Below are 143,499 nucleotides of genomic sequence, written 5' to 3'. Positions count from 1 at the left end.
CAATTCAAGGCTAAACTGGAGTACACACATCACCCATCTGGTGCAAAAATGCAGTAAAAGAATCAACTTTCTAAGGACAGTCACAGGATTCTGGTGGGGCGCACATCCATCAGACGTCCTGCGACTGTATAAGACAACGGTACTATCCGTGTTGGAGTATGGAAGCATATGCTTCCATTGGGCATCCAACACGCATATCCTCAAACTAGAGAGGCTACAGTATCGTTGTCTTAGACTCGCACTAGGGAGCATGAAATCCACACATAACATGTCCCTAGAAGTGATGACCGGAGTGATGCCGCTAAAACTTCGTTTTGAAATGCTGTCGCTTCGCCTTCTAGTCCGTTCTTCAGTATCAAATCCCTTGATCGAAGAAAATTTTAAAGCACTTCTAGAGACAGGTTCTAAGAGCAAAATCTTGAAGATCTATGAAGATTTTGTTGCCCTACAAGTGCATCCTAGCGCTCCACAGGCATTAAACCGTGCTGCCCTTCCTGAGACCTACAGTTCCCTTTTAACAACAGATTCCTCGTTGCACGAGGAAATAAAGACCATACCGAATGATCTTCGCCCGATGGTAGTTCCGGGCATTTTCAGGGATAAGTATGGCTATTTAGACCAAAGTAGCCAGTATTATACTGATGGATCATCCTCTAAGGAGGGCACCGGCTTCGGCGTTTTTAGTGAGTCCGCCGAAGCATTTTTCAAATTGCGGGAGCCGTGTAGTGTCTACACCGCAGAACTAGCCGCAATCTTGTACGCACTATTGATTATAGCAGCGAGACCTTCGGATCAGTACTTCATCTTTACAGATAGCCTTAGCGCTATTGAAGCACTAAGATCCCCGAAGGCTGTTAAGAGCCAGGATTTCCTTGTCATTAAAATCATAGAATTGCTTGGCTCCATGTTCGACAAGGCGTTCAGGATTTCGCTAATTTGGGTACCTTCTCATTGTGGAATTCCCGGCAACGAGAAGGCAGACTCACTGGCCAAAACAGGCGTCCAACAAGGCGCATTTTACGACCGTCCGATCTCGGCCCGAGAGTTTCTTCGTCTACCACAGCAGCTTTTCCTGTCTCGCTGGCAGAGCATGTGGGAGGCGGATGATCTCGGGCGATTCCTTTTCTCGATCTCTCCGCAAGTGTCCCTGCGGCCTTGGTTCGGTGGGCTCTCTGTAGACCGGGCGTTCATACGCATGATGTCTCGACTTATGTCGAATCATTTCGCGTTGAACGCTCATCTGCAGCGTATAACTCTGGCTCAGACGAAGGTGTGTGGCTGCGGTGACGGATTTCACGATGTGGATCACCTTCTGTGGTCCTGCGTGGAGTTTGAAACCGCAAGACCCTCCTTGTTGGGCGCAGTCGGGGGCATTGGCAGACGACCGGGCACAGAAATTAGAGAAGTGTTGGCGACCAGAGACCTCGCATACATGAGGCTCATCTTTCGATTCGCCAGAGACAACGGTCTTATCCTTTGATTCCACATCCCCATTATCCTACCAAACCATATCCGCCATTCCTTTTTTGTTATTCGTTGTGTTGTCTTTGTCTTAAGTGTTAAGTGTTTTTTTGTAGTGCCACGGGTGATCCGTTGACAAAGCAACAGCATCCGGGGTCAAAGTCGACACTGTCGTAGGAAGGGAGGCAGAATTTTCTGTAACAGTGTTCTTCATCTCTGTCTAGCCTTGATGGGGCGAGCCCGGCGTGGCTGGCGTTGGGTTCGGAGGTGGTCGGCGGGTTCAACCCCGTAATTAGCAGAGACCCTGCTGTTACGGGATGGAACTCGCCGATAGCTTCTGAGTTCGGTGCTGGCTTGATCGAGCTTGGGCTATCACTGCTGGGCAGTTTGAGGAACACTGTACGCAGGCAAATGTTTGTAATGTCCCGATTACTGTTTTCTTTTTGTTTTTGTAACAGTCTAGATCCGCTACACGGAAGGATGTTCCGTTCCACACACCACACTACCACCAACACAGCAACAGAAAGCAATAGACCCGGACCAAATCATCAATATAACCTCCACAATAGACATGAACAACCACACTGCAATCTCCACACACCGACAACCGAGCATGCCCGGGATAAGGCAGAATAACAGGGAGGAAATGCCTTGTTAATATTTGTGAATTTGTAATCGTCAACACATGCGGTGTTGACAATACGGCGTCATGCCGTCATACTGGAATTATAAATAAAATAAATAAGTAATACATATTAGCACATGCGATGGTTTAGATCGTAATACTTTTAAAAAATATGCAAAAATTTAGTTATAACACATGCGGTGTTGACAATACGGCGTCAAGCCGTCATCCTATAAATATAAATAAAATAAATAAAATAAAGATTTAGTTAAAGATTTAGGTGTAATACCTTCGAGAAATAGATGTAATAAATCAATAAATAAGATAATAAATAAAAAAATAAGAAAAGTGATACAGTTAATTAGTTCTACGTCTTTTTTTTTCCTTTTTAGCATGATTTTGGACTAACGTTTCAATATAAAAATTATTTTCGGCAGTGATTCGAAATCAAATTTTCTTATCAAAAGTTACAGAAAAAACTGCTGTTATTCCTTCTCACTCTAGTGCTCGGTAGAGAATTATAAACAGAATTTGCTTAAATAAATATTTAAATAAACTTCATAGTTCTTTAGGTTATAGGCATTTTTATTGATTATATTTTTCCTAACATCGTTATATTCTCCCTTGAAGCCTGCATCAAACACTTTATAATTAAAATGCTTAGCAGTTAGAAGGACGGACGGTTCGTATAGATTCCAAAAGTACGGTGCGGGCCATGTCCGATTGGAGACAATTGCTAGCAACGTTGTATTCACTGCACATACAAAGCAAGGGATCATAGGCGCCGAATCGGGTTCGGCAACCCTCAACATCGAGCGACGATCTTGTGCAAAGGACTTTAGCTGGGACGTACATGTTGAGAGTAGCGTTGGGAAGACGATCCGTGAGTCGCAAAGTCTCACAACAAATAGTCTCTGGCCGTTGCAATTACGCCGGTTCAGCAACTCGATGACCAAAAGCGCACAGTAAGCATCGTAGTCCACTGGAATCCTACAGAAGCGCAAATCGAATCGGGTAAATATGCGCTGGACAGATTCCAAGCGGGCCAGGGGTCGAGCAGCAGAGGGCTACCATACAATGGCGGGATACTCCAGTGCCGACCGAACCTAGGAGCAGTAGAGCCTATCGTAATGGAGATCGGGTCCGTACATTTCCTACATTAATAGGTAATACACAATTACTTCACTAACCATGAATGATTCAGTCGCTTACTCAAAAATATGTAAGCCTTTCTATTAGCTAAATGAGTCCATTTTCCTTACTATAATCATTTATTGTTTCATTTATTGATTTCATCATTTATTGTATCACAAATTCCAACAGATTTCCAATAACCAGCCTTCACTAATTCCCGATTGTCATCAGTCATCCATCCATTTTCATTTCCACAACCCATATTGTCACTGCATGAGCTAACGGCGCTGCGTAAATATTTATCAACGCAAAGTAAAATCTTCCACCATACTTACTGTAGCGTAAACAATACTAAGACGATAAACACTGTGCCAAGCCGGCTTCGTTTTGAAAATAGCCCACCCCGACGTCATCCTCAACGACTCGCCTCAAAACAAAATCCTCCACCAAGGATCCTTCGCTTCCATGAGAAGGTAATTTTCACTGTCATGATCCACCACCACCGGCTCAAGTGAGGTGCAAGACGCGACAGGACAAGAGTCGGTAAGTAGCTGGAGCATCAGCGTGCCCTGCCCAGGCCAGAATCAAACTGCAAAACCAATTATCACGCTCGGCAGTCGCACGGCTCCTTAGCCTAGCGTCTAGGATGCAATCCTACTTGCTTGTGGCACGGAATGTTTACACGGTACTCATCGATTGCCAGAAGTACCATAGTACCAAGTGCCCCACCACTCGACCGGGTCTAGTAAGTGAGCATTAAATTTATGTAAAACGGCATGATAAGATGCGTTCTTCAAGCGAGCGCGATGGCGATGAAATGAGAAGAAAATATTTGACGAAACAAGAAGGTTATTTGGGTATGGATGAGGCTAGCCGATGTTTTCGCTGTTGATTTAAGGTTTTTGCGCGAAGGAAATGGAAATTTCTTTCATGAACGAGCAATTTAAATTTAAATTTCTATTGAAGCTTAAAATTTTAAAGAACCAAAATTCATCTCCAAAACAGCCATGAGCCACTCACAAAACTGAAGTTGGCTCCGCAAGCTCTGAAACGCTCTCGCTTACCACTATCACCTCTTACTGCAGGTGTAACGGTCTTAAACGCCAAACAAACTACTTAAGCTGTACTCAAAGCAAAAAAAGGAAATGGAAATGGAACAAAATCGAAACACATGTCACACTTTTGGATGTCGAATGTGATCTAATGCCGTCTCTGCGAAGGAGAAAACTCTCATTCAACAAGTAATGCTTCGGGTTCTGGTGATTGGGGAAACATTCGCACCACTGGAAGCGACGATCTGCGCATGTCCTTTCTTGTGTCATTCGGTTGGGAAATCGTTTCTTGTCCTGATCTGGAACGGTTATAAGGGGAAATGTATCTAAATTCCTGCAAAGTGACAGTTCAGTTCGTCGAAACTCGTAGATGGAAGAGGTTGTTCTTTTTCAGAGATGGAAAAGCGAGATCGTAGTTCTGTTGATTGTTTAATAGTGTGATGCGAACTTTCATGTCGGTTTTCTTCCTTATTTATCATAAAATTGGAATGTTTAGAGTTTTTTTTTTTACAACTTTGTAGCTTTTATAACTTCAATGTTATTATTTTTCTTCCCTTTATTTCTCTTCAAACTCTGACCTCATTTCTTCACCTCTTTTTTCTCAAGAAAAGTTAACAAATGACTTTGCTCCACCGCTGACAGCGGGTCAGCTATGTTGCAACAGCACAATACACCAATAAAACACTTTATCAAAATTAAAAGAACGATACGAACGAACGGGGGGGGGGGGGGTTTCCCCCATTCACTCATCATGCGAACATGGCCCGAATGCCGACAGCCCCGAGAGCACTATCGAGCTATTTGCATTCTTTTGCGCTCAAAAGCGGCTGACAACCATGACAGTGCATTTTATCGCCATCAAAAAGAAAATGTGAAAACGAGAAGGTTTTGATAGAATAACGATCATTAAAGATGTTTGCTCTTGTGTTTTCTTTTTTCCGATGTGTGAGTCATTCTATCAACTTTCTTTTAAATATTTTTAATCACAAAATAAATATTCAAAGAATTTTTTCATAAGGTTTTCAATTCAAATGAATCATTATAACACTTTTGGGGGAAATAATTAAAGCATAACTTCAATTTCCAGTAAATTTCCTCCACAATTCCTCCGCAGCATAAATCTTCAAATCGAGCTACAGCTCCATTTAAGCGAGAAACAGCCTTCAGCTGACCGCAATGCAGTTGTTACGGACTTTTCATTGCTACCGGATCTTGGCGGTTGGCCGTCCATTTATTATGCATTATCGTATAATGGTCATCGGAAGTGTCATAATGGTGGTGGGCAAACATTAAGTAAATTGTGTGCATATTTCTGCCGAATGTCCAACTGTGGTACAGAACAATATTTTCGATATTCTCTCAAATTATGTTTAAGCAAAAAGTCATGATCTTCTTTACAATAAAAGTTAATTAAAATATCACGTTTAAAAACACCCATTTTTTCTTACTCAGGACGTGCTGTTGCTAATATACAGTAGTTCATTGTTCATTTTTTCACATTAATTCAGAGAAACAACACCAAGGACACACAAAACAAGCAACACGAAAAAATCATCACCAAACAACAAGCACACTGCCAAAGGGCAACCAATTCACAGCCACACCAGAAAACCGTACACACGCTGGTCGGCTATTGTTGGCAAGAGGTCGGTAACATATGTCCTAACACGTTACTCTCGTTCTTTCGTTTGTAGTGTTCGCTGCACACACACACACAACGTGCTACACAGTTGTTCATTCTGTTGTTCAACTTGGTTAGTTTTGTATTATGGGTTGCATTGTTCTTGTTTTGGTGTTGTTTTTTTTTTTTTTGTTTTTTCGCACCCTGCGTTCGTAGAACAATTAAGATGGTAGCAATTGAAACAGATGTCCACACCGCCTGGGGAAGGGATTATTAGGAGCTCAATTATTAAATTTCTTTCATGTATCGTTTATGTGGCAAAAAATAGACAACCATTCGCTACCACAAGTGCCAAGCGCTATTGCTGTTGTTCGACATTTATAACATGTTAGATGTCATGAATGTGTGTGTGTATAAGGATGTTATAATTGAAACACTGGATGTGGTTTTAATCAATTTAATGAAAACTTATGCGAATAACCTTAAAGCTATTTAAAAGCTCTTAATTTCTCTGTCAAAAACTGTTGTACACACACTTATAAGACACTACCATCGCTTCAAGTTCTTGGGATGCTGAAGAAGCTCTCGATACTATCTACATACGTAATGTCATGGTGTAGCGCCTTCGACCTTTATGGCATCAACGCCAATATACCATTTAAGTATGACCTTTGTACGACACCTCTGCAAATGTTTACAACATCCAGTTCACACAGGAGCCTGACGAGTCTTATTCGTTGAAAGGCTGGTAAGGGCGAGGACTTTGAAGTGTACTTTGTGAGTTCAAAGCTTCATAGTGAGGGCAGACGCTCATAGACACCGGAAACTATGTAGAGCTATGTAGCTGTAGAGCTCACCAACACTAGTCCAATCCTTGGAGTAGGACTCTTAGAGCAATCCCCTTGTGCCCTTTGGATTAGACCCCTTTAAAAAAGGAATAGGTCCGTTGAAGGAGCCCCCTTGAAAGAGGCCCCTGAGGGCAAGGTCCTTGGAGCAGGCCCCGTTCTTTCAATCCGCTTAGGGCCATGAAGGGAGCTGGTTAACATGAAACACCCTTACGAACGAAAAATGAAACTAAAACTATTTTTGCTGCCTTGAAAAATCGAACACTTTTAATTACAAAACTGGACTTTGTTTACTGTGAAAGAGCAGATTCCCAAAAAAAAATTAACAGTCTTAGTTTATTCGATTCAAATTTTTAATCACATTTTCAAGACAATGATAAAAACGATACTGAATGAAACGATATTGAGCAGACAAACAAACAAACAAAAGTTAGATTTTTCATAGGAATACATCCAGGCCGAAAAAAACTATTCATTGAAAATCTATTGTGCTAATGACCTATTGAGTCATGTCTGCTATTTCTGGCATTAATACCTAATAGTTGGATGATCAGTCCTCGCCATGGGGGCACAGTCCAGATGGCATTTGAGCCCCGGTCCTGCCGGATGCGAGTTGAACCGGCACCGTTGTCGCCTCTACCACCAAGTCGTAAACTTCACTAATACGATTTTTAAAAGGTTTTCTATTTCTCTTACTTCTTCTTTGGCACCACAACCTCGAAAGGCCTGGTGCAGCCATTTCTTGATTTTGCTAAATTTACTACGGTCAAAAAATACTGCAGACATAACTATGCTAATAGCCATACATTAGTATTTTATTGCAGATTTTTCTTCAATAAAAATGTTCTTGAATGTATTAAAAAAACACAAATAAAGTGAACACCATGACAAAGAACCCACATTTTGCATTGCGAACAACTTACTGGGCGCCTCCATTGACCTTTGCTCAACAGCCGCTCTGTATCTAAACCAAAAAGTCTATCCTATAGTTTCTTTCAATATTAAAAAGCTTATTAAACTAGTAAATCAAATGTAAAAAAGCTGGGCAATTCCACTGTCAAAGAATGTGTTTTTAAACTGTAACATTTCGAATCTAAAGCAGTAAAAACAACTCCGATGGAACGATAGTTGAGTAGGCAGTCCTCACTTTGAAGGGACGGTTTGGATGAGATTTATGCTTGCACCATATGGTTGGTGCACTTTACAAACTACTCAATGTGATTTTAACATCATTTCTACTTCATTTTTGTAACCTATTTTTTGTACCTTTGTGTTTCCGAACATGGATATTTTATTTGATATTTTAATTGAATTTGGTTTTATGAGACATGTTTTCAATAACGGGCATACAAATTAATTGGCCATTTTATTTTATGGCACAATAAATGCAACCTGCTACCTCAAAGCTCTAATGAAGCGACTGTTTTCACAGCATGCGTAGAGGGGGATTTTAATAGCTTTCACTTTACATATTCATATGAATTGTAAAATGTAAATTAAAGTAATTTTTTATTTCATTTTATACTTGATAGTCACTACAATACATTACTTTACAGATATTTTCCTGCAATCTGCACTGATTTTATAAAATAAAGTACTGAAAAGGCCATGAAATTCAACCCAAATCTTTCGTACATCCCACAACTGAATTTTTCAATCGACCTCGCAGGAAACTGTGCCCGGAAATGCTTCCGGTGCACAGAGAATCAGAAAACTCCCGTACTAAAAATGCTAAAATTTTCCACCCAAATCCCATCCCCCTTTTCTCAGCACCCGTCAGCACATATCGGCTGCCGAAACAATAACCAACACAATGCCATCTCATTGGCAAAATCTGTATCGGTGCGAAGGTGAAAGAATTGTGAAAAATCTCCCCCCCCCCCCCCCCCCCCCCCAATACGACCAAAGCTGTTGATAAATGGAAAGCGAAGAGTTCACCCGGACAAAAGGATTTTCCCAGGTGCGCCCATTGGTTCGGAGATCGGTACACACAATTTTGACCGAAAGTAGAAGCATTGGTCATACAGAACGTACGGTACACAGTCAACCCAACAACAAAAAAAACCCTCGACACACACACACACACACATTTGAAATGATCTAAATGCTTCCGTTTGGAATGCTTCTCGGCCTCGGTAGGTGCTGTAGTGAAGAGAAACTCCATAGAATATCTTACGGATCTTGCTCAATATTTCCAGTCGACGCTAGCAAACAATACACGGCGGCACCGAGCACAATGCAGAATGAACATTTTTGTTTCACAATGGATGCATGAAAGAGAGAAAGAGAGAATGAAATTTAGATAGAGAGAATGTTAAAGCGTACGGGAAAAAAATCTCTTTCAAAATTTTATAACTCTGGAATATATTAAAGTTTAGAAAATTTGCTTTAAACAAAGACGTGATTATTTATGCTTTACTGGATTATATAAATTTACTTAAGCTGAATAAGCATTAAGAAAAGGACTAAAATTATTATTTATTTTGTTGGTTACTACTGTTATCAGTAGCTTAACGAAACCCATATCAGTCGCAGGACTTTATCCTATGTCAATATAATGCTGTCACGCCTATCGACCTGTAATATCCCCAAAATAACTTTTGACGGGTGGTTTCCGAGTATTGTATTTAGTACCTAATCACCTTATGTTACTTGCAAACCCGAAAAAATAACCCTATTGAAATTTGTGTTAAGTTTTGAAACAAATTCTCTCCTTTGTCAAAATGAAACAGGTAGACTTTTGGCTTTGATTGGCAGACCTTCCAGCTTGTGCTGCACGTTTATCCTAACTTTGATTCTAATTTAAGTTGGTAATAAGTTAATTGACGTTTAAAAAATTACACTTAAAAAACGGACTCAGTACAAAGACGAAAAGTAACACAAACTTCAGCCTCCTTCTATTCGTCATTTTCTCCGAAGCAATACACTCCCGGCTGCTTATCGTGACAGTTCCCACGATCCTAACGTTCCCACAAAGCGGAATGAGCATCATCGACATATTTCTAATGTCATACAAACATTCCCCCAACACGCACACACACACAAACACACACATAAACACCACGTTCAGCATCATCTGCGAAACAACAACCTGCAAAACATATCTTCATAAAACAAGACAAATCGTCTGGTCGGGAAGATCACGAACGTACCGAACGATTCTCCTCCGGGAGGGAGCGACAAAACATCAAGAGATTCTTTAACTTGTAAACAATCCCCAGTACGTGCCGTGGATGCTAATGCGAAAAACGGCTGCCGGCACCAGGCATTCGGCACGTCGGCTGACTTTGGCTCCGTTTGGGGAGGATAATTTTTCATCGGCTTCCATCCTAACGGTTACAGGAAGAGGCACGGAACCACTACACTAGTGACTCAACCACTTGAGGAACGCATTTTACAAATACCGTTCGGTGGATGGTTTTGGTTTGGTGTCTTGAGAGTCGTTCAAAGCGCCGGAGCTGAATAAGGAAAATTACGATGGCGACAGGAAAACGGCCGCGTTTGCTGTCACGTAAGATAATTCGGCACCATTTTAGCGTAATGGGAGGAAATGGTATAATGAGTGTGAAGCGTTCTCGAAAAGGCATAAATGGGTGGTAGTGTTGTTTAAAAAAAGGATGAAGTATGTGTGCAATGCTTTTTGTAGGTGATTATGTCATTTCATGTAAGTATATTAGTTGTTCTCGAGGCATAAAAAATGATCTCTAATAAACCCAAAAACTGAAGAAAATTTAAATAAATTTAATTAAAACAGGGGTTTTTAGCTGATAAGGCAATAGCATTCGTTTTTATGGCAGGCTTCTTAGATGGAAGGCAAACAATGAAAGTTGATATGGAAACGGCTTTAGATGATAGGGAGATCAAATACCTTTTATTGTGATGTCCTCAGATGATATTGTCATAGTAGCCATTGATATTGCACGCACTTACCCGAGCACTGAAAGGGCCCTGTTGTACTAAATCAATTATAAAGAAAATAATAAAAAAGAAGAATAAGATAATAAGAAATAAGAACAAAATATATATAATAAATAAAATACATTTTAAACAAAACAAAACTATTAAATTATATAAATATGAAGTAAGAAACAAAACAAGGAAAGGAAGAAAGATTTTCGAAGACAGGATATATCAAAATGAGAAAAAATAAAATTTAAAATGAAAAAGTTGGTCATAAAATTGGAGTAACAAAATATGAACAAAATCATGAAAATGCTTAAATTACGATTGAAAAAGGGTTCACTCGAATTAAACTTCAGAAATATGAAGTGCAAAATAATAAGTGAGCCTCTTAATTTGAAACCTTAGAGGAAATATAATACATCTCAATTAAAAAGCAACGTAACATGAAAAAAGTAATAAAACAAGTTAAAAACAATAAAATATAAATTAAACAATTACAAAATCTCAATTCCCAAGCCTAACCCTTTACACAGTAAATAATTGATACAGGGCACACAAGAAAGGCTTATGATCAAATATCGCTTACTCAAAGCTTTCCTCCGTCCGTCGTCCACTCTTCATCTGGCCCCACAGGTCAGACAAAACAATTCAATTCCCGTTGAAGCAGGACTATAAATTTTAAATCAAAGCCCTCCCACTGGGACCTTTTTTTTATTTCATTCATTCGGCAGCCCTTCTGGTTTGCCGAGGAATGTTGCAAAACTTCAGATTAATCGTAAATCAATCAAACAAATCCGGATTGCGGTGGTGAACGAACGCCCGAATCCTTTTGCTTACGGTGTGTTTGTGTGTCTGGGGGGATGGGGCGCTTTTTTACCGGAACCATCGATTCACGTTACACCGGATTCCCCAAAAGGCTTGGTGGTTAGGACCTTTCGTTGGTGGTTTTAATCACTCTCGTTCTAGTAGCGAGTTTTAAGGGAACACCCGGACCAGCTCGGGCCGAGCTATCACGAACGTTGTCGTCGGTGGGTTTCTCCTATTTTTTTTCTTGCTGCCTTGTAGTACCAGGGACAATGTCATGATATCCGTTAAGCCTTGTGGGTGTATTTTTTGTAAATTATTCCACCGCTCTGAACAAAGCGTGACAGGTACAAGTAAAGCTTCGATAAATCTTTTGCAGATAAAGGATGCTAGAGCCGTACCTGTAACCATAGGTTTGTGTAGATCGTTGGATGTGTTGAATAGAAGCAAGAACTGAGAGATTTAAGAGAGCTTTGTATGTGAAATTGTTGGTGTAACATCAGGAACAAAGGTTTTCATAAGTGATTTTCAAGTATTATAATCGATTTAAAACAGTGATACGAGAAATCTCGAAGAATAACGCTGGTAGTTCATTTAGGTCACAGAGTTGAAGAATAATAAAAAATTGTCAGCTACATACTCACCAAACTTTCACACCGCAAGGCGAAACATATTAAAAATGCTTCTGAATCTTCCATTTGAGTAGCTTAAGGGCATTTTTGATGAGTTAAACTTCCCATAGCCAGAACTCATCGATAATCTGTAAGTGAGATATTTTAGGGCAAGAACATTTCAGTCCAATACACTGTATTTACATACACGGCCTAGCTGGAATGTTTAAAACTAGTCATTGAATGAGTCTTTTTGTCAATAATCTTACCCTTAAGTCATAATTTTGACTTTAAAGTTCCGAAACCTAGGGGCGTTCCGGTGGTAAACGCGACAACGGCGCCGGTCTTCACTCCGGGGTTCAAATCTCACCCGGACCGATTCCCCGTAGTGAGGACTGACTTAAGAAGAGAGAGAGTACCTTTAGTGCCACTAGCAGAAAAGTTACGAGATGAAGGATCTAAGAACTACCTTGTTCGCTTTCTGAATCTAATCTGCCCGTTTATTCCTATTTTTAACAAAAAAAAAACCGTAAAACTGGGGAATCACTGGCTTGAGTGTCGCGATGGACGAAAGATATTTGGATGTCTCGATCTTTATTTCACACTATCCATAACAGCTTCATACTCCATCAGCAATTCGGGATCGATTTGTTCTGTATGATTCGAAAAATTGGCCCCAATAAAACCAATTACATCAGAAATATTGTTTTAAGACTTAACTCGAACTCGAAACGACGTGCGCGAAGAGGAAATTTAATGTTTGGTCCGGTCCGGTCAGGCTAAGTTCAGTGAATAGGATGGTTGCTCGATAGGCAATTTTGTGCAATATTTGACCAAAAAAGCGTCCACAAAATAGGAACAAATCTTCGAGGACGTCTCAACTCTCAGCGAATGCCTAATTGCGGAGGCTAGTTTCTAAACAAAACATTTTCGCCATGAGCTTTGAGTCAATGGTTTCGCACAGGAAATTCTCTTCAAAATACATAGTTTTAGACAAGAACCTATTTTTCTCCATCTTGAAAATAGCCAAGTCCAACAAATAATAGCAGATAAAATTGCATGTCAAAGTATGGTTACATATTGCTTCATGCAAACTGCTTACAGATGCCGACATCTACTAGAATATATTGAGTGAATAACTAAGCTTCCACTGGTTCTCGTTAAGATTGTTTTTGTTAATTTATGTACAATTTTTAGATATCTTCTATATCTGAAGAACCACTTGAAAAAGAGTTAGAACTCAGTAGTAAGCTTAGAAACGTTCAAATATGATACACACCTCATTTATCCTCCTCAATTCTTCTACTATACAATCATTTCAGATTCCTCAAATCACAACGTTTCGGATTTTGCTCTCGCTCATAGCTCTGACCCCTTTTATTGAACCGCTTATCATCATCAGCAACCTGCCCTGCCACAGGTCGTAATATCATAAACAAGGCAAAACTAATTAAACTCTGCCTGTGAATCGTGGGCCCACTATTAATCCCCAGCCGATCACTGCAAGGAAACCCCTAGCACACCGAAGTCAAGTACCGCGCCGAACACCATTAAGAACACACGCTACGAACCTCACTCACACACACACACGGGTGTCTCGTGGCAAGGTGTACAATTACACATCACCGCATATAATCTCTTTTCCAATCATGCTCACCGTACACATGGGATCCGCACACACGCCTTTGGCCCTTTTGAATACGTGTGCAGGCTCCCAACGCCACCATTTCCATTTAACATTGATTATCATATCTGTCCACGACCGGTCGGTCTTCCATTGGCTGCGACTTATCATTTCTGCGTTGTACGACGGTGCCACAACACACAACTCCCGAACCCAACGCACACCCGACCTCGGCCAACGTGCATGCAAACCCGATCCGGTATCCGGTGTACCAGAGCGGCTGGCTGGGAAGAAAAGTGAGATTTAATAATAAATTGATTAGTTCTTCAGTTCATCTCAAGCGAATGATCCTGGCAAATGGCCATCGGTTGATGGTTCCCGTGGCACCTGAGAAAAGCCCGTTCCTGTACGTGGTTATGCTGCTCCGACTCGCGCTTGCCAGTGATGGTCTTGGGAAAATCGAAGCGGCAATAGACTTTCTACACCAACCATCTACACCGGAAGATCGTTACGATATTCTTAGCTCCAGGGCACGTCCCTTGCATCACGCGCGCACCGAGACGAAAGCAAAATAAAGTCTTCAAGATTTTCCCATCCCGCCGGTCGCTCGGGCAAAATCAAGTACGGCAACACGTAAGAAGATTATCGCTTCGCTTCGTACGAACCGAGCATCCGTAAGACCAGCTGAGCAGGACCGGCAGTCTGCACTGCACTGTATCGGTACCATTGGTCGCATCACTGACCAAGATGCTTCCAACTACCGGCTTCCTCCCGAGCGTACATCCGCCCGGGGAAAAGTTGCAAGAATATAAACTCCGGCCACATGGCTGGCTAACGATGCCGGTATTGCCGGACCTGCTTTTCGGTGGGCGAGACCAACGGAGTTGCAATAATATGCACGGGTAAGGTTTCATCCAGCCGGTACGGTGCCATAAACGTCGTATCGATATCCTGTGAGCCCTCTCACCAGATATCTCCGATGACAGATTGATCACCCTATTTCCTGGTTAAGCAGATTTGTAGTTGGATGTGGAGATGTTTTTTTTTTCCTCATTTCAGCACCAGCAGCAGTAGCAGCAGTCAAACATCTTGAAAAAGTACAATACAGCAAGGGCTAATAGTGACAAGCAAATCACTTGGTGTGTAGTTGTTTGTTCGATCGAAGCTTTTTTCTCGAGTGTTTACACTTAATGGCCAATTGAGTATGCATTGCTGCATCACTTTTGGATCGACAGGGGGATACCAGTTCTTTCAATTCTGGGTAAGACTTTTGTGTTCAACAACAACAACGCCAAGCATTTCTTCGTTTCTTTGCAATAAACAACTCTCTGAGCATGATAAAGCACGACTAATACGACTATCTCAATAATGTTTGGTTTTACATTTTATTCCCTTTTCTTTGAGCTGAGAGAGAGGTCTTTAGTTGCTTCCTTGGCAAAGTTTTCCCGTCTAGCTGAATAGTCAGTCTTGCGTACTAGTGTTTGGATATTCGGAACTAGGAAGATTCGGATGTCCAGTACTAGAAGCCAGCCGACAAACCTGCCGACGTCAACAGACAGCCAACACCAGCTTTAGAAACATATAAATCAGTTTCCATTCGCCGTTACTATAAAAAAACAACTGTTTGTTTTAAAAGCTTCTCAGAATGTCAGACTCATTATAATATATCTTACACTAGTATTAGTAATCTAGTAATTACTAGTACTAGTAATCAGTTTCCATTCGCAGTTACTATAAAAAAAACAACTGTTTGTTTTAAAAGCTTCTCAGAATGTCAGACTCATTATAATATATCTTACACTAGTATTAATATTAATACAGCACGAAGGAGAAAAACATGAAAGTTTTAAAATGATAAAAATTATGAAAATATGAATATGAGCAAGAACACTCTAAACATTTTAGTTTGCGAATGAAATGTGCAAATTAAAATATAATCATAGAAAATTAAGCGGCATAAATTGAAATAGAGCAATGTATTGTTTAATTAACGAAATTTTCACGTCTCGTAATGATAGCTTATTCTTTTACACTCCCTTTTAAAGTCCTGGCTAGTCTAGCCCTGTGAAATGATAGTGGCACCACCAGCGCCCCTGCTACCAACTACTGATTTTCGCAGTGGTTATACAGTTAGGTATTCCCAGTACTCACATACGCCTCTGAGACACGGATTCTGTCCAAAACTGACGAAGCCCTCTTAGCCGCGTTCGAGAGGAAGATGCTCAGAAGGATTTTTGGCCCCGTATGTGTGGAAAGACAATGGAGGATCCGCTATAATGACGAGCTCTACAAGCTGTTCGATGATCTCACCATCGCGCAGCGCATTAGACTCGCCAGGCTCTGGTGGGCTGTTCATGTCATGAGAATGACAACGGACGACCTAGCTCGTTTAGTCCTTTTAGGCGGTCCACACGGACAGAGGAGGCGTGGTAGGCCCAAATTGAGATGGAGTGATGGCGTTGATGCGTTCGCCCGAACCGCCGGGACAATGGATTGGCAGATTGGCCGGGATAGAGGATTGTTCCAGCAGGCCAAGACGATTATAGCGCCGGATAAGTAAGTAAGTAAGACTAGCCCTGCTTTCAAGTAAATGGACGAATGTGAGCAGAGAGCTTGTTGGAAAGGTAGATCCCCATGAAGTATTTTAAGCCTATCAAAAGGATCTCTACTTGAATTGCATGTTTTGAACTGCTGATCTATCTTGTTACTGCCCAAAGTGTAAAATACTGAGATCATTTGTTTTTGATTCTTAACCCTCCACCGTCAGTCACCTAATGCATTGTTCATCAGCCCTGATGCCAATCCTTTTCCACGAAAAGGAATAGGTAATGTATTCGGTTTTGATTCAATTAGAACGTTCTGACGATAACAAAAAATAAAAATCTATTGATAAATAGTTTTCCTTATAGTTTAGTTGGCAAAAATTTCCCAACTCCGAACCATAAAAGGGCACATCCTCCTGGGTGTGCTGAGTTGTTTCCTTGTGTGGTTCTCCGTCACTCAAAGGCAATGTCCTGCTGCTAGTGAGGGTCTATATTGTGAGAGAACACCTTGTCTCAAAGGTATTCGGACGCTTCGTTAACAATCATTAAGACGCTTTGTAGTCCGTGAGAAAAGTCCTGCCCAAAGTGAGAGTCTTAGTCGTTATCTGTTTAATGTATTAATTACAAGTCATTAACACTTTTTATTTTCGTCTCAACGCAAATCAATGGCCTTCCTGAGCCAGATTTTCACAATACACAATTTAACACATGCACTATTCTTACACTTATTTCTTCTTTGTTAACTCATCAGGGCAACATTTCTGGCTTCCTTGAGTTGATTCTTCTCGCAGAACAATGATCAATCTTTCTTACAGTGCTGTTCGCGTTTCACGTACGAGCATACAGCTCAGTCATAGTATAAGCGTGTGGAGGTATAAGGACTTAAGGAAAAATTATGAGATTTAAGTGTTGCAAGATAATACCTCTAGCTGTACTAAAAAATGGTACACAAATTTATGTGGAAAATATTTTGCGAAACGAACGCGTCAAATAAATAGTTTTATATCAAAACTCCAATAAGGAGAAAGCTCGAAAATACACCAAGCAACCCCTTTTTTTAGTGTCCATAAAGCGCACATTACCTTTAACGAAAACAAATAGCTATTACTTAATCTACTGCACCGATAATGAAGGAACAAATCTCGGACCAGTATTTACCGAGCGCATCAATTTAATTTATATCCCGGAAATTCCGTCCCATACGTATACGCCCCACCGCTCACATTGCTCCAGACTACCTTCCAATTCCAAACGAGGGGAAGAGACTTGGTAAAATCACCAACCAACAGAATCAAAAAGGAAATGAGCCTATGGTGAGAAAAAAAAATCAACCTAACAACAACTTTCCCCATCAGACGGGAAGGTCCGGAGTTTTCCTAGGCTTCCGTGACGTTCTCGCTCCCCAAACGACAGCACATGTGACGCCAAGTTTTTCTTTTTTGTATTTTTAGGGAAGGATAATTCGACTCCAACTTTTTTCGCTTCCGGGGCTGAAACCCAACACATTTCAACCCTTCAAAACGCTGCGTCGTTAAGAGTGAACGAGTTCGGATTATTTCGGGCGAGTTTGTGCAACAAAATAATGAAGTTTTGTCGCAACAGATTGTTTCAATCACTTGCCGGGATGGGTGCCAGGCAGTTTGAAAATACATTTGCACCCGCTTTCGATCGATCGTGGTGGTGGTGATGTTGATACGAGGTGATAATGTAATTTCAGCTTAAAAATCTATTTTTGACTACAAAATTTAGCGATGGACAGCTTCGAAGATTTTTATAACAGCAGGCCTCTTCAATAATTAACTTGATGGCACAAAAATACGTCAACTTTTTATTAAGTTTCAATTCATGCTTAGAAGTCTCTTTAATAGTTCAAAAAGTCATTAAACTCCATAGCATTAAATAAACGACCAAAAGTTACTTTTAATTTAACTCTCAACATTCCCAGACACTGTTAAATAAATCCAAAATGTTCCATAACCTTCTCCCGATTCAAAGTATTTAAACATCAGTCAAAAAAACCCGTCCGTGTTGCCATGCACACGCAAAGACACAGGCGGATACAAAAGTTTTTCCTACCACACCAAGCCCCCCCCCCCCCCCCAGACCTCTTCGCAGCCGAGTCCACCCCCCCCCCCCCTGTCCCCTTCCTCAGGTTAGCTCCTCAAGGCTGACGTTAGCACCTTCACCTTTCATTTAGCATAAATCCCAAAGCTTGCTTGCTTTTAAATGTCACGAACCGTGAAATTAATTGCTATGGCGCACTGGTTTCTTTCATGGTCGGCTTTCAGTGCCGTACAAAATCCTTTTCCTTCCCGTCCCGTTCCACCTTCACCCCCCCCCCCCCCCACACCCTATTTGCCACTTTCTTATCGCACACTTTTGTCGCTCTTTTCATCACCAACCGGTGACTGCACCGTTCCAACGGCATCCGTTCGGTCTTTTGCAGCTTTGCCAACGTGTGTTTTCCCTTTTTGTTGCCTTTGTTGCACGAGTTTAGATTTTTGTTGCCAATATATTGGCTTACCGAAAGAAAAGAACGGAAGCGAACTTCTTGGACGCTGGGCAAACAGAAGAAAAAAAACGATCTCCCTCCGAGCTCCGCAGACAAATAAAAACGATTGCACTGCGAAGGGTAGATTGAAGATAAACACACACAGGCACAGAGACACGCACCGAGAAGGTTCTCAGAGATACGGAATGAATTTAATATCCCTCCTGTCACATACATGGTACTGGAACTTCCGGTGTCCGAGTTTAAGACAAATCTTCATCCACCACCAGCTGCGAATCCTTCGATACACCTTCGTCCGGGTACAAATGGCTTGCTTTTCCTGCTGGCCAACGTAACCAAACTTTGACTCCATCCCAGCCCGACCCCGGGAGGTTTCGATACAGGAAAATAAATTACTCATGTGTTATCGCACCCACTTCCTGCACTGTCCGAGCAAATTCCGTTCGATTGAATGTTTGTTTTTCCGCTCAGTAGAGGTTTTTCCTGCGTCGCACGGTTTGCTGCATGGAGCAATTCGTTTCGTTGCGTTGCGAAAAACCCCTCCCGTGCCTTATCGAGATGCAATAATCTCTGCCAAGTGGTGTGATCTAAATGAAGGATAGTGATTACACTTCCCTGCGGACGGAAGCGAATAAATTGTCCGGCTGACAAAATGTGGAGGGAATGAAAACTAATCTTTTCCTTGAGAAGTATGTTTGCATTTTGATTAAGCTTTGACGCAAATGTCGGAAGGAAGTGGATATGGTTGACGCAAGATGCAATTCAGACATTAATAGGAAATTTTATGAATTTTTTAAACAATAAAAGTTCTTTAAAATATGAATAATAATTGGGATATAAGCATATGATTGCATTAGCTATTTATTTTCTTACAGCGTTTGGGAAATGGATGCTCTTAACATAATGAGGCTTTAATGCAAATAGTCTAATTTTGTTAACCTGATGATTGTTTATCTTTAATCCAGGACTTTTAAAGGCATTAAAGTGTTACATAGACGCCTGTGGCAGCGACTTTTACTCTCAGACTCATACAGGTCCAGACTCAAAGTAAGACATCAGTCGGGAAAAGATTACAATTAACAGCGATTTTACCTTTGAGTTGTAGCTGCGACCATGACCACTGCGCAATAGCATTCAATTGCTCCAGATAGTGAAGCACCATTAAAACGAGAAAAAGCATTATCAGCTCTTCGGTGGCCTTAGGTGATAGTGAGTGCGCTACTCAAATATCACAGAACGACACCTGCAAGACTTGCCCAAGACAGCAATTTTCTGTATTGCTAATGTTCCACGTTATATTCTCGTCGTTTATTTGGGAAACTAGAGCAAGAAGATCGAAAAATGTTTCTTTGGTAAAAATCCGGCATCCTGATGACTCTTGAATCCTGATGATCGCCTAAGCACCAAAGTAGTATAAAAATAAACGCATTCATACTCGTTGGCACACCGTTAACGGTTTTACGTGTAGGTTCTTTCGGTTCTATTTTCTCGAAGAGACTTGACAATAGCGTTCACTGGTTGTTTGAAGATTGGCAAGATTTCAGATATTGGTAGTGGTGGGTCAAGGTATGATGATGCTCCCCTGACCGACGAGGCCCCGAGCGGCCGGTGCTTCCGCTCCTATGTTGTTCCGCCACTGGATATTGCAAAAGCTGAGGAGTCTTAATTTTAGGAATCACGTTTGAAGATAGTTAAACCTTGAAGATACCTTATCACTCAACTGCCCAAAGGGCTAATGTATCTCTAATGTAATGTTTTACGAGCCGTTTGGATGAAAATATTTTCTCCATTAGTTGGTAGGAGAAATTTCTCATTTGGATTTCATCAATGGACATCGTTGACTTTGGCTAACTATTGATCATTGTCATTTACTAATATAACCCAATGGAGACTTACCTTCTGCTTATTCTACTATGTAGCTACAGTCTTTCAATGTCCTGGCCTACACAATGCCGGATTATCTAACTTAAACTTGTACCAGATCGATCAGTATGCTAAGGTCCACATCAGAATCTTCCTCCGTATTTGAATCATTTACAATTCATACTTACCTGGAAGAGGCGAATGAAGTCTCAAAGACCCAAAGCCTCTATAAATAAACGAAAAAAACATTTACAATTTATTTTAAATAACATATCAGTAATGTAATAATGGACCCTTCTTCTCTAATATTGGGAATAAAAGAGTTGGATAAGCTGCTTTAAAAGATGCCTGCGATCAGAAGTGCTCGAGTACGAGTGCGTACATAAACAATTGTTTCCTGTTTGAATTGTCCCAAACTTCTAGAAATCCTTTGATATTGATCAGTATACATCGGGATCTACTTGAGTCAGTTGAACAGCTGATGAGGTATTTTTAGTTGCCAGAGTTTCGTAGACCGATCAAGCTAAGAATCAAACTCTATAATATTCAGAGAGGTTTGTGTCATACAATCAGGACAAGCTCGCATTGAGACCCCAGTCGGAGAGCAATACGGTGTGTAGGGAGGATAATGAGCTGGAGGAGTCCTCTTAGAACTACGAAAGGCCAAGTGCCCCCTTCGATCATCAGCATCTGGCATTTGCCTTTTATGAGGATCCTTATAAGCCCGTTTGAAGGGCGAGGCCAAAAGGCAATCTCGCCACTTTGTCTAACCCATTTGTCTTCATACTTAGCAGATTAAGTTACAATGCAAATCCTCAACGTTTGTCTATTGTCTATAGCTACTGTTGTCTGGTGTGCTTCTAAGCGATGCTGAGTTAGTCGATGGTGGGATATTTCATAACAAATAGCATGGAATTTCCCTTAAATGACGCATTGAAATATCGCTTCAGCAGCTCCAAACCATCAGATGACGTCTATCAATCAACCAATAAAATTCATAATGATCGAATATTCTACACACGACTGAGCAGCAATAAACGATCTGCTCTTACCACACCCAAAAAAAAAGCTTCCTCATCGCAACCATACCGAAAGCTTGTGATCGACTTCAGAAACCCATACACACAACCTAAATTGTTTCCGCATCAATTATTATGCTACTCTATCATAATTTATGATCTCTTGAACGGTGTAAAGCTTGGTACAAAAAGTGGCCCCCACCCTCCCGGGTTGCGACACTTTCCAGACGCCCAACGAACGTCGTAAGGACACGAGCAGCGAAAACCAAACAAACCGGATCAATTAGTTTGTGCAATCGTAAACTGCCGGTCGTGGTCCACACCGGACGGCATCGATGTGGAGGAAACACTTAAAATTTTATTACTTCACCACCGAAAATGGCTTTATGAAACGGGTCATTAATTTAATGAGGGTGTTCACTGCTCTGTCCCGTTGCACCAAAGCTCCATAAGTTCATCCGGGTTGGGAACGGCCGAGAGAGCAAGTGTGTCTTGGTCGGTCGTGCCGGGTCGCAGGACGAAGTGGTCTGAATCTGCTGGGTGGCCAAGAAATGAAACGCTTGCTCCCTCGGCAAAACGATGAAAAGTGAAAAGTTTGCCCAAGATAGCAAGTCATAAAGTGTTCGGTACATTATTGATGGGTACCACTTTGTGGTGGTGATGGTAAGAAGCACCATGCTGCTGTTGATGTTGCTGCAAAAGGAATTGATTTTTTGTTGTTGTAACGATAAAATCAATATAAAAAATTTCCCTACCCAGAAGACAACTAAGTGGAAAGAGGGAAAAGGGAAGAAGCTTTTCTTTGTATCACGTTTTCCCTGTCGGTCGTACATCTTCCAACTGCGATAACGTCGTACAATTACTAAACTCATTGGCAACAAGAATGTGTGCTTCTACATCAATCATTTGCATTTCACGTACATTGTTGATGGTGGTTACCGTGGCAAAAGTCAGACGGATTCAAGAATGCGTCCCACTTGATAATGAATGTGAAGAATTCTACCCAACTCCCCTTAGTACAGCGCCGGTTCCAAGCAGCTAACATCATTGCTGGGACGACAGGCAACACACACACACGACAAGGCACTGACACTGAAAGGGCTAACGAAGCTCAGCTGGGAGTTTACAACAAGGTACACGTAATGGAATACCTCGAATCTGAATCTGACAAAGGCGTTTTCTGGGGAAATTGGAGAAAAGGATGGTAGCAGTGGTTGATTCTTCGACCCATGTCAATGCTGAAAACTGGGAAGCATTCCACGCACTAAAACCTTTCAAATGTTCGACACTGGTTCAAGTTATTAACTTTTAATTAGTTACACAAGATTGTAGGTGCTTTCTGGCCAACTCCTAACCGTATGCCAAAAACGGTCACAATAATGCTGAAAATCTGTTCAATTTTGTGGCAAAATGCAAATTTTTAAATATGAATCTATTTTACCTACATCAATCCCACCACGGCCGTTTGTATTGTTTCACATCTAAAACAATCAACGGTAATGCTTCACGATTGCGCCCAACTGATACGTCTATTCATCCGATAATAATTTCATGCATTATTTATGGCCACCCGTTTTATGGCGGATTGGCTAACGAGCTGATTTTATGGTCGACTTGAGGTCGATGATATTTGATATGATATGCAATGGTTGACTGGCTGGGTGACAGAAGTGAACGGAAGCAGCAATATGAATAGCCTGAAGAAGCAAACGAAAAAACAACGACGTACAACCCAACCCAACAACAGCTCATTTATCATTTTGCAACACTGCCATACAGCGAGATTGGAATTAAATTGACAAACTAATTGTATTGACAGTCGTTTATTTGCACGTCACGTCTCGCTGCAGCTGGTTGCTCAGACTTTGGAATATTATTTGTATAATTGCATATATAATCGACGCTAATGTTTGCCTTTCGTGTAAATTGAATAACAATATTGGATCATCTCGTGATTAGAAATAGAGTGATTGAGGATTATTAGACGGTTTAAATGCATTTAGTTTGATAGAAGTTGGCTATAGAAGTAGTAGAAAATGTTAGTTCACTGAAACTTTACGCCATCTTCTCCGGCTGTTCTTAGTCCATTCGACACAAGATCTCTCCAGAATCCATACATTCAACTCCTCGAAGAACTTCCACGATTCCCAAACCTTAACCTGCTGAGTTGTCAGTCACCTTCAGACCCTCTTGTCGATCAAAACTGTCCATCAACAGTACAGCAACATCCTTACACTAAATTCCCTTTGGACAAAATATACCATCTCTCACACCTGGACCGGGGAAATTGGATCCAATCTCAGAACCGCTTCTTCGTCTCATAAAACCCTCCACTGACTCTACTGAACTGATACTAACTCTAGTCGAGACCAAAGAGTCCTTTTGCTCGGTCGGATGGGCCACAAACCAAACCTTTCATACAAATGCCTTATAAGAGATATCCACTAGTAGCTTATGTGGTTTTTACATCACAGTACAGCATCTCGATTGTTTGGGATTCATCCAACAATGATCTACTCCACAGTTTGCCCATCACATCGACAACAACACTCACGCACAGTCAAAACTCGTCCGTTTTCTAATATTTAGTAGTTTTAAGCTTAAAAGCAAATTAAAATGATACTGTAAACAATGGACACGAATAAGCCATTTAGAACTGTAGGATTTTTATTGATTCGATGAATTTGTTTGAATAAGCTTGACCATCTAAGGCTTAAGCTGTTGACTGAATAATAGTTAGAAACGCTTATGTGACTGTTATGGAGAGTAAGAAGATATCACCCTCAAGTAATTGGAATAAATTATGATAAAGTTGCGAATATGTAGAATATTATTAGAATTATAAACGCCCTGCTACCACGCCCCGTATTCTGCACACGGTGTCAAACCCCGCCCCTGGTTCAAAACGGAGGCGCGTCGCCGAGGAGCCCTCCTCGCCAGATGTAAACATTGCTGTAAACAAACAGACTTACGCTGCTTGCGCTGCCTCATCATCCATCTCTAACACAACTAACCACATCCCGCCACCGTTACTGCGGAAGGAAGAACGCATAGGCACCGATCCATCTACATCTCCACTTCGAGCCGTGGCTACTGAACCGCGAACGACTAGAATGTGGATTCGCCTATCCCACTTATCTACGGCTGTTTCCGCGGATCAGGTTGTTGCCTCGGTAAAGCGCCGATTAAGCACCGATGATGCTGTAGCATTCTGCTTGCTGAAGAAAGGAACCTGTGTTGACAGTGTGAACTGGCTGTCGTTTAAAGTGAGAATCCCTGCATCCCTTCGAGAAAAAGCCCTCAATGCTTCCACATGGCCAGTTGGGGTTGGTGTCCGGGAATTCTTTCCCTCTCATCAACAACATCCTCGCAACACATCGTCGCCGATCATCTACGAACACCGCCTGCCTACTCGCACACCAGCTGTTACCGACACTCGACCCAGTACACGCACACCAACTAACACCGATCGACCATCTGCACCTTGCACACCACGGACACCTGTTCACACTCCCGACACACGCATACAGAATGAATCCCTCGATGCTCCGAACCAAACTCTGGTTGACGTCTCGATGCGTAGCCGTACCACAACAACAAATTTGCGTCAAACCTCATTGAACCAGTTTTTTCGTAACTAGGCAATCTCATGTTCCGTGCATGCGGCGAACTGTTCGCGCTATCTCGCATACCACTAAGCACTATGCCATCACCGCTGTACCGATTTACTATCAAAATGTGCGAGGTCTGCGATCCAAGGCCAGCGATTTTCGTCTATCAGTATCGGGATCTGATTTCGATGTAGTGGTGTTAACGGAGACCTGGTTAATACCTTGCTTGCCCTCGTCGCTGCTGTTTGATGACAGCTTTCGTGTTTACCGGTGCGACCGCAACGCGTCGAACAGTACGTACTCTTGTGGTGGTGGAGTACTGATCGCTTGTCGTGACTTTTTGACGTCATGGGAATTCCCACTGCAGTATCCTTCGCTTGAGATAGTGTGCGTTGTCATTCAGCTTGGAAGTTTCCGACTGTTTATTGTATCGGCCTACATTCCACCTAGTCGAGCAGCGAATGCAACTACGCTCTCCGAAATCGTGGACTGCATCTCCTCATTGTGTACGTCTCTACATCCCGAGGATGGTATACTACTGTTCGGGGACTTTAATCAGCCTGGGGTATCCTGGTCATCCGCTCAACCTGATCCGGATCTACCGTTCCTTTACTATGAGCCACATACGCGTGCTGTTCGCTGCGCTCAGTTCTCCGACGGGATGCACCAATGTGGTCTGTTTCAGCTTAATTGTTGTCGGAACTCTTGCGGACGCCTCTTAGACCTTGTTTTCGCGAACAGTGCTGTTGCCTCATCCTGCTCACCACACCTCATTGCTGTCTCCTCCACACCTATGCGCGCCGTAGACCGCTTTCATCCACCGCTTGAGGCTGTCATAACGGTACCTCACATAAGCTCAGCAGCTCCTGCGTCAACACCTAGCCTAGACTACGCGAGGACTGACCTGAACAGGCTTGTCGCGATGATCGACTTGTTTGCTAATGATTTCGTGTGCTCCAGTTATTCATCTCTTGACTGTGCTGTCGATGACTTTAGTCAATTTATGTCTAATGCCTTGAAAGGGTGCACGCCTTTGAAGCAACCCAAACGTGGTCCTTCCTGGGGGGACCGAACGCTGCGTCGACTAAAAAGAGCCAAGACCGCCGCTTTCCGCGAATACAAGACACGTAGATGTGCCGTGTCGCGGTACAACTATAACGTTGCGCACACCCTATATCGTCGCTACAACAAAAATTGTTACCTCTCATACGTACGACGCCTTGGTGTTCGGTCCCGTAAGAACCCTCGTATACTTTGGAGCTTTGTTAACGCCAAGCGGAAATCCTCCGGCTTTCCCTGCTCTGTCCGTTACAACGGGCGTTGTGCCAACACCCCATCCGCCGTTTGTGATGTTTTTGCCTCGCGCTTTGCTGACACCTTCCATCCCGACACCACCGATATGGACCAGACTACAAGCGCACTCACAACGATACCGCTGGATGCCATGGTTCCCAATATGCCAATTATTGACGATTCATCAGTTTTAAAGGCGATTAATCTGCTTAAACCTTCGTTCGCCCCGGGACCCGACGAAATCCCACCTACTATTCTAAAGCGCTGCGCTGCAAATGTTGCCCCGGTCTTGACTAAGATATTCCGGGAATCCGTGAAACAAGGCATTTATCCCACTCGCTGGAAAACTTCATGGCTAGTCCCTGTGTACAAAAAGGGGGACAAAGCGGATGCTGCCAACTACCGTGGTATTACTTCACTCTGCGCATGTGCAAAGGTTTTCGAGCTGCTTGTATATGAGCCCCTACTAGCAGCCGCATCGAACTACATCAGCTCGGCTCAACACGGGTTCACTCCTAAGCGCTCAACGGTTACCAACCTCACCGAGTTTGTCAGTTTTTGTTATAAAAACATCGATGCTGGGCTCCAAGTTGACGCGGTGTATACTGACATCAAGGCGGCGTTTGACAGTGTTCCACACTCTCTGCTACTCGCTAAGCTTCAGGTCCTTGGGCTTCCTGGGTTGTTTCTGGCGTGGATGAAGTCCTACCTCATCGACCGGACGTATCGCGTGAAGATGGGTTCAGGCGTCTCGCGCTCTATTAAAGCCTTCTCGGGCGTGCCACAAGGGAGTAATCTCGGACCACTGTTGTTCGTTATCTTCCTTAATGACGTTACGCGTGTGCTTCCCACTGGTAGTTACCTCCTGTATGCCGACGACCTGAAGCTATACCTCCCGATTCGATGCCAAGCTGACCAGGTGCGTCTTCAGAATGCCCTACAAGCGTTCCAGCAGTGGTGCTCTACAAACGGTCTTAAACTCAGTGTTGAGAAATGCGTCGTCGTCTCTTTCACGAGGAAACGTTATCCCTTAGCATTCAACTATGCTTTAGATGGCTCATCTCTTGAGCGCAAAAGCTGTGTACGTGACCTAGGAGTGCTCCTTGACGAGAAGTTGAGCTTTCACGACCAGCTTGAGCATGTTGTTGCTAAGGGTAACCAACTAACTGGACTGCTGAAACACATCACGCGTGACGTCAAAGACCCCATCACGATGAAGCAGCTTTATTGTTCGCTGATACGCTCCGTGGTCGAATATGCGTCAATCGTTTGGTGGCCTACTGCAGCGAGTTCCTTGGCCCGGTTGGAGTCGATCCAGAGGAGGTTAACCCGTTTGGCTCTGCGTTATTGGGGGGAGCAGGTGGACTACACTGGACGCTGTGCGCTGCTTGGTCTAGAGCCGCTTAAACAACGCAATTGCAACGCACAAAGGCTATTCGTCGCGGCATTACTGGACAATCGGATTGACTCGCCCGCGCTCCTTTCCCGACTAGGACTCTACGTCCCGCCGAGATCTCTCCGTGCACGATCGCTACTTGACGTGGAGGAGCGCCGCACTCGATTTGGCTCCTCTGACCCACTTATTTTAATGTGTCGTGAATTCAACGCCGTGTGTAACCGTTATGAACCTTGTATGTCTCGTACCACGTTTTTAAATTGTATTCGTACTGTGCGGCCTTATACGTGTTAATTGTAATTATTATCTAGCATGCTTCAAGGGGGCCACTCACGGCCCGTTGAATTCAAATATACCAAATACCAAATTAAGATCATGTCTGCCATTTCTAGCTTGCTAAACTTATTGATATCGCTTAGTTGGATAGTCAGTCCTCACTATGGGGGAACAGCCCAGATGAAATTTGAACCCCGATCCTGCCGTGTGAAGACCGGCGTCACTGTCTTATCTACCACCGGGCTGCCCATTGGAGGTGTATTAGCGCCTTGGGAGATGGAACGTTGGCGTTGTGGCATCCACCAGACAGGCGATGGCTTTAAGACCTTGAAGAATATCTAGGACTTCTCCATTACGACAAGACCGCAAAGTGGTTTCAGTGTCTGATTACTTGGTATGAGCACATTATTACTGATTGTTAACAGGGCTCAACTCTTCTTCTATTCCGTAAATGTCGGATGATCTTGGTTTGACTAAGAGTCAATAACAAAAAAAGATCAGTTGAAGAGTCTCTATCCGTGCGTTGCTCTGGATTGCAAAAATCATCCAAAGAGGATTTTGATTATGAATTCTTGCAAACTTGCAGTAAGTTAATTTTTATTCGTCTTACAAACGTCTGGTTGCATTCTTGAATATCCTAGAGTTGAAGTACCCAGGATCGTTTGTGTTATAAAGGTTTCCAATTCTACTTACACTGTTGGACCAGCTCTCAAAAATGTATATAGAAATAAATACAAAAATATGAGGATAAACGCGAGACATGGCAAGTCGATCCTTGTAGTTGGGTAAGAATAGAAAATTGATATCCGTAGAATCATGACGATCTCCCTAATTTGTATAATTATTTAACCAATAATCAACAGGAACGACGAGCTTATAATGAGCAAACCTCATCGAAACATAAAACTATTCCGATAAGACCTTCCGGAACCACATTAAAAATCTGTTGACCCATATAAAGCGCGAAAATGGCAACCTGCCGCTCACGTATCACATTGTGCCAGCACACACAAAACCCAAGATGTGTCGGGATGATTGAAATTTAGAACAACATTCCTGTGTGCAACCACATCCCACCCAGTGTGAGACAGAGCCGGACGAAAAAGGGCAAACGATTTGGCCGAGCGCGATAGAGGAACATTATCGTTCCGTGGATGACACCGACGCGGTGCAAAAGACTCGTCTGCATAACCTAATTGAATTTATGCACACTTCCCGCTCCGCTGCACCAAGCACCATTGCCAAGCCAATGCACCTAGCATGTGTGCATTTCGTTGTTTTTTTACCGCGTGGAAACGAAAAAAAAATGCACCGAACGCGTGGCGTACCGAAAACTCCATAAATCTTGGCCACATGCACATTACTCCCAGTGCTCCCATTCCAACCGGCCCGGTACGGTCGTTAGGATGCAAAATATGCTTATCTTGGGTTCGTCGGTTTTCTTTGCCTTCTCGTTTTCTTCCTCCCTTCAATTCTTTCGCCAAACCAACCTACACACACACAGACAGGCGAACAGTTTGATCCTGTGGCAATTTTTGCCACACTCGATAGGTGATGGGAATGGTGCTGGGGTTAGCCGGCGTACGTACCGCTTGGCGTTTGGGTGGAAAACAAATCAACCTCTCTATTGAGACAACATGGCAGACATTTTTATAATATTATAACCCCGATTCCCCGGTGCCAATGCTGACTGGTGCATGCGATGCTATCGATAGCGTGTGTATCGTGGGCAAACATTAGGGCACGTTGGCCCGAGACCCAGGCGAGCGATTGAAGCGAAATGCGCGTCTTGCGCAAATCAAAAGCGGATATTAGCAACTAGCGTTAGATTAAAATTATTGTGAAAAGTGTTTAGTAAAATGTTTTTCTTCTCTTTTTAATTGTTTTTAAGCAATCATCCTTATTAACTTTAAGTTTTATTTATTTTATAGTTGTTAAGACTTTCAAATTGTATTATTTATAATTAAGTATGTTAACAATTTTTTATTTATAACTCTGATAAAGTGGTTTATCCTTTCTTGTACTTTTAACTTCTAGCTTCGCACATATTTCGATATGTTTTAAACTTTACTTTCATTAATTCTTAAAAACTTCATCTCCAGCTCCAGAGCGTACCTGGCAAGTTCGTTCCGTTCCTCAAAAGGGAGCTATCGGAACTAGGGTCGTAATTTTGAATCTAACAGGTCCATGAAAAAGGAACGAATATGGCGAAAGGAATGAACCTGTTCCTTTTGTCTCAAAAACCAGGTGAAAGGTACGAACCTGATAAAAGAAATGTAATTGACAAAAGGTACAAAACAAAAGACAAAAGGCATAAGGAAAGAAACCTCCTCGACAATTGAATAGTTGGTCCTCACTTAAGGAGGACGGTGTGGATGGAATTTGAACCGCGGTACTGCCGTGTGAAGACCGGCGCTCCTGTCACCATTACAGCGGGCCCACCCCCATGAGTTGTATCAAACGATAAAAACTAACTTTTATATGAAATAGGGATGATGAAGAGTTAGCTAAATCTGATGTTCTAGTAAGTTGTAGAGAATTAAAAAACACATATTTTCCAGAAAAAAGTATAATTTTACACATTATTTTATTACCTTTCTAAAAAACAGACTGGCTTATTTTTACAGCAGGTTTTCAATTTTCTGTACCCATGTAAAGCAATGTATTTCCAATATTTTCCATATTTTCGCTTTGCTTATGGATTTCTATCACATCTTGTTTGTGTCGCATATCCAATACAAACACATCATTTGAAGGGTTATCAAAATGCCTTATTTAATAAAAACTTGGAATGATTACATGCGATATCAAAAATTCTAAACATAAAAATATTAAAAAATCGTGTCTTTCCCGTAAAAACCGTACCGACAGGGAGCTAAAACCGTTTACTCAACTACATCAAACATATTTTTACTGTCAAAAAAGTTGTCTTAAGCTACTTGTATTTTTGAACGATTTTTAAAACCATTACAGTAGCGGAGAAAAATGTTATCCACAGGTGTTGGTATAGTTATGTTATATGTGATAGTAATTTTGCAGGTGCCAAAATAAATTATTAAAGTGTGTGTAAAATTATACTTTTACTTCAAAATGTCTGTTTTGCAATTTTCTACGACTCACTTCAACATCAGTTTCAGCTAACTCTTCTAGTTTTTATTTTATTCTAAAAATACAGGTGTTCGTGTAGTTGTGTTAAGGACTGTATTTTTCTTTTACATTTCTCGTAAATATAGTAAATATAGTTCTTCCCGCCTCTTCTCGTAATTCGCAAGGTTTCGAGCCAAAACCGTTTCTCACTTTACTTGTTTTGGTTTCACTCATAGCTAGATAATCAGTCCTACATACGGGAAGGCGGGTCAAACAGGGTTCGTTCCCCTCTCCAGCCGTGTGAAGACTGGCATTTATCGAAGAACCTCGCCAGACATCACAGTTCATGTGAAGTTTTTGTGAAGAAGTAAGAGTTTGTATTATAGAATGTATCACTTTTCCACACACACCGCTTGTTGCAAATTTCTTACTTTGATAAGGTGCATTCATGGTAATATATTATAGAACACAACATTTTATAAATTTCAAATACAAGACACAAAGCTTCAATAAGGACTCAATTCCGAAACACGATTCCAATCATTGCTTGGATTACCCCTTTCCTGCATCAGCAGCGCGGTACATGAACAGCTAATCAATGGTGATGGAAGATGCAATCACACTCCTTAGTGAAGACGATTTGTCTGCCCATTGAATCTCACGGGCACATCACATACATTCATTCACACTCGCAGCCGTGGGTAATTCAATAAAGGATACAAATTGTGCATTATATTGATGCTATTTATCTCGCTACACCTAGCGTGATCAATATGCTCTTTGATGGAACCCTCGCTCACCGTAGCAAGTGAATGCTAAGTGAGCGACTTTCAGAGGATTTGTGTTCCTTTATATGTTTAAAAAAACTTATTTTAAAAACTTTGTCCTATATTGCTCTTCTAAGAGCCCCAATGTACAAAAACAAATCAACTCCGAGATACACTCCCTATCGCTGCTGCAAATTGATTTCGATTCATGCACCGAAAATGGAAGTTTTTTTTCTGCTGCATTTTTTCGCAGCTTAGCTTGTTTGCCAAAATTCAGTTATCTTCGTCGGCACTACACACCGACCGACTGTCGAAGTGATTGACACGATGAAAACAATCTCCTCCATGTTTCACTTCACAGCGAACGGCTTTTTTTTTGTTTCGGAAAAGCGTTATCGAATTTCCGGGCCAGTACCCATAAACCCCGGACAAAGCCGATGCATGCGGTTCGATGCGATTCCAGTGCAGCTTCGTGTCGTGCAATGAAATTGAAATTTCCACATCACACCTTCCGGTTTGCTGAACCTGTGTTACCGGCACAGGCTACTCGGCTCTACGCCCGATTACGATCGATTGCCGGTGCTAGGTGCAAAATGCCATTCATGCAGTTGCAGACGACCGAATGCAGGCGAATGGTAGCGAAACACTTTCAAAGCAATTATGCTGCTAATGGATCGATCATTCATTCTGGCGATGGTGGCGCTGGTGTCCGTGTAGTGGATCGTGTAGTGTATTCAGGGAGTATTAATATTGAAATTGAATGAATTCATCGTGACGCAGCAAGTGAATGAGGGCAAATAAGCTTTCTTCTAAATCTGTATTTTCTTTTGGGTGTTCTACGCTATAAGGCAGTAATGGTAGCAGAGACGGTCTTCGCACCCTGGAACTGGCTATTGAATCCCGTCCGAACTGTTCCCTGGTGCGCTGGACTGATAGACTAGCTAAGGGTTCAGTCATACCAAGAAAACTAGAAAGGAATGATTAAATCCTTTGAGGATTCTATACGCTCCACTAAACATTACAGAGATTTTAAAGATTATTCCAATAGTTTTAATCGATAGATAAACTGCAATAGTTGTACATTGACAACAATATGTATCCATAAAGACGACATAAATGGGAGATGATGAAATGAACGGCCAAAGAGCAAGAATATACGGAGAGATGATCGATCGAAGGGGGGCAGTCGAAAATAAGTCAGGCAGAATAAATCACTTTGATAACGTTTAACCTCCTTGTGTTTTAGATTCACTTCTTGCATAAATGTAGTTTTAAACTTCCAAAACCTCGTTGAAATATACAAAAGTTCTACAGATTTGTTATACGATGTCTGATGATCAAATATGGCTTAACCTATTGTTGTCATAATTCAGCAGCAGCTCATACAATCTAAATTTTATAGGCTTCGTAACTCAATAGGGAAATGAGGACTCAAAGCCTTTATAAATTCACGATAGTTATGTCCAGTAGACCTTGGGTTTTAAGAGTCCTTCTCGCCTACTGTACTCTGTCCAGCCAAGAGGGACTAAGAGATCACTTCGTCCAAGAAACCTCATCGACCATGTGGCTTCGCCGTCCATGAAATTTTCCCGTTCATACAACCTCATCGCCCAGGCTCCATACTGTAATTTGATCGAGAGTTGAACTCCCAGTGTTCATACATCCCCTCCCTGAGGAGGTCCGTTGACCGAGGCAATAACGGTGTCGGGCTTCACACGGCGGGACCGGGGCTCAAATCCCATCCAGACCGCCTCCCCGAACGCAGAGCTGATTACTTTGCTATGGGTAAAATCAAGTCACAGGATGCCTAAGTTGTTATAATCCAAGCTATAAGGTAAGCTGTTATTTAACATTGGTCTATATCCTTTGAAGCCCCTAGTCCTACCGCATCGAAAAATATGATTAGACCCAAAGGAAACTTTTACCTGCAAGGTCCATAAAATAGGCAATGTGGAGTGTTGTGATCCTGTCACATAACGTGAGGACATCATACCTGTTACGCGATTCTATTCATGATATCGTGTTGGGCTCGCCTCAATTAATCGTCAAACCGGGATTCCAATGTAGTAAAGAATTTATGAGGACACTATGGAAAAAATCTTGGTGGCGGTAAAAAATCTTCTAAGCATACGTGTTGTATGCAGGATTCCAACTAGAAATCACAATGTGCACTGGCCACATCTCCTCCAAGTACTCTACGATGTGTTACCTGGGCAGAATGTTCACGTGAGCCAATTTCACAAAATTGTAAAAAAATACAACTCCTAGAACAAAAATGAAAATGTAAATTAGTTCCCGAAACAATGAAGGTTACAAACCAGCCAGCAGCTACTCTACAACAATTCTACATTGCATTGGCACAACAAACACCCACACATCAAGCCCTTCCCGATAAAGCGTAAGGGCGTCATTTTCCAAAAGATAATCGAAAAATGGTTGAATTATTGCTCCAACAACATCCGACAACAGCTACAAACTAAACGGCACCAACACCGATGAACGATGAATGCATTCGGATCGGATGCAATGCGAACGGGAGAATCATGCAAATCAGTGCGCCCTCATCGCCCCTCCTCAGCCTAGGTGTACCTCGATTGTGTACCGAACGGCAGCAATTTGTTTGATCTAAACTGCCGCATGTGGTGGTTAAACCGTGTGCAGCTCAGCCCTGACCCCGGCCACCATTTCGTTGCACACAAACAAACACCGACGCCATTGGGAAAAGGATTGTGCCGACGAAAGTCAGCAGGCTGTGCGGTGTCGTTGTTTAGGTTTGGTGTATCGATCGATCTGAAGCAATAGGGCAGCAGCCGGCACCGGGCCTGAAACCGGTGACATAATTCGACCGTACCCACCTGATGATGCAGAGGCCAACCGAGCCGGGTGTTTGTCAAATACAAACGCAAAACACCCGACGTCACCTCCCGAGACGAACGATGGCAGGTTCCGGGACGTTCCGTTTCATATTCAAATTATGTGCAATGTTGCAAACCGTTGGGCATGCATTTGGTGCGCTTTTGTACTGAGCTGGATCGAACGGGCCTGAATTCTCCCGGACGGCTCACGGACCGTTGGATTTGTCGGTAGCACAAATCGGTCTAATATTTGAAAGGACAAACAAATGTGTACAATTACTTGAGCGATTGAGGTGCAGCAGAGAAAAGCTTCCAAGTGAGAAAATCTGCAATGCTAAACGATAATTCCAGTGCCAACGGGGGGTTTATTTGGTAAATTGTTATTTGTTGGGGATAAGTCATCAACAAAAAGAAGGGAACATCTTTAATGTCAGTGAAACATTACGCTTCAAAGTATACTCATTCCAACGTCCTGTCCTATCAGCTTTATTCAAACGAATCGATCCGTCGATTATTTCCAAAGACACCTGTCAAAACACTGCCGCTATCGGAGGCTTAAGGAAATTCACTCTGAATAGCCTGAAGTCCGAGACAAAGAAGCTTCAGGTAAACATAACCCAAACTCGGTTTCCTTTGGACGCGAGTCGTTCAAGAGCATCCCCATTTACATTCAGAGTGGTTGACAAGAAAGAGCCTTTTCCGGGGAATTTATCTCACGGTGAAACTATTCCACCAATGTTCCTTATGGTGTAAGGATGAAACTTATTATTATAAACTTGGAACAATCCCAAAAATATATGTGAAAGCGCAAAAAAAGCTCGTGATAAAACCTTTAATATTTGGGACACCGTCAGGAAAACATGGAAACACGTCAACAATTCTCAAGACACTCTGTATTTGTTAAATAGAATGCCAGCTTGACGCCCTGTTGTAGTCACTTTTATATATGATCATGAAGAATTCTTTGCAAAAATTTAGTGAAGGTCTCACATTAGACCTTAACATAGCTATTTAAAAGAAAAATTAAATAAAATACGTTTGTTCACTGGTGTCTTCAAAATGATTAGAAAAACATTCTTCTATTTTTAGTCTTCTAAAATAATAACATAACAAATTATAAAATAAAACAGACTAGTTGTAACAAAATTTCAAGTAATTACGCTACAGGTAAGCAATTTTAAAACAGAACTCTCGCTATTTGTTACACAAATACTTACTTACTTATCAGGCGCTACATCCGCTTTGCGGCCTTGGTCTGCTGAAACAATCCTCGATACCGCTCACGGTTTAGCGCCGTCGTGTGCCAATCCGTTATCCCGGCCGTTCTGGGGCACGCATCCATCACTCCATCTCAATTTGGGCCTACCAAGCCTCCTCTGTCCGTGTGGACGGCCTAAAAGGACTTTACGGGCTGGGTCGTCCGGTGTCATTCTCATGACGTGACCAGCCCACCGGAGCCTGGCTAGTGTTATTCGCTGCATGATGGTGAGATCATCGCACAGCTCGTAGAGCTCGTCGTTGTAGCGGCTCCTCCATACGGGGTCAAAAATCCTTCTGAGCATATTCCTCTCGGCTAAGAGGGCTTCGTCAGTTTTGGACAGAGTGCATGTCTCTGAGGCTTATATCAGTACTGAGATTATAAATGTTCTGTACAGTCCCAGCTTCGTCCGTCGCGACAGGTATTTAGAGTAGAGAAGTTTCCTCAGGCTGTAGTATGACCGGTTGGCAGCCAGCACATGAAATGAGGTGAAGTTTTGGAAGACATCGAAGGTGCGGTTACCTATCTATACATCACCCCTGCGTAAATCAGTGTTTGTTAGCAGGGGCGCTGGTGGTGCCACCATCATTTTGGTTTTGATTTTGGCGCCTCGTTAATCTCCAACCCGAGAATCTGTGAGCTTTCTGAGAGCCTCAAACCAATGATGTCTATGTCATCAGCGCATGCCAGGATCTGGATTGACTTATAGAAGATGGTCCCCGAAGTTTCCACCTCCGAGTCGAGAATGGCTCTCTCTAGCACAATACAAATACCATCATCTAATTTGGAGTCGTTACGGCCAGAACAGTCGAGAAACTGCAATCAAGAATCGTTTCATACATGTTCATATGAGTTTTATTCCTATGCTGAGTAGTGTTTTATGATGTTCGAAAAAGTGAGGCACTCCCTATATCCCTCAATAACAGCTACTTCTTGTAGTGAAACATCCTTTTGCTTATGGAGCAGAACAAAAACATCATCATGGAAGTCATGGAAAATGTTGATAGTCCCTTGAAATGCTGCTGTAATCAATGAGCATAGTCGTTTACAACTTTTCTTGGTTGTTTCATTGAATGAAATTGAGGTCTAAGGGACCGTTCTCTCAGCCATGAATTAGTATGCGGAGCTAGATTAAACTTGCAAGTGAGCTCAGAAGTTGCTGTTTTATTTTTATTAGATAAACTTTAACCACGGTGTTGATGAATAGATTCTTTTTGGGCTTACCTTTATTGAAAGTCTTTATCTTATCCTTTGGTAGCTAAGACGTACTTGTAACTGATCTTCAAGACCCAGAAAGAGCTGAAAAAGTGCTAATATTTGATTTTGTGACAGTAATAGCTAAGGTCACAGGTATCCACCGGAGGGTCATGAGAGAATTGAAAGCTTTTTTTTGTTTTACTTTTTTATATAGAATTCAAGCAAAATAAAATCCCTCCCGGCATCCGAAGCAATTTTATTATCATTGTCACTTCTCGTTGGTGTTTTTCAACTATCGACTAAGACTAGATCGTTTGTAATATTTAAAAAAAACTTAGCAAAAACGTCTCGTACGCCTCTTGAATCTTACATACATTTGTCTCACTTTCTGCAAGATGATTTCTCCCCCAAAACATCCTGCACTCACTGCCCAACCATAGCACAGAAATAAAAACACAGGCACCAGGTCGGGAAACATCAACACCGTCGATGAATTCGCCTTCAACGCTCCGGTGGCGAGACTCCACGCTACGTCGGTAAGTTTAAGAATGATTCCCGCTTCGTACAGCCGTTGTAGACATTCCTGATACTTCCGCATAAACTTTGACCATAAACTGAACACATAGCACATCTCAAACTCATACAGCGGTTCCTCCATGATGTAGAAAAAGGTTGAATTGAACATGGAATCGTAGGAGAATGCATGCTTCATCATATCCGATGCGTACTCGGTGACGATGTAAGCATAGCCAGGCTCGAAACCAGCCTCATCGCTAAACGGTATATCTTTTCGCAGCTTTTCCGACATTTTACTCGAAAGGTTAGCCGGTAGATGGCTGATAAATTGTTTCATTATCTCCGGAGCGTTCAGTTGGATGCTGGAATCGAAGAACTCTCCCAGTGTCTGAGGATTCTCCTGATAGCGCAACCGTATCATAAACGATGTCACCTGGCCGAGGTAAGCTTCGAGTAGGATGAACTTTAGAAACTGTATGACCACCACTAGGACCGCCGTAAGTCTGCTCGTTGTATGGTTGCACCCGAAAATGATCACCATCATAACGTTCACGGTCATTCGCTTCCTGAAGATCCAGTTCAACGTACAAGCTATTGTGAGCAGTAGCAGAAGCAAACACCAAACCTCCTGCTTGTATGGTTTGAGGAACTGAAGATTAAAGTTGATCTTCTCTGCCTTAGGCATCATCAGTCTCACTTTCGATCGGTCTTGAAGGACAACCTGCGGAAACTTTAGCATAGGATTACAAGCTCGCCGCGTTAGGTACATGTCCATTTTTTTATGGTACAACAATTCTTGAATTTCCTTCATCTGTATTATATCCATGTGCGTTGCAGATATCTTTACACCCATCATGCGGATTACAATCTCGACTATATCAATATCTAGTCCCACTAGCTGCCATTGCTTTGAAAGATACGAGTAGGGTTTACTCTCGGTGACGATCGTCCGTAGCTCAAGATCCTTCAGACGTTGATTGAAAATAGATCCAAAGTCGATGTGGTCTAGCTCGATAAATTTGTTCGCTTTCAAATATCCAACTTTGCGTACTGTTCCTGTCTTGGCTGAATGCATCACCACGGCGTACTGCATTATATGCAGATAATCCAAGTAATACTCAACTAGCGACAGTGTGCTGGTCATCGTGGCACTGTCGGCATTTATAAGGATTACATACTTTGCCAAATAATGGTCCAATGCAAAAATAAATGCTTCATTCAATCGATTGTAAGCCTCTTCCTGGAAGGTAGGAAAAACGCATTAACATCAAGAAAACGTTAACAACTATCCACGTACTGTTTCACCATCGTACATTTCCATTATAACGAGACAATTCTCTTGCAGTAACTTTCCAAAGCCAGAGCCATTGTTGAATACTATTTTCGGATACGGAATCGTGTTCATACTGTTCGCTGCATGTCCTTCTAAATCCCAAAACAAAACGGTGTTCACATGTCCTCCCGTTCGAAATGCATGATCAGCAATACGCTCGAGCAGTTCCACGGTGGTTTCCGCTAACACTTCGGACAGAGCCATAACGCTCAAGACTATCACCCTTTGCCACAGCTTCATGTCAACGCGAGAGTTTAACTGCTGGGTGAGCTATTTTTGTAAACATTTTGAGGAATGTTAGAGAATTCCGAAGAAATCGCTTCCCAAACATCGAATTGCAGTTAATTTTCCTGATTATAGGTTTGTCTGATTGTGAACACTGTTATCATGAGGCCCCCAAGTTTACAGACCAATTTTAGTGGACAATTTTCCTGAACAATTTAATATGTGGAATCCCTTGACACTTGAAATACTACAAAACTGTTAGCGATTAGAATCACTTACTTCTCTGCAGAGTGCGTAAACTAGTTTCCCGAGAGGGTCATTCCTGAGGTGACCGTTGAAAATGACAGGCCAAGTCCTCTCGAGGTTGTAGGGCCAAATAATAGGAAGATGCTCTGGGGAGGACGAAGCTGTTAAAGCATGGAACTTCAACAGTATCAGCACTCTCATAAAACTTTGGGACGTGGACTCAGCCCAAATCTAATGAAATCCAAATAGCTGGGTTCAAGCGGAAGTTGCTAAAAATGGCTTGTTGACCCCGTTAGTATGAAAGGACCTTCACAATCTCATTAGGCTCCATCAGTCCAGCTAGATTTACAAGTCGTCCACAATTCTACTAATAGCTGATTCCAAAGCTCAATAGCAGCGTTACGAATCTTCTTTATCTTGAGAAAACTTTTGATCGTGTGAACCATCCCCTGTTGCTAGCTAAGCTCGTACATGATTCTCTGCTCCTCTGGTACATCGAACAAGTTACAATCGAGGCTAAATATCTACTCTACGTTGATGTTGTTAGATTGTTAGGTACTGTTCGGTGCGTTTAGCTTACGAACATAATCAATAATATATCTTCCAATGGGGCGGCCCAATGGTAGAGGCGACAACGGCTTCGGTTTCCATATGGCAGCACCAGGGTTCAAATCCCATCTGGACCGTTCCCCCATAGTTAGGACTGACTATTTAACTACGTGACACCATTGAGTTTAGTAGACCAAGCATAGACGGCATAACCCTAAGAGGCCAAAGAAGAAGAAGATGATAGTCAATAGTAAATATTTCTAAACTTCTCATCAGTGAGTGATATGGATGCTTCTGATCTCATATTTATTAATTTATATATTACGCATGTAGACAACATCAACAGTTATTTGTCTTATCCCGGGTATCCTCGGCTGTGGCGATTGTAGTGTTGTTGTCCAAGTCTATTGTGGTGGTTGTGTTGGAGTAGATTTGGAGGTAGCGATGTTTTGGACCGGGGCTAATGCTGTCTAATGATTTAATGGCGGTAGTGCTATGCGACCGCCGTGCAGCTGATCTGGACTGACACAAAATCCTGATCTCTTAGCTAGTGTTGATATAATTGTATTTCTTTAGCTATAAATCACTTAGAACTAACCTAAGAACGACACTATGACAGCGTTGGGTTTCCAGTTTGATTTGCATTCAATGTTGTTTTGACTGGCACCACACAACAGGCTTGCAATATTCCACAATTCATTTGAAATATTTCTTTAATTGCTTCAACAATTCCACTATATGCATCAAACCCCTGTATTAACTCTTAAACGGATTTCCTTCTTGAGCAATGGAGTTGATTTTCATAAAACTATTAATTTCCATAACGTTTAGAATAAATCATATCCGCATATGGATGAGAGCTGTGCATTATCAAGAAATTCACCGTCGATCATATGACCCAATGTCTTGTCTTCGTTGTATGTCCCAAGTCCCAGCTAAATGTTAGCACAGCTCTCATCCTGATGCTTTTCCAAAACTTTTCCTTTTCAGCCCAGAAAAATCTCTCGATTCCAAACTACTTGCTCCAAATTGACTACAATTTATTTACTTTCAATTTAGCACACGCCACCATTCTAGCCCAGCCCCCATCGCAAAAAAGTAACCTTCCCCCCCGCTATCGTCTCACGCTTGCAGCGATGGCTTTCTGCGATAGAACTTTTCTATAAAACGGAATCGGTTCAACGACATCCTGTCGGTGAAAGAGTCCCTTCTTCTCCAAAAACCTTGGCCGAGGCAACGCTGGTCGCTCGGCTAGGTAGTCCACCAAATACTTGACCGAGTGCAGGTGCCAGATGTCACGGAACAACCGTTTCAAGCTCATCAAATCGTCCGGAACGTCTGGCCGCTCCACTTCACACCCAACATCCTGCGTCCACCAGCCGCTTCTCAGCGCCTGCGGAAGTCCACGCCCGAACGCGATTCGTTTCGTACCACCGTCGGCCAACATCCGGTCGTGATGCACAAGCTGTGCGATACGATTTTCCAACGCCAGCTGTGGCACGTTCCATTCCCTCGCTACTTGCCCCGGCACGGCACGGATCTCTTTCGGTGCAATGCTAAGGGCCCGGGACGTTTCGTCGGCCGATTCGATCGAGAACAGTCCCTTCACGACGTCCGTCGTTAGGCTGGACCGTTCCGCACCGAGTGTGTTGAGCCAGGCGACAAAGTCCTGCGCTCCGACGTCGATCAGCTGTTCGACCCGCTCCGATGGGGGCCGGTCCGAGCAGCGTGGTTCCAGCTCGTGCAGCTTCGAACGCCACCGGACGCGTTCTCGGGTTGGCTTCCGGAGAAAGTTTTCCATCCAATTTTCCACCCGCGGTGGTAGGGCGCGTGGTTTGGTGCGAGAGTCTATCGTCACCTGTAGGGTAGCTGGCTGGGCTAATGGAGCGGCATCTCCCGGCAGGCTGGTGGTTTCACCGGCACTTTGGGTGGGTGGAAGCGAAGGAGGCTGAAACTCGGGAGTAACCGCACTTATGCAACGCTTTGTCCTCTTGCCGAGCGTTGGTGATAGCGTGCGGTCCATCGTTCGCTGGAGCGTGTCACGTTTTACCACAGTTTTCATTTTTCGCTCGAACTCCTCCAACAGGCGACATTTTTCCTCTCGTTCGGCGGCTGGATCGTTGAACTCGTATCTCGAAGGACAAATGCGTATTTTTGGGGTGGAATTCATCCTGCTTGAGCTCATTGTTGAAAGGGTTTTTTTTTCAGATGGTTATCAACAGGAGGGCTCTGTTTAGGTGTTTGAGTTTTTTGGGAAATGACTTACCATAGCCTACTGCAGAGATGATTTCTCTTTTAAGGCCGTCTTTTTTGGAAGGAATTCATAAAAAAAAGGTAGGTGAAAAAAAAGTAGGTCGTAATCGTAGCTATGCCTCTTACAGGGCCTAGCCGATCAGCTGATCCACAGTTCTTGCTGCGAGGTTATAGGAACTAAATCGCTGTTCAAGGATATTCCCTAATCTTCTATTAGCCGCAGCTAAAGGAACGTAGTGAAGCTTGGTGATCTTTCGTAAATAATTAATAAGATAAAGAATTTTCTCTCAAAATTTCTAATAAAATTATAGTATAATTCTTTATTTAATACAAGGACCTTGATAGCTGAGTTTAGGCAGAAACTTATGAAGTTTCTGAAGTTTATAGTTTACAAGTTTAGGCACTGTCTCCTCAAAGAGTCCCCGGACATCCGAAGTCCCGCAAGTCATCAGAACACTCTTTTGACACTTGATGCGGAATGCTGGCTTAAAGTCAACGATTACCTCCTTTGAACACCAGCAAAACAGTGTGTCAACATCCTCTATATACACAATAGCACGTTATATCACAAACTATTTTTCACCAAACCTCTGGTCACTCCTTCTGATATGCTGCCGTATTACAAACGACCCCGACTTGGTCTACGGCATAAAAATGTCTACAGCGTCTTGATTTGTTTGTATTAGTTGGACAATTGCTCCAGAAATTGCCACAGCCTGTAAACATTTCTCCACTCAAGACATCTGTCATGATAGAAATTTGTAGAACTGATAGGAACATTTACAGTCCCAGTACTTAGATCCGCGTATTCTCATCCGCGTTCAAAGATGCTCGGCAGAATTTGGCTACAGGCTAACAAAACTTTTGCAGCAGATCAAGCCTCGGAAATGGTTGTAGCACCCGATAAGTAAGATAGTATGTAGATTGCTGATCTTGTGATTAGCTAGACACCTATCGTAATTTGGAGAAGACCCATCGGATCAACGGACTCATCAGGTGAACACACGCGAAAGTTCTGTTCTCTCCAGAGTATGGGGACAATCAGTGAACATTACCGGCGTCCATATGTAACTAAGCTTGGTTCCTTCGTGATTTTATTAATACTCATCTCAGGTTCTGCAATATGTATGTGCTTTCTCATACCATGCTGTCTAGCATATGCTGTACCATATAATATGATCCCAACAGTGCAGTTTTCTTTTGCTATTTGCCAATTGATATCTCTTTGGGTAATTATCCGATCCGATTTACACGGCAGGTTCGGGTTTCAAATCCCATCCAGGCCGCATACCCGTACGCAGAGCTGAAGCCGAGACCTTAGCATATGGTGGGACCAATTATACATTATTTATTATGAAAGAATCCTAATGAAAAAAAAACTAACTACACAATATAAAAAAAGGTTAAATAAAGAATTTCGGTGCATGATATCAAATTTAAAAAATTTAATCTTAAAAATTTTAAATATCTAAATTTGCTTGAAAATATAGACAAAAAAGACAAAGAAACGCTGTGAAATTTTAAAAAAATGTTACAAAACCGGTACTTCATAAAGCAAACAAATATAAACTAGAAAGCTTCAATAATTTTGTGAAAATAATAACTTATCCATCGTTTGGCACCCAGCTGCTCCAATGCACCACACAAAAAAAAAATCTCCTCCCGGGGTATGAATTTCCCGACTATCAGCTCAAACGAAGCGAAAACTGAAGCGAATAAACCAACCACGCCACCCCGTACCTACAGATAACGTTTCAGGGAAGGATGTTTTGGCAACTGTGTTCAACGCTTCTGTTTTGCCATTTTTTTGTTTTTTTTTTATTTTGATGGCACAGGAAAAGCAAGGAATGGGCACAAAAAAATGGTGTCCAAAGTGGAAAGCAAAAAAACAAACGCGAATGATAAATATTTGCATAAAAAATGCCACCGGAAGCACTTGCCGAAGAATACTGACAACAAACTCCCAAAAAACAAAATGGACAAAACGGGACCGAGTTTTATTATGAGTTTCGGCGAGACACGGTTGCACACTGCACTGTGCAGACATGGTGGAAAATGTCAATAATCTCAGGTTTTCTTTTTAGAATTTTGGAACAAACATTTCCGAGTGGTTTAAAGAGACTTAACCATCGTGGCTATCTACTTAGCTCCCTATTAAATTGAAGCTGGTGAACTAATTTTGAAAGGTGATTTAAATATCTCCCAAGTGTTGAACTTAAAACCGCACCACTTCGAAGAACGTACAATGGAACACCTTCTCAAGAAAACATTTGATCACGGAAAAGGTTAAATACACAGTTTCCAAATGCCAAACATTTGCCAACTACGAATTGTAAATAACTTTTTGCGAATATCTCACCTTTAAAAAACCCAGAGAAAAAACAGCACTTCACAACTTTTTCGATCATTTCTGCTCCCGCACCTGGCTGTCCATCAGCATGTCACAACGCCCGAGGAGTGGTTCACCGTTGCTTCAACAGGCGACAACTTTACGGACGGCACTCACACACTCACACACATATTCGGGAGCATTTTCACAACTTCTCACCTTGCGCACAACCTGCGATGATACCGATCCGGAAGGGAGCGGACCCTGCGGAAGGGTGCTACGGTGCGCCAGACAAAGTTTTATCTATATGACCAAAGTTCGTGCCGAATTGGCCACTTACCACCATCGATTCCCATCGCATACCGGAGGCACTTTGACACCATTTTTACACCGGGAGAAAGGGGTTTCTTTTTTCAGCGATGGGTTTTCCGTTTCCTACCGCCTTTGTACTTGATTCCCCGTTGTGAAGAAGTGTCCTTCAAAATGCCTCCCCATCTTCCCATATCATATCGCACCATCAGCTTTTGCAAAACGAACCCGAAGATATGATCACGTTTTGGGACATTGCGAGTGGTACGTGATATCGGGAAAAAGTATTGAAAAAAATACTCACAATTCACTAGTGAAATGAACGTAGAGTTTATATGTTGATGAAGTTTAATTGCTTTTGTGTACAATATGATTTAATTCTTAGGTAAATACTGTTTTCAAACCTCTTGGCGATTAATTGTATTTGTACGCTGTCTAATTGTTCTTCAGTCCACTATGGGAGAGAGGCGTTAAAAGCAAATTATTAAGATTTTCGTAAATTGTTCCGGTAAAAGACTCGAGAATCCCCCCCCCCCCCCCTGACCATTTATATTAGCTTACAGGAGCTACGTACTAATGTTTGGTCACGCTAGGAGTGACCAATCAGGCTTACAACATATACTGCGTTCCCTGACTGTAACCGAACATTGGTTCGATGGATAATTGTTAACGAGCATATATATTCAGAAAAGGAGGAAAAATAAGAATAATAACATTTCAAATCACTTCTAACAATGTATATTATCATGCTCTACTCGCTGTCCAGTAACAGTATTAGGGAACAATGCACAATGTTTATATGAAACGAGTTATGACCATACAAAAATCCCACTGTGCAATAAAATAACAGACCACAGTGCACACAAAAGATTCGAGGGGGGGCCTTCTCGAGTCTTTTACCATTGTTCCTATTGATTGAATTATATGACTGACTCCGTCATTTGTTCGACTGGGTGACTAGCGCAATGTGTTATAGTTCTTAATTCAGTCCACAAAAATTTTCTTTGTCTTAGCTGTCTACCTCTTACCCTAGGTAGTTTCTCTTTCTCTCTTCTGTACCTAATTACTTCTTAATAAGGTCATGTCTGCCATTTCTGGCTTCACTCAGTCATTCCGTTTTCACTATGGGGGAACCGTCCAGATGGGATTTGCACCCCGGCTCTGCCTTATGATAATCGGCGCCTTTGTAGCCTCTACCACTGGACCACCTGGTAGTTTAATTTATTTAGGACAAACGGGCCTAAAAAATATCGCAAATGAGAATATCAAAACCACAAAACATGACTATCAAAAATGTCAAAAAAATCCAAATTTTTTGAAAAAAATCTTTTACGTTAAAAATTTCATTTTGTACCATTTTTCCTTACATTAAAGTATCTAAATTTCAATTGGAATCGCATATGTATCAGAAATATGGGTTAGGTGAAATAGTCATCAGAAAAAAGTCAATAAATCGTCCATACGAAGAAATGTGTAAATACAAGCTACAAATTAAATTTTAAATGATAAATAACAAAATTTGTTCATCAAACTAAATCTTTCCGTTACAATTGAAATTCTTAATTAAGTTTAATAACAAACCGAGCTCGGCCGTGTAAAAGTTTATAAGTGTTCGGAGGAGATATCATCTTTCGTATTTTGACAAATTTTTTAACAGCAAGAGAAAATATGCTGCATTGTGGATTTTCTCATTAACTAAATAAATCCATTTTCAATCATAGAAAATAAATCCGCTCCATAACCTTCCTTTCCGACATCCACAAAATCAGGTAGTATAATTATTTTGTTCATCACTGTATAGGTGGAGGCGCCCAGTACTTCATGAAAAAGTGAACACAAAATAGCTTTTAAAATTGCTTTTAAACTGAAATAACTTATTATTTAAATGAATATATCTAAACATTTTTACACCTTTAAAAACTAGCCCTAACTTTATCACCAAACTAAGTAAGTTTTAAGTTTAATAATAACAATCATCATAATATGAAATTAACCATGTTCAAACAAGTATGAAATAAATAGCCATACAGAAGAAGAAAACGGTATAGTGAAGCTCTCGAAACGTTAGACTCTCCAAATCAAGCAGATGCACTCTTTATTAAGGTTTGGTTTAAATTGTACTTTCTCAACGATTTGTCCTTGATAGCTCCATAGTGCGATCAACCGTGTAATAAGCGTGAATAAATGAAATTAAAACGATTCTTTGGTATAAACGATTAAAACCAACATTAGCTTCTAGCTGTCACTCTGTCACAGTGTTGATTTATCCTCCCTTGAGACAACTCGTCATGAATACTACTATTCTGTTCCCATTCTTACTTTCAGGACTCATTCGAAGAGTTTTTGAAAGTCAGCCTCTACTAGGCATTGCTGGAAGACTTGCTCAAGAAGCGTACAACTCACGATACCACAGTATTAACCAGATTTATACCATAGGCTTACAGGATGAAGGATTTGCTGTTGAGGGCGAATATTTTCCAAGGATTAGTCTGCAGAATCCGAATCGCGTTAGATGGACCATTGAAGATGCTTTTATTATCGTCCGAATTTCTAAGGTAACATCCCTCGAGAGATTTTTAAGTTCGTCACGCTTATTGGAGCGTCTCTTCTTCTCACAGCTTCTCACACTCTCCGTGCTGCAACGTTTTCTATCACATGCTGTCGACACGGAGAAGCTCCTTCTTTTGCTGCTGGTGGATTCGAGCATCGATTCGAACGATCAATATCTCAGCCAGTTTGGTGAGATGCTTTTTCACCGAGGAATTCTAAACTACTGTGTTTTAACCTCCAACAACACTAACGATCAACCAACGCTCTTCAAATACGACGCCATTGCCAACGTCACCCAAACGTACGCATTGAGCGCCTCCGTGGAAGCAATTTTTCCACCATTCCTTCGCACGCTAGCGGGTCACAAGCTGAACGCTCTGCTCTCGGACAACTATCCCTACGCATACATACTGTCGGCCGTCTGGGAAGGGATGGATGCCTACATCTTAACGCTCGCCAAGTATCGCTTCGGGTTGGGAATAAACCTCATCAATCTGGCCATCAATCGAAAGAATGCGCTCCATCGGATGGAGCAGATCTGGAATCAGCTCGACAGTGGAGCGGTTGACCTGCACATGCCAAGGGCTCATGTTAGCACCAGAAGCACCACCCTTGGGCTGGCCCGTGCATACGAATGGGAATCGCTGGTTCTGGTTGTGCCCAAATCGGACCAGCTCAATCTCACCAACATTATGCTGCAACCGTTCTCGGTCGAGGTGTGGTCGATGGTGGTTGGCTATCTGCTAGTGAAGCAACTGTTTAAGCTACTGTCCTTCTTGAAGCGTCACTGTCGTCGGTACAGACTTCGGCATGTAAAGTGCGGTTGGTCCAGTTCGCTTGGGAACGTGTCTACCGTGGGTGTGGAGCTTGTTTCCTTCCTGCTGATCGAGGCTTACCTTGCGAAGATCACCGAGTTTCTCCTCTACTGCCGATTCCGGCCCGATCCTCGCACGCTGGAAGAATTCTTCGAATCCGACATCTTGGTCCTTATACCAGAGTACATGGATCCGCTAGTGGATAAGCTCGGTTCCACTGTTGCCACACAGTTTCGTGCTAAGTGTGTGCGACCGGCTGAGTTCGCCAATATGCCTGCCAGCTGCTGCGCTCGTATTCACACCCTACCGAGGGCAGAGTATATCGTGCGCATGGAGAAGTATTTCGATGCTGTGCTTGGCCGCAAACAGTTGTACATCCTGCCCGAGCATCTCAAGATCATACCGATGAGCTATCTGCTGGGAAGAAACTTTGCCTTCAAGAACTCATTCGAACTGTTTCTGCTGCACGTGTACGAGAGTGGATTGGTTGGCCAGTACGTAAATTCACAGCGCAACGATATGGCAATGATGGAGCGGAACTTTTTCTCCAAAGGTTGGCTCACTTTGGATGATCTATTGCCACTGTTTATACTGGTTGCGAGTGGTTGGTGTTTTAGTTTTTTCGCGTTCGTTTTTGAGGTTGCTGGGGTGCAGTATAAACGTTACGTGGGTCGGAATCGTGTGCATCAGCTTAGCGTTTAATGATCGCTTTCTAATACACACGAGCTATTCTAGGAACTGTCACAAAATATGCGTTCATGGTCTAACTGTTTTCAGTCTTCAGGAAACTCAATAAAGTACAGCATTCGTCGCATATATATCTGCAAATAATCCCGTATTCTTCCATCTCTTCTTGGTCAAACTAATGCGATCGCTGTGCTTGGCTTATTTGCCCGTGCCGACTAGGTCTCCAGGAATGAAAATTGTCCTACAAACAGGACAGTCAACTGGACTCTTTCATGTTACTGTACATGTTACACTCCAACTATTGTGATTCAAAAACAGTCGCACTTGCTTCCCGGCGGCATATGTCCTAAAGAGGAATCTAATAAAATGCTAATATTCCAAAGAATTCCTGGTAAGCCGCCATTGCTGAAGGATCTGCTACTGATTGCGGATTTGGATGAGAGTGAACTCTTCTGTCTTGAGTCATCACATCATCGCTCATGAAAAGTGTGAACTCTGTTGTCTAGCGTCTAAACGGAGTATAATGCTCCCTGAACTGTGAAATCACTTACGCTGCATAGATGCATCCTCAACTCCCTTAACAAGAACTTGTTAAAAGGAGAGATCCATTTAAAGTAACACCGGCGGAGGTAAAGTTTTGTATAAATTAGTCGACCAACCAACGTTTTACTTTATTGCTCACTATTCTTTTCATTTGGACGCAGAGAAAAACGTAACATCTCCCTAGAACTCACATCTAAGTATATATATATCGTTAAAAAACCGCTTAAATCTAGTCACGAAATATGAGTCACAAAATTCAATCCAACTATCTCGCGTACTATGTGCGGTGCGGGCATCTTTTGAACGGTTTTATCCAATTATGCATCCACGCTTTCGCTTCACATCAATCAGCTACTCGAACGCATAACAAAAAAGTGGGGTAAAAACTAAAACAATCAATTCGTTTCGAAACAGACACACACGCTTGAACGCTTCGAAGGAGATAATTGGTCCGATTCCGAAGAAAGCCCGATTATTGTTCTTGCACACTCGTCGTTGTGCCCGCGGGAATGGGGAGCAGGTGCGATGTGCGGGTGTGTTGGCAGCATCTTAGCAGCACCACGTGCCGCCCGATCACACGTGCAGCGACCGTATTGTGCGCACGGTTCGTAACCGGGCCTTTGCGCCCTCGCTTATCTGCGGACAGTTGAGCGCATTCAGCCACACCAAGCTGCGACAGTGCCGCACGATATGTTCCACCGACAGGTCCGTGATGGCTTTACAGCTCTCCAGGTTCAGCAACCGCAGGTTGCGCAAATCCCGGCACAGGTACAGCACGGCTGTATCACAGATACGCTTGCAGGCATCGACCAGCACATACTCCAGATGGGGACAGTCGCGCACGAGCGTCGCAATACCCGCCTCCGTAATGTACAGCCCGCGCAGATCGATCTTCTTCAGCAGCGGGAACTGGAGCGCCATCAGCGTCTGATCGGACAGATCGCGACAGTGGCTGAGGTTGAGATAGCACAGCCTGTTCAGGTTCGCGATCGGGTAGAAGCGTACCCGTTCGAACGGCATCACGATCGTATCGAACACGTCCCGGTTGAAGAAGCTATCGCCGAGATCGATTGTGCGCTGCAGGTTCAGATACTCTAGCCCTTCCAGATGCGAAAAGGCGAGCTGCAGATCGTGAATGTTTTCGTACGTACACTGGTACAGTGTAAGGCTGCGAATGTTGGGACACCGTTCGAAGAACCGGGGCAGTGTGTTCCGCGAGAACACGGCCGCCGATACGAACAGCTTCTCGAGGGCCGGATTTTCGTACGCACTCAGATCGACGTTGCCCTTTATCTGCGTTGCGTCCGTTATCTTTAGATAGTTGAGCTGGGACATGTTGGCCAGGAAGGATCGGTGCAGGTTAGTGACCCGGGCCACCCGCAGCTTGATGCGCTTCATCTGCGGCAGCAAGGCACTGAGAGCTTCCAGAAACTGTTCGCTGGCGGAAAACAGATTGTCCAGGTTGAGGTGCACTATCGTCGGCTGCAAGCGGGCCAGCTGCAGTATATCGTTTTCCTTGATCGCAAAGCACGACTTCAGTGACACCTTCCGTAGCCGCAGATTCTTGATGCGTCCGATCTGCTGCAGCAGTGCGCCGGTCGCTTTCGTGTAGCTGAGCGTAATCGCTTCCAGCGTGGCACTTTGCGTGGCCACAAATTTGACCAAATTTTCACCCCATCGTTCGTACGAGGAAAAGGTTAGCTTGAGCGCTTTCAGATTGGGACAGATGCGCTTCAACAGGTGCAGGAATCCATCGTACAGGAAGGAGTTCCGTATCGTGAGCGACTGTAACCGTTCGAGCAGAAAGTCGTTGGGTGCGTTATAGATTTGGTGTCCGTCAAACTTGATCGATTTAATCGTGAGCGAGCGCAAATTTTCCCGCGTAGCCTGCAGCACACCGACCAGCGTTTCGCAGCTGATTTTGCACTCGCTGAGCGTCAGCTCTACCGTGTGACTGCCGATCGAGCGCCACAGTACGGGAGCGGGACTGATGAAGCAGGATTTGAGGCATACTTTCTCGAACGTGCTGCGGGTACTTTCCAACACCAGGCACGGTTCAATGCCCTCCTCTATCCGGAAGTTCCGTAGGGAGAGCACGAACCGATTCATCAGCGAACGGGTGCTGTTCACAATTTCGTACCAGTGTCGGCAGGTTTGGCGCACCGCGGCCAGATCCGGAACGCGCAGGTGATAAAAGATTGCGGTCAGCAGCTCGGTCGGGAGCGATTGGATGGTGGTGGTGCCCGTGGTGAGGCTCGACTCGACGGACGGTGACACCTCCATCGCACCGAGGCGACTGCAAGTGTACAAAACACATTGGTCGTTTCGTTACCGACGTGCGAAACACACGCACCACACTTACCCCAACGCGTCCGTGCAAAGCAATTGTAGAGGCGAAAATGTAGAAAAACTGGTAACGGAACGGGCAAACGGAAATCGCACGATTGGATAATACGAAACAAAGAGACGCAAAAAGGAGAACAAAAGTTTTTTGTTGTTTTCAATCGCAACCTTCGCTCTGATCTGTTTACGCGCACGTTTTGAGGGGCGAGTTGAGGAGTTCGGTTCTTCCGCGTCCGTTCTACAGTCTGTGCTACATTCCGAGTTGTTCGAGGATATTTGAAATTGGTTTCATTTTGCATGCAAGCGAAACTCAGAACAGGTAGATAGTCCTTCAACTACACTCGGTAACCAGTAGCTATAAACCACCATCTCCAATGCCAGCTGATTGTCAACAAACAAATGTCACGAAAAAACCGGATTGAAATCAAAACAAACGAGAAGCAAAAACTATTTCATCACAAGGCAAGTGCACTAAAACACACCTTCTTCCAGAATTTTTCACGGCATTCGTTTCTTTTTAGGTTTAAGTCAATCATCGAGCAATATACTGGCTGTAAAACTACAACATGTGGCCTCTGATTATGCAATTCCTGCGTTCCAATGCGGCGTACATCACGCTCCCGGTGGCAACTATAGTTGGCGTGATAGGTTACAACATCGAGAGCCTCCTTTCGGACAAATACACTCCGTACAGTCGTAAGCGAAAACTCCACCGAAAGCTTTACCACAAGCTGGCTGCCCTTGCTCACTTTTCATTGTGTCGTTGTATCGTCTTTCAGCTTCCATTCAGGAGAAACGAGCAGAACGCATTACCGAAGATGAGAAGCTACGAGCGGCGACCAATGTTGAGAAGCTAGTATACAAAGAGAATGTGCTCGGAAGAAACCTTTCGCCTTCCCTTGAAAGTGGGAAGTAGTTGTTGATATTGTAAAATTAGTAGCTTTTCCTAGGCGAAGAGAGAGAGAGAGAGCAATAAACGCGACCGTGTTGTTTTATTTACCACTATAGTCACTTGTAGCGTGCGTTTGAGGCTTTGATATGTAGAATTCGGATAGAATATTACAAAATAACACCATAGCTTCGATCCAATTCCCTCAATTCTTGATTTAAAACAGAAAGGTAAACAAACAAACTGTTATACAGTTTGTTGTAGTACAATCCATTTTGAAATGGTCGTTATTGGTCGATAAAACACTTAGGACAGTAATGGAAAAAATCAGTTTTAAAAATGTACATATGTATATAAACAAGCACAAATCAATCATATGTTCTCAACAGTATGAACAACTGTGTCGCCAAATAAAAGAATTATGGTTCATGCAGTTTAGTCCAGCAAATAATCAGTACACTTACTCACACACCACGTGGTGGCGATCGTAGCTGAACATGATGAATGGTAAAGAATTCCATCGCCGGATCTAGGAATTACTACTTCTATTACTCATTGGTCGTAAGTATATACAAATACGTAGCATTTAATGCCTTCAATTGTATTTCACGGTATTTATATTGCACATATCGCTTTGTACTGAGGTGACAACAATATTCGGTTTGATACTAGATTCGCTCGAGGATCGCACACCCAACTAAGTGACAACAAGCTAAATATTCAATCGGCAAACAAAAAGTAGACTGAAATTGAATGATTGAATGCGCATTTGCAACGCCCGAACTCGTTCATCCAACCCAATATCTTCCATATTGAAGGCAGCAACATCAACTTATTTATCTGAACAAATAAACAGGGCCTGAAAAATGTCGATCGTTGCAAAGAAGTTAAGCTCGAAGTTAAGAAGTAAGTCGCTCAGCTGCAGATATTGTTGTTCGGCCTCCGAAACGTCAATTATAATCCATCCACCCAATAATGTCGAGCAGCTTCCAACTACGGAACTTCCTGACCAGCTCCACAAGTGATACCGACGTAATGGCTCAAGACACCTTACCTTGGTGCAGGCAGCCATCACAATAGGCTAACTTGTATTCTTATCAACGTGATGCTAGAGATGATCATGCGTGACTGGACAGAAATTCCAATCCCACCCAGTTCCTCCTATAGTACAAGCCGATGCAAGTGAATGTGCAGTTGAAATTATAGTTATGAGTCCTTCTTACCAAGTTTGGGGTAGTAGTTTGATATACTGCAATTAAATCTTATAAGGCCACAAATCTTTGTTAGAACGATCTAGTTTCTAGAAAAAGTCAATTTCATAAAACCCAGATTGATCGCTATGCACTAAGAATATTACACTAAAAGCATCAGTTTTATCATTAAAGCCAAAAAACTAGTTGTCAGCATATCTCTGATTGGGTCGTATTTTTGGATCCTTCCCAAATCCGTACTTTGACCTCACCTAACTCTTCATCCCATTCATCCCCATCTTCATCATCATCAAAAGTCCAAGAACACTCTAGAAATACAGTAAAGCCAAATGCTTCAAGTGATACAAATAACAAAAAACAAACTCATCAAACACATCTACCTGTCCCGTGAAGCAATTCTTCCATTCATCAGAAATAGCTTTTCCAAGTCAACAGCGTGAAAGATCAATTGCCTGACTCAATTAAGCCGCCCAACGTGACGTCAGTCGCGCTGGCAAACGTAAAGAGATCAAAAAGGGAACAAGCACACACTCTAGTACGCAAGATTCGAGCCGTACAAAAATACAGAAAATCATTCTGTTCAATATTTACGCATATGCAGCCATACTGGCAAGCACACTGGATACCTTCACTGGTCTTTCCATCCCCTTCTCAAGATATTATCTCTGATTGAACCAGTTTTTGCGTGTGCAAACGTCGTCCAATACACTTCCTAAAACAAGGCTCGATGAGCTACAACAAAAAAAAAAACAAGGATTGAGATTCTACGGCTGTAGCGCACCCGATGCTTCTACTGACTGCTTCCCATCGGGCACCGGGCGGGCGAAGCAGGTTCTACGTCATTATCCTCGCGGCAGGTTCGACCCGACGAAGCAAGAGCACCGTAACGGACCGGGCCCTTAAGAGTGTAAAGCAGCGCACATCTGCAGGCAGTGCGAGTCGATCTTTCGAGCGCGCAACATCTTTCGATCGGCACACAAAGGGGTTGCCACCATACTACAATCGTTAGTGAAGAAGTGACTACGGCGACGACACAAGAACAGTGCTAACATGAGGTCTACCCTTGCGATCGGTTTGCTGATCCTCGTGATCGTACAGTGCACCCTGGCAAGTCCAGTTCCGCAAGTAAGTTGTTTGGTTCTGTCGCGTGTGACCAATGTGTGTGAGAGTGTTCGGAGTTTTATGCCAAGTTGGACATTTATCAAAAGCAACGTTTTTGATCGTGACGTGAGATGCATACGAAAGCCATTTATTTGCAGACACGTTCGTGAAGATCGCTCCATTACATTACCATACAAAAGCGATAGAGAGGACAGTGTGTTGGCAGATTTTTGTTTTTTTTTTTTTGCTCCATCGAACCGGGATTGTCCCATGAGTGTGGGATAGAATGGGAGGCTTGTCCTATATCCAACCTGATGGGTTGAATAACAAGCATTGTTTAAAGTGAAGATGTTGAATGTTTTAGTGTGTGTGTGTGTCATGATTCACAAGGGTGTGATTCCTGGGTGTTGTGGTGGTCCCAATAATTATATCAGCACATATCCGGGAGATGTACCTGAGAGATCGCAGTGATCGTGATCGTTCATAATGCACCCCATAATTAAATAGATAGTCAAGTTGCTAAATTGAAGGAAATTTTTCACCAGATAGCTAATGGAAATCTGATGACTTTGAGAATTAATTAATTATTTTCGGTGCAGAAAACATGCTCAAGATCTTAATTGAAATATGCTTAGTCATCGCGTGCAAATCTGCCTTGCCTCGCTACCAGCCTTTGAGTCATTCAGCATTAATTTATTTTTTCTAATCTTCTTCAATATCCATATTTAGCACACAAAAAAAAAGTTTTTGTAGCTAGAAGTATCGGTCGGAAGCGTCGCCATGATGCCACCGAAATTAGTCGCGTTATCCAATCAGCACAAAGGACGCGCGTCAAATGTTTTGCTTCACAGTTCGCTGCCCTTTGACGGTGTAGAAGGCGCTAGAAAACAGAGGCATAGTAAAAAACACACACACACCAACTCTGCGATAGAAGAAAATCTTCCGAGGAAGTGTCGGAATAGTTGAATGAAGAATCACACCGCTTTTTTTTTTTGTTTCGTTTGGCTTTATCTAGAAGGTTAAATTGGATAATCGCTTGATTTCTAAAAGGTGTGTCAATTTAGCGGTTCTTCACGATCACTGGTGGCTTCCCTCGCTCAGAATCAACTCACACAACATTGGATTCGAATCATGCGTGTTCCAGTCAGCGTTAGAGCCATCCACAACCAGTTTCCCAGCAGATGTTCTACGAAGCGGCTGACTGGGGGAAAGTATCTCCAGCGGTGACACCAACCGAACCCTGGGCGGGCGTCCGAATTATTTAAATTCGCATGCTAAACAGCTCACGCCTTTTTCGAGGCTCATATGCTGTGGGCCGGTTCATGGTGGATCACCCAGCTAATATGAATAATGTATGCGATTTTTAACCATCGTCGGAAGAGTGTGCGATAGTGCCAAAAACGGAATGCAATCCACTTAGGCTTTGCTTTCGAAGCGAAACGAAAGACTTGCGCGCCGCATAAAGCGACGAACCCACTGCCCGTCTGCGGTAGATCGTACGATGTCGCACTTGCTGTCTATCGTGGGCACCCGTATCGGGTGCCGGTTAGTAGAAGCGGGCCGAAAAACAAAAGTAAAAGTTGCTCCACAGGAAATAGATCATGGTGCAGCGGTTTTCGGTGCTACACATTGACATTGACCGTCGTTTACCGGTTGGAACGGTGGATCGGTCAGTGCGTGCGGAATGCAAGTGACGTCGTGCGGTGAATCAACTCGTCGCAAATACGCCGCTTTACACTGATTACGGAGCAATTAAACCAACTCATGCTTTTCAACCTTTGTTTCCGTGAATCTAACGCTCCGTTCCAGTCCTTCATTAGCGACCTGGTGTGTTGTGATCTTTTAAGGTTGCTATAAAAATACACCGGAGCCGTACAGTTTGGAGCATCCAAACTAACCTTCTAGAAGGTCGTTAAAGGTTGGATCCTTGCTTTTTTTCCTTACTGGACAACCGCCCATTACCGCTCACCTTATTGATTAGTTCCAGCTATGGGTCATGCCGATCAACGATATACTCGTTTGCTGTTTTTCTTTCCCTTTACTTCAGTGTGGAATAAAAACAGAACAACAGATTCACTTGCGGCGGTATGCTTTGCCTTCTAGCGGTTCCTATAAGCATGACTTCGAGCCGTGATGCTTGAGAGAATTTAGCAGAGAATATTAAACATCGGATCGGTCGCGGAAAGTGCGTTTTGCGGTTCGAGTGCGGTCGTTCGAGCATAGGATGGTACAAATAGCACAGGTTTCTACATATGTATGAACCGCACGACGATGACGACGTGTATGACGTCTGTGATATCGAGTCTAAGTGTTTCCGTCAGGTTTGCTGGAACAGGTTTACCCACCGATTCTTGCGAACGGAGGGAAAGAACGAGTTGAATGTCGTTAATCTTAGTATTCTCGCTTATAGGAATTCTCGCTATAGCTAGAAGTACCTTGATCATATTCTTGATCTCCAAACATGGAATCAAGTGAAACAAAGCTGGTTCTTTTTGTATGACTGAGAATGAAACATAATGCAAAACCAGTTACGTTTTATTAATTATTTTGTTTAGTATGCGTTTCAAGATCTACCTCGAAGTACCTGAGAGAACTACTATCTGAGCAGCTATCTGTCACTCATGTGAATGGAATTTTTTTCTGTGTCACAAAACAAGTTTTCCCATGCACGGTGGCGTCATGCAAAACGCGAAGATTCACCTCGAGCTGCACCCTGATCACGCGTCATCACCGCCATAACTTATCGGAATCGAGATCGCAATGCATTCTAGCGTCCGGGTGACGCGTGACAGAACTGCGCTGCGACCAAGGGAGATAGATTATTTGTCGATACGCCGATAGGATCTTGGCCCGTCTCGCTTATTTATCATGTGATTGTGTAATATCTGTCCGGTCGCGTAAACACAACTGGAATCTCAGCGACTCACAACTTCCGCAGTACTGCACTGATCCGTTTATCCAATTTCTTTCCTCCCTAATTGCAGTTTCTCACCTTCCGCGATGGGAAGTTTGGCGTAAACTTTGGCGGCTACCACGCCGAGGCCGGTTTGGGTGGGCTGCTCACGGGCAACAGTGCTCACGGAGGGCTGTCTGCGTCGGCCGGCACGCCCCACGGACAGCAGGCCGGTGCCGGAATAGGCGGCCTGCTCGGCGGCAATGGTAACGGAGTGTTGGGTGGTTTCTTGGGAGCTTTTGCACGGTCGCCCGGATACTATTAACCTCACGCTGCACGCTGCTCTGTCGATGCATGACGACAGGTGCACTCACACACTCACACACACGAGACCACAAAATGGCTAACTGCATGACATGTACATCCGAAATTTTAAATGTGTTTTATTATTAATAAATTAAATTTGTTGCTTTTTTAAACCCGTTTGACCACTAACTGCATGCTAGGAAACTGTGTTTAACTCAACTCTGCACGTATAAACCAATAATCACTAATCTTCTTAGGTGAGCCTTGTCCTAGTGTTTGGGCCGGAATTAGATCAAACTAACAGTCAACAGCACAACAAACTTAGTCACTCTGTGTATACTGCACCAAGTAATCTGCTGGACAAGGGAATTGCCCACCGGCAACAGTCAACTAACGCAAAACCCTTCGAAGGTCATCACTTACCGGAAGAAACCATTCTCAGAACGTACGGCGGGAGGCGCGTATGCTGGAGCGACTGCTGGACATGGCGTTGGAGCCAGTGCTGCCCTCGGCGGTGGACTCGACGATAGGGGTGCGGCTGGTGGCGTTGGAGCCGAATCACATGCCGGCGGAGTAAGCAAGAAGGTCATCCGACTGGGCCAAACAAACCAAGGAGCAGCACCATCGGAGGTAACCACAAACTGGGTGATAAAGCTGGTTGAAATTAGACACTGATCCGGGCCCTTTACTTCCGTTCTGTTTAGGTCGTCATTACGAAGGAAACGGGCCTCCAGCACGGTGGAAACTTTGAGCGTATCGATGATCAACACGTGAAGCAGGTACATACGGAGCTGCGAGCGCCAGCGCCTCAGCCAGCCCCAGCCCACACCTACCACAAGACGGTCTACAAGAAAAAGGTGATCAGCCATCCTCACAAGGTAAGATCCTGGAGACTTGTGTCGTATTGTCGCTCAGCAAGAGGAGAGGCTTCAAAATTTTGTCACACTATATTTAACGAACACATACACGTTCTCATGGGACGAACATGTTTCCCAACAAAACAAAAAAACTTATCCAAAAACTCCTCTAGGTTGCCGTCGTTGAAACACACCATACCAGACCCGAGCCACAGATTGATCTAGACCGATTCTTTGACTTCCAAAAATTCTCCAACTTTGGGGCGCATTATGCTCACCCGGCTCCACCACCACCGCCTCCGCCACCAACGTTCCAAAAGACGTTTGTGAAGCAGGTGTACTACGATCATGAGCATGCACCTTCCTACCAGCAAGAGGTACCCGAATTGGATTTTTGGCCGCTTGATTTGAGCTTGTGCAATGCGATCTTCATTTAGCTGTTTGGTTTAATTCATCTTAGGCTTACGCTTACACACACACACACACACACACACAAACCACAATCACTTAACACCACAGTTCATTGTGAATATGATCATCTTTTTCCGGTTTGTTCTGTACTCTTCTGCGAAAAACGAATATTTTTTTGAGGCTTGATCGATTGTTTTTTGTTCTGTGATATTCTAGGTACGCACCCGATTGGATTCGTCGAATGGACACAGTGGTTCGGGAGCATCCACGAGCAGTCATGTGGTCAGCAGCTCGACCGCTGCTCACAATCCCAACTTCTGGAACGATATCTTCAACGTACGTGTATTTGAGCTACATTTGCGTAGGAATCCTTCTAACAAGCATTCTTGTTTTCTATTCTTGCCATCTGCAGATTCCAATCTCCACCCTTACAGCGGTCAACCAGCTGCTGAACAACAAGTCCCAGGGCGGAACGGTACACGTGGAAAAGCGCGTGGAACATCATCATTAAATGAACTGCTCAGTGAAACCGGCAAACGTGCACAACTTGTGTCAAGTAAAAACGTTTGGTATTTAAATATATATCTGGTGAGAATGTAATCACATTTGAAAATTTTTACATGCAATACAGAATTTTTAAGTGTTAAAAAAAGCGAAAGAAAATTTCGAGAAATATTTTAAATTTCTAGAATTTCTGGTTACCGATCCTGTCCAGTCGATCTCTTGCAGATCATGCAGAAGTTTTCAAACATTGAAGAGTGTCTATGCGAGAGAGGGATCTAGCCTCCTAAGTCCTTGGGATATGGTCGAAAATGTGCTCATGAAGTCTTAGGTCCTTTCAACTAGGATTTATCAGGCTCCTTTCGCCGAGCTCTTTCGGCAAGGCCGATTATACGAGGTCCCTTCAATGAGGCTGCCCCCGGGGCTCTTGGCGGCTGCCTGCTCTGCCCACTGTGTCGATAGACGTGTAAATCCGATTAGATGCATAGTATGGTTTGGGATTAGTAGTAAAGCTTTGATAGTCTCTCTATATATCCTACAAGAAGATGACCTGTTTGCGAGATAATTATTCTGTTCACTTGTACGATCTCTTGATCTTAAGTTTGATTTTAATTTGATGATTTTAAATAAATGCTACTTCCTAATTGACTTCTTTGGCAGTTGGCAAATATTTGCAGTATTTTAATATCAAGCTGACACACATTTTTAGTGTGCTATAAATATCTGTTCAGCAAGTACTAATATCTTTAGGAGCGTAGACGACTGTCCGTTAGTGAGGCGATAGAGGCGCAGATTTTCACTTGGCAAATCCCATCCAGAGTGTTTCTCCGGAGAGAGAAGTTCCCATCCATCTACATGGTGTCAAAAAGAATAGTAAGCCAGAAATTGGGGACATGACTTAGAAGGTTGTTAGACCAAGACGAACCAGTCAAGGCCCGAAAGAAGTAATATTTTCAGTAAGGGTTGTTCAACTAAAGAAAAACATAGTGTCACAGTCTGAGTTTTTCGACGGGTCATACGTAGAGATGAGAATTAATATTCTTTTCGGCGAATTCGTTCATTCTTACTCCTTCTCCATCGAGATTCGATTCGTTGCACTACTCTTTTGAGAGGAGTTTTTAATAAGTTCACTCTAAGGGATCTGCTGTTCGCCACTAAGATTCGAATTGCAAAGAGTTTTAACAACTTTTGCTAGTCGTTTAATAAAAGTTCCGTGTGCTGGACTGACTGACAAGCGAGGGATAAAATTGACTCAATATAACCAGAAATAAAAATTTACCAAAAAAATTTACAACCAAATACCACGTGAAGCTTCACAAAAGCTACCCGAACCGGTAATTTAACGGTTATTTCGAACGTATGCATCGCACCTTCTCCACCGGTGCTTGCTGAGCCCAATCCGAACTCGATCGGTCAACCGCACACCGTAAACCCCCAACCACCCGAGCTGTCACATCGACCGATATTCGCCAGACTGGCTCCTGTGTTTACCATTGTTTTCGCGTTTGTGGAGCGCCTTTTATCGCTTTTTATCCCGTGTTGCGAACCTCGTTGCCGTCGTCGTGGTCGCGTGAAACAGCGAAAAAGAGTGAAGCGGAACGATCGTCCTTCCGTTGCGGGATAACACATTCCACTGCGTCACCGTAACCGTGCGAAAGGTGCGCCAGGCCAGGCCGTAAAACTGCGACGAAAGAGAAACCTTTTCCACGAATGCACGCACGCACAGACACAACCATACACGCAGGCACAGCAAGTAGTGTGTGGTGTCGGGGTCTCGAGGTTTTCGTGAAGGGTGCCACAAAGGGGGTGGTGCTGGCAAGACGAAAGCAGTGCGTTCGGATAAGGAATTTTTGTACGATAAGAGGTCGCTGACGAGAAGAAATTCGGCGGAGATAGCGCTGGTTTGTTGTGTGCATGCGTGTCTGTTTATGTGGGTACAACGGTGTGTGTGTGTGTGTATGTGCTGAGGGCTTCATCACTTCCTGTGTGTAGTAGGGTGGGCTCTCCCCCATCCATCGTACGCGATAAAAACGGAAAGAATAACCTGTACAGGAAGCCGAACCGTGAAGAACAAGAAGAACCCAATTGCTGTGTGGGCTCTTTGGAGTTCCCTTTCCGTGCGTGTGTGTGTGTGTGTGTGTGTGTGTGCGTAGGTACGTGTGGTGCCCGAAGTGAGCGTGTATGTTTCTTTTCTATTTGTTCGCTCGCTTCTCACCCCTTTTCTACCACCCATCCATCCACCCCAGACCGCCCATCCTGTGCTCCGCGCACCGTCGCTCATTGTGAATGAAGTGGTTTGACAGCGGAGAAACGACGCATCGATTGCTGCGTATACGCGATGGAAAGATGCTGCCACCGCACTGCTCCTGTTTTTCCGCGGAATGATGGTCTTTTCCCAGTGGGAAGGGAAACGTGGGAAAGCGAGTGAGGGTGGTTGTGGAGCAAATGTCACCTCAGTGTTGTTGTTGTTGTTGTTGTTAGGAAAGTGGCAAGTCGGCCCTAGCAGCGGATAGCCGCAAAGGGTTGCCCTTTTTCTCCCTTGTTGGAGAGATGAAGTTTTATTGGGTCATTTTTCCCATCCGCCAAGGAAAATGCTTGCGAATGTTCTCGCAGCAAACCGCATCTCGAGATGCCGCGGAGGCTGAGGTTTGAAGGCATCGAACGAGGGATGGGGTTTTGATTTGATTAAAATGCGAATTCATTTGCCTGTCGGTCGGACCGGAGGTCCGTGCGAGCAGGGACACACACCAATCAAGCGACCAAAACGTTCGGCTTTTCCGCAATCGTAATGGGCCCTGTTTCGTTTTTGGGGTGGGTCGGCGGTGGTTGGGATTGGGAGGACAACCCGTCATCAGCAGGCAGAACCAGTTTCATCCCAATTTGTTGATGCGTGTGTGTGTGTGTGTAGTTGTCGGCGGACCGTCACCGTGGCCGTCGTGGACGTGTTTGTTAAAAATCGCGATCGATCGGATTGACGACGTCCCATCGTTGGGGTTTCATTTACACCACAGGGCATGACGACGATGGTGATCATGAATGATAGTGTGATGATTTGGTGATAAATAGCGCGGCCACGGATAGCGACGACGTATCCCCGCGCGTGCTGTTTGGTTGGTTGGGCGCTCACGGAACCGATGCGATGCTCCCGCCTAATCTATGCGTTCAATTGTTATTTTATCATTCTGTTTGCTACCATTTCCAACCACAACCAGGCAGGCAGGCAGACAGACCGTGTGGTGTCGTCCGAAATAACAGCGAAGTGTGCGCTGATCGCCGTCAACGACTTCCCCGCGGACGCGAACGTGTGTATGTGTGCGCGTGTTGGTGATAATAGTAAACGAAACGGTACCGATAAAAGTGTTGGTAAGATGATTGTGTGATTTTACCCGTGTGTGGGTTTGAACCACAAAGAGGCGAAAAAAAAACACGTGAATTAACACGCGCGAGATAGCGCGCGCGGTACGATTCGAGCAGTTTTGTAGTCCGCGGGCTACATACAGTCTCCCCAGTCAGCCGCCTGCGGGCACACAAACGGCACAACGGAACGGGTGTGTGTGTTAGTTAGTGGGTAGTGTGGCTAAAGATTAAAGCAAGCCGTGCAGTGAAAACACCCGCGTAATATCGTGACCGCAGATAGCAGACAGCGCAGACAGCATCTTCCTCTTCGTGCGCCACATGGACCGTCTGTGTGTGCGTGTGTGTAGTGTGCAAGATGATGATGAGGCTGGTGAAGTGTGTCCTGCCCGCTACTACTAGTCCCGTCCTACATTCGGAAGTGTAGACCTCCTGCGAAGCATACAAATGTTGCTTTACACCGGGACCATTCCACCCGCAACAGCTGATCGACGTCGACGGATGCACTTTCGCCGCTTGGTAGCGGAGGCGGTTCCAGGTGTGCACAAGGGCGGGAACCGGAGTACTACGGCACGGCTTACCGGAGTCTGAGAGCAGTCAAAATGACCGAATCGTTCCCGTCAGCGATTGGCGGCATCGGTATGGCCGCCATTAAGCAGCACCAGCAACAACAGCAACAACAACAGCAACAGCAACAGCAGCAACATCATCATCACCATTCCCATCCCCCCCATCATCAGGCCGCCATGTCGATCGAGAAGCTGGTGCGCGTGGGATATTACGAGCTGGAGAAAACGATCGGCAAAGGTAACTTTGCCGTGGTGAAGCTGGCCTCCAATGTCATCACAAACTCAAAGGTACGCATGTGGTGGAAACAGACACATAACCCTTGCCCCCAGTTGGACGGGAGAGGGGGCGAGGGATTTGGATGGGAGGAATTATCATAATTTCATCAATCATTGTATCATAAGTTGAGTTTGGGTTGAGTAGTAATGGGACTCGCTGGGTGTGTATGATAAATGAGGCAGAGATGTGCTGCTTGCAGAGATCACGCATGATCGGGATGGTTTGGCTAGAGTTGGGAGTTTGGATATTCCCATTTAGTTGGGTTGTTTTATCTTGTATACAAACAGTCCCTTTTTTGTTGGTTATGAGTTATGAAGTTATCTTATGTGTTCTTCGATGTGTTATAAAGTCCCAATTGAACTCTAAGAACATGGATCAATAATCAACAAATGCTTATTAGTCCATCAAACAATCCATAATAGATTTTCCTGTATTTACTGATTTACTGGGACTGTTATTTACTGAGCCTGTGTCAGAGATATTTAGATAGCAAACATTATAGAATTTTACAGTGTCTGTAATGTTACCTCGTAAGTACAGGCAATCTATGACACCTATCGCCAACCAAATTAACCATCAGTTGATAAATATATCGATCGATATAACGACTATCATGGCGGAATGGTATCGCAACGCAACAAATTTGTCAACCCGTAAAACGATGGTAACAACTGTCATGCCCGTCATACAAATCGTGAGGAAAAAGTCGAGCAGTGGTTAAAAAAGTCGTTAATTTGCATCGCGAACGACACAGTTTGGCACTACCGATCGATATATTTATCTACTGCCACGAACCAGTTGATAAACGGTACGGAGTCGGATTTGAGAGCTTACGTTGGATTTAGGAAAAAAATTGTACTATTTATGTGCTATGTCAAAAATTTTCTAGTAAATTTAACGATTTTATTAGGTCGTAAAAGGAAAAAAAATGCTGAAAATTATATTTATCATGATTTTGCCGAGAATTTCAATGAATTTCGAAATTTGAATAAATCTAAACAATCAACATGTAATGTAATAATATTGAAAAACTTAAAATCATGAACACTTATAAAAATAGGCAACGGCTGCTCATCCAACAAGGATTAGTACACAACACGCATAATTTAAGTTGCTGGCAAGCTACCAGTAACGTAATGACCAACGGAACCCTCAATCTCCTAATACCGGGCCACGCGCGAATCCGACATACGACACGCGCTCTGCGACACCATTCGGAAGGCTCTTCATCAAAGTTCAGTGTGCGCTTCTCCGGCAACTAATGCCAGCAACCACCTGACTAGTCATACTGTAAACCACTGCCCGTCTTCAGGGTGTACACCTCCTAGCATCCTTCCACGTATCAATGCAATCGATGGTCACTTCCACCACACATGTTTTCCCTTACGTTTTATCAGGTAATTCAAAATGCCTGGTAACAAATGCCTTCGTTATGCTGCAAGATTTGTATGATCATCATCACCATCATCCGTTAAAAATAATGCATTAAACATTTTTAACCAAACTTTTCCCACTAGCAATAACAATCTTGTGTTGCTATTTGTAAACAAACCAGAGATTTTACAGCCAATTTGACAGATAGCGTAACTACTCGAACAGTATTTATATCGATCGTTATCTTTTTATCGACTCGTGAGCGGTAGGCGTTCGCGATGCCAATTCGAGTAGATAAATTTATTGGTCGATATAACCAAACCAGTGGTTTATGTTTATCGACAGGCTTCGCGATAGATGTCTATGTAAGGAAACTTCGAAACCAGTGTAGGGAACGAATAAACCAAACTTATTAGAAACTTACAGCAGCTTAGGAGAAATTTGCAATCATTCAGGGGATTATGTTAAACAGTTAGGGAAACGTTGCGTGGAATGTTACCATCGTTTAGGACATCAATCGCTTAACCTTAACAGCTCCATCGTTTGTAGATTGATGCACTCTTTGGTTGAAGCTTTACCCTATACTCTTAAATTAAAGGCTTAAGGTTAAATTAAAGGCTGTGATTATCTTAAGTTAGGAATGCTAATTTATCCCACACACGAGGTGTTTAACTTGTCGCCAAGAGTACACAGATTTTTAGATAAAAATGTAAAGCGATTGGAGAAGCGTATAAAAAACAGTGTAAAAATTAATATAAATGACTCACATGAATTCTGGAATATAATTACGACGCCTCTAAGAAGAAGATTTCAAGACTTCAAATCACAATCACAGTGCATTGTGGGCTACGTCTCGCAAACTATTCAAGACAATTCCAAGTCGTGCTGGTAGCAAAATGTGGTCAAATGATACAACCATGCCTCAACAGTATAAACATTCTCTGGGGTCTAGAATGTTTTAGTTAAATTTTATACCCTTATGTTTCCTCTAGAACTTTGGAAAAACACGCTCCAGGCATTACAAGTAATAGAAAATGATCTTTCGTAATTTTAAATCATGTTTGTTAAATTCGACGTTGAGCTGGAATTTAGCTATCTTTGATGTCGATAAATTTGAGCAAATATGATCGAGTTTGGTGGACCATATGAGCCAGTTACTGAAAGACCAGTGTGTTCGTTGAGTATTAGGCGTTTAATGAAAATATTTTCAACAAAGAGTACATTGAGCAGGTTGGCCTACCCTTCGAATGCGGTCACTCTGAAGTCCAACAAAATGTTGTGCCCATGATGCTCAGCTGCTATCGTTGGCCCAAGGGTAATTCAATGGCACACACAATGCCATTGGGGCGGGTGAAAATGATTCTATGTGTAATGAGGAGTTCAAATCGAACCGAAGGTTCATCATATCGATAAATATTGAGTTACCACGAAAAATAAACTTGATGAAAAGTCAGCTGAGTTAGTCAGAAACGCTCAAAGCAGCTAAAAGTCCGCTAAAAGAGCTAAAGAATAGTCCATAATTGGACGAGCAATCTTGCTTGCGAAAAAAAGGGAAAAAATCCCCAAAATCATCTCCGAGAATTGATTTTTTTTGGTTAGCGTCTGTGAGCTGGACTGCTGCTAGTCAAGTGTAAAAGTTATCTTAAAGCGTTTTTTTCCCGGAGGCTTTACCGCTTTTGTCAATATTTTTGACGGATGAAGAACGGATCATCTTTCGGTGCGATCGAAGTGTCAATTGAATGCTTGATTGCGGCTAAGACATATTATGCTTGTTTGACCGATCGTGAGTTACAGATAAGCAAACAGAGCAATGTTTGAAATTCGAAACTCCTATTATTATCGCCTTCAATCAGGTTTAGCAGCTCATAATACATTATTTCCTACCTGGTCCCACCAAATCAAGATCACCATTTTTCTTGTGTCTTTTGGATATGTAGTCAATGTAATCATTTTCAACGTGACTTTCTAGACTTAATAGAAGTAAAAAACACTTTTCAGTTGCGATATGGATGTTAAATATAAATAATTAGGCTTTTGCCTTTTTTCTCTTACGTCTTCGGCAAATGTCTCTCTAAAAATGACATATTCATCAGAGTATAGGAAGATTAATCTAAACCAGAATCCAAGAGCTCAACTCTGGTATCGAATTCAATCCGTAGTTTTTGGGATAATTAAGTTGGTTTAACTGTAACGAGGTTCGGATTGGTCAAGAGCATTCGAGGATGTACTGCCAGAAGAAGAATTTGATATCCACAACGCTGGCAACTGGCCAGACTGGTCACTCATAACTGACAATAACAAAATCTCCTAAATGCAAGCTATTAGCGTAAGATTCTTGATAAATGGAATTTTGTGTCGTTCAACAATGCCCCCGTTGTAGAAATAAAGATATGCATCTTCTTCTTCTAGACTCAACTACTTGCCAGGTCATATGTTGGCCATCTGATGAATTTATGTACCTTTTTACAGCAGCTGGCATTCCCGATACCCAGTTATGTTGTATTGGGGCGGTCTGGTGGCCGAGATTACAGTGGCGCCGGACTTCACACGACATGACCGGGGTTTAAATCCCATCCAGACCGCCTCCCCGTACGCAGGGCTGACTACCTTGCGACGGGTGAAATCAAGTCACAGAAAGTAGAAATGGCAGGCCAAGATCAAGACCTCTCTAGGTTGTAGTGCCAAGGAAGAAGAGAAGTCCTGTTGTATTAACATTAGGCTTACCGCAACTCGTCAATTCGTTTAAACATTTCTCCAAAACCCTTCAGAGTAAAAGTAGAGATTGATGTAACAGAAACGACCGTAAATCTAGTGTTAAAGATCAACACCACGTTTCTACAACTTAAATTGTGCATCTAGCATAACATATTTATTGCTACATGGTTTTTAAGATGCTTCCATTCGAGTTAAACTTGAAATCATATTTTTACTGAGTAACTTGGTATCTCTTATGAATAAATAAGTTTTAAATTTATAAACGGATTTAAGGTTTAACAAAAACAAAATTAAACACTATTAAAAGAGTTTACGACATGCATTAGTGTTTTCGCCTATTCCCCTTATTGCAGGAGCTGGTGGCATAAAATAAGACAATGCATAATCATAAAACCAAACCCATAATCTCCCGCTCCCCATCGCTCTCGGCGACCCGCGCACGAGGTTAAAGGTCATCCTGCCGGGGTACAAAACCTTGAAGAGAAATTTGCTGCCCTTACTACGATAGTGCCCATCGGCCGCTAACTGGTTATGTGCCACCGGCAACGTGGCTCTGACTATCGCAGCCAGCAAACCTGTCTTCGGACGGCTCGAAAAGTGTCTTTAGTGCCAATGATCAGCCTAGGCCGGTTTGGAGCGGAGCTGACGATTTGCTTATTGATTAAACTGTAACTAGTTAGCAGCGTCTGCGTGTGTGTGTGTGTGTGTGAGAGAGGTTATCGTGCGCCTAGAGCATAGGTCCAGGTTTGTTGAAGCAAAGGTTGGCTTTTTTTTTGTTAATTAAAAGCTTCCTGAACAACAAGTCCAACAGTCCACTATCGAAAGATAGTCGACAGCCTACCGGGGGCTACGTTTATCCAACTTCAACCCTGGAAAAGGTACCAAAGGTTGATAACGTTATCTGTTTTTGCACCCGACGATCTCTGGTGCCATCGGTCAGTAACGGACACTGACGGGGAGGTCTGTGCATCACTTCCACCATGTTCGTCGGAAGCGAACATAAGCGTTTCTTGCCGTACGATGATTATGACAGGAGCGAACAATATTGGGGTGTCACGTGCATGCTAACCGGATCCGACAGGGAACGGTGTCTGTCTAGACGGCCTCTAATATCAGCTGATGAAACTGTGGCACAAAGCTGTGCTGTGACGTGTTAATTGTTATCGCAAACACTACCGACTTGAATGCTTGTTTTATGTGTCTTTGGCATTGGTGTTTGTTGTTTTGCCGTTTTGCGACATCATTTGGCCCTCGGCTGGGCCTTGCTTTCGGTATCAAAAGCACAAGCATCTTCCATCCATTACAGTTCCATTGTGAAATTATTGAATCCCTGCCATTATTGACCGGCCCGGCCATATCCATCAACCGGAATCGATCTGCTGGTGGTGGGGGGCACTCGTTTTTCGGACCCATTTCTTTCCGATTCCGAATGTGGTACCGATTGGATTGGATCCAACTGTTTGGAGGACACATCGCTGAGCTTAAACATCGATCGTACCGAGGTGTGTGTGCTTGTGTGTTTTGCTCCCCCGCAATCGGGTAAAATGACGAACGTTTCGTAGCAGGTAGCAGCCCTCGAAATAATGCACCATTTGTGTGCTAGCATCATGGGGCCGAGGACGAATCGATCAGCAGTGGAGAGTGCTCGCCGTATTGTAAAGTACGCGAGTCGTCACGACTGCCCCCGGGGGCCGAAGGATATGCAATTCCGGTGTCCATGTGTGTCTGCAAACACACATGGCGAGAGAGAGAGAGAGCGAGCGAGGACCTGCCAAAGAACCAGCAAAACTCGGGTCCCGGACTTGTAGAAATAGGTAGGAAATGGTGAACTTTTAATGACCTAAAAATGAAGGAAATCCATCTATTATGGTCAACCGGCACCAGCCGGTGCACCAGGACATTCTCCCTTGTCCGCTGGACTTTTTTTTTCCTTCGCTCACTGTACCATGTTTCCGATTGGCTTATAAATACAGAACGCGAGGAGGCTTGACTAGAAGTTTAAAATGGGACCAATCGAAAACGAGCCTCCATACGTCGGACTGGACGTGATCCCCGGGGGGGCGAAAGGAACCCGACGGTGTGGAAATTGTGTAACTGGATGGTTTGTGTAACTGCCACTGTCCCAAGACTACTTGCTGACCTGCGACGTAGCGTAATCTGAGTTGATGACGACAAACAAGGGGGTCGTCCTCGTTCCGGGGCCTCTCGCGACCCACCATTATGACCCATAAACGGTATACTTCCGACACATTGTTGTGCAAAACGGACATTTGCGCGCGCTGTCCGGCAAGTCCTTGTTTAGGACTCCTCGCGGACCACCGTCCAATTTTATGCCCTGGGACATTTTAAAATAAGTCGCTCTGTCGCAGGTTCGGCCTCGGATGTTGCATGTGTATGTGTGTGGGGTGTGGGATAAGGGCCAAAAGGAAGGACAAGGGGTTGAAAGTATTTGCATTCATTTTGCCCGATTTGTGCTGCTTTGACCTCACGGTTTTACCGGTAATGAGGCGCGAGCGGCTGGCTGGGTCGAATCAGATGTTGTGAATAATTTATCCGCACAAACACGGTCCTAGCCGTCCGGCCCCTATCTTCCGACACTCTTGCACTCGGAGGAGCAGACCCGGTCGGGAGAAGTATCCGCGCTTTATTGACATAACCCACCGACCTCGATAATAAATAAGGAAGCATAAAAAAAAAACGGTTTAACGTTTTACGAACTCCCGACCAAGTCCTTGCCGCCCTAACGCATTTTTTGAACATTGCGGGTTCGTCTTTATTTCATGTCTACCGATGCCCTAAAGCTAACGCCAAAACTCTTTCGTTCGTTTTTTTTTCTTCCGTGCTCGTCGCGCGATTCGCTCTTCCGCGCTAGGTTGCAATTAAAATAATCGATAAAACGTGTCTGGACGAGGAGAACCTGGCGAAGACGTTCCGCGAAATATCGATACTGAAGGTGTTACATCATCCGCACATTACGCGCCTGTACGAGGTCATGGAGTCGCGCAACAAGATCTACCTGGTGACGGAGCATGCGGCCCAGGGCGAGATATTCGATCATCTGGTCGCGAACGGGCGCATGAGGGAGGAGGAAGCGGCCCGCATCTTTTCGCAGATTGTGGCCGCGGTCGACTACTGCCACCGGAAGGGGATCGTGCACCGGGACCTGAAGGCGGAGAACGTGCTGCTCGACACGGAGATGAACGTGAAGCTGGCCGACTTTGGGTTTAGCAATACCTTCGTCGAGGGCCAACCGTTGCGGACGTGGTGCGGGTCGCCACCGTACGCGGCGCCCGAAGTGTTCCAGGGCGTCGAGTACGATGGGCCGAAGTCGGACATCTGGAGCTTGGGCGTGGTGCTGTACGTGCTCGTGTGCGGTGCCCTCCCGTTCGATGGCTCGACCCTGCACGATCTGCGCAGTGTGGTGGTGGCGGGCAAGTTTCGCATACCGTTCTTCATGTCGCAGGAATGTGAGCAGCTGATACGCCACATGCTGGTGGTGGAACCGGAACGGCGGTACACGCTAAAGCAGATTGCTCACCACCGGTGGCTCGAGCAGTACAATTCCATTCCGATGCTGGAAGCGGGTGACTGTGGGATGATGGGTGTGGGAGGCGGCACGGTCATAGGGCAGGTAGCGCCACGTGAGTCGGAAAATTTGGACACGGTCGTGATGACGCATATGCTGCAGCTGCCCGGACTAACCGCGGACATGATTGCGCAGTCGGTGCACGAAAGCCGGTTCGACCATATCTACGCCATCTACAACCTGCTGGTGGACAAGCTGCGGCAGAAGCGGAAGGAGAAGGGCCGGCTGCAGCATCACGCCAGCCTGGCGTACTCGCGCTCCCGCAAGACCAGTATTACGACCGGCGTGGTCGATCGGACCGAGGTCATCAAGAACGATTCGCTCGAACGGTTAAGCCCGCTGACGAGCGTCGGCTCAACCATACTGAACATATCATCCGGTTTGGCCGGAACGGAGGAGCTGGAGAAGTACGATCTGGAGACGGGCGCATCGACGGCCACCACACCAACCGCCTGCTCGCCCGGCACGGCCAAATCGTCGGAAGCGACGACAGCCACCGGCGACCATTATCTGTTCCCGCCGAGCTGTGCGAACGGTGCGGGTGGCAATACGCGGCGGCACACGGTCGGGCCGGGCGATGTGGCACACGAGCAGGTGCTGGTGAACCCGAACGTCGTGCCGATCAGCTTCAAGATCGGTGGCGCCGGACACGAACCCACGGTTCCGCCGACACCGAAAGTACCGATCAACATTCCATCGCTGCAGAACCAACCGGTACACAATCTAACCATCAAGGATCAGCATCTGCTGAAGCCGCCGACTGTGATGGGTGCAAGTGAGTATAAGTTGTGCGGATGGGCACCACCCGGTGGGGCTGATAATATCATCATCACCCTGCCTTCCTCCTTCTTTCAGCAAGCTCCTTTGGACGCCGGGCATCAGATGGAGGAGCAAATCTGCAAATCTACTATCCTTCGTCCTCTACTAACTTCCACGATCAACATCATCCACACCAGCAGCAGCAGCAGCAGCAGTCGCAGCAGTCGTCCCATCAACAGCAGTCGCAGCAATCGCAAACACAGCAAGCCGTGGACGGGTCGGTTCCTGCCTCCCTTGGACCGCTCGGTGGTGGTGTAAACAGTTCCGCCATGATCATGGACCACGTGATGCTACAGACGCCCAACAGTGAGGGAACTGATGATTCGAACGATGAAATACAGAGGTACAGTAGCGCAACCACCGTGTGACACAGAAGCAAAGAATTTCGACCCCATGATCCGTCAGTGTTCAGATGGAAAAAAAGAGACCCCATTTTCTCTTTTTGCCAACCGAATGATGATCGCTTATCAAAAATGCGTCAGCAGAGGTTGTACAGAATGGTTTTATTTGTATTTTTGGGGGTTCGTTCGTTCGTTCCTTCTCGAAACCGGCGCTTCGGCGATGGATACATTTTTTTTCATTTTCGGTTTCAAAATCTAGCTGTTGATACTGTGTTGCGTGCCCTTGAATGGAACGGTACGCACTTCGCCGGAGGGCGTACGTTTAAAATCAAACCAAACACACACACACACACGATGCTGTACGAGGCGGACACACTTTGTTTAGATGGAGCTTCCTATCCGGAAGACCGTACGAGACCGCTCGTGACGTGTAACGTCCGCTGCCCGGCTTGTTTGTTTGCTTTCTTCCATGCCTTTACCCGTTCGGACGTTTTCGATTTTTCCCTACAATATGTGCGTAACAATCAGACTCGTGCGTGTGTGTGTGTGTTTTTTATTTGGATTAGTTTTGACTTTAGAAACAGCAGATGTACGCACATTGTGATAAAAGCAATGGTTTCACTTATCTCTCTCGCACTCGAAAAAAAACGACAAAACGACCGTAAAGCTAACAAGACAAGATGGATTAAAATCCTTAACGCGTCCGAGCAAATGATGTAAGTTTGATCGATGGCGATGGTCTGCTTGTAACGGCATGTTTTAACTGGATTTGCTTAAATGAAGTCGGGTGTAGCGTGGCCAGAAGCGGGCCGCATAATCAGAACGCCAGTACAAGCACGTACGTGCCTCTGCACGGCGGTAATCCTTCGCGTTATGCATGCACCCGCCAAGAGGGATCGAGAAAGCGAGGAGCAGTCACACAAGCGTGGCGTGGTGTCGAAAATGAATTCCATTTCCGCGAAACAAACCGCAGCGGACGCCCTTTTCGGATGTAAATGATGCTCGTTGCGAATAGGCAAAGATGAAGCCCCGGAGATGGTATAGTAATGAGGGAGCCGCCTGCTAGAATCGGGAAATTATGCAACCCGTGCTGCTCTGCTGTTCGATTGTCGCGCCCGATAGCTTTACAACGTTCGGTTTCTTGTTTGCTTTTTCCTGTAGATACATGCATGGGCGCGGTTGCACCAAGCGCCATACCGTCGGTTGCACCGATGATCTATCCGCCGGCAATGCGTCACCGATGGAACCACCGCAGGCCCACTCTCCCGCACCCTCGTCCGGTGGCGGTGTTAGCGGAACGGCGGCTGGTGGTGGTGGTGGTGGAGGAGGAGGAGGCCGAACTCGACGTACCGGTCTGCTGACCGTCATGGAACGTCCGCCCGGTAAGTTTGGGTTGGGGTGGGGGGAGGAATCGCGAGGCAGTCCCGCCAGCAAGATTTGGGATCACGTGTTCGCTAGCTGTGGGTACACACTTTGGGATCGATGTGTTTGAGTTTTAGATTCTTTCTACTGTGCCCTCTCTTTTTTGTTTGCATGTCGCTAAACTATTGCGCTCTAGCTCAGAAAAGTAAGGTACTCTTATTCTGTAACTGTTGTGCACGCACGATTTGTTTTTCAAATTATTGTACTGAGCTGAACTGTTTCAAACTTGAACCCTCTTACTTCCTTTTACATCATTCCGTTTGTTTGTTTGTTTGTTTTTCGTTGTATTAATTAAGTGTGAGCTCTAGTTTAGTGGAACCCTTTTCCCTTTCCTTCCTCTTGGTTAATTTTCTTTTGAGTCGTTTGTTTGATTTTTAAAACCAATTTTATTTTTCGCCATTGCCTTTTTTTCCTCCCTTTTTCTTTTCTTCCCTTTGTTTTTATTTTTTTATTTTTTCCCGCGTGTAAATACGATTTGTTTTTATGGCTGTGAAACGCAAAACATGTGCATCAATATTTGTGCGCTGTACGACAACAACGGAAAAAAACCACACCGAAAATCTCTCTACAAACAAATTCGCGAACCACAAACACACAAATATGATACAAACGCACACACACACACACACACACACCTTGGCTACAATGGTGTGACACAGTGATAAGCCCGGACCTGATACGGGAGGTGGAAGCGCGCATGAACCGAGACTATTTGCCACCTTCGCTGTTGTCGTCTGCGCCGGCCCCGTCGCCGGGTGCCGGACCCAACGGTAGCGGTCCGTCCGCACCGTCCGTCTCGAAGCACGAACCAGCCGGACCGTCGGTACTGTCGCCAGCGTCGATACAGGCACCGCCCACCTTCCAGCAGCATCCTGCGGCACATTGCCATTCGAGCCTGGCAGCAGGTGTGTTGGGTCCGGCCGGTCAGCCGGTTCCGACGCCACCGCCGGCCCATCAGCAGCTGCAACAGCAGCCACCGCAGCAAACGGTGGTACAGTCGCAGATCTGTAACAGACGGTACGCCACCCGCACATGTAAGCTTCCGACGGTACAGGAAATTGGTAAGTAGTAGCGGCCGCCGATGCGGCGGCTGACGATCGGACGGTTGGCAAAACGGAACCGCTTTATCACACGTGGAAGAATGGAACCCGAAACAGTCGCCGATTAACCCGACCATTTCGAACATGCCGGACCGAACGGGACAGCAAACCGTAGCCATCACATTAACACATTCATTAAGCTGCGTTATTCCTTCCTTCTTCGAACCTCATTAGATCGTAACAGTAGGCGCTATTTAGTGTTTTAAGATTTATTGTTTCGTTGGCTACCGGTAGAGTAAGGTGTTATGTGTCTTGCACGCTTTATCTCATGCTTGTGTACTAGTTCTGTAGTAACGTGTGCGTTAAACCAAATAGTCTAATTTTAGAGAGAAATCAGGACCTTATTTACCAGCTTAACCGGCGCTCTAGCCGTCCCATGAAAGGAGTGGCAATCTGTCTCTAAGTTTATTCCCATATCTATGGTTTCGAATTAGTATTTGCTTTTATAGAGGAGCATTGGAAGAGTTGGTAGTCTCTAATAAAACACCTATCTCTAACCGGCTGATGACTCCCTCTGATCGCTCCTCGTGATCTATAGGGTGAGCTCTTATGAAGACTAAAAGTATCAAATCCTTGCATCATCGGGGTTTTCTCGTTGGAGTTCCTCCATAACAATCAGCTCAGAAATTACTCCGAACGGTTATGAATTCATATTGCATTAGCTCTAAAGTCAGTCTATTTGGTTAACGCACACGCTAGAAAGCTCATCCAAACATAGTTTCGCTTAGCACATATATCATTTCCCCACCTTCGTCATAGCTGTTCAAGCGAACCTTAATCGCCGCGATTGCTTGTCTCTCATTTACCAGGCCGCTACAGTCCGGTACGCCGTGCGTCCGAAGGTTCCCGCATAACGTCCCAGTTCCAGGGCCCGTTCCAGGAGTGTCAACAGCTGCAGAAAGGTTTGCACGCCGCCGCGATAGCAGCCTCGCAGCAGCAGCGCAACAATCTTCTCATCACGCCCAGTCCTCCACTGGCGGACAATTCCGTAAGCCTGCCCGGTTCACCGATGCACTGCAAAGCGTTCGTGCAGGACGATCGCACAACCTACCCGGACATAACCGTACCGAACGATGTGATGCTTTCCCTTGTGCCGGGGCTGGAGAAGTTGGTGCAGGAGAACCGGCTGCCGATCGAGGCGGCCAACAGCATCCTGAACACACGCACAATGCCGTACGAGGTCGGTCACCAGCTGGGGCTGGTGCGGGGCGGAACTGTTGGGACGGTGTTGACCGGTGGTGTTGGTGGTGGTGCGGGTATGATGGGTGGAACGCTGGATGCAGGCCTGAATCTGTTGCAGTTACAGCACAGCCAGAGTGTTTCACCGCTGAATGCGACGCTACGGCATGGTGGTGGTGGTGGTCTGGCTGGATCTGGCTATCCCATGGCCGGACGGCCTACGGGCTTCCCGATGGGAGGTATGCAGCCGAGTTACGTAGGCGCGGGAGGAGGAGGTGCAGGGCCCACGTTCGGAGCGTTTGGCAATAATCCGTACGGGTTTCCGAATCTGATAGCCGGAATGTCACCGGTGAATGCTGCCTCCAGTACGGGAATGTGCCATCTGTCCGGTTTGGAGTACGCGGGTAGCAATAGCAACAGTGGATGCCCGTCGCCCGTTTACTATGCCAGCGGCTGCTCCTCACCGATCCTGCCCGGACCACCGGCCTCGATCGTCAGTGGATGCAGCGGGAACATGGGCAGCGCCAGCGGGACTGGATCGGCGAGTGGTGGAGCTGCATCACCGATGCATCAGATTACGCGTGGCCTCAGCACATTGAACACGGGTGGTGGTGGTGGTGGTGGTGCGGGCAGTATCACGATGGCGGGTGGTTCCATTACCCGTGGCACATCGTCCGCCGCTGCATCATCCTTCCCGTCCGTCGCCTGTAACGAACCGCTCGATCTAAGCATGGACATCGTGAACAGTGTGGAGATTGATTTTTCCGGCCGGATAGTGGCGGGCTGCTACTCCGGCGCCACCACCCCGGTTAACTATTTCGATCCGAAGAACTACGGGCTGTTGCCACCGCCACCGCCGCAAACGATGCGTATCTCCGCCACGCCACCGACATCGCCGAACAATCTTTGCATCATACAGGAGGAACATTCGACGGGCGCGTCGGGGTCGGCACCGTTCAAGAGCCATTCGGCAAATGCATCGCCGGAAGATCTTAGCTTCCAGCACACGCACCCACAGATCTGTCTGACCGATGTGCAGGGCAGCGAGATCACGCTGGTGGCGCTGTCCGACTCCAGCCACGGCGACAGTGACGATTCGCTCAACTGCCAGACGGGCAGCAGTGCGACGACGAGCGGGCTCGGCTTTTCGGGGCTGCTCATCACGGAACCAGCGAGCGATATGCCTTCGATAACGCGCGGTGTCGGGCGGAAGGCAAGCCTGGACACGGAGAACAACTCCACAGCGACAACCACCTCGGCCAAGCTCGATGCGTCCGACATGAGCGAATCGTACGTGCGGCGGGGCAGTGACAAATCGCTCGGCTTTAGCGATGACAGCCTGAGCAACGATTCGAACCACTCGAACCTTTCGCCCAGCCAGGAACCGTCGGCCGCCAGTTCGGGGTTCAAGAGTGCGGACTCGAACTCGGAGCAGGACGGTGCGCGCCTGAGTCCGGATTCGCTGTGCGACAGCTCGAAGCACAGCTCGGACGAGTGTTACGAGTTGCCGCTGCCGCAGGAATGTTCGTCGCTCGATTCGGTGCGCATACTGGAGATGGTGAAGCGCACGCTAGACTCCACGATGCCACCGAAGGGTTGCGTGTACGGTGTGGCGGGCGGGAGTGGATACGGGGCCAGCAAAATGGTCGGTGCAGATCCGAATAGTAGCAGAGCGGCTGGGACGGGCATTGCGGGCGATGAGGCTGGGGGAAGATCGCATCAGCTGACGGGTAACGGCGGTGATGGCGCAAGCGGTCCATCCAGTCGGAACGGTTCCGGTGCGGATGCGCGCTCGAACCTTAGTCTGGAGTTTTCTGGCGGGCTGCAGATCGAGCTGCAGGTGTACGAGGGCCGCAACAGCAAGGACAGCAATACTAGCAAGGGCATTAAGCTGCGGCGGATCTCGGGCGATCAGTACGAGTATGGGAAGCTCTGCCAGCAGCTTATCACCTCCCTGACGGTGTAGAGACGGAATCGAGTGTTTAAGTTAATGGATTTTTAGTGATTTTTTTTTCTACTTTCTTCTGTTAAATGCAATCTTTAGTACGAATTATCCGGAAAACGCAACATGCGTTTAGCAGCAGCACACACACACACACACACTTCCGCCAAACATGTTGCGGATTGATTGTAACAATGTTTTAATCTCACCGGGTTACGATTAGTTCAATTGTTCTCTTGTGGAAACAAGACTAATGGTTAAGACGCGCCAGCCGAGGCCACCGTGCAGGAGTAGTATTTGGTTCGTTAATTTATTAGGCTTATCATTTTAAACCCGATTTCAGACCAATTTTATTGCTGCCTAATGGGCCGGGACGAGCCCGAGACCAGCAGCACTAATAGGTATGCCTTAATTTTGCCGCCGCGGGTTGACGAGGATCGCCGTTCGCCTTTCTTTGCCCGTTCGCCCGCATTCCCCGCAAATAGTTCAGTAGCTAGATTGTATCCTTGCTCGTACGTGTATAGTATTGTTAATGGTTAAGCAACGTGGTAGCAGCGTATCGGTACGTACCGATGACCGGGGCAGCAAGCGTGTGTGCTGGTGGACGACGACGGTGTGTTGCTCCCTTCTCATGAGTGTCGCTAGCAATATTTTGGGGTAGCCGTTTCAGCAAAACCGATGTGACCGTGTTGTTGATTTGTTTAAACACACAAAACAAAACTCATTAGAAATTGGTTGAACCACACACGGGCTTAGTAAGGGAAGGGACAGGTTAGGCAAATTTAGTTATGACTTTCACCCTCAGCAGCAGCAAACCTTCTTGCGAGTAGACTGGCGTAGACAACCACTCAGTTGCAGCCGTTCGCTACTCTCGAAGACTCTTTACTCTATCGGTTGAGGTTTGATCGATGCTCAGCTATCTAATATGTTGTGTTCAAACGAGACAGCCGCAACGGTTGTGCTGCATTCGTTGATACAGAGACGTTCCATTATAGCAAAAGAAAGGTGCAAGTGTCCTACTACTACTTATACTATGTCGTGTCGTGTATGATCGGTTCTTCTGTAAGCTGTCGAACAAGTGTGCGTGTTTGCGTCTCAAGACGAGCCTTACCGCTCGTCGATCGTTTTCTATTTTCGTTGTTCGTTGTACGTTGTTCGCCGTAAAGTTTAGGGCTTAGATAACTTAGGGCAAGACTAAAGGGGCGCGAAGCGAAGCACTAACTATACATTCGAAGAAGAACGGATACACCGGTGCTGTTGTAAATGCAGTCGGTGTGTGCGTGTGCGTGCGCGACAGAGAGAGGGAGAACAAGTAGCGAGAGAGAGAGAGGGAGAAAAAAAAGGGGAAACAAATCCATTCTGATAACCGTGTGATGTGATGTGTCCTGGATCACAAACTGAACCAATATGTGCAATTTCTACAAGCGAATACATTCCAAATGTTTGTGTGTGCGTGTGCGTGTTACAATGATGCTCGTGGTGTAGTGGTGGTGTTGATTGAGTGATGATGCAAACTGAAGGATCAAGGCGTTAAAGGATAGTAATTTAAAATGCAATCGAAAGAGAAGATGTTAAGAGACAGAGACGGAGGACAAAAGCAAACGGACATTCCTTATTTAAGTGGCTTTTGCGTAAAATCGTCAGTCCCCCTCCCCCGGACCAGGTGATCCTTCTTAGGCTCATGGGCCAAATGACATGAACCGGATATCCTTAAATGTAGAAGCGAAATCATCAGGAACATTAGAATATTTGGCGTCACTGCTGCCTACTAGTAGAGCAGCGGAAGTGTGTTTGATACTACTTTTAAACGAGACGTCTTCTCTGTCACTAATAACCAAGCTTGTACGACGATTTCAACCCTGACCCCTTCAGCGTGGCGCTATTGACGTAAGCCGAATGAAACGATCTATGTCTGAGCAATCTCTCAAAATCGGGTTTAGAATCCTCTCCTCTCATGAGGGTTTCTTCTTTTCGAATATCCATACCTTCGAGCATATTTCGTACCACTTTCTGAAATGTGAGAGTCGAATACCTTGGGTAACTGCGAATCCTCATCAACTGCAATGAAGAATGGCAATTGGTCTACGAGTCGGGTAACGGCCTATGGAAGCTCAGCTCTATCAAAGATTATCTGAACTTTTTTTTATAGCTGAAGGCGACCCTTATTCACTTGTCGAACAAAGACGACTTCAAACCTCCTTCGATCAATCGGACCCAGCTACTAAGGGTATCAGCTTTCCATTTTCGAGTCCTTTCGGAATTACCAGTTCTGTATCGACGGTTGGCCGAATTGGATCAAGTAACTCTTCTTTAAAGCGGAGAGGGCAACAGCACACTAACTTGTGTCAGGGGAGCCCAGCACTCACTGAGGGCGAAGAGGCCGAAGAGTGCGAAGAGCTACTTCTTTGAAATCGAAGAGCGCGCTCAGAGCCCTCATTTTATTCAAGATTTCATGAACAGATCGTTTCCGGCGCAAGCGTCATCGACGCCATCTTGGCTTGCCAGAGGATCAACGGGTCCTGCTTAACTGATCCTATGGAACGGGGTCTGACTACGAAGAAGTTTTCCTATAATCGCAATCAATGTAGTTGCTATTGTGATCTTTGGATCCTCGGTGGCAGGAGCTTTCAGCATGAGGAAGATTAGTACTTATCCCCCATTTGTCACATCAGTTCCTGCGCTTACTTCGCCTTGGGCTCCGGGTAGAGTACGAGACATATGCTCTTGCGCGTTGAGCTCTAGATTTTCTTCGACCACCAAATCCTTGTCATAGACCGTTTCAAGGTTGATACTTGGCCACTTTGTATGTATAGGAATCCACTACAAAACCAGACATCATCAAACCACACTCAGAGCAATCGGAGAATCGGTGTTTGTGGGGCAACATTGTAAAGCATTAAGAAGAGATTTATATATTTATTGATGGGGGGGGGGGGGGGAGGAGGGGGTGTAGTCGTGTTGTGAGGAACTACACTAGTGTGCCCCTGGCTGATGCTGAAAAGCTTTTCCAGCCAGCCACACCTCTATTACCCTATACTAAGCTGTGGTAAGTCGTAGCGAGCAACAACGCATCAGCACAAATCAACACTAAAAGTAAAACACTTACTAAAACAAGATTAAGCATTACAACATGAACCAATACACGTAAGCAAAAACCGTCTGTCTGTCTGTAAACCCCCCTCCCCCCGTAAAACTTTCGATAGGGTAGTGTAGAATAGCTAACAAAACAAATCCGTATCAGCCCGGCAGCGTCGATTTAGATGTCGTCCAATGTCGTTGGCTGAGTTGCGTTACGGGGAGGATCAAAAAGCAAAAGGCAAAGGATAAAGTGCAAATAGATGTTGATGATGATGGAGGGGAAACACTTCCCAGATATGTTCCGTGCGCAGTTGTGGACAAGGGCAAGCGAATGGAAAGCAAAACCGTTTGGCTGCAGGAGGAGGCTGCACTGGAGGAGAAAACAAAAACATTCGCATGTAAGTGATTAGGTTTAGCCTACATATATTATACAAAATGCATACTAAAATAGCTCGATAGTGGCTAGTATTTCCATATTGAACTCTGTACTGCGTTTACTATTTGACTACCAACTGAAAGCAAGAAAAAAAGACAGCCACCCATAAATGATGGATTATGGTTAAATTAGTAAGTAAAGGAAGCAAAAGCAAAACCGAGAGCAAAAACCACACAGAAATACACCAACCAACCAACCAACCAGCGCCCGGAAACCGTAGAGCAGAAAGCGAAAGCAAGAAATTTAAAAACTAAACTAATAACGACGGACGGACGGACTTTATCTGCAAACTCGCTAGCAACTCGCTACAGAAAAGTCGGCCCACAACTACTACTGCATACAACAGCTAACTACTAAATCGGATTTCTCAATACTTTGCGCAAACCGTAACCCCGCGCCACACGCAACCAGACAAGGCAGGCAGGCGAAGTGTAAGGGAGAAAGCATTAGTTGTAGAAAGTAACCACAACACACCTGCAACAAAAGGAAAACAACTACACCCACAAATCAAACCACATACAAACAAACAGTTGAACAAGTTTATCATTAAAAGACTGCTGTGATTTTAACGTAATAATGAATAAAAAGATATAGAAAAAGTAGCATTTTGTGGGAGGGAGGAACGCCAGTAGCTGTCAGAAGACGGATGACAACCGGTTCTCTTTCAGGTTGGACCTCCAAACGTCCTTGTTCTTTCAAATCTTTTTCTGGTGCTATGGACTTGATCAACTAGTGATGTGCAAATTGAGTCAGAATGAGTGAGTGACTCTAAAGCTTTGCAATGCATTAGATGATTTAAATCATCACGAAGAGTTACTTCAAATCGCTTGTGATTTAATTCTCCGTGCCGACTAGCCACTCAACCTCTGTCATCCGGATCAAGCCTCTCTCTCAACGTTCTTACTCACTCAATACTAGTGATGGGAATAACCACTCAGTAGCGTGAATTAAATCATAGTGAATGAGTTATAATACTGAGTTACATCTTCAGTTACTCAGCCTACTAGTTATCAGTTACTCACTCTTCAAGAGTTTATTCTTGAATAATGATTTAACTCTCCGTGCCGACTAATCACTCACACACCTCGTTTTAATTCACTTACCTCGTTTTAACTCACTCACCTCGATTTAACTCACTAGAGAGTTAAATATCGTATTGGCATATCGCATTGGTCACGCTCACACGATGATTTAAGAAAATACAATACGGTAACGAGCCGTAAGGATAGATTGTTCATAAAAAAAAATATTTTAAGAGGGACTATGTAGATCTTTTGTTTGTGTGTACGGTCGCACTAAAATTGTCAACTATACTGCTCGTCAGTTATTATATGATATCGAAGCGATCTTTTGGCAAAACTTTGTTAATGTATCGCAAAATGTTAATGAAGCAAAACGAATGTTAATGAGCATCGGAATGAACTCACGATATGCCAATACGATATTTAACTCTCTAGTGAGTAAAAACGAGGTGCGTGAGTTAAAACGCAATGAGTGAGTGGCTAGTCGGCACGGAGAGTTAAATCATAGGTGAGTTGAAATAACTCTTCGTGGTGATTTAAATCATCTCATTCATTGCTAAAATTTAAGTCATTCACTCATTCTGACTCAGTTTGCACATCACTACTCAATACGTTTTAACTCACTCACTACGATTTAACTCACTACGATTTAACTCGCTCACTACGTTTTAACTCAGTTCACTCTATTTTACTTACTCGTGAGTGAAATATCACTTTGACAAATTAGCACACAACGGAAAGATGATTTCAAGATGAATCACTCCTCGAGATTTAACTCTTAGAGAGCTAGTATGAGGCTTAACTCACTATTCTAGCTCTCTCGTTCTGATTTATTCCAAGTTACTGAATAGTTATTCCTATCACACCAGCATCAACATCGGCTACAACGGGAACAATGGGCCGAGGATTCGATAGGTTTAACTTCAAAAAGTTAGGCTAATCTTAGGGTTCTTCCTTCAAAGCTTCGCATATCCTCCACGATACTGTTTATGTGCTGAACATGTTCCCGATATCCCCAAATTTGAGGTGCCTTTGGTGATGGCTCCCAAAATAGAGTCCTTGGATTTGTGGATAGCCAGCGCTCCACCGTGATCGATATTGATAACTTTTGCCACAAGCTAGGACTGTGAAGGGGTGGTTGTAGCGCCCGAAACGTGAGTGTCTAAGTGTACTTAATCCTCTTCCTTGACTCCATAGCCAAAGTGAGCTTCATTCAGGCCTCAAAAGGGGGGGAAAGTGCCTCAAGGAAGCACCTGTTTATCCTTGTGAATCAACGGACTGTGCTAGTAATCTTCGTCAAGAGGTACGCTAAACCATGTCCAACCAAGTCATGGCTGCCATTTCGCCGCCCCCTTTTTTTAGCAACGAAATCGGTCTTTCCAATCAAGTCAGTGAATCAGTGATAAGATCGATCGGTGTGTTAAAGCATTTTTTTAAAGATGAGACCACCGGTAAAGAGCTTTATTTCCGATTAAACGTACACTAAGTAGCCTTACTTACTAAGGCGGGTTAATGATAAAAGATATACACTACCCATCCGTCTCTCCGACTCTCTGCCTCCTCACGCCTCTACATACGAGACCCTAAACGAGAGCTGGCATAATAATATTGTACACACGTAAAACGTACCACTTTTTGAAGAGTTTGTGCGCCTCGTTCTCCGTTCCTTGCTTGCCTATTCTTTATTATCACTCGATGCGTACGTTGTATCGCCGGTTGATGTTGCGCCGCGAGCACTCCTTGCTGCTGATTCGCAGCAACATTGCCAGCGCCAGTACGTCCGATATCACCAGCATGTAAAACACGTTGCTCCACCCGGACACCATGCCCGCCAGCAGTGGCCCAATCGCGGCACCGATCGATCCCGTCCCATCGATAATGGCCGTTACGGTGGCGAGCGCCTTCGAGTTGCCGTTCAGCGAACTGTGCTGGCCCAGCTCGGCACTGACCGAGGTGGTGATGAGCGCGTACGGCCCATTCACCATAACGCCAACGATGAACAGCAGCAGAATGTTTACCGACAGCGAGACACTTCCCCAGCACCGGTAGATAAGTAGCTGCGGAGGAAAAGGGTGGGGAATTTAAGAGGCTGCTTTTAAAACACGGCGCAATCTCGCGCGGCTTACCAGTGGGGCTGCGATTGCCAGCATTCCGGTGCACGTGGTGGCAGGCATGGCGCTGGCGTCGGAAAGCATGCCAGCCGCAATCGCACCGACAATACCGCCGATATCGAACACGGTCGATACATCTGCCGACAGTTTAGCACCCATCGACGCTGAAAAGGCAAGTTCAAAGTTCAGCTATCGATGCACGATGTTTTGAAGGGATGCTACTTACTAGAGTGTTGTATGTAGAACGGTAGCCAGAAGAGGAATGTGTAGCTGACGAGCTTGGAAAAGAACAGACTGAGCGAAAACTCGACCACACCCGGAATGCGCAGCGCACCGAAGAAGCCGATCGCATCCTGATGCGGCGGTGCTCGGTTGATGCTTCCAATGATCGGTGTACGTTCGTTGATTTCCTGCCAATTGAAGGTAAAGTATGAGAAACTGGGGTTTGTATAATGAAAATTGCTTCTGCTTTTCTAACCCACATACAGAGCAAAACTCAAATTTTGTAATTAAAATGCCTGACCGGTTACAAACAACTGCGAAACTACTACCAACTTCATCAGCAACTACCCAACTACTAAACACCATGCACTTACAGAATAATAACTGTCACGTAAGCTTCGCGTTGAAGCATTATCCTGCCCGCGACACAAATGCAAATTCAAACGCAAAACATATAGCATGGAGCAAAAAAGCCGAAAGAGAATAAAAAGAAAAGAAACACGAATAAGGATTAGTCTAAGGCTTAGCTTTTCGCGCGGTTAGTTTACAACCGGGAGTTGTGGACCGGTTCCACGCCGTCCCGTCCCACCTACCTGTTCCGTGTTGACGGCCGAAACTTCCTCATCGCTCACGGAATCTTCCATCCGCCGATAGCTCGAACCGGTCGACGAACCGCGCTGCTGGTGCGCATAATCGGCCACCTTCTCCTGGCAGTCCACAATTTCGGGCCGCTCGACCAGAAACAGAAACATCACGAACCCGCACACGCCCATCAGAAACCCGGGCACCACGAACGACATCGACCAGTCCCGTTCGACGTAGTGGGCCGCAATCAGCGTACCGAGCACGTTCCCGATCGAGGTGTGACTGTTCCAGATGCCAAAGATAAGGCCACGCTTCGATTTGCCGAACCAGCGGCCTACGATCGTGACGACACCGGGCCAGCCGGTCGTTTGGAACATGCCCGCCAGCGCCTGCACCGCAATAAAGTACCACAGCGCATGGATGTCGTACACTTTGGCCAGCCCGAACAGGTAGCAAAACACGCCCGAAAAAGCCATCCCCAGCGCCAGGAAGTAGCGCAGCGATACGCGCTCCGCAATAAAGCCGGCAAAGAACATGGCGATCGCGTAGCTGAACAGGAACGCCGAATCTAGCGCACCGAGCAGCGAATTAAAGTCGGGCTGGTCGAACGGGGCGTAGTCGCACCAGGTGCCGTCGGTTGGGAATGGTGACGGTGCGGTCGGATCATTGCTGCCGCCGCCCGCCGGTGTGACAAATTCGGGCGGCAGCGTGACGGTCGAACAGTTCCGGTGCAGTACCGACTTCACGACGGAGATCGGTTTCCGCGTCATGTGGTAGCAGGTGTAGGCGATATAGGTAAGGCCAAGGACGGAACATTTGAACCACAGGACACGGTTGATCTGCAGCCGGGGACATAGGTTGGCGGACAGGTAGCTTATCACACGCACACCGATCGGTGCATTCGGGTAGGTCGAGCTCATCCTTAGCTGCCGCCCGGTGGACGGTATGCGGGCCCTTTGCATTCACCCGTATATCGCAGTAGAAAGAGAGCGGTTCTCTTCCCCCTGTTTGGTTTGTAATGCCCCTGCTGCTGCTTCTACTGCTGCTGTCTTGATAAGTATGTGTGCCCGTGCTCTCTGTGTGGGGGTTTCGCTTCTTGTCTACGTTGGCTGATTGATTTTCTGTGAAACAAAAACAACAACAAAATGCACAACAAACATTTAATCGCAATCACACGCACAACTCAAAAAACGCGCCCAGTTGCTAATGAGCAGATAAGCGCTGCGGGCTCTATACCGCAGCAGCAGCAGCAATCGGAGTCTAGGAAGTTCTTCGATTCTAGCAACGATGACTCACGGACGCGCTTATTGATGCGGACGATACCTTACCTTTTTTTTTTGTCTTCTTGCTCGAAATACTTGCCACGAAGGATTGTTCGGTCCGCAATCACTTGACACGATTCTACATTCTGCAGAATGCTGCTTAACAAGTGCGTTTGCTACGAATCAATATCAAATCGAACGGTAAAACGCCAATCAACAGCGATACATGAAGTGGCCGTTGTTAGCAGCCCGCATCAGAAGGTTCTTTATGCAGCCACACAATGCTGGCGTATTGTTTTCGCTTGCACACTTCTTACAGCTGACGACGATAGGCGATGTGTTGTGTTCTGGCCAGATACGCACACACCGATGCTTGTAAACATGTCAAAACTCCTCTGACGTTGAGCGCTTGAGTGTGGCGCGTTTATACTGCCATGGTTGTGTTAGGGTTTTGCTTCAAGCGGAGTTTTCCGAAATCCTTTCATGAAGTTATTCCCGTTGGTAAAAGGCATTTGAATTTTAAAAACGTTTTCTTTCGTTCTTAAAATTACATACTGACAATGAGGAGCTTAAATTCGGTTATTCATTTAATTTTATTCGTTATAAATAATAGGATTCCGTCAAAAGCTAAGCCTACACATTCGTTCATTCGTGTGCACACTTTACCTGGTCGGCCCAGTTGCAGACGTTCAGATTTGGATCGAAAAGGGTTCCCGCAGGGCACGTAAATTCGAAGAACATATCACCGGTCAGGCACATGTAGTACTTGTTGCAATAATTCGGATGTGGTACGAATCCTGCCTGTCCTCCGGAGCACGGCCGGTCGTTAGCAGGTGGGCTCGTTGTACCTGGATTTCCACTTCCCGGATTACTGGTCGTTGTACCTGGATTTCCACTACCCGGATTACTGGTGGTGGTGGTCGTCGGGTTGGTCGAGGTAGTAGTGGAGGTGCTCGTAGAGGATACCGTAGGTGGTGGTAGAGTTGTTGGACTTCCCGCACCGCCATCCACCAGGGAACGGATTTCTCTCATTAGCGGATAATTTCCCCCACCACACACACCCCGGAAGTCATCCGTCTCGAGGGACCACACCATTGCACCACCCAACCCATAGTCTAGCAGGTACCTTACCTACAAGCGAAACAAGGGGAATAATGTAAACCTGAATAATGCCGTTTCCTTGAAGATCATTCCAGGTCCTACCTTCAACTGAATCGACTGAAGATCATCATACCCCAGCCACTGATTGCCCCGCACTGCGTACGGCACTCGCTGCTGTATGTCCCACCGAAGATCCCACGACTCTGTCTGCAGCTTCTCGCAGAACTCGTTGTATCCCATCACGCCTGACTGGCGTGTGTAGGGCCCGGCTGTTCCGCCACCGACAGCAAGTGCACCGATTTGTGAATTCTCCGCATTGGCCAGCGTAAAGCTTCGTCCGTACAGTGGAATGCCCAGCACAAGCTTCTCAGCCGGGGCGCCCTGCGACAGCCAGTAGTGTATGCTAGCGTTCACGTTAAGTTGCTGCTCGGTTTCCGTTTTATCGGCCGAACCACGGTACAGCGGCGCATTGATACCGCAGTAGCTCTCCCATGCACCGTGCATATCGTACACCATGACGTTCAGGAAATGGAAACTCTTCGAAATACGCGGGATATCGTACGACAGACCGGCGGAAAACTCTACCGACGCTACCGCCGCCGTCAACAGGAGTCCATACTGGTCAAAGCTGCAAAACATATCCGGAGAAGGGAAGCGTTAGTATAGCTCCTTCTTTCAAGTCAACCACTTAACACACTTACACCACTCGCATTTCCTCCACCAGCTGTGCATGATTGTCCCTATCGATTGCAGGATTACCGTCACGCTGTGCCGGATACTCCCAGTCCAGATCGATCCCATCGAACCCGTGCCGCTGGCAGAACGCCACACAGTCGTATATGAAGCGCTTCCGTAGCGCGGCACTGGCCGCCATCTGCGAGAACTTCCTGGAGCCCTCGTTCCAGCCACCGATCGCTGCCAGCGTTTTTAACGTCGGTGATACGTGCTTCAGCCCGACAAATCGCTTGATATGGCCGCGGCCCCAATTTTCCTCCAGGTCCAGGTACGGATCGATCACGCGCACCGTTGCATCCTCGTTGATGCCGAAAAAGCCGTACATCAGGTGAGTGCACAGGTACGGGTCGATGTGCTCGATGTCGAACCGTCCATTACCGGGCCGATAGACTGCCCAGGTACCCACGTAACACACCACCTTCTTCCCTAGACAAACGAATGGTATAGTTTGTGGTTAGCTCGTGCGCCAGACTTCCCGTGCAAAACACATGCCCCACAGCACGCCGGAAAAACGGGTTACCGTTTTCCGCTTTTCCGCACCTTCTGCAAGCGCTCCGACAGCTGCCGTTTCGCCGGCAATGCCTGTTTCAGCGAGTAGTAATACCGCCAGCAGCAACACGCTTAGTTCTGTTTGATTAACCCTTCGCACCATTTTGCACTGATCTAGCGGCCGAGGTTTTTCTTTGTCTGTTGTCCCTATCCTGCGACCACGTCGGAACTGGGATACTGTTACGAACGAACTGTTACGTGTTCGAAAGGCGATGTATCATTTTTATAGCCAGCGGACAAAATCCAACCGCCGGTTGGCTGTGAAGAAGGTTCGTTATCGAGAGATACTGGCCGTTCAAGTGCTTACGCTTCTCAGACGACGTCCAGGCAGGCACATTTCGTGCATTATACCGGGAGGTACCTCCTACGGGAGGAGTTCAAGTGCCGTGTTGACCGTTCCGTTCCATGCGTATGAACGAGTTTTGGAGAAGCCTTTGGGCCGCGTGCTGAAACAGACCAATAATTGTTTTCGAAGCGGTTGCACTTAATTAGTGAGGATGTACCGAAACCGAACCGGCGGGGGCCAACACACTCCTTCAAACGTGCGAGCCCATTTCTTCGGTGTCATTGTTTGGAGAAAGTACACAAACTGTAAATTGTTCGCATTCTCCCTTCCTGCTTAGTGTTACTTTGTTCGCTGTAATTATTTGCTAGGGTCTTGCTTGGGCAGGTGTGTACGATATGACTGGCTTGAGGTGGACATTTTCCAAAATCGTCGCTCGATTCCGTTCACCTGGTTCGTCTCTTAACTGCGCTTGACCGTATTGGTGGTTGTACAACTATCTTATCGCTAGTTTTTGCGGTGAATCCTCGTCGTTTAAAGCTTACTGCCGGCAGGAAGTGGTACAATTGTGGCTAGGTCGTTGAAGTACCATGAAGCGGGCGAGGACACAACGCCACGCAAAAACAAAGCCAATGACTAACGAAAGCGGGCTGTCGCATGTGAGGAACTAACTGCTTCCTACTTGAGCGAATGTTTACGCCTCCAATTACGGCGATAATCAATCCAACATATCCACCTTTAAGTATTTTGGACCGTTTTTTTGTGCATACATATTTGCAAAAAACATCCCCGATTGCATCGTTCAATCTGGGATGACTTAATAATGGCTTGATGGCACGTTTGAAAGGTGGACAAGTGTGTTATCGAAGCGCATTTTGATTTGTCGTGAATTGTCCCACTGCACTCGGCCCACTTCAACAGCAACAAATCCGATAATGCTACATTTTATGTTCTAGTGAAAGGTTGGCAAGATAAGAATCGCCCGTTGGTGCATTACTTGGGGGAATTGTGGTTGAGTTGTGTAGTTTGCTTACTGGTTTGCTTTCTACACACAAATGATTAGGTGTTTGTTTGGTGTTTGATTTCCTATTTGTGTAGAGTTAGTGAAGGTTATTTGGTCCGGGTTTAAAACATTGATCACTTTCTTCAACAAGTTGGATTCACACCTGTCGCGACGAACGAAATGCGCATGGACATGGACTCTGTCAAAACCCCTCGTAGCCGCGTTCGTGAGGAAAATGCTCAGATCTCACCATCGTTCAGCGCATTAGACAGGGTATCGAACGACCCAGCCCGTAACACCCTTTTAGGCCGTCCACACGAACAGAGGAGGCTTGGTAGGCCCAAACTGAGATGGAGTGAAGGCGTTGATGAGTCCGCCAGAGCCGCTGGTATAATAGATTGGCAGATAAAGGCGCTAAACCGCGAGCGGTATCGAGGGTTGTTGTAGCAGGCCAAGACCACCAAGCAGTTGCAGCGCCTGATAAGTTAGTAAACGTTAACTAACTGATTAAAGCAACTAGCTCGCGACTTGACGGACCCGGTATGCATCCAGTTGCCCTTCTGCTCCTTGGTTCGGTCACTGCTGGGGTAAACCTCCATTGTATGATCGCTCATAGCTGCTCGTCCCCTGGCTTTGCATCCATCCGGCGCAAACTCACTTTCTGGAGGATCCAGTTGGACTACGATGCCCGCCTCTGGGGCTTCAAAACACTGAACCAGCGTAACTGCAACGCCCAGAGACTATTTGTAGCGGGAGCTTTCGACAATCGGATTGACTCCCCAACGCTACTCTCTATGCTCAGCATGTACGTCCCACCGAGGTTGCTTCGGCCAAGGTCGATACTCGACAATGAGGATCGCCGAACCCGATTTGGCGTCTCTGAATCCTGTTTTCTTATTTGTGTGTTCTGTCTTCAAGGCGGCCTAGCGTAGTACGGTGAATTTTAATAATAAAAAAAACATTAAATTAACAAATAAACATCTAGCACTAAGCCAGATAAGCCACCGCCGGACAGTACAAATGACCCAGTAAATTACGATTGATTAGTGCAAGTTAAGACAATTTTATCGATGCTTCAGCGAGCGTTCTCTTAGCAACATGACGCCAACACGTGGCACGTGCGTTGCATACTTTACGGGGCAAACGCTTCGTTTGTTTACGTGAAGAAACGCTAAAGCCATAGCATTCAAACGCTTTTCTCTTGTGCTATCCCCCGCAAAATGTCTTGGGCCAATTTTCGGTGCATATTTTCCGGGCAAAACATTCCATCACACTATCTTTCCCCATCATCTACGGTCACCTCAACATCGGAGCCGAGTTCATTGTCACCATTACACGGTGTCACTCTCCGTTTGTCCGGTCAACCCCGCTCGTAGCATCCTGTGTTACGGTTCGCACGCGTCATTCACGCGATGTTGCGGAAAATCGGACGTAAAAAACGGAGGGCTCTTCCGTTCGGTTCACCGAACCGTGACGGGCGGGAGGCATTTGTTGTTCGTGTTCGTTAAAAAATATGTCCCCTAAAACGTGTCTTTAGTGCCGTAGCAAAGGAGTGGAAGTGGGACCGGTGTGGGCGTTAACAAAGTGTGGCAAAACCTCAATCAAGATATCAGGACGTATGACGTCGTACATTTCGACGATAGGTTCTGTAGGCCAACGCTTTGAGCTGGGGTTCGGAAGGCAGAACTAGCGGGCGGTAATGGTGGTGGGGCAAAATTTGTTACACGATAGCCTGGTTCGGGTTTTTTTTCTTGGCTTCCTTCTTTCAGCCAACGTTCGTTTTGATTATCCTTCGTGAGGATACACGGCCTAGGAGCTCGTCGCACACCGATGCGGGCGAGAAACGATTTTTCTTGATAGCATCGGTAATGATCATATCATTCGCAGCCGAATTGATGGTTCGGTTTTTGGTAGCAAAGCACGAGGAACCGTTTTAGGAAGGAAGCGTAGTAATAGTAAACAGAAAGAGACACCAATTTTCGATGCCATGACCTACCGAGAAAGTTGTAAAACAAGGTGAATTATTTATTAATCTTGATAGGGGACGTTTGTTTGTATCGGTTTGAAATGAGGATGGCCGGACAGTGTATGTAATGAACTATATTTAAATATAATATTAAGATTATAGCGGCCGAGGCGATAACGGCACCGGTCTTCACACGGCAGGACCGGAGCTCAAATCCTATCCAGACCGCCTCTCTGTACGCAGGGCTGACTACTTTACTACGGGTAAAATCAAGTGACGGAGAGCTGGATATGGCAGGCCCGAGACCTCTCGAGGCTGTAGTGCCAAGGAGGAAGAAGAAGAAGCTCATAGCTTTGAAGGACAGTCCTTCTCTATGATGAGTGTGTTGTGTTTTTTTTTGGGTTGTCTGGTGTTCACACGACAGGACCGGGGATTAAATCCCGTCCAAACTGCCTCCCCGTACGCTGGACCTACTATGCAGCTACAGGTACAATATACTATAAGGGGCAGTCTCTGACAAATTTCGGGTCTCGTGTTCTTCGCATCGTTGCTGCGTTGAGTGTGATGATTGTTAATAGTCCGAATTGCGTATAATCAAAGGATGTGCTGTTGATAGAGCTACATTTTTGGTATAGTATACTAAAACATAAGATGACTTGTTTTGATGACAACTATTTGGTGCACGTGGCATACAAAAAACAATTCTTTGGAGTGTCTGCTATGTCGGAACATGATCCTCCTTCAACTCCAGGTGGAATGGTTTAAGGATCTGTGCTACTCTGTTGATTTGTAGCTGGATGCAGAAATCTGCTTACGTTGTGGTACGTTCCCAGCTTACTCACAGAGAGAAGGATTTTACTGAACGTGATAAAAATGCTTCATCCTGTCTTATTCCATTCTTCTAGAAGAATATGATAGAATCAAACGGATATCTTTACAAAGATCCGATTTTATTTTCTAGATATTTGGTGCCTGATCTGAACAATCACTGCTTAACTGGTCATATCTGTGAAAGGGTTCTTTCAGAATTCTTATGCACTATAACAGAGACGACCGCACTCCGTGAAGTTTAACTGACAAACTTAACCCAAAATTGGTCTTTTAAGCTTAACTTTTAACCTACATTTACTTACCCTACATTCCCTTCCCCGTTTCTCCTTCCTCGTCGATCTTCGTGGTGTTTCTCGTTCGTATATGCGTCGGCAGCACTTTGGTAACGGTTGAGTCTCGGTGGCTTTAATCGATCAGTTGACAATGGCGATGTTTCGGTCGGTAAACCATCGTCAGAGGAGAGCGATTGGTAGTCGATCGTCAGCAGATTCTTTGTCATAGCCGGCTTGCTAGTCTTCTCTGCGGCTTTGGTCCGGTGGTCGTATCTAAAGCAAGTTCGTTTCAGTATGTGTTGTTGGTGGCGACACGGTTGGATATGACTAGCAAGGTCGCTGCATCTGCTATGGCATTCGATTCGATAAACTACTATGATTTAATGACATAGTAGTGCACATTCTTGTTATTATGTGAAGAGTCACTTGAGTCGATGTACTATAACTCAGCATTAGTCTCATGACCTAATGTACCTTGAGTTTGAAGAATTTCTGCACTGAAGTTGCACCTGAAGTGTGCTTCAATGTTGCAAAAGTAGGGCATTTGCTTAGCTATATTACTTTCTCCTATTTTTGCTGGTTCTTGTGCAGCCAACAGAGCACTAAAAAACTCACGAAAGCTTGATAAAATAGTAACCAAGGATACATCTTGGGCGGCGTAGAGCATCTGTGATAGAGTGAGCCATGGGAGCAAGTGACCCACCTAACATAATTTCAGTAAAAATTTGATTAGCCGACCAAACTAGGTGTACCGATTTTTTCGTACCATTATCTAGATACAGTGTACTGACTTTCATGTAAATTGGTCGTGGTTCGTTTAGTCGTGAAAATCACCCTTAAAGAAACCTCATTAATGCACGGAAAAATCTTAATTTTAAAATAAAACAACTTTTGCCACAAAGATCATATCTTCGAGATCACGCTTCCGGAATTTTGAATCGCATCTTGATCGATCCAACGATTCAATTCCTAAATCGCAATATTCTACCCTGCACTGAAACAGAATGGTGGTGCGTTCTGAATAGCGGAATGTGACCCGAAAAAGGGGTTCAGCAGTCAGAAACGGTAGTACGACTAGTCCCTGGAAAACGCTTATCGGGAAACGAACCGCTTAGGAGCACCAAGTTTCATCGATAGTACTCGTCATTTTGAAGCTATGCTTTGAAGTGAATGGGATAAATTGATCTAATTTTTTTTATTAATTTCTGTGTGTGGACCGTTGCCCCATAGTACTAAAGTCACCACCTAAATCAATCAATTTTAAAAACATTTATAATAATAAAATAGGTGTTCAGGTATTTAAATTTATTCTGCGACTCATCAGCAAGTGAAAAAAGCAGTGCGCCTGGTGGTAGGCAATTTATTCAACTCACGCCTTCATTTTACTCAGAAGCACTAGGTTCAGAACCCTTTTAATTGTTTAACTGTCGATAAATATTCAATAACTTGATAAGGTCCACAACACCAATTACACCAGATGAAAGACTTACCTTTTGCTCAATTTTTCTTTCCACAGTGACTATTTAATAGAAACAAAAGCCAAGTAAAAGCCCCATTTTTAAGACACCGATTCCATATCTATCTGTGATTCGGTACGATACAAATATATTTCTTCACGCACTTGTTTTGTTTTGTTTGATTTTATCTCTATTTTCTCCTTCTCCCTTGCTTCGATTTGCTGTTATCGTTTCCTTACATGCAATTGTTTCCTATGTAAATACTCTTAAATATCACACAGTTTTAGCCTCAGCTCTCAGCTGCATTTCCACACGTCGGTAATAAACGTTCCTTTCTGCCCTTTCCTAAAAAAAACCCAAACAAACGCGCATCATTCCAACCAGCTCCTTTTTGCTCGAATTCCTGTAATCTCAATTCGTCAATGATTTTTGGTTTGGCAGGTGAATTCTAGCTCCCATTGCTGCCATCATAAAAGCACCCTACAAGTCTAGTGTCGTCTAATCGTACCGCCCGTCGAATCCGGTGTGCTTTATCATACTGTTTCATCCCTTTACCGCTACAGCTTTGTTTGGTTCCCTATTTTTTCACGATCCCTTCAGACACGTGTGGGGGAAAAATTAACTCAACTATGTGTGTGTAATTAAAGTGCATCACAAAATTATCCGATTATTTCGACGCTCACCGGTATGCCAACTGTAGCAATTATCCTAATTGTATGTAAGCTCCAATCACAAATAAGCAGTTGCTCTTCGGGGTGGTTGCCTATTTCCGAAGCTAAGTACGCCGTTTCAATTATGCTAAGATTGTTGCACCAACGGCGAGGTGAGCATACACGACCCCGACCAAAGGCTGCATTGATTCATTATAAAATAATTGCAATTTTTACCTTCACGCTGCTGATTGCGCGATTACAATTAACCTCGATCGAGTGGTCTCCAAGGTGCTGGCGCAAGGCAGCATCTAGCACATCCGGGCAATTCGATCCTTTCAACCAAAAGAGGCAATGCAAAATAGAATTGCGTTGCAGAACGACCGGAGAGAAGCCCACCACCTGAGAGAAGAACAGTCTCGAGCGGGGGAACAAAAACAAAACAAACCATCAACGAGCTTTCGTGCACTAATTAATTGCTGCTTCTCCCTTTGGCCGGAGCTGCGGCGCTTTCCAAGGAAGTGTCATTTATTCTGACTAGCGGCATTTCTCGGCCATGTCCATGCCGGCTCCGTATCCCCTCCTACCTCTACTCAAACCTCTGATCATTTCTGTGTGTGAGTGTCGTGAAGGGCAACCACTTGAGAAATAATTTGCGCTCCCTTTTGCATACATTCAGGCGCTCACCGCCCGGTAAGAAACAAACGGGGTGCGCTTAACAAACGCGGTTGGCAAAATGGCACAGTGGGTGGAAAGGGCGAGGGGGGGGGGGGGGCTGAAGTTTGCAGATTTCATTACAACGCCTTTGTTACGTGGTGTGTTGGCCACGGCAGGGGTGACAAACCTGCCGCGCCGTCTGCGATAATGAAGCGCCTTTGGTGAGGGTTCAGTTTATGCAAGCCAACGAGTGGATGGCAAAAGCAGAGAACAAGAACACACACACACAAGAGCGTTTTACAAAAAGGCCGCCATTTTTCGCTGATTCATCCCGTAGTGCTGATTTCACTAACGAACGGTGTGGTTGTGCTGAGAGGATACACCACTGATTAAGTGGTGTGGCGAATCTCTTCTTCGTTCCCGATCCTTGCTACCTGATAAAATTGTACGCAAATGATGGTTGTTAGCTGAATTGGAGATGACAGTGAACACCCGCCTATTGGATAGCGTTTGTGCGGATAATAATATTGATGGAAGAAGAACAAGATCGTCTTTGGACAAGCTTGGATGGGGGCTTCTCTCTCGACGGCGATTTACTGCGTCTCTTGGCGGCGTTGGGCAGCATCAACAACATTTCGCATAATAAAACGCACTAAAAAGGGGCTCATCCATTTCATTCTGTAAATGGCAAAGGCAGCCTTTTTTTTGGACTGTTGTCGTTGTGAAGATGGTGATTAAATTCTTGACAAACCGCAAACCGTGGCCGTGGCAGTCGTCGATCTTTTTGCCGTTTGGCCGTTTCAAGGTAATGGGCAAAATTGTTAAGACCATTTCGTCCTTTGTTTCCCATCCCTTGCGTTTGTGTGTGTGTGAGCCGGTTCTTTTATTTGCTCTCCTTCTCCCTGGAGAGCAAATGCTGGAATGTTGTGTGGACATTGATTTTTGTTTTCCACGGTTTTGTAAAGGTTCCTGACATCCTGTCCTAATGATCCACGGCCGTTTTGGCTGACCAGCGCCGCAACACTGGTCCGGTCATTGACATTTTGATGTTAAGGGAAATGAGCTGCTGCTACCTCCATTTACACCGAAAAGCGACTGGACACAAAAACATGGCAAAAACACACACACTCACAAAATCGAAACTATAACGATTTGAAGATGTTAGGCGTTTCAAAAGCGGAAGTAGCTCGTAACAGTTCCTCACCGCCACTGTCCCACTCCCACCGCCTTTTTTCCAGTCACGAAGTTTTATAGCGATCGAACGTGCACATGAACCTAGTCGAGGTTAGGCCCCTTGACCAGTTTTTGCAATTTCTGAGGATTGTTTTCCGGTTTTCGCCTGATTCTACCGGCGGCCCGGGTGGCGTACGAGCTGCCTTTTTAAAAGGCAACCGGCATTTTGATTATTACGACACGAAAAGTCTTTCGGTTGCTGTGTTCCAAAACAGTGTGTTGTTTTTTTGTTGGATTTTTACCCGTCGCCGGATGGTTAGTGTTCTGGCTGGTGCTGATGTTGGTCTTGGATGGTGGAGCTTTTCACGCTTGGATACAGTTGGTTCACGTTCGTCAGTTTCTGCTCGTGCCAGGAAAGCTTATCCTCGCTGTACTCTGGAACGAGTCGCAACGAGGCAGTGGAATGTGAGAGCGTTTGTATGTTGTGGTGTATATTATTTTAATTTCTGTGTAGAATTGGGCATTCAAAGTAGAATTTGGGATGCTAGAAATTGTAGCAGGAGACCTTTCTCCCGAGAGAGAAGGGCCAAAGAAGATAATACTAGAGTGTTCTCCATCTATTTTTTTTCTTGAACAACTTGGCTTGCAAATTTACCTCCGCGATGGCCCCAAAAAGATCGAAAAAGATCCTCCAATTTTTTTTTTTTGGAGAAGCTGCTGAGCGACTTGAGAAGGGTTCAAAGTTCTAGGATTTATCCAAAAACTAGAAATCGGATGTGTGTTGTTGATTGTTAACTTGCAGATAGTTATGATACTCTATTTATTGAGGTTTGCGAACTAATCTCCTATCGTGCGACAAATCTTCCACCAAGCTAGAGCGGCGCATCCAATCTCCCAATTACATCGGCGTCTCCGATCGCATCCTCTCTAGAGCGGCGCATCCGATTTTCTCTCCTACTAGATCGGCACTATCGATCTAACATCGATCTTCTCTCGCAGTAGTAATGGTACTTGGTTAACCGATGAGTGGCGAGTGCTTCAGTGCCTGGGCCACAGATAGCGCCGCGATCACTACAGTATCATGAGGCCTAACATCTATATTCCACAGGAATCGGAAGGATTAGTCATATTTCTATGCCAAAGGATAGGCCTAATAATACGAACGAACCATTAAAGGTAGTCCTCGCAGAAGGCAGATTTGTTATAGCTTCAAAATAAGCTTGATACAACAATAGTTTGGTGGATAGACCGCTTGGCGGTAGGATAATGGCGTATCAGACATATCAGACTGACCTGGAGAAATGATTTTTTTTATTAAGCTGACATCTGCACCCCCAATTTTATGGGCAACAAAACTCAACAGGAACATTCATTTTAAGATATGCTGGTAAAAATCGTTAAGCTCGCTAATCCTCGTCTGATCGTGCTGTTATCTTTGCTCTTCTGGAGAAGGACGAGAGTGTGGTTCTCTCCGCTTAAAACAGAAGTGCGATCTTAAACGGCAGTAGGAGCAGTACCTTGGGGCCAGAGTTTAAGGTAAGGCTCTGAGCCTCCGTGAAGAAATTTCTGAAGTCATCCGATCATTGGTTTAAAGAGACCTCAGTTGAGGCGATTGCTGTATGAGCAGTGGACTATCACTGTGCGACCGGAAGTGCTTTTTTTCCTTGGCACTACATCCTCGCAAGATCTCGGCCTGCCATTTCTGGCTTTCTGTGACTTATTGTTATCCGTAGCAAGGTAGTCAGCCCTTCGTTCGAGGAGGCGGTCTAGTTGGGATATGAATCCAGATCCAGACGTGTGAAGTCCGGCTCCAAACAACATCCTCTTTCTATTTTACATTTTATCTTCCTAAAATGTGAACTACCGTGTTTGCTCCAAAAAAACCTCATCGCATAAAATTCGTTCTGTGATTGGCGATCAACAAAAAATAAGTCCTCAAGCTATTTTTCGTTCTTTCTAGCTTTAATTCAAGGAACTTGTAGTATATGGAAGTAGTAAATAATGTGTGTTAGTATGTTAGTATTAGTGTGTTAGATTTTAATGTGCATTATAAGATGTAAGTGGAAGGTCGGCAGTCAGTCTAGAATAAAGAGTCAAAGCAATCGGTCACAACAGAACTTAGAGGTATACGATACAAAATCGTTACCTTTAGACTAGGGGGAACTAGATCTTTTAGCTGAAGAGATCATTGGAAAAATTTAACTTCTGTAAGAGTAAGTTATCTCATAATTTTGAAACAACTTTCTTCAAAGCAATTCTCACCATGATCGCAAAACGACTAAAAAGCGCCCGGACAACGGATCTTTACATCGGCTATTTATAAGATTTCGTCCAGCAGCCAATACCAAGAAGGGAAAGGTCTTTAACACAAAACAACCTTTAATTAGCTTACCAAACTTTTGCACGGGGCATAATCAATCTGGCAACAGTTTATTTTACCCAAGAAAAACGACATTATCGAATTACTTGCACAAGGATTTGGAAGCGAAAAATAAAAAAAACGGCGAAAGTAAACCACTTCTTCTCACAAGCCTACCAGCGGATCTCTAAATTTAGCATTGCATTAACGATTTTGAAACAACTCGTTGCGGTTTCCATTAAAAACTCATCATCTCTCGTTACGGAGCGTGCGTTCGCAGCCGAAATCGCCCACAATCGCAAACGCAAAACCGGCCCGTAACTGCGTCCCGGCTCAACACTTACCGGGCAGCGCCTCAATCGATACCATCATGTGGCCGTTCGGTTTGGTACCGTCTTTGATGATGTTCGCCGGATGAATGATCCCGGTACAGCAGCCCTTCGGCTTATCGCTGGCCGAAAACTTGACGTGCTTCTTCAGCAGCGAACCCCTCGGTGGACGTACCGTGGGCGATGGCCTTAGCGGGGACGATGCTACACCTGTGGAGAAAAAGCAGAAGCAAACAGACGCACCGCCGTTAGGAGACTTGACCGAACCGTCCTGCGTGGGGGATGGGCTTTAGCATACTTCCCACGAACGTTCCGTTGATCTGCGTTTCCTCCGGGATGAGGGTACAGTTGGAATGGGGACAGATCACCGGGCTGAGCGTTGTCGTTTTGGCCTGCGGCAGACAGGTGGGCGCCGGCGGACTGTACTGGATGTTGGTGGGCTTCAGGTGTGTGTGTCGGTGCATTTTATCGTGGGCCAGTGAATGGAGAAAAGCGAATAAAAACCCCGGTTAGATGAAAGGGTGAGATGATTGTAGCGATGTGGAAGGATTGAATTGAAACACGGGGCAAAAAAAAACGGACCGCAACAGATTTCGAATCTTGTTGCCTTTTGTAATGCTAAAATGGCCGACCGCAAGCCCCGATTGCCGTTTGGTTTGGAGCGGTCGCTGTTGTCGTGCGACCTGAAAGTAGGCGTCTGCGGATCACATATTTATGCTAATCATAGTTTCACGCTTGGATACCTTTGTGAAAATGAATTAAATTATTATTCGTCGAGCCCTGCTAATCGCGGCCAATCTCGGACAGTGGAAGAGTTTGGAATTAGGAAAAGTGCTTTGGGAACAATGTTGAATAATTTTCTATTAAAAAAGTTGTTTTAGGGGCAGTTTTTTTTCCATTCGGTTGATTATTCTGCAAACAATACTTGGGTGTGGGTAATTCAAGCTTCCATTATGTAGACTTCAGGCACGGCAAATTAAGAAAGTCTGTAGAGGTGTTGGATGTTATTGGTGTTGATAATTCTTGCATCTCTGTTTACAGACATTTTTTATGGATTAAAAATAAAAATTCAAGAAGAGTCAGGTGAATGAAAGAGGCAGGAACTGTATACGGTGCATACATTTGTATTCACCCAATGTTCCTATTGACAATACCAACATTCTCCTTTCATAGGACATCATATCCTTTCATAGGACATGGCTTGGATTTTAAACTCCTACAAGACAATGCAGTCATATTTCGAAGCAATGCGAAGATGGCAGCACATCTCGTGAAATCAAACTAATCTCCTTCAAATAGCAATAAATCAAAGGTGAAAAATTAAATTAAATTTCAAACTCCAGCAAGGGAAGGAGCAGAACTTTTCGCTACAAATCTCCATTAAATTGAAGCCATATGACTACTCATAAGCGGCTTATCCTCTTCCCATAATGATCGAATTGCTTCCCATTTTCAGACATTTCCAAGAATAGTTAATGTGAGAGCGTTGGGGATTCTAAAAAGATTTCATCGTTTGACGTTTAATTTGTCACCGTCAATCAAATTTGTACAACCGAAAAAGCGCTTTCATGTCCGTTTGATATTATAATCGCGCGGAAAATCTCACTACTGTACATCGGCCTAAGCCAATACAAAAGCACAGAGGAAAGAAAGCAGAATGAGCAATGTTTTTTGTTGTCGTTGTTGTTGTTGGTCTGCCTCGTAAAGCCTCATCAAGCCAATTTTGGATTTTCCATGGGGATAAATCATTTATGCGGCGGGGGGTGAAAAAAAGTTCGCGTTCGAAGAATATAAAGCTTCGATGCTTCAAGTTGCCGTTTTTTCCATCATTCCTCCCTTTCGAGGTAAAGAAATGTGGGTGCCTGCTGCTCCTGCCACATTACACGTCCGGAGAGATTAAAGCCGTCGGTCAGGCAGCCGGTACTGAAAACCTCGGAATTTATTTGTTCACAGTATGATTAATGGGTCTGCTGAATACTCCGTTCGTTCGGGTGGGATTGCTAGCACCGCGCAGCAGCGGAAGTTATGAATTATTGGTTGGCCGCATACAGCAATCCGAACCGGAAGTTGGCAAAAGGCCATAACGAAACGGTGGTCCTCTGCGTGTGTTGGTAAGGGTTAGGTGAACAAACCCGACACACGAGAGTGTGCTGAAACGTGTTGAATATAATTTAATCTTGACAAACACTACCCTTCCGAAAGGTTTAGTACACGCAGACGGTGTAAATAAAAACCGTCTGTGAAGCAGAAACAGCAATTGCGCGGATTTTTATTGATTTTTTCTGTCGTACTAGCAGCGTGCTTTAATAACGAGCGCTGTTGTTTGTTTGTTTTCGTCTTTAATCAAGTTCGCTTAAATAAACTTTAGTTGATCCCGCAAACGATTCGCAGAACCAACACATCGCCGTTAACTGATGTCAAATCGATGTCAAACGGAATATTGAAGTGCCCCGTGGGGATAGTGCGTATCGGGCGAAATGTAATTAACTGTCTTGTAGCGTCGCGAACCGGTATCGATATCAAACGTACAAGATTTGTGCCATCTTCTTGCGTGCTGCTGCAGGGGAAACCATCCCGCACCCGGGGGGAAGGGATTTAGTAGAAAACGCAATTATAAAGACGGGTACGCTGTAGGTGATACTTACGCAAGTGTACGAATCGTCATCGGCCTGTCCGCGCCCTGCTTTATATTCCTGGTACTGCGATATCACGCACAGCAAACAGTAAATCTGCAAAACGGTACGATAAACGAGATGTTAGAGTCCCGGGGTCCTTTGAATCGGTTAGGGGAGTTTTAAGGCTTGTGGCAGTAGCATCGAGAAGCGAGTCAATTCAATCGATGCACGCGACACAGTGGTGGGAAAGAAGTTAGCATTACCGATACAGACGGATCATGTGGCCAACATATTTGTACCCGAAAGCGGAGTAACATTTTGGTGGGAGCAAAGATGATCTAATTAGTGGCGATGACAGTAAACGGAAACGCTCAATAAATTGCAACTGGTAAACTGCTGCTGATAGTTTGTACAGTTATGACACTATTCGCATTTTTTTTAAAGAATTGACCATACAATTCAGGATTGTTTTATTGTTTGTTTGTTTCCAAATTGTTTGTAGATTTGTTATAAAATAATTTGTTTTGATTTTCAAGTATAATTTTAAAGAATACAATGCACATATATTCCCCGTACTTTCATGAACCACCAGGCGTCTCCTTATATACTTGCAGTGAAATGTATTTAAATTCAGTTCATGCTGGGAACAATTCATCAGATATAGTCTATTTGACATTTTTTTCTATATGTGGTAGGTCCTTATAACCTACTTTAAAGTTAGCTGATAAACAGCCTAAAAAGCCGTAGGAAGTTTTAACTCATGGAGACGCCTGGTACTTCATGTCCTGTACTAAAGGGACTTTGATGCCTTCATCTTTGAAAATTTACCCAGCTTCTGTTAAATGGCAATCGTAAACAGTAAAACAGAGAAAAATAAACTCATACAGCAGCGTTAGGTATACCATAAAAATCATTGCATATAATTTATTGAGTATCTTTTGTTTACATTTCCAGTTTTCATTTTTAGTGACATGAGCTCACCAAGCCAAAGGAGCTTGGAGAACAACCGAAGCAATACAATGTTGACCATTTGCATAAATCAAATTCTATGTTCTTGCTCGAATAAAATCTAATGCTTTTGGTGCTAGCTATTTTTGGCCGTCAGTGTGTTTGAATATTTCAGAGCTCTTCATCGGAAAAATGGATAAACAAAAAAACTGCCTTAGATCACCATCGACCTCAATGTCAATATTGCCCAGTAATACATGAACTACCAGGCGTCTCCATTATTACTTTTGGTGAAAAATATACTTTTTGCGCTAATGCTCAAATACCATTTATAGATTTTTTTTATAAATCAAAACATAATTGAGAACTATTTCTGTGTTATTTATTTTTTTTTAAGTTCAGATAAAAAGCTTAAAGAAAGCCAAGGATATTCTTACTTATGGAGACGCCTGGTACTTGATGCAATTTGAAAACAAATCTACAACAAAGCAGTTCGCAGTGAGGAAAATTGTTTAGATCAATTTCTATTCATGAGCATCGGTAACTCGCATTGTTTTCAAACTTATTGCAAAAGTAAAACCAATCACGGCCAAGAATTTCGTCAACAATCGTTCCACAACAAACAACTTGTTTGCTGTACTCTTGATTGATAGTTCTTGGAACTATTTTTTGGGTGTGTGAGTTTTGCCAGCATAAACAATAACTGTTGGCCACTGGAATAAACATCACAAAATTTGGTTCATTGCAAATTCAATTATTTAGACAACGAACTAGGAAAAGTAATAACCTTGCATGATTTGATAGTAGCATTTTTTTTAAACAGGAAAAATCAAGTATATTATAAGCAGTAATTCAAATAAGAAGGCCTTTTGCTAGATCATTTTACTGGAACGATTACTCTAGAAAGCTTACTGTTTTTAATACTTACATTAAGACACATGATGAAAAAATCGATGGTAAACAGCATCGCCGTTAATGGTTCAAATTTAAGCTGTAAAATGTTGGGATAAATAAATTAGTTTCGTTTTGCTGATAAGGTAAAATCGTGAAACAAAAGACTAATGACCAGAACGTCATTTGGTGAAGGCCCCTAACTTATTGGATGACATTGAAATCAGAAATTTGATGTTTTATCGACGAGCTTTTCCAGATGCATTTCGACATTTGTCCAAATTTATCACTCCAAGCAAAGGACATGTACTTGTTGATGTAGACAATTAGTAAGGTCAGGAACTATTCTTATATCTCCTCTCTTCCCTTTCAACCATAACATTAGGGCACCATTGCTTACCGTTTCTATGGCGATCAGATAGACAAAATGTGCACACTCTACCAGCAGATCCGCTATCATGACCCCAATCCATGGCAACAGAAGGCCACGATTGTTCTAGAAATGAGAAATCGAATGAAAAACACCATTAAAAACAATTTTGCTACGCAGGTACAGACGGTGAAAAGAAAATGGGAAAATAAAAACAAAAACGGCAGAAAAGGAAAAGCGGAACGACGCGCTTGTTGATTCGTACCACTTTTAATCCGATTAGCACGAGCACGGACGAAAAGACGCCCAGGGTGGCGAAGATGAGCAGCAGCACATTAAATTTCACCGTCACTGGAAGTAGAAATGATTTTTGAGAGAGTGATCAGTACGCAGACGTGCCGAAGAAGCTGAAAGGCATTTCAAGAGTGTTTAAAAAAAATGTTTATTAAATATCTGCTGGCTCCCGTCTGAATTTCCCCCAAGTGGCTTGAGGAATAATAAAAAAAAACTAACTTCGAGGCCTTATCAATACGTAGTAACATTAATCGTCTGTCTGCCGATCAATACTATCGGCAAGCTTGGTGAGGCTAAAAGAAAAAAAATGGTTTGTGTGTTTATTGTCCGGAGAAAAAGCTCTATTCACCCTCCGTGAGTGGGTGTCGAGCCAGCAACAAATGAAAGAATAAACATTCTAGCAGCGTGCTTTGAATGGCTGCATTCGAGGAATTTCAACTGCTCGAAATCATAAAAATATGGCTTTGTTTGAATAGTTTTCCAATCGAAGAGCCTTTCTTTGAAAGGCAAAAGTTGAGTAAACAAAAGCTCGGTGAAAGAATAGGGTAAACCTATCCACACTGCACATTCAACAGGAAAAGCTTTTGTTTGTGTTTTTTTTAAACCCCAAAGCGAATGTTTTCCACTTATCAAACAGATCTCGTTCGGTGCAAGTAGCGAGACGAATCGTCAGCAAGTGGGTTCGGTGTTCGGTGTTTGCTTAATCAACTTTAATAATTACAATAAGCCTCGTCACCATTACACGCTCACGCCGGGTGCTTTGTGTTGTTGGTGTCGTTTTTAGGCCGGGTGCAACATTTTAATCCAAACGTCGGAATAAATGCAGCAAAAACTGTCGTACGCCTATGATCAATATTGAGCTTCAACACGAAACGAAACCGGCTTTATCGGGTGTTTCATTATGAATATTTGAAATCATGTAAATTAAAATTGCTCTCTTTTTTCTGGATGGCTTTATGAGAAGCCAGCTGCTTTTTGCTGTGTCAAAAAGTTGATTGGAGCTTCAATCAGTTTTGTTTTACTGCTGCAACTGCTTCAAAAGGGTTGCAAATTCATTAACACACTTTCCACCGGCAAAGTGAAGTAACAAGGTTCGCTCCGGGCCGGATTCCTTCGTTCAAAAAGGAAACTGTCTGTAATACTCTTTACAAGTTCCGGGCTCCCCAATCTGTCCCCAATGCCGAACGTTTTGGCGTGCGATACAATTCCGGATCGAGCATGTCATGCAACTGCATTAATTATGCAATGGCAATTATCCGTTTGAAGATGAAACTCTCAATTGTGAGGGCACCGGTAACGAGCGCTCGACCATCAACAAACTCCTGGTTCGATGGGAGAGGAATCCACGCGCCACTGTACGGTTGATTTTCTGCTGCGATACAAACGATTGGGCCAATGATAATAATAATAATGAAAGTAAAACCCCATAAGGATGATTGGAAAATTAACAAGGTGCTGATGGATAGTTCCACTACCGGGGTTTTTTTTTTTGTTGTTCCTCTTTCGTTTGTTCACCTCTCACTGATGGGAAGGACATTCCGTTACAGTCCTGTCGGTTCCGGTTGGGGAGGGATGTGAGGCTCGGTTTAAATGCATTTTCCATGAGCTAATTGGTGATTCAATGTGATAGAGTGTCACAGACGGTGGTGGAGTTGTGTTGATACTCTTTATTCATAACCGTACTTGGTGCAGAACCTTCATCACCTTTCAATCGTGAACGTTGTCGGTGACGAGCATACCAGCAGGTAGACGTGATTGGAAAGATGCAATGTGTGAGGAATTTTTGAATTGTAAAGAGAAAATATGTGTCACAACAGGAATGTATTTCAAGTGGATTCGTATCAATCGATCACCGTATTGCTGTGTCCTCACTAAGCTGAGTACAAAATAGTATTTGAATGTGTCAACAATGATATAAAATAACTATTTTATTAAAGCCTTTTACTTTTCCTTCGTTTTGCTTCGTTTAGGCCAATTCTGTCAAATTTAGGATGAACGAGGACGATCGGAAAGAAGATTGCGATCAGAGGGGAACAGATTGAATTCAGCTATCGAAAACACATTTGACTGTTGAGCCTTATTAGGGTTTGAGCCGAGTAATTAAATTTTCCAATCGCTTAGGGAAATGTTTTGAATGAATAGTAGACTATTGTAAGCCTATTTTAGAGCTTTGCAATAAAACAACGGAAATTGGCTCGCAGTTAGGGGAGATTTATGACGCAATATTTTAGAACTTTGAATGTGATTATTTTAATAGATCATCTTAAATTAATCTTCAATATAAAAAAATACAACCAAGCACAACCGGGATAAGGTGCCCTTTCACGGTTCGGAGGCGGGAATGTCACCCAACCCTAGTGAAAATTTAACTATTTGTTAAATAATTGTAAGCAATACGAACAGGCCTTTTTATATGTATTCAAAGTAGAATTAAACACATAATAAAAAATCAAAACATTTCAATAATTTGAACCTTAAATAAATTGAATTTTACTCCAATTATCCTACTTGCTCCGTTTCATTAAAAAATCAACTATAACCATTCCGATTCCGATTTTTAAATTAAAAAAAAAATTATTTGCCGGATTATGGACTAATATTAAATTTATGAAACTTTTTCTCGTGTTGTTTTTTTATTATGATTTTTTGTTTCGATTTTTTTATTATCTTTGCTTTAGATGTTCGTTCAACTGAAGAAAGACTTTCTCATTTTGTATCCAATATTGTAAAGCAATTACAGTCAAGAATAAAACAGTAAGAACACCCTTTACAGTCAACAACAAATATGAGACAAATATCTAAAAGTCATGTTGCAAAACTCTTCAAATTGTTTTCAAGATTCCATGATTGCAACGTTTCACAACGGACTTGCAATATTCCACTATTCATTTGAAACATTCTCAACAAAATTTCATGTAATATAGGTGGAAACCCTAAGTGAAAAGTTCAAAGAAAACTTTAAAAACTACTAAAAGAGCGTGAATTTCGTATTTTTTATCTCATTTGATTCGTTTCAATTCAATAGGCGGAAGCAATACGGCCAGGCCGTTCTTTATGAATAAAAAAAAAAATTCAATAGGCGCTTTAATGGTATTCGCTTGTTTGTAATTTCTTTTTCGATTTACTTTTCCTCTTTTGTATAATAATTATTACATTTTAATTGTTACTGGTTTTTGCTTTTGTTTTCTATTTATTTATCAAATCTTTGTTTCATGAATCGTTTATTCTTTATAAAAGCTTGTAGTGATTGATTTTTAATTTTTATTTAAATTTATTTCTATCGTCTAAACTTCAAGCACGAACACTCCAAGTGTTAAGTAATTTATTCGTTTATCATACGATAACAAGTGGATCATTTTTCATTGAAATCAGTAGTACGAAAAAAAATTAATTGGAAAATCCAAATAAATGTATTTCTTTTCCCTTTTGCAGCAAGTACAATTCCCAAAGAAAGGTAAAGAACAATTTCACCTGAAAGCAAGGAAGCGTTCTTTGATGAACCATACTTCCAATCTTGAGACATAGCAACGCACACACATCCACCTATTAATACGCATTCACACGTTCGTTCGTGCTGTCGCTAAACAACGTAGCGACAAACAAGCCTACTTGGGTTAGAGGCAGCTGTAAGAACAAAACCAACAAAAAGAAACCGGTAATCCCTGCATAACTTTGCATACGTACCGCCGGAGATGGTGTCTCGCTCTAGGAAGCTTTCGCCGATCGGTTTGTCCACCTCGCCCCGCAGATACCGGCGCTCCTCGTGCAGAAACAGCGACATCGTTATGCAGGATATGCTGAAATAGATCTGCAAGTAAAATGGCAGCGAGCGAAACGAAACGAAAGAGAAAGGAATCAGGATAAACGCGTGAGTACTTATTTATGAGAAGAAAGTAAAGTGGTTTTGGTTGCGAAAAATATACAAAAATCGAAACAGCGTACGATAATGAAGAGCGATATCGGTGCGCCAGGAATGCAATTATGTTAATTGCTTATTTATTTACAATTTCATCCTCGCACTGGAAATACGCTCTCGCGAATGATCTGCTCGCAAGCCGATTCGATTGCCGACAGTCTCATTTTTGCCAATTAAGCTTCAAAGGTTCAAGGAATGTACTAGGAAAACCAAGAACCCACTCGTGGGCTTATCAATTGCGCCTCGGAGAAAAAACATGGAAATCTGTCTCATAAAATTGATACAACCCATCAAAATTTGCCTTCAATTTTTCGAAATTTCCTCCACCAAAACGGAACGGGAGGAGGATTAAACTTGTCCGGAATGCTTTTAAAATCAATAGCGAAAGCGCGCCCAGTTCGGCGGCCCAGTTTTTGTTTTTGCGGTATTGGCGAGAATTTATTAGCACAATTATTTAAGGGTCCGCCCGAGAGGACTTTTTCCTTTTTCTCATCAAAGCGGATTAGCGATGGAAAGGGCTTCATCGCAGTACGATTGTTCGTGCCTTTCTTTTCCCAAGTGCTTCTGCTAAATCCCAAACATAATTAAACCTAATTTCAACGCGTTTTTTTGTTGTTGTTGTTGTCTTCGCTCCATTACCTTCCGGAACCGAACGCATAAAAGAATGCTTTTACGAATTATGCTTTCCCTGGTTCGGTGTTCATGGCGCCGGGTACGGCGGTCATGGCTTGTGCAAGCTGTACGTATTCAAATACCCGCTTAAGACACGGCACGTGTGTGTGTGTGTGTGTGTGTGTGTATCTTCGTATGAAATTTAATATCTTCCCAGAAAAGCTTAGCGTTCTCGAGTTCTTGTTGTTGCTGTTCAGCTGCGAGCCGCTCCATGGAAGCAGTCCGGCAGCCGAAAGACAAACTTGAACAACTTGATAAGCCCAGCAGTTCACCACGAGTCTTTAGTGGATGAGTTGGAAGAGGATGAGCTGTAGGATTGGGGCGTGTGACAGGGGGGGGGGGGATCAAATCAAACAGTACGTACGGCGTGACGTAGTTCGACCTTCCGGTAACGGTGAGCTGATGAGTTACCCTGACCCAGCGTAGCTTGCCTTGCTGCCGCATGATAGCGTATCGTACGCACAAACGGCCAAGGTAAGGTCGTTGTGCCGCACCGGGGCGAAGAAGATTTTCGCTTTAATTTCCCAATTACTCTTCATGCCTCCCGATATGCGTCTTCAGGTTTCAGATAGAGCACGCGGTAGCTTATCTTATCGAGTGTTAACGGTGCAAGTTGACGGAGAAGCGTACGAAAGAGTCTGGCAGGGTGGGGAGTATATTGTCGGAGTATAGTTTCGGTATCTTATCGTCAGGTGTGAAAGTATTTGCATACCTTGCAAATGTCGCACTATGGGCGCAAGAATGTTGTAGCACATGGAATGGAGGTTGAGTGTTTGATAAATAGTGTAGAGTTTGCAGTGGAAAGCAAAAGGGGTGAAAGATGGGTGGTGTGAAACACAATCACCCGTTTGACTGATACCGATAAATTCAATGGGCCGGCTCTTCAGATTACATTTTATCGTTTCATTACGATATGCCAACGGGCGAACGGAGCAAATGTTTCGCCATGTGGAATGCGATCGATTTGAATTGAGCGTTGCTATGCAGCCTACTTGATTGAATTCGAATAGCAGGTGTTAATGTCATGTATGATTCAAACTGAGTTTTTCTGTGGAAAGTGCTCACGAAGATATTGAAAAAAAAACAATTTTGCTTAAAATATTTGCTGTAAAAACTTAATATAAATTTGGGTTGATATTTATTTATTCATGGAAACTTATAATCGTTCAGAAATGGTTGAAATTAAATTCCACCCTAACGTCTTAAATTCCGTTGGTCGGAAGATTTACCGCTTAGAAGGTATCAATTTTTAAATATCGATTGCTCAGGTTCATCCGGGCTGATCATATCATAAGAATCGTATCAAATATCTGTAAAGCCTGTGTGCTGAGAAGAATGCTTCCCCAATTCAAGGTTGTCAAGCGATTAAAAGGCATTCCAAGCAAAACTGCCGTCCCATGAAATCAATATTAAACCGATAACGGAACCCAAGTTCAAATTTCATTTGAAATGGCCTTTGAAGGCTTGTCGGGGGAAAGCCTTGGCATCAAAATGAAACATCGGCACTCGAGGAAGGAATGGAAAGGATACAGTTCACCTAAATGCTACGAATACCGAATTAATCCTTAAACGCTCTGAAGTATCGCTTGCCCGCAACGAGTAACGAGCGGCACAATAGCAATAAAAGCTTAATTCAACAGCTATCTTTTTGTTCATTTCAAGGCTTTTAGAGTAGAAAAGTGCTACTGTAGCCTCGGAAAAAACACTATTCTTCTGATTCATTTTTGCGGAATCGAAGTGTATTTATAAACGAAACAAATGATAAAATAAAATATTGGTGCCGTGAACAGGACACAGATCATTAGTACTAGTTCTGTTATCAGAATATCGGGTCAGATAGAAGACTGTATAATGCTAACACTTCTATGTACCTACATCACTTTTGTTCACAGTTCAATCTTTTCAAGTGCATTTAAATTGCAAACCGTTTACCTTCTATTTAAAAAATGCGTCCCACAAAATAAACGGTCCGCACGTCCTTAATTCCGCCCTACCATTGCTCATCAATAATTTATCGTCCCCGATGAAGCTAAGACCGACGGATACGCTCTTGAGCTGAGCCTCCAAGCTCTTCACTCAAGTGTCCTTGCGCTGTACAGCAGAAAGTATACAGCCGTCCCAGGGTGCGTCCCTTGTACGCCTATTCTGTCCACCAACCACCGACGTTCGCGCCCAACAGTGCCCGTACGGAATTCCCCGCCTTTCAATCTTGACGCGCCAAGACGCGTGTACAGATAAAGTGGCAACCAAGCGAGAAGAGTGGTTCGCCGCTTGTACTTAGGGCGATGCGATGGGAGAGCGAGAGATGTTTGATGACTTGCGTCCACTCGACGACGGCCGCCGATAAGTGGCACCCAATGGTTTGCTTCCGCTTAAATAAGCTTCCCGAGCGTGGGATGGAAATTAGTCTTCCGGTGGATACTCTGAACCGCACGCCAACAAAAAAAAATGGCCATCGACGGTAGTAGTGCACGGCGTGTGATGGTGTTGCTATTCACCTGCCTAGCTGTGGCGTCAGGTTTACGCTTTCATCTGAATGAGCAGAATGACATCGCACCGACCAGTTCCGTGGGTCGTCCGTTCTACAAGGGAGCACGTATCGTTGGTGGATCACTGGCTGCAGACGGACAGTTCCCGCATCAGGTGGCATTGCTGCGATCGAACGCTCTCACCTGTGGAGGATCGCTGATCGATAGTCGCTGGGTGCTGACTGCAGCGCACTGTGTTTACAGCGGTGCAACACTGTAAGTTGCAAGTGATCCTTGCTGGCTGGCTGTGGACGTACTAATGCTCGCGCTCTTCGACAGTGTTCCAGCATCCGCGCTCGTTGTTGTGGCCGGTTCCGTCAGCTTGAATGCCGGTGTACGGCGTACGGTGGCAAGAGTGATTCCACACGAACGGTACGGCAACTTCCAGAATGATGTGGCCCTGCTGCAGTTGCAGCTGGCACTGCCCACTACGGCGTACATCCGACCGATTGCCCTTCGCACGACCAGCGTGCCAGCGGGCAGCGAGATCATTATCTCTGGCTGGGGCCGCACGTACCAGGGTGGTCCAGTATCCACCCGGCTTCGATACAACCGTGCTACCGTAATCCAGGACCAGCAGTGCCGTGCAGCGACCGGTATTTCTAGCGGACTTATCTGCTTTACCTCGCCGGTGAATAATGGTGCCTGCAACGTAAGTCAGATGTCTTCCGACAACCGACAGCACCATCTTATTCCACACATTTTTTTTACTCCACATTTTCCAACACACAGGGTGATTCGGGTGGTCCTGCCGTGCTGAACAATCAGCTCGTCGGTGTTGCTAACTTCATCATCAACTACTGTGGCTCGAGCAGCCCGGACGGGTACGCGAAGGTGTCTGACTTTGTGCCCTGGATTCAGGCAGCGATGCGCCGCTATTAGTCATGCCGCTCGGCTGGTTCGGCGGTGCTGTGATTATTTGCAAAAAAAAAAAAACGAAGAAGCAACACAAATGTGATGGGAAAATATTTATTCACCTGATGCGCCGCGCGTGTGCATGTGACGTCTGTTTGGTAAAGTGGGCGGACGGTTGGGGCAGATTGCAACAACTGATTGTTGTACGCTAGCTACACGCGGTGGTATCTTGTCGATGCACGGGTGGGCGCTTGTGGGAAGTTGGTCTCTTTTAAATTCAGATATAAATAAACAGGGAGTATGTGGATTGTTTTGCATTAAAAGTGGACAGTAAACGTGTGGATTACTTTTATGGTGTAGTTTGAATCGTATTCCATATCTTTCCTTCGTACCGCCTTTTAAACACTGAGAAGAGCCATCTTTCTTCCTTATGTTTCAGTTTACTCTTTATAAGCAAAAGGAGAAAAGTTAGAATGAAGTTTTGGAAGGATTTGATACATTCTATACAATTTTTAAATAGCTGTTCAGCAGCTTCAAATATATATATATATATATATATATATATATATATATATATATATATATATATATATATATATATATATATATATTTTATCAGAAAATATTGGTGTTTAACAGAGACTTACCAATGATTCTCTTTGCATATCTATCATCACATAGTGTCTTAAAGCTCATTGTTACCTCGTTTAAGAAAAAGTATTTTAATTGAATATTGATTCATTCAGAATCGGCTGACGGTTGTAATGGTCTCTTCTTTTTCGTGCAATATTTTAACTGAAATTCATTGCGTATTGTTTGTTTTGTCTGATTTGGGTCAAACATCTATTTTTAATTTAAAACTTTTGTCTTCTCAACGGTTTTTGTTTTGTTTATTGTATGCTTTTATTATTGAAGTAAAGGTTTTACAGGGTGGCTCGGTGGTAGAAATGACAACAGCGCTGGTCTTCATATGGCAATTGAAATCCCCGGGATTCAAATCCCATCCGGACCGTCTTTCGTACTCGTACTATTCGTTCGTATCTTTGAGCCAAGTTCGAGTCTTTGAGTACTCTTTGAGTCAAGAGTACCACATAATTTGCACTATTTTCATTGTAGAATTTGCTTTTGGATTTAGAACAGCGTCCGAGTCGAACATACTAGGAATCAAATCTCAAAATCATATCTAAATCAGTTTTCATCGTTTGACTACAATATAGCAGGATCGTTTGTAATTTAAGCCATAAAAAAGCAGGACAGACGACAGAATAGAAATAGTAGAACAATCCGTAACAGAGCCCTTCGGTGATACGAACCCATTAAGTACGCAATGTATCACCGATAATACTCGCTAAATACTTGAAGCCGCACGTTATGAAACTCATACGGTAATATTCTGGATCTTATACATCAATTTAAAAAATTATCTGGAGCGGTCCGGTGCCCAATCTTCACACGACAGGACCGTGGTTCAAATACCATCAAGACCGCCCCCCGTACGTAGGGCTGACATCTTTGCTACGGGTAAAATCAAGTCACAGAAAACCATACATGGCAGGCCGAGACCTCTTGAGGTTGTAGTACCAAGGAAGAAAAAGATGTTGTTGACTTAAACACTCCGAGTGTAATGTATATCGATATGGAAACGACTCATAATGAGCAATACATTTCCAGTCCCACCAAATCAACCGCATCTGGCCTCCTAGACTTTGTTTATGCACACACTGACCTGGTTTCGTCGCGTTTTGGCCTTGAATATTATCGCAAAATTTAATCATAAGTATTCCCATGGGTCGGCCTGGTGGTAGTTGTGACAGTTGCTACCGTCTTCACACGGTAGGACCGAGGATCAAACCTCATCCGGCCGTTCTCCCATAGTGAGGGCTGACTATCCAACTACGTAATATTATTAAGTCCAGCAGGCCAGAAATGGCAGGAATGATCTTAGAGGTCGTTAGGCCAAGGAAGAGGAAGATGAATTGTCCTAATTATCTGTCCCATTGGAATCACTATTCATTATATAATTAGGGCCATTTTTTGTTGTTCAAGTAAATTTTGTGTTTGATTTTATTAACGTGACATTGAACCCGTAATTTTTTTTATTTTAGCTTATATCGAATGTGATGCCAGTTGCTTTTTAGTCGACCATTAAACGTTTGTAACATTGTTGACATTAACAATGATGAATGTTTTACATATGAAAAACCCATAATCAAAAATTATTTTAACTTGCGTTTACACAGTTGAGTTTTTTTTAATAAAAGAGAAAGGCAATGGTCAGCAAGTCTTGGCCTGCGTTTCTCTGTCTTCCATGGCTCAGTTATTCCCGGAGCTAGGCAGTGAGTCCTGCGTACGAGTTGAGTCTGTACTTTGGTCTGGAAAGGATTCCATGCCCAGTCCTACCAGTTACTAGATGGTTAGAAGAAATGTATGACCCAGAGCTATTCCCTAGCGAAGCGGTAATGAATGGATGCACGTTACTATCGTCAGAAAGTTTTATATGAATGCTAATACACTGAGGAGTACATGAATATTAAATTGCTTATTATCTCACTTTATTCAAAAAATTTCCTTCGTTTTTCAGCTTCAAACGATTTTAAAATATTCAAATTTCTTACTGTATTATCGACTCTTAAAAAAACTCTCAAAATTCAATTTAAATATCAAACCCAGTGGTAATGATAACGCAATTTAGCTGAAAAGCTTCCTTTGAACCTCTTCTTCGTACTCCGAAACCGATCAGCAACCAAAACTCAAACACACCCTCAAGATGCTTTATCCATTTACACTTTGTTTATGCTTTCGAGAAGTCTTTTCCCAACCGTGCTAAACGATTAACCCTCTTTCCCCCATTCGTTTGCATCCTTGCGGGCCACTTAAAGCTACGCACCGTATTTCAACAATACAAACAGATGTGTAACTGTCGAGTACGAGCACTGTTTGCCTCAAGAGCAGTATAATAAGCTTACCCGGATGGGAGCTGTGTATGTTTGCCGTAAAGCTGGCAAAACTGTGAAGTAATCGGCTACCACCCTTCAGGATGGGAATGCTGGAACTTTGGCTTTGGCTTTGGAACCCACAAAGAAGATGGAATGCTCACGCACGGAAAGATTAATTTCGCTTCGTTTGCCACCGTCGAGATACAATCAAGTTCCCATAAACAAATGATAAAACGGGCGTGTGGAAAAGTGTGGAAGAAAGAAAAGCGCCCGGGCTGGCAACGATAAACCCGGTTGCCCGGGAAAACGATGCGTGTGTGATGGATAGATACGTAGAATGGAAGCGAAAGTTTCTGAGTTGACTTTCGCAAGAAGTCTTTATTTATGGCACCTTCCTGCATCATTGTTTTATCCGCATGCCTGAGATCTTTAATGTTATTGATTCAACTTCATGATCGGAGCATCAGTTCGCTCTTGCCGGAGCGCGTCGTTAGTTGTCTTTAAACACATCACCTTTGGCGGGTGCTCGGCACATCTGCTGATAGCTGGTTTTCCGTGCCGTCGATTGCTAAACTTCCTGTTTGGTTTGGTGATTGATGATGAGTTATGTAATGCTTATGATGCTGGCGAACGGCAAAGCTGCTTTGCTAAATTAAAGACGCACTTTTGGGAAGCAGAACCTGAACGAAAGAAACCATCGATTGGCCAAAGATTTCCAAACACTTGAACGGGGAAAAAACGAAACCATCCTTGAATGGACCCGAACCGAACGATAATGGTGGATAATGTGCTCCATAGTTGATGGAGGATAGCGCTAACGAAAAGAAAACGCGAGAAAAGTGCCCGTCCTCTCAAGCTAGAATATGAAAATATCATCAAACACAATTTATTGCTGATGTTGTTATGCTTTACGGATCAGCGCACGAGTGAATGAAGCTGCCTGTGCCTGTTTACTACGCGCTCGCCCACCGAAGTACCGGACCGGCCGGCCGGCCGGCCTTTGGGACGTAACGATTGGGAAATCGAACAGGGACCCGGAGCCGAAACCGCTCGCTACACTATTCCCAAACATCAAACGGAGCCCCCGGGCCGGAGAACCTTGACGGTGGACACGCTAGCTCATGCGAGCAGCCATAACGTTACGTTATGCCAACAGGCAACGCACATACGGATGTGGATACGAGCGTTCGTATGCCAAAATAGATGACCATTGGCTGCAGGTAGTGCAGGAATCGGAATGTCCTTATGCAGAGCAGATGAGGCGTTCGTTTTCGCCTTATCCGGTGCTGCTACTCCAATCAATTGGAAGATGAGCTTGAGTTATCGCCCAAACGGATGAATGATAAAGTATCGTTTTGAAAAAAGCCTAAGCTGCTGCTAGTTGAAAAGGGAAAGAGATAATTTGAAGCATAAGCTAGTAAGGTTTCGATGATGGGAAATATTGGTACAATTTGGCAAGTGGCAAGAGCTTGGAAAGAAATATGCAAATTATGTTGATCAAAGTTGGGAAATGCAAAATATTAAAATGAGTGGGATTGGATCGATAAGCAAAGCATCTCAGCAACTTACTGACTTACTTATCCGGCGCTACAACCGCTTTGCGTCCTTGGCCTGCTCCAACAGTCCTCGATACCGCTCACGGTTTAGCGCCGTCGTCTGCCAATCCATTATCCCGGCCGTTCTGGCGGACGCATCAACGCCATCACTCCATCTCAATTTGGGCCTACCACGCCTCCTCTGTCCGTGTGAACGGCCTAAAAGGACTTTACGGGCTGGGTCGTCCGGTGTCCTTCCCATGACGTGACCAGCTCACCGGAGCCTGGCGAGTTTAATTCACTGCGCGATGGTGAGATCATCGAACAGCTCGTAGAGCTCGTCATTGTAGCGGCTCCTCCATTGTCCTTCCACACATACGGGGCCACAAATCCTTCTGAGCATTTCCCTCTCGAACGCGGCTAAGAGGGCTTCGTCAGTTTTGGACAGAGTGCATGTCTCTGAGGCTTATATCAGTACTGAGTTTATAAATGTTCTGTACAGTATCAGTTTCGTCCGTCGCGACAGGTATTTAGAGTAGAGAAGTTTCCTCAGGCTGCAGTATGACCGGTTGGCAGCCAGCACATGAAATGAGGTGAAGTTTTGGAAGACATCGAAGTTGCGGTCACCTATCTGTACATCACCCCTGCGTAAATCAGTGTTTGTTAGCAGGGCCGATGGTGGTGCCACCATAATTTTGGTTTTCGCCTCGTTAATCTCCAACCCGAGGTTCTGTGAGCTTTCTGAGAGCCTCAAACCAATGATGTCTATGTCATCAGTGCATGCCAGGATCTGGATTGACTTATAGAAGATGGTCCCCGAAGTTTCCACCTCCGAGTCGCGGATGGCTCTCTCTAGCGCCAGATTGAAAAGGAAACAGGCTAGCCCATCTTGGTGGTAGCAAAGGGCCCTGAGAGTTTTCCATCCACCTTCACCTGGCATGTGATGTTGGCCATTGTCATTCTTACAAGCCTGATAAGCTTGGCCAGGATTCCAAAAAAGCTCCTTGCGTCGTACAGTTTTACCCTGGCTATGCTGTCATAGGCGGCTTTAAAATCAAGGAAGAGATGGTTAGAGTGGAGCTGCTGCTACGCCATCTTCTCCAACATTTGCCGCATCGTGAAGATCTGGTCAGTGGTTAACTTTCCGTTTCGGAATTCTCTCTGATAGTTTCTGACTATCTCTTCAACGAATGGGACAAGTCAATCTTGTAAGATTAGGGAGAAAAGCTTGTAGGCGGTATTCAACACCGTAATACCCCTGTAGTTGCTGCACTCTAGCCTATCTCAACAACACAAATATGAAAATAAACCTTTTTTCAATTTTTGTGGATGTGTAAAAAGTTTCACGATGACAAAACAAGTTTAATAGAGTTGTTTTATTTATTAATTTATTAAATTTCATTTTATTTTGATTATTTACTTATTTATTTATTTATATGTCTATTTATTTATTCAAAAAAAAATAATATTCGTTGCGTTTATGTATTATTTTGCTATTTATTTATTTATTAACTTATTTTTTAACCTGTTCATTTATATTTTTATCTGCGTATTTATATTTAAAAATATATTTTAAAATATTCATTGGGTTTATTTACTTTTTTATTTATTTATTTATTTATTTATTGAGTATTACGGTCCGATGCCGTATTGTCACTTTTTTTTATTTTTACTTTACTTTTTTATTTATTTATTTTATAAAATTTTCATTGCTTTTTTTCGTTTATTTTGGTTTTTATTTGTTATTACGTCGATCAAATAACACAAAAAAAATCCAAAAATATCCAAAAGTTGGTACACTAGGGAATTTCAGAACAAAACAAAGACCAAACCCTTGCACTCATTATTCAAAATTATAGTTCGTATGAAAGGCCAGGTTCAAAGCAATTACAAAATTCATCTATTCTATGTTAACTACTGTATAACCATAATTCTAGATTAATAATCCTCGCTAGGAAGCGTCATAGATATCGCCTTAACATCTATTAAAATCGGTTAAGCCAAATTTGCCCAGCATGTTCCAAGCTCCTAGCATCAGCTAAGAAAAAAGGCCCTTAATTAAATTGAAGAGTTCAATATACCAAACAGCTCAACGAAAAAAATACGTAAAACGGCCGCCATTGTTCACATAACGTCCATAAATTCCTTATTAGCAATAAAACATGTTAATATTTCCTTACCCTTTTTACACGTTCACAGGACGCGCAGAGCTCTCAGGTCGTAGTCACAGTTCGTTCGGCTACTACTGCTTCCACAAAGAAAGCACTAATCCGTCGTCTTACACCACTTCTTATCATGCCTTTCAATTAACACCCAGTTGAACCTTGAAATAGATCCTTAGGATTAAACTATTGTGTTCAGCCTCACCGGCGAACCTCGGTCCAACGCCAGCCTAACATTATTCTCCACTGCTTTCGTGCGCACGCTCTCGTGGTAAGAATGTGAGACGAGATCAGACGACTGTATAATCCTGCTTTACCTCGATGCAGGGCACAGCAAATCCAGCGACTTAAACTTTTCCTATCTACTTTATGCAAATGGTGCGCATTTGACGCGATTCTTCTCGCACCCGTCCACCGCACCATTTCGCAGTATTCACGTTCGAAGCTCATAAAGCGGGAAAGGGGCGCTGCGAATAATGGAAGACAAAAAAAAAACAACCAACGAATGTCACCCCATCATTTTGCGACACTGATACGGGCGCATTTTTCCTCGCAAAGCGTTACCCACACAATGGGGTTTATGGGGCCTGGTAAACGGGTCTTCCTTCGGCGCGGCATTATGTATTATATTTCCTTTCCGGCCAATCCGAACCACGCTCACACGAAGCACTCGAAAGTGTAATGAAGTTAGCGCGAAATGCGATCGCTTTCGCCGTCGAACCGGGACCGGATACTGTTGACCGTGTTTGATTGGATTCTTCAAATTGGGCTGCGGTAATGCTTTGGGGGTGGTGATTTTTTTGTTGTTGCAATATTTCGTTGAATTTGTTGCAAGGTTAATAATACATTTTTGTCCGCGAATTTGCGGGGGTTTTTGGGAACTTAATGGAACCAACTTTTAAATGTTTCTTGTTTGTATTATTTTGCACGCGTACCATTCATTTTTCTTTGGTGAACCAACATCAAGGATAGCTCTTTGGTATTTTTGCATTTGTTTAAAGTTTTCTTGGAAAAAGGGAAACTGTCCAATCGGCACGAGCTCCAAAAGGTAGGAACAAACGAACCGTCCGGAGCCATCGGAACCCTCGGAACCATCCGTAACTGTTGGAATCGTCCGGAATCCTCTTATAATTCTTCCGTATTGTATCCCCAGCATCAAGCGTCATTAAAATTATCAAGCCCTATATTCTTTTAAAATCGTTGGCCTATTTGGCAAAAGTAAGCACATCTTCGCTAATTCCAGTCGCTAATTCTGGATTCTGTTTTACGGTTCCAGTTGTATCCGTCAAATCCGACGATTCTGGATGGTTCCGAACGGTTCTGACGATTCCGATTATTTAAAAGGTTCTTACGGTTCCGGGCAATTCCGGACGGATCTGACGGTTCCTAAGGATCCAAAAGGTTTTGGACGGTTGTAAGCGATTCCGAAACGATTCTCCATGGAACTGACGATTCCATTTCCTCTTAATCGAAACTGGAGTCAAACCAACCGGACCGAAGAGGAACCGTGGGTGCATTCACCCATCACTAATAAGTTGATTGCAATATTAATTTTATTTACTTATGTTTAATATTTACTAACAATATATTTAATATTTCTTCTTCTTCTTCTTCTTTCTTGACCTGAAGATCTTTAAGTTCGTGCCTACCATTTAGGACTGGTCAGGGCTCTAAGGCCATGGCTTACTATATTTTTTGACAGTTGGATAATAGGTCCTCACTATGGGGGAAAGGCCAACATGAGCGCTCAAACTAATATTTATATTTATTTTTCACATTGTTAAGAACGGCTCAAATTAATATTTATATTTATTTACTCATACAAATATTATGTTTCATAGATAATTCAAAAGGAAATAAAAACTATTCACGGGGAAAGTTTTACCTCTTTGATGATGATTTAATTTCCAAGCTTAATAGCATTCGCTTGCAATATTTTAACTTTCCTTCCTTTAATTACTTTCTTTTCTCTATCGCACCGTTTGTGACTGATTGCCCGTTGCAAATTAAAAGACACCGTTACATTAAAAGTAGTCTGCACTGCAAGTTAAGTGACACACACCTTGCTCCCTGTACATGGAATGCCATCAACAGGTGGCGAATGAGAGTTTTATGCATAAAAAGAAAACATTTAAACTTTACTCTGCTAGACACAGACCTTGCCGACGCTTGCTAAAAAAACAAGAAAATTGAAACAAAAAGAAAGAGATAATCGCAATGGCCAGCAAAACAAAAAAAAAACCCCGATAATCGAATAAGTTTGTCGAGTGCAGTGAAGCGATGTGAAGAGTAAAAACAAAACGACCGGCAGAAAATTGTTACCAAAGCCCGAAGCGTTCCCATATTACTCTATCCTATCTTATTGCTACAGTGTCGCGATACATTTATTGGTGAATCTGCAATTGACACTGGCTTAAGAGGTACCGCCGCCAGGAGGGTCGTGCGTTTTTTTTTATTGGCAAGTCGCACAACCAACCAACGCAAACATCACGAAAAGCTTTTACCGAACGGCGAACTGTTGACCGATCTCACTCTCTCTCTCTAGATACGGGTTTGTTTGTTTGTTGCCAGAAAAGAAACGAACTTTTTGTGTGTAGTAACATTGTATTGTTGTAACATTTTTCGGTTCGATCTGTTAAGTGATAGGGAAAATTTGTACCGTAGGCGTAGAATTACTTTGCTCGGGTTTGCTGGAAAACTGGGCAAACGGTACAGGCTTCCCCAAAGCTACCTAAATCAATTATGGTAACCAAACCAAACCACTGTAGAATGCTGACTGCAGTGGGGCTGCCTGCTGTCCCGTATCCTGGCTGAACCTCCTGAAAATCTGGTAAACCGGATGTGAGTGTGAGCAGGATTGACAGGTCCGTAAATAACTTCAACCTCAATCGAATCAACAAAACGCGTCCCGGTAGATGAGATGCAGTGATTGTAATAATGCAAACACATGTGAAGCGAAACGAAAACGAGGCCCCATTGAAACAATGATTGGCTTGGAAACCTGTTTTTGTTTTGCCTTTGTTTTTTTTTTCTTCCGTCTGGGCTTTATTTTTCCTTGCATCCGGAACCAACGGAAGGTTACAGGGTTGTTGTGGGTGCTGACAAAGTCAATCGAGTTTGTGGTATGAGGGAACAGAAAATCTCACACCAGCTCATGGGACCGCCGGAGCGAAGGCATGTCGAATATCGGGACCGATGAAAAGGTTTTTTTGCCTGATGGAAGCTTACCGATCCCAACGTAAATCTCTAGACGATTGCTGTGAGTTGGGTGGGTAAGGTTGTCCGGTGAGTTACTTCAAAGATGGATGAGAAAACATATCACCATTCATCTATTGTTGTGAGATGACGGAAGTGAGCGTAACGATGCTAGTAGCAGCGTGGTGTTGACTTATTTCTCAACGAATATATTTATAATATACGACGTCCTACTAACTCATGTTGGCTGTAAAACATCCGAGTCAGCAAAATATTTGTAATAATTTATCTCAAAAAGCTATCATATCACCAGGCCGTTTTAATTGAATGAAACCAAAATCTCAAAAAGTTTTTCAAGCTATGTAGCAGGAAAAATATGAGATTAAATTTTGCGTACTAAATATTTGAAATATTAAAGCATCGAGCTATTGGAAATTTCAAAATTCAAATTATTGGTTCTCATAGGAGTGTTTGTGAAGTTTGAGAACGCTTTAAGATCGCTTTATGAGAACCGGGCAGATACAACTGAAGAGCTTACAAATAACATTTTTTTATGAATTTTTGGACAGTTCAACATCGATTTCAAGAGATTGAAATGTCCCTGGCTTGCAGTCTTAGGAAAATATGCCAAAAATGCATGATCCATGCATCAGATACTGGGCGCCTCCATTGCTATCTTCGCATGGGAATAAATATAAAACTATAAATTACTATACGTAAATGCATAAGTAAAAATAAATAAAATAAGGTGTGGCAACCAGAGCATCCTACCAAGACAAAAATATTAGCAAGTACACGAACTCGTGTCCACGCACCCGTAGGAATCGAATTTAGTAGGAATCCAACAAAGAACGACGAATTGCCACATGGGTAGAATCGGGCGAGATTAGAGTTCTCGGGAAGGCTCCAGACTGGAAAAAACTGGTAAAGGACAAGCGGGCAAAGGAAAAGACAAAGCGAAAGAGGATTTTGGATACGGGCAGGACGCTATATAAACGGCTGCAAATCCGTACTGCATATCCGACCACGACGAGGAAACCTTCTTCCGGAGGACCCCCTGGAAGGAAGGAAGGAAGACCCCAAGAAGGAAGGAAGAAGAGAGCGGGAAGAGGAAATAAAAGTAGGATACCCCAAGACAATCCTAGAAAGTAATTTTAATTAAATTTATTCAATTTTGCTCTTCTTCTACATCATACAGGCATTTTGAAAACAATATTTCTACCCTACCTTAATGGCAATTCTTAGACAATTAAACATGATCATGAAAATCGTTTTGAGCCTTGGTGAACGGTTGCTGCCCCGTTATGGCTACAATACGATTAAGTTACTTTCTGCAAAATAGGCTAATCCAATGTATCATATGGACTATAGTTGGAGTGGGGCGGTCCGGTGGCCGAGGAGATAACGGCGCCGGTCTTCACACGGCAGGACCGGGATTCGCAGACCGCCTCCCCGTACGTAGAGCTTGACTAGGCTTTGCTACAGGTAAAATTAAGTCACAGAAAGCCAACAATGACAGGCCGAGAGCTCATGAGGTTGTAGTGCCAAGGAAGAGGAAGATAGTTGGAGTCATATTTTTGTCTCATCGATCGACGGCGCAACTAAATTTGTCCGTCAAATGCTCATCACACAAAAGGTAAAAGCTTCATATTTGATGGTAACAGGTGACATGATGGTAATCATGTATATAACAATTTTTGTGTCTCAAACAGTAACCTCCAATTAATTCCCAATTTCAGAAAAATAGTGAAAAATTAAGCTCCGAAGACGAAATGACGAAATTAAAATGGGATTCTAGATGAAAGGAGTTAAAATACCAAAAACTCCCTTATAAAAGAGCAATACTGGCTTGTCCTGCGTAAAGGAACAAAAAAAAAGAGATCTTATTGGAAGACTTCTGGGGGAATCATTCACCTAATCATTAAAAAGGAAACAATCTATGACATAGAATTTAATATGAGAGTATCGCGTTCAAGTTGGGACTGTATAATGTACAATGTTGCTATAATAACGCGCAATTTCTACAGGATTTTCATCACCATTTATGCTATTTATCTGATACCTTCATTAGGCAACATCAAAGTAAGGCAACTCTAGGCAGTAAGGCTCTTAGGCAACATCAACGTAACCAGACGATGAAGCATTACATTTCTTAAAGCTTTTATCAAAAAGGTAATTGAATATTGTTTTAGATGTTAAAATATGTTGTAAATTTTGATTTGTATTAAAATTATTGGTAGGATATGCCTTAATAAGCCCAACTTTCGGAATAAAACTCATCGAACGAACAAATCATCAACTGTAGTCTCTCTACTGTTTTAGACCTCTCTCTGGGACATCAAATAAGAAATCTTTTTAAACAATCTTCTTTTATAAAGCATACGTCTTAGGGTTAGCATTGTTGATGTATTAAATTTATACAAAAACTTATTCCAAAAATCCCTCAAGATGGTGACAGCTCGATAAGCTTCATAACGATATTCATCTTTATACTACTGGCCTTCATTTGTCCACTCACCGACACAGCAATGTCTGTATCGACGCCATCCACCAGAAGAATCTTATTTAAATACATCCATCTGGTGAAGGTCATGGCGATGGTGATGAGTGTCCGTCCATCCGATGCCGAAACATGGCTACGCTCATTAGCAACTTAAATCATTCCACCTGCCCACGGGTGGGGGATGCGAGTGTTGCTGCTGTAAGCGTTGATTCGATTCGACAGCTTATGCTAATCCAATTAGAAATTAGAAAGCTGTTCTCAGCTAGTGCACTCCAATGCAGATGACATTCGGCCTGCAAAACGAACATGCTCCGTAAACCGTACCGTCCTTCACAGTGGACTCTCTGCTTAAGCAATTATTTCTTCACCAGCACGCGCTCTATCCGATGCTTAATCGAACGGAAACGAAGTATTCACTATTATGGTCCGCGTTTTCTTACGCGCACTATAATCACTGACGTACACTGGGGCTGAAAAGGCACAAAACACTACACACCCTACCGATTTCCCCATCAGCAGCACCGGTGGCGTTGAAGTGTTTTCGATTTAATTGAACCAATTAATGGTACGCGCGGCATATGCTGCAACTAATGAGTGTACATAATTTGCCTGCACCTGAGTGCTCGCTTTGATGGTAAATATTCATATTTTAGGGCAAGAACACATCAAACGAGCAGAGGTTTATGGGGGTTGGGGCACATTGTATTAGAATATCGTTATCGAATGTAAATCCACCACATCGTTGAGCGAAAGCTTCCACATTCGCTGTCTCATGTATCGATTGTATTCGCACACACTTTCTCTCTCTTGCGTATCTGAAGCCCTATCGGCTAGTCCGCAGCACTAGAAGATGCTTCAGTTGGACATCACCTAAACCTATTAGGGAACAAATTGAAATATGCTCCCAAGCAAGCAATTGCTTTGTTACCATTACTGGCATTAAACAATCGGAAAGGCCCCAAGTGTGCTGAGTCAATTGTTTTGCAGAGACTTATTCCTCCATTTTCCAGCCATCCCAAAGCCATAAGCTTTTAAAAGCAATTTAAACTTTACGTGCATCGTCCTTCCGCTTTCAAATGTTTATCATAACTTCAATGTTGGGCAATGTTACTCGCAAAATGGTTCTGGTGCAATCTTTCCGTTCCGTTACGGTAAGCATCCGATGCCCTAAAACTCTCGCACAGCACTCTGTGCGCTCATAACGACCCCACCGCTATGACGACCCATCTCCGATTGTCCTAATTACCCAAAGGGCGCAAGTAAACAAACCTATTTTACTGAGAATCTGGTACAAGCAAACAGCAACCGTGGCTTTCACGCGGAGGAATCCTGGGGTTCCGGCAGCCATGTGACAGCAACCATCTGCGTCAGGGATCGCGGTCGGTGGAAGCTGGTGAAGCGAGAAATCGAATCGAACTTGAATCGTACCATTAGTCAACAAGATAAACGACATGGATTCTGTCAACCGTGGTCTGTCGTTCTCTAAAATTCAGACGCTGGCTGGCCGTGAGTGAGCACGGTGGTGGTGTAACGACACGAAACCCGATATCCCGGATGTTCGAAACCGGAAATAGACATTCGCTCCACATACATCTGCCGGATGTCGGATTGCCTTGGCAAGCTTGTTACCGAGCTCTCTCTCTCTCTGCCCCATCCACACTGGGCTCGAGATGATATTGTCTTGTTAGGTGCGAGAATTCCGAGAAGATGTAAGCGTCTCCCCTGCCGACTGCCAGCCTTACTGGGAAACGCTCAACAGGTTGGCCCCGATGGTTGAAGACGTGCTGGCCTCCGATTGACCGAACATCCCATTAGGGGAATAATAATTGAGAACGAGGACGCGTGCTGGTGGGATTGACGTGTTTGCCCGTGGTGACCTTCTTTCCGGGAGGTGAGCGCGATCTTCCCGTGCTGCGTACGGAAAACCCAATTACGGAACAGGAATAGGACAAATTCATTTGCTTCATGAATCTAGCTACATATTTTAGAGTGTCGGCCCGTGTCCACTTCATGCTAGCCGACACTGCTGGAAAAGAACGTTCTTTCGAATGGGCTCCCTGCGATGTTTCCCATCAGCAGCTGCTTCGTTATTCTTCGCCCGCATGTCGCATCCTTACGATTCGCGTAATTAAATCGTTAATCCCTCGGGAAGCAGCTGCAGCAGCGGCGTACGGTTTTACGGGTGCACTTCCATGGAAAATCCTGCCCGAAACGTTCATCTCATTTCGCAAACGCATCCCAGGACAACGCGCTCTGCCAGTGCCGAGGGTGTCAAGTGGCGTACGATGAACTAGCTAAATATGCTGCCCCCAAGGAGTGGAACAACCCGGCACCCGGCGAGAATGAGGATGGGTTGGAAAGGATTAGACCACCGCAGGAACAGCAGCAGCGGATTGCTGGCCCCATTTTCGGAGTGGTAGTGTTTTAGATGGAACTGAACGCGTAATCCTGTTTCCTTCGAGTCGACGTTGACTCGCTCGGAGACGTGTCGGTTAGGAATGCATCATATCCTCAATGAGCGTAGAGATGCTAGCGTTACAGCAACGTAATGCTTTCGTAACGGTGTAGTAGGAAGAATTTTGCAGAGATTGTGTCGGATAAAATGTGTCTGTGTGTGTGTGTGGTTTTTGTGGCATCAAATGAACTTCCTCAAATCCTTAATAAATTGAGAATGCAGGGAGACAGCAAACCGGGAAGTTTTAGGTCAATGCAAACCGTTCAAGCAAGCACTAAATACCTACTCGTGGTTAGTGATGGAGTGATGTGATTTCCTCCATAACATACTGATCCTGTTAGACATCCTGTTTGGTGTTTTGGCCATAGTCACTGGCCCTATCTCATGTAAGCCCCTTGTTTCGACTTATTGGACTTATGTTTGTCGCACTACCGAGTGATAACGAATTGCTAACGATTTGGGAAAAGTTTTAGATAAGAATTTCTCTGGGAAATTGTGCTCCTTGTTGTATCATGCAGTATTCTCGTAAGATGTTGTTTTGACTAATTTATTTATTAACAGTAGCATTTCTTCGTTTGAGCCGAAAAGACTTTCAAGTAAATTTAATAACTCTTTATTCATTGTATAACGATTTCTCCATTGTCTTTCCACACATTTGTAGCATCTGGGCATCTTCCTCTCGATGGCATCTAAAAGAGTTTCATCAAAATCCATGCCTTAGAGGCGTATGTGAGAACAGGGACTATGATTGCCTGATACAGCTTCAGACAGTTCTTGAGGCTGTAGTATGACCGATTGACAGCCTACACTCTGGCACGTTCCTCAACATCAATGTTGTTCGGTCGGTCCTGACTTTTGACCCCTCAATTGTGTCACCATCAGTTTACTGTTCAATATTGCTCTGGTAGGTGTTATGCGAAGCGCGGGCTTCGATATTAGAGGTACGCTTTCCACCCGGTCTCTCCAATTCCTTGGCTTCGCGGATGACATTGACATCATCGGACGGACATATGCGGCGGTGTGCGAGGCGTACGACCGACTCGAAAACGCGAAGCCGATAGGATTGGATTGAGGATCAATGCGACGAAGACAAAGTACCTGCTTGCCGGAGGCTCTGACCGTGATAGAGCACGACTCGGAAGCAGAGTATGAAAAACGATCGTAACTTCGGACAACAAAGTTAGTAGCGAATTCCGAAGGCGCATTGTTCAGGGAAATCACGCCTACTACGGGCTCCACAGACTCCTGAGACCCAGAAGACTCCTACAACGCACGAAATGCGCTATTATATCGCCAACTGAAACGGCCGGTAGTCCTCTACGGGCACGAGTCCTAGACTATGCTGGCGGAGGACTCCAATGCACTCGCCATTTTCGAGCGGCAAGTGCTACGGACTATCTTTGGCGGTGTGTGCGAGCAGGGCATGTGAAAAAGGAGGATGAATCACGAGACAACTGAGCTGTTTGATGGCCCTAATATTCTGACTTGATTCTGGCCCTGATAGGAAGAAGAAGAGGAAGAATCTTCAACCTGAGGTATAGTGCCGCTTTCTTGATCCTTTGAAATGCTTCTGCTACGTAAGCTTCTGCTACCTCAAACCAATGATGCCTGTGTCATCAGCCAGGTTCATGCCGGGATCTCGTTTGGCTTGGAGACGATGGTCTCCGAAGTTTCTACCTCTGAGTCACAGATGAATCTTCCTAGCACCTGATTGAAGAGAAGACTGGTAAGCCCATCTCTCTCGCGACGAATGATGAGCCACCAAAGCCTGACGAGTCTAATTCACTGCTAATCATTGCTCCTAACCTAATCCTTACTCTACAAATTATAAATCGGAATCAAAAACCCATATCCACTTAATATATTTCTGCAATATTACTTCAATTTCTAACTAAACAACGGCTAATTTACTGCAATTTTAAATTACCTTAGAGCGATATGTAGCTACTTCGAAGCCATTCATCTCGCGATAAAATAAAATAAAAAAACGATCCTTTCCCCAAGCAAAAGAATACAAAGCGAACAGCATTCAGGGCTGCAATAAAAAAACAGTCCTGAGACACACAAAACCCTGCACCACCAACACAAGCTTGAGCTTGTTGTCAACTGCACAAGTACGCTATTATAAACGCACAATCTGCATTCGTCTGCACAATATATGGGATTAGTTTTAATATTCATCTCCCCCCCCCCCCCCCCCTTCCATAACGGCAGCATAATGGCAACATTATCCATTGTTAAGCATGACCTTCACCAACTTGTCCATTGGTTCCTGTGCCGGGAAAAAAAAATCCTTTTGTGTGAACCGATCCCCATTATTTCCATCGCGTCACCACCATCACCAGCACCCGGCCAGGCACTATTGTGGCAAATGTTTTCGCTCGAAAGCTTCCATTCAAAAAACGATCGGGAAAAAGAAATCGTGCTGCACATTGTTGGTCACCACACACACACACACTCACTGGGTGCCCAGTGTCCTAACTACCATACGGGGCTGTTTTTTAGCTTCTTTCCCCAGCAGAACAGCTTCCCACGAGCGGAGGTTCAAGTGAGGTGGATGGTTTGAGAGCCGGGTCCATACTTGGCCGGCTCCACCAATAATAAGGGTACACTCTCGACGTTAACAAAGCATTCCATTACCGAGACGGAACTTCCTGTTTTGCTTTTTGACGTTATTTTGTAGTTCACAGTAGTTGGGTTGAAGTGGGGAGTGATGCTGAAGGTATGCGTTGCTGCTGTAATTTGAATGCATGTCAGATTTGAGCTCCGTGTGCTTCTCCGGTAACACTCTTGAAGCTTGCGACCACTACGAAAACCCGAGGCCGTCCAACAACTTGAGCTCTCGGGCGAAACAAAATTGAGTGCCCGTTGGAGACGGAGGACACATAAGGTTTGGCTAAGCTCCCCCGTTCGAGGTTGGCAAGAAGCGTGTATGCAAAGCCTTAACTACTACGACTCCCGGGTGTTGGGTGTCCTTCTGCCGGTGGGTGAAGTTCTTTTTCGTGTCCACTTCCGAGGGTTTGTGCAATTTAATCTTTCCGAGTATCCGCACGCCATGTATCATCCGCCCGAAATCCTAAGAGATACACTCCCGCTCGAGTATTAGCCCCAACTCGCTCTCTCTCTCGAGTAGCACAATTTCGACGGACGGATAATAATTACCGCCCAGGAAAACCACCCGGGAAAACCTCACGGACGTCCCGGATTATGGTGGTGGCCACTTAGCGAGCGTTTCGGGAACGGGCCAACCCTCCGGATGTGTCTCCTAATCCCATTGCTATTGACCTACGGGTGGACGGCAAAAATGTAGGTTTCCCTACCGAATCAGGTTGCCTCGTTCAAGGGCTACAGAAGGTTAGCCCGAGAAAACTTCTTCCACTTCCTCCAGCTATTCTACCCTCCAGAAAGGGGGTGATACACCGTGACATAGGATAAAATTTACTGTCCTTGGTGTGCTCGGTTTTTCGCGCGAAATCTGTGCCAATGTTCCCGTTTTCCTTCGCAAACAAAAGGCCTGACCCAATGAGGTCAGCAAAATTGCGTTTAGCAACGAAGCAGAAGAAAACCTTCGCCGCGTTTGAAGAAACGATCAGCATGTAATGATTGATTGATTTTTGGTGGCCTCTTTTCAACTGTCCTCCGTCGACGGTTGACGGCACACCGGTCGGTAAAAGGCAAATTGTCCTTACCTTGCTGTTCTATTCTTTTACTCCCAAAACCGGAACCACACGGCACGGCACGGTTTGATTTAATTTTATCTTTTATCTCTTTAATGGTCAACCGTTTAAGGGCGCGCGTTAGCGGTGTTGTGGTAGTAGCGCCACTCCCAGTGCTGTGAACAGCGGAATTTCCATTCGGGAAAAGCTCGATACAAAGCGTCTTAATCAGCGGTAATTAATGACGAATTAAAATGATTCATTTGAAGCTGCGAATGCTGCCCGTGTAAAGGTCATCGCGTTGTTGCATTAACGCCTAAAGGTAGGCTATTTGGTGTTATTATTCGTACAGCAGCTTTAAGGTTAATTTGCGATGCTTGTACTGCCGTTGTTGGTTCGTTTACCTTAAAGAACGACCATATACCCCAAGATGATAACAATTCTTGGCCGCTTTAATGGCGTTTTTTTTCTAAAGCTTCAACTATGTTTGCTTTCTTTGCCGAACGCAAACCTCAAGCCCGGTACCTACAAGTGATTTTGTATCCAATTTCAACCCTCCCGAAGAAGACCGTTGTCGTGAAGATTCCTTCAAGGGATCGACAGTTGTTTACGGTTAAAAATAGCACCGGAACAATCTCTGTGCATCGTTGGAAGAAGCATTAAAAAATTTGAAACATTTTGAATACGCGCTCTGTCTGTTTGTCCCCCTTTTTTCCCCGCTGCCAAGTGACTTTGAACTTTGAATAATAATGTAACTAGTCCTTTCTTAATAATGTAACTAGATCAAAAGGAAGAAATCCCGCATAGTCCTGTTGGAGAATAATTCTTTTCCCCAGCAGTGAGTGTGAGCAATGAGCTATGATTTGTTTTCGCCCGAAAAGCTTTCCGTTTTCGTTCCGAGGATATACTATCCTTCATGATTGTAAACACATTGAGGAACATCTTTTTCAGGATTTTTTCTCCCATCCTGCAATCTTTGGACGATAATTCAAGTAACGGTTAGCGGCCGTTTGTCCGCTTCATCGATTTTCATCCGATGTTGGTCGTTGCGTGACAAATGCTATTAGGGGGCAATTAGGACGCTGATAGCTATTAATAAACGCGTCAACGCGAATTGCTGGCAGCTTCATCGTCGTCCGTTCTGGGTTTTGTTTTTTTGGGGAACTCAATTTCGCTAGCCTCAGTGGTGGTCGACCATGGCAGGCAAGAACTTCATCGATCCGACGTGACGACCGGTCGCGTCATCGATTAGGAGTGATTTATTCGCACAGCCCGCAGCCGGAGCTTATCGGACAGTGAGCTAAGCGAAGAAGAGCACGGATTTTGTGCGGTAGTAAAACTGTGTCGTTCGAATTGACAGCAGTAAATCGGTTGTGGCGCACTGGGTGCGGCGATGAATCATTTCGGTTAAGAACTTTGAGCGTTATAACTCAATATTTTAATGATTAATCCACAGCTCTTTAAGGCCTTGAGGTCTACAGCAAAAAGAAAGTTCCCTAAAAATATCAGTCAAGTGTGCGTACTCACCAGTGTGTAGATGACGCTCGCAAAGCTTCCCCGGCGAACACTTCGCCACAAGCAACAGGAATGCAGGATGGCCATTCTGTATTGTACTCGCCGTAAGCCGTGGTCAGTAGAAATTCTCCTCAGCGGATTTTTATTTCTCGAGCTACCTTTTCCTCACACTTATAAGACACACACACACGCAAACACCGTACACCTCAAGCTATACTAGCTGTTTACTTAAAAGCACCATCAATGAGGGTTTAGGTTTTTTCCTGGGTTAGCCGGTTACTGTGTGTTGGAAGTCCTGCTTTTCCAACTCCAACTTTTTCTCGGTTCACCGTGGCAACCCTGGTAAGATTAAATTTCCTAGTGCGTTTGATGGCGGCGAAACGCACACGCCGATCCTCAGGTGTACGTACGATTGACCTTTCGAAACCGAACCGAACCGGCTGCTGAAACCGTTGTTGGTGGTGGTGGTGGTCGTTGTGCAGAAAGTTAAAACAAACGCACCGAAGCCCTGCTTTCTGTTCGTCTGAATTCAATAGACATTAAACAAACCGTCGCCGAACCACTGGGACCGTACGGGGGATACATTTATTTTTGTAGCACACACAAACACACGCGCACGGTGGATTTTTCCGTTCGTCTGTATCCATGGCGGCAAGGTGCGTTCGCAAGTGACGAAGGTTTTCTTGAACCTCCTTTTCACTGGGTTGTTTTCCTATTTTCTCTTTGCTTTTCGATAAATTTTTAACAATGCAGGATCAATGGATGTCTACAGACGCTCGTTGTTGTTCGATGCATTGAATCTTTGGAGGTTGGAAAGAAAGAGAAAAAAATGGATATCAATTTAGTGAAGAGTTTACACCATTCATTTATCATTTTATACTAGCATATTCCAATTTATCTTATATGAATGCATTGTAAAGAATTTTAAAACTGTATGCCTAGTTTACCTTACCAATACTAGTATTATGGTGTTGATGCCTATAAGATGCTCTCCCTGGCACCACAAGATCCCTGAGATTGTTCCATGGTTGATTCCGAAACGGAAAATCAACTAATGACCAGATCTTCTCCGTGCAGCAAATGTTGGAGAAGATGCGGAGCAGCAATTTCACTCCTACTATCTCTTCGTCGATTTACACCATAGCAAGGCTGAAATCCTGGAAAAGCTTATGGCCAGGAATGACAATGGCCAACATCATGTGTCAGGTAAAGGTGGGCGGAAAGCTCTCACCACCACCTAGGGGCCTGCCTCGAGGAGAAGGCCAACCGTGACTCCGAGGTGGAAAATTTTGAAGCCATCCTCTGTACGTCAATCCAGATGCTAGCAAACGCTGATGACATCGATACATTGATTGATTTGAGGCTCTCCTACCTATCAGAAGCTTATCGCTAACGATGTGGAAACCAAAATGATCACCCTGCTGTGGTACTTTTCAGGATGCGTGACTGCTCCTTTAAAGTCTTCCAAAACTTCACCTATCTAGAATTGAAAGTCAGCTCCGATAACAGAAGTGACGCTTTCAACGGTACGCGGACTAAACCGCCGTGGGAGATCTCGAACCCGGAAAGGGGCCCGAACGTACGAAGACTTCGCTTCCGATCAGCAGAATCGATTGGATAGGGGCATCAAATTTCATTCCACTAAGGGCCTCCAAGAGTCAAAATCTACCTTTGTTGAGATAAGCACAAGGGTAGCTGTTTGACAACTAGTCACACCACAGCCTGCGAAATGAACGAATCTGGGACTGCATAGAAAATCGTCCAGTACTCACATGGCCCTCTGAGAAAAGAAAACTGACGAGTCCCGTTCCTAGCCTAAATCGAGAGTAGGATGCTCAGAGGGATTGTTGTTGTTCCCGTGCTTAGTGGTAGGCTAGCCATGTCATGTGAGTGCCACCAGACAACCCAGCCCGTAGCGATTTTGCAGGCTGTTCACATAGGCATAATGGTAGACCTAAAGCTAGATGGAGTTTTATCATCGATTAAGTTAGGTTAGCCTGAAGGTAGCAGCACCAATTCTTGCACTCAATATCAGATGCCAAGAGCGGGTAGTGAATACTGTCCGGACTGTCTTCAATTCCTTTTAATTCCTTTTGTGCAGATATTTACCAAACTGTAAAAAGTTTTGAATTTTTTGATGTATTGCCTTGTTTAATTTTATTAAAGTAAAAATCATTCACTATTAGACTACCTATACGTACTTATTTGGCACAAAACTACTCTTAACCCTCTTCCATGAAATTTGATAACACCTGAAAACCACTCGTGCTGATTCAGCCAACAAGTCTAAACCACTTCCAAGGAATATTTCACTCCTCTGGACAACACTAACACACACAGAAAAAAGCAACTTTAACTATTCCTCGCCCATGTGGTTAGGGTTTTGGGCACTTGGTACAATTACACAGCTGTTGGAGGGGAAAAACGCAAATAGTCGTTATCCACAAAGTTTAAAGATGCCCACCCTTACCACCCGATAGCTTGGTACACTGGAAAAAGGCTTCAAAATTGTTTGCCCTTCACGGTCAAATCATTCCCACGTGAAGCATTTCGACCACCGAAGCTGTTCGCCTGCAACCAGCAGAACCGAGACGGAAAATTGCCGTTGTTCACGAAACTACTTCCATCCACCGTAAACCTTTGCATTTGATGGCAGGCAGCTGATGTCCGATTTGGACTCGTAATAACGTATCAACAGCTTCCATAAACTTTTGATTCCAAGAACCAACCATTCCCAACTGCAGCTGCACATCGCGCAGCAAATTGGCCCACCGTCTTGTGCCCGTGGCATGGGTTAAGGGATGTGCGTAGTTTAACGTTAGATAAATAAACGGGGCTAGGTGCGTCTTGGGTGAGATGCACCGGTGGCATACTCATTAGGCGGTCTTTTGCTCGCTGCAAATAATTTCCAGCGAATATTCCCCTCCCGAAACCACCTTTCCAGCATTGACCCGCGGAACATTCGGAAGGACCCGGACGTGGGAAAAGCGAAACGGATGGGAATGTTTACACCAAATGATGCAATGCGCGTGTATGCAAAACGCGCAACACTGCATCACCTAGCAGCGAACTGGGTTGGATGGAGATGTTTTTCTGCCCGTTTGGTGCAAGTACGGCTCATAAATATCGTGCCGATTGTGTTGATGGTCCGTGGGGGGTTTTTCTTTTTTGTTCGATGCATCACTACCGGGAATAGTTGCATCTGGCCCGGTTGCAACACGTACGGACGGAAATAGAGTATTTTCACCCAAACCCGTTTGTACTACCCTAACCTGATCAACACACATAGTAAGCTGGCACTAGAACTAGCACGTTGCAACGCTGGGCAGCGTAGATTCTGGTGAACTGGCATTGAAAATGGAATTTGGAAAGTAGTTTTAATGTTGCCTGTTCCGGGATGATGTTATCATTAAATTAACATGGCACGTTCTGCAATCTGTTGCACATTTGTTTTGTTCGTACCGTGCTGCACAGACACACACACACGCACGTAGTGTTGGTGATTTATAATGTTTATTTAGTGTACGCGTGATGTTTGTGTTTTTGCTAGGTTGTTGACGAGTATTTGTTTGTTTGGTTTTGTTATTATCTACAACATCATCGATTCTCAAATCATATTGATAACTAGAAATGAGAGTGAATGGATACAGATTTAGGGAAATCAAATTATTTGGTAGCGCTGGATAGAATGCATTTTCTTGGAAATCATGGAAAACTAGGTGGAATTTATACGGGCGAAGTCGATCAAATCATTCGTCACTTGATCTTTCATTGCTGTCTACAAGTCCTGCAGGACAACTCCATGCATTTTATGAAGGCGAAGAAGAATGGATCCTTCAAAAAGCATTCTGGAAAACCAATATCATATTCGATTCCCGGGCAGCTTTTTGGCAGTAAGTTGAGACCTTAGCCATATCTGACTGACTGAAAAGATTCTCGTTTTGCCGTATTTGTTCACCGTAAGTAAGATCACTTTCACAAACCCTACCATCTGCTGTTTTGTGTAAGTGTCACATGTACATCAGGGGGCGGCCCGATGGCGGAGGCGATAACGACGAAAGTCGATAACGACACTACAGAACCCGGGTTAAAATCCCATCCAGCCCGCCTCCCTGTACACTGAGGGCTGACTACTTTGCTACGGGTAAATTTAGGCTCAGAACGCAAGAAATGTCAGACGAAGACCTCTCGAGGTCCTATCCGCCAACTGTCATTTAGGGCTTCTAATAAAGCCAGGCTACATGATGCGAGATGTCAAAAAGATTTCGCTAAAAAGAGGGGGGTTTGCGAAAATTTTCTGTCAAAATCATCTCGGTTCATCTAGCCGCGTTGTTTAGAGAACTTCATGCTATCTCTCTCTTCAACCGAAAACCACCATGGCAACGCATGGAAAGTGACAGAGAGGGCTAGAGAGAAGCGAAATCTTTCCGAGATTTCAGCTCGAGGAGGCGAAAACTTATTGACGGATAGATTTCGCATAACCCCCCCTTTTTAGCGAAATCTTTTTGGCATCTCGCATCATGTAGCCTGGCTTATAGACAAGACGTTTTCCCAGAAGTGAGAAGTATAAAAAAGTTTAAACTAGTCATCAGAATGTGCCTCACTATTTCTTATTATAAATTAAATATATAATAAAAATCATTGAACGAAAAAACCTGCTGTTACAGTTCCTCGATACTTTATGGCTATGATTGTACTCAAAAGTGGAAGAATCATGGAGGCACATCCATGGAGGAGCCGCTGCAATGATGAGCGCTACGAGCTGTATGGTGATATAACTATCGGGTAACAAATAACAGTCGCAGTGGAGGATGGGTAATGTCATGAGAATGACACTAGACGACCCAGCCCGTAAAGTTAAGTTGTCCACATGACCAGAGGAGGTTGTGGTAGGCCCAACATGAGATTACATGACGCTGGAAGCTCGAGATAGTGAGCTGAAATGTTGTAGCGACTAGTAAGTAAAAAAGTAAGTAAGTAAGTAAGTAAGTAAGTAAGTAAGTAAGTAGTAAGTAAGTAAGTAAGTAAGTAAGTAAGTAAGTAAGTAAGTAAGTAAGTAAGTAAGTAAGTAAGTAAGTAAGTAAGTAAGTAAGTAAGTAAGTAAGTAAGTAAGTAAGTAAGTAAGTAAGTAAGTAAGTAAGTAAGTAAGTAAGTAAGTAAGTAAGTAAGTAAGTAAGTAAGTAAGTAAGTAAGTAAGTAAGTAAGTAAGTAAGTAAGTAAGTAAGTAAGTAAGTAAGTAAGTAAGTAAGTAAGTAAGTAAGTAAGTAAGTAAGTAAGTAAGTAAGTAAGTAAGTAAGTAAGTAAGTAAGTAAGTAAGTAAGTAAGTAAGTAAGTAAGTAAGTAAGTAAGTAAGTAAGTAAGTAAGTAAGTAAGTAAGTAAGTAAGTAAGTAAGTAAGTAAGTAAGTAAGTAAGTAAGTAAGTAAGTAAGTAAGTAAGTAAGTAAGTAAGTAAGTAAGTAAGTAAGTAAGTAAGTAAGTAAGTAAGTAAGTAAGTAAGTAAGTAAGTAAGTAAGTAAGTAAGTAAGTAAGTAAGTAAGTAAGTAGTAAGTAAGTAAGTAAGTAAGTAAGTAAGTAAGTAAGTAAGTAAGTAAGTAAGTAAGTAAGTAAGTAAGTAAGTAAGTAAGTAAGTAAGTAAGTAAGTAAGTAAGTAAGTAAGTAAGTAAGTAAGTAAGTAAGTAAGTAAGTAAGTAAGTAAGTAAGTAAGTAAGTAAGTAAGTAAGTAAGTAGTAAGTAAGTAGTAAGTAAGTAAGTAAGTAAGTAAGTAAGTAAGTAAGTAAGTAAGTAAGTAAGTAAGTAAGTAAGTAAGTAAGTCAGTCTTCTTTTCAAGTAATATTTTAATGTTTTATGCGGCATTTCCAAAATTTCGCCAGTTTCCTACATTTTGATTGTCTTTTGTACAATTTATACTCTATTTTTGTCTTTTACAACGTTGGTACTATAATTTGTTTTTGTTTTTGTTTCTTTTCTTTCTTTTCGTTCTTTCTTTTTTCATGTGAAACTTTCAATGCTTTCCCTATTTTTGTCATGTTTTATGTTATTTAATACCTTTCTTTTAGACAATCTGGCATCATGCCGTGATACTAAAACTATAAATAAAATGATTTTTCATGTTTTCCATTTTTATGTGATGCATTATCGTTATCGGGCGGTTCGGTTGCAGAGGCGATAACGGCGCCGGTCTTCACACGGCAGGACCGGGGTTCAAATCGCATCCAGACCGCCTCCCCGTACGCAGAGGACTACTTTGCTACGAGTAATTTAAGTCACAGAAAGCCAGAAATGGCAGGCCGAGACCTCTCGAGGTTGTAGTGCCAAGGAAGAAGAAGAAGATGCATTATATGTTTGGCCATGATCGATGCAATAAAATTAAAGCTCTAGTCCACTTAAATCATGTCCTAATATACAAAACAAAAACGAGTCCGGACAGCTCAACATACGTCAGGATAGGATCATTTTCCATTCATAACCAACCAAAAAGAGCAAACATCACCGAGATAATCTTCACCATCCCACCAGCAATCATCGACGCATTGCTTCCTCGCTGCCATTAATGCAAGCAATCACATTGTGCTCGACATCGCTCGACCATGTAGGCTGTCGAGCCTCGAACGAATCGATACAAAGCAAAAACGCGCGCCCACGGTGCACCTTCACACGTGGTAAGGTGAGATGTCTTAATGTGTCCATCATTAGGACCATTCGCAACAGCCGTTAAGTTGATCGGGAAAAGAACATTATGATAGAGCGCACCCGTGGCCGGTACGGTATGTATTTCGATCTAGCGGACCGTTCTCTAAACCGACCGGTGTCGAAAGGAAGATACGAGATAATTGCTTCTACTAGGAACGATGGGAATCGACCAACAAACACACACACACACAATACTCCATGGCATGGGCAAACAGCTGCCACAATGAACACATGTAATGAGGATCTAATGTTCCACCAGTAGCTGCGTTTTTTGTGCCAACGAACTATTTGCACAGCAGCGAGCGAAACTCCCGGCTACAATTGTTTGGGCTTGGATGTAATAAATTGTTTTTCTTTTAAATCACACAAAACTCGCATGTCTCGGCATCCGGGGAAAAGTTTCGATACGACTTGTACCGAGCTTGCCAAAGAACTTTGTAATCATCATCGTCGTCGCTGCTCGTCGTCGTCCAATGCCATGGTAGCTTGTAATTGAAAGCTTATATCAATTACAGCTCCAACTCAACCGTGACAGTAAAAGAATGTTTCTTAACCCTACAGCCTGACAACCATGCTGAAACCGGGTGGATTCGTGTAGCGAAAGAAAGGCGCACGTGGAAACTTTTTTTTTCCCGAGCGCTGGGCACGGTCCCATATGCGTCTGTCTGTGGCGTATGTTTAAGAAAGCGCATCGAATAGCGCCCGCTCCCCTCCCATAAGCCCACCCGTTACCTTGGTTGTGTTGTTTATGGATCGTTGGCTTGTGGAAACCGGGGTTGTAACGATGCTCGCATCCGTGCGCTACCTCCGTGAAGGCAATATTTATGCCACACTTTGGGTGTGTGTGTGTGTATGTGTGTCTACAGTTTGTTTAAGTATCCGCTTAAAGGCTGACGGTATTATAATTTGCTTAATGCCCGCTGTAAAATGGAAACCAAACAATCTGCGTCCGCGTAGGACCGTGCAGAGGACCCAGTGGGTGAAAGGTTACAACCGCTATACGGTGGAATCATTTTTAAAAAGTGAATTTTGTTTGCGACCTTTGCAGCAAATAAGGTGCTGACCTTTAAAATGCCTTTAATCATGGGTATGATAAATTAAAATTGGTTTTGGAAAGCAATTTGGACCAAATGAATCATAAGAAGCCCCCCCCCCCCCCCTGAATGTATGCAATTATTTTACAAATGATATTTTTGATTGGTTATAATATATTGAACGTGAATATCAGCACTTTGGAGCTCTTTATTAAGCCTCTTCTTCTTCCTTGGCACTACAACCTCGAGAGGTCTCGGCCAGCCATTGCTGGCGTACTGTGACTTAATTTTACCTAGAGGAAAGCAGTCAGTGGGGGGAGTACGCAGGACTGACTACTTTGCTGCGGGTAAAACTAAGTCACAGAAAGCCATAAATGGCATGCCGAGATCTCTCGGGGTTTTAGTGCTAATAAAGAAGAAGAAGAAGAAAGCAGTCAGTACGGGTAGGCGGTCTGGATGGGATTTGCACCACGGCCCTGCCATGTGAAGACCACCGCCGCTGTCGCCTCGGCCACCGGATTCGACCATAAGTATTTATTAAACAATTCGGGAATTTCATTGGCTTTGTGACAAACCCTCGTCGGTCTATAAATTTTTAATTTTCTATTAAATATTTCCAGATGCACCTTGCAAAGAAATAGAGAGAGAACTAGAGAGCTAATAATATTTAAACCTTAAAATTTAACTCAACTAGAGAATAAATATTATAGAAACCTTTTTACTGTCAAATATGAGCTAACAAAATTAAAACAATATACGAACGCACTGATAACTGTGATACCTTTGCAAAATAATCCAATAATAAAAGAAGCCTCATTACAATTGCCTACCTTCAGGCGTTACGTCAGCACAAATTTAGTACACAAAATATTTCTATAGCAAAAATGTATTCCTCACAAAACTCCAAACGATACAATATGCAGATAAAGGGAGATAAAATTTGAAAATCATCGCACTTTTAACGGTTCCTCCTGTTGGGGCCGCAAAACGGTAAAGAAATCTGGCGCACTCGAGCGATTTCAAATCGACATTCCGGCCCGGGATTGAAGCAGCAGTAACGAAAGCACAGCATCCGATCTTTCTCACCGACGTTCCAAAATCTTCCGCACGCTCACGGATCCATTTGCCGAGGGAGAATGGTAAGATAAATGTTTGCGTGAGTAAAACAACCTCCAGGCAGGGGTACGGAACGCACCGTACGCCGGAATGCTCATTTTAACATACTTTCCCAACAACGATCAACGCGTGTATTCTCGGCTGATTGCTTCGCCCTTTATTCCTCTTCCTCCGAGAGCTCTTCATTTGTAAGGCACGGTGCTTTGTGTGGTGAGTTTTGCAGCCATAACTATTTGTAAAATCAGTGCGCATACGTTTCGAGAGTCAGTTGAGCGTTTGGACGAGCAGCAGTTGGGTCTGCTGCTCATTTACCAACCTACCGATCCGGTGTTTTAAATGTCGTCAAACATCCGTCGGAGACAAGAAGCACTTTACTCAACTTGCTGCAAACTTTTATCACATAGGACTCGAGGTCAGGGTGGCTGTAGGTCGGTGCGTGTGCTTGGTTCGTCCCGGCCGGAGAGACCGTTGGCGTGGAGAAATGTAAAAGTTTGCTGCAGGCATTTTATACTGTTGCGTAGGTTACACTGTCACTTTTTACTTTCCCGTCCGGCGGTAAAATGCCGTCCGTCGAGCGGGAGGACGGAAAGTCACACATTAAGACGATTCTATTCCGGAAATGAGATGTTT

The 143,499-nt window shown here is 44.0% G+C and overlaps 8 protein-coding genes across 13 annotated transcripts; 4 read left to right on the top strand and 4 right to left on the bottom strand.

Moving 5' to 3' along the window:
• Nucleotides 1-49,804: 49,804 nt before the first annotated feature.
• Nucleotides 49,805-52,335, bottom strand: LOC118516426 (F-box/LRR-repeat protein 2-like). The gene is made up of 2 exons (XM_036062297.1): nucleotides 52,075-52,335; nucleotides 49,805-52,008 (listed from the first exon to the last, which is right to left on the bottom strand). Exon 2 carries the CDS (start codon nucleotides 51,993-51,995, stop codon nucleotides 50,286-50,288), a length of 1,710 nt encoding a protein of 569 aa, XP_035918190.1. The 5' UTR covers nucleotides 51,996-52,008; nucleotides 52,075-52,335; the 3' UTR covers nucleotides 49,805-50,285.
• A 58-nt stretch (nucleotides 52,336-52,393) lies between these two features.
• LOC118516427 (small integral membrane protein 12-A-like) lies at nucleotides 52,394-53,062 on the top strand. Its single transcript, XM_036062298.1, has 3 exons — nucleotides 52,394-52,517; nucleotides 52,577-52,751; nucleotides 52,835-53,062. The coding sequence occupies exons 2-3, from the start codon at nucleotides 52,622-52,624 to the stop codon at nucleotides 52,969-52,971; spliced, it is 267 nt and encodes an 88-aa protein (XP_035918191.1). The 5' UTR covers nucleotides 52,394-52,517; nucleotides 52,577-52,621; the 3' UTR covers nucleotides 52,972-53,062.
• Nucleotides 53,063-55,069: 2,007 nt separating this feature from the next.
• LOC118516431 lies at nucleotides 55,070-60,349 on the top strand. 2 transcript variants are annotated; one of them, XM_036062309.1, is made up of 7 exons: nucleotides 55,070-55,280; nucleotides 58,241-58,415; nucleotides 58,898-59,085; nucleotides 59,160-59,333; nucleotides 59,486-59,689; nucleotides 59,940-60,059; nucleotides 60,136-60,349. In XM_036062309.1, exons 1-7 carry the CDS (start codon nucleotides 55,206-55,208, stop codon nucleotides 60,232-60,234), a joined length of 1,035 nt encoding a protein of 344 aa, XP_035918202.1. In that variant the 5' UTR covers nucleotides 55,070-55,205; the 3' UTR covers nucleotides 60,235-60,349. The 2 variants fall into 2 exon arrangements, with proteins under 2 accessions (XP_035918202.1, XP_035918203.1); XM_036062310.1 differs by lacking the exon at nucleotides 59,486-59,689.
• Nucleotides 60,350-61,689: 1,340 nt separating this feature from the next.
• Nucleotides 61,690-83,018, top strand: LOC118516422. 4 transcript variants are annotated; one of them, XM_036062290.1, is made up of 7 exons: nucleotides 61,690-61,882; nucleotides 63,441-64,435; nucleotides 71,386-72,874; nucleotides 72,955-73,261; nucleotides 74,421-74,641; nucleotides 75,341-75,742; nucleotides 76,591-83,018. In XM_036062290.1, exons 2-7 carry the CDS (start codon nucleotides 64,181-64,183, stop codon nucleotides 78,924-78,926), a joined length of 5,010 nt encoding a protein of 1,669 aa, XP_035918183.1. In that variant the 5' UTR covers nucleotides 61,690-61,882; nucleotides 63,441-64,180; the 3' UTR covers nucleotides 78,927-83,018. The 4 variants fall into 4 exon arrangements, with proteins under 4 accessions (XP_035918183.1, XP_035918182.1, XP_035918186.1 ...); XM_036062289.1 differs by having other exon boundaries at nucleotides 63,437-64,435; XM_036062291.1 differs by lacking the exon at nucleotides 61,690-61,882 and adding an exon at nucleotides 62,108-62,125 and having other exon boundaries at nucleotides 63,437-64,435.
• Nucleotides 83,019-84,850: 1,832 nt separating this feature from the next.
• On the bottom strand, nucleotides 84,851-87,989 carry LOC118516430 (glucose-6-phosphate exchanger SLC37A2-like). Of its 2 annotated transcripts, XM_036062307.1 has the most exons (6): nucleotides 87,685-87,984; nucleotides 86,365-87,477; nucleotides 86,146-86,187; nucleotides 85,776-85,959; nucleotides 85,565-85,713; nucleotides 84,851-85,495 (listed from the first exon to the last, which is right to left on the bottom strand). In XM_036062307.1, exons 2-6 carry the CDS (start codon nucleotides 87,316-87,318, stop codon nucleotides 85,127-85,129), a joined length of 1,698 nt encoding a protein of 565 aa, XP_035918200.1. In that variant the 5' UTR covers nucleotides 87,319-87,477; nucleotides 87,685-87,984; the 3' UTR covers nucleotides 84,851-85,126. The 2 variants fall into 2 exon arrangements, with proteins under 2 accessions (XP_035918200.1, XP_035918201.1); XM_036062308.1 differs by lacking the exon at nucleotides 86,146-86,187 and having other exon boundaries at nucleotides 87,685-87,989.
• Nucleotides 87,990-88,187: 198 nt separating this feature from the next.
• LOC118516432 (chitotriosidase-1-like) lies at nucleotides 88,188-90,213 on the bottom strand. The gene is made up of 4 exons (XM_036062311.1): nucleotides 89,995-90,213; nucleotides 89,421-89,880; nucleotides 88,822-89,347; nucleotides 88,188-88,749 (listed from the first exon to the last, which is right to left on the bottom strand). Exons 1-4 carry the CDS (start codon nucleotides 90,104-90,106, stop codon nucleotides 88,264-88,266), a joined length of 1,584 nt encoding a protein of 527 aa, XP_035918204.1. The 5' UTR covers nucleotides 90,107-90,213; the 3' UTR covers nucleotides 88,188-88,263.
• Nucleotides 90,214-96,074: 5,861 nt separating this feature from the next.
• Nucleotides 96,075-134,827, bottom strand: LOC118516424. Its single transcript, XM_036062295.1, has 9 exons — nucleotides 134,042-134,827; nucleotides 109,786-109,909; nucleotides 106,073-106,158; nucleotides 105,838-105,933; nucleotides 105,475-105,537; nucleotides 103,629-103,712; nucleotides 101,282-101,423; nucleotides 100,999-101,193; nucleotides 96,075-98,730 (listed from the first exon to the last, which is right to left on the bottom strand). The coding sequence occupies exons 1-9, from the start codon at nucleotides 134,114-134,116 to the stop codon at nucleotides 98,612-98,614; spliced, it is 984 nt and encodes a 327-aa protein (XP_035918188.1). The 5' UTR covers nucleotides 134,117-134,827; the 3' UTR covers nucleotides 96,075-98,611.
• Nucleotides 113,069-114,395, top strand: LOC118516425 (serine protease SP24D-like). Its single transcript, XM_036062296.1, has 3 exons — nucleotides 113,069-113,433; nucleotides 113,497-113,869; nucleotides 113,950-114,395. The coding sequence occupies exons 1-3, from the start codon at nucleotides 113,138-113,140 to the stop codon at nucleotides 114,097-114,099; spliced, it is 819 nt and encodes a 272-aa protein (XP_035918189.1). The 5' UTR covers nucleotides 113,069-113,137; the 3' UTR covers nucleotides 114,100-114,395.
• Nucleotides 134,828-143,499: the final 8,672 nt, after the last annotated feature.

Source organism: Anopheles stephensi, unplaced genomic scaffold (assembly GCF_013141755.1).
Source record: "Anopheles stephensi strain Indian unplaced genomic scaffold, UCI_ANSTEP_V1.0 ucontig291, whole genome shotgun sequence".
NCBI lineage: Eukaryota > Metazoa > Arthropoda > Insecta > Diptera > Culicidae > Anopheles > Anopheles stephensi.
This window is presented reverse-complemented; position numbering and strand designations above follow the sequence as displayed.

Coding starts and splice junctions, on each gene's coding strand:
- LOC118516424 (XM_036062295.1), bottom strand. CDS start 134,116: ATGGCCATCCTGCATTCCTGTTGCTTGTGGCGAAGTGTTCGCCGGGGA. Junction 101,194..101,281: donor CAACGGAACGTTCGTGGGAA/GTATGCTAAAGC, acceptor TTTTCTCCACAG/GTGTAGCATCGTCCCCGCTA. Junction 98,731..100,998: donor ATCGATTGAGGCGCTGCCCG/GTAAGTGTTGAG, acceptor GACTCGTTCCAG/AGTACAGCGAGGATAAGCTT.
- LOC118516427 (XM_036062298.1), top strand. CDS start 52,622: ATGTGGCCTCTGATTATGCAATTCCTGCGTTCCAATGCGGCGTACATC. Junction 52,752..52,834: donor CAAATACACTCCGTACAGTC/GTAAGCGAAAAC, acceptor ATCGTCTTTCAG/CTTCCATTCAGGAGAAACGA.
- LOC118516422 (XM_036062290.1), top strand. CDS start 64,181: ATGACCGAATCGTTCCCGTCAGCGATTGGCGGCATCGGTATGGCCGCC. Junction 64,436..71,385: donor ATGTCATCACAAACTCAAAG/GTACGCATGTGG, acceptor CTTCCGCGCTAG/GTTGCAATTAAAATAATCGA. Junction 75,743..76,590: donor TCCGACGGTACAGGAAATTG/GTAAGTAGTAGC, acceptor CTCATTTACCAG/GCCGCTACAGTCCGGTACGC.
- LOC118516432 (XM_036062311.1), bottom strand. CDS start 90,106: ATGGTGCGAAGGGTTAATCAAACAGAACTAAGCGTGTTGCTGCTGGCG. Junction 89,881..89,994: donor TGTCGGAGCGCTTGCAGAAG/GTGCGGAAAAGC, acceptor TCGTTTGTCTAG/GGAAGAAGGTGGTGTGTTAC. Junction 89,348..89,420: donor GTGGAGGAAATGCGAGTGGT/GTAAGTGTGTTA, acceptor TATGTTTTGCAG/CTTTGACCAGTATGGACTCC.
- LOC118516431 (XM_036062309.1), top strand. CDS start 55,206: ATGAGGTCTACCCTTGCGATCGGTTTGCTGATCCTCGTGATCGTACAG. Junction 59,086..59,159: donor AAGGAGCAGCACCATCGGAG/GTAACCACAAAC, acceptor CGTTCTGTTTAG/GTCGTCATTACGAAGGAAAC. Junction 59,690..59,939: donor CACCTTCCTACCAGCAAGAG/GTACCCGAATTG, acceptor GTGATATTCTAG/GTACGCACCCGATTGGATTC.
- LOC118516425 (XM_036062296.1), top strand. CDS start 113,138: ATGGCCATCGACGGTAGTAGTGCACGGCGTGTGATGGTGTTGCTATTC. Junction 113,434..113,496: donor GTTTACAGCGGTGCAACACT/GTAAGTTGCAAG, acceptor GCTCTTCGACAG/TGTTCCAGCATCCGCGCTCG. Junction 113,870..113,949: donor TGAATAATGGTGCCTGCAAC/GTAAGTCAGATG, acceptor TCCAACACACAG/GGTGATTCGGGTGGTCCTGC.
- LOC118516430 (XM_036062307.1), bottom strand. CDS start 87,318: ATGCAAAGGGCCCGCATACCGTCCACCGGGCGGCAGCTAAGGATGAGC. Junction 86,188..86,364: donor CGGCCGTCAACACGGAACAG/GTAGGTGGGACG, acceptor TGTCGCGGGCAG/GATAATGCTTCAACGCGAAG. Junction 85,714..85,775: donor GTTCTACATACAACACTCTA/GTAAGTAGCATC, acceptor TTGCCTTTTCAG/CGTCGATGGGTGCTAAACTG.
- LOC118516426 (XM_036062297.1), bottom strand. CDS start 51,995: ATGGAGGTGTCACCGTCCGTCGAGTCGAGCCTCACCACGGGCACCACC.